This window comes from Acomys minous (assembly GCF_964271855.1).
Source record: "Acomys minous genome assembly, chromosome: 8".
Classification (NCBI taxonomy): domain Eukaryota; kingdom Metazoa; phylum Chordata; class Mammalia; order Rodentia; family Muridae; genus Acomys; species Acomys minous.
In genome coordinates, this window is record NC_140489.1 from 17,560,990 (window position 1) to 17,682,622 (window position 121,633).

At 42.4% G+C, this 121,633-nt stretch overlaps 2 protein-coding genes across 17 annotated transcripts; both read left to right on the forward strand.

The window, feature by feature from the left end:
• Positions 1-1,797: 1,797 nt before the first annotated feature.
• ATXN3 (ataxin 3) lies at positions 1,798-42,621 on the forward strand. Of its 15 annotated transcripts, XR_014781206.1 has the most exons (12): positions 1,884-2,039; positions 11,664-11,828; positions 12,058-12,102; positions 14,220-14,305; positions 14,652-14,718; positions 19,213-19,300; positions 23,572-23,704; positions 26,266-26,432; positions 27,717-27,813; positions 29,348-29,401; positions 34,857-34,954; positions 38,409-38,532. XR_014781206.1 is itself a non-coding variant. In XM_084792679.1 (11 exons), exons 1-11 carry the CDS (start codon positions 1,899-1,901, stop codon positions 42,539-42,541), a joined length of 1,101 nt encoding a protein of 366 aa, XP_084648805.1. In that variant the 5' UTR covers positions 1,798-1,898; the 3' UTR covers positions 42,542-42,621. The 15 variants fall into 15 exon arrangements, 10 of the variants coding, with proteins under 10 accessions (XP_084648805.1, XP_084648807.1, XP_084648806.1 ...); XM_084792679.1 differs by lacking the exons at positions 29,348-29,401; positions 38,409-38,532 and adding an exon at positions 42,411-42,621 and having other exon boundaries at positions 1,798-1,922; XM_084792680.1 differs by lacking the exon at positions 29,348-29,401 and having other exon boundaries at positions 1,808-1,922; positions 38,409-38,716.
• Positions 42,622-46,791: 4,170 nt separating this feature from the next.
• TRIP11 (thyroid hormone receptor interactor 11) lies at positions 46,792-116,765 on the forward strand. 2 transcript variants are annotated; one of them, XM_084792661.1, is made up of 21 exons: positions 46,792-47,646; positions 53,101-53,162; positions 57,970-58,080; positions 60,850-61,128; positions 64,336-64,395; positions 66,000-66,165; positions 66,650-67,012; positions 69,526-69,566; positions 70,432-70,518; positions 72,935-73,147; positions 73,712-76,729; positions 80,191-80,331; positions 80,987-81,180; positions 83,655-83,818; positions 85,122-85,225; positions 90,162-90,261; positions 106,692-106,773; positions 107,730-107,844; positions 108,623-108,739; positions 108,872-109,016; positions 112,821-116,765. In XM_084792661.1, the coding sequence occupies exons 1-21, from the start codon at positions 47,508-47,510 to the stop codon at positions 113,039-113,041; spliced, it is 5,922 nt and encodes a 1,973-aa protein (XP_084648787.1). In that variant the 5' UTR covers positions 46,792-47,507; the 3' UTR covers positions 113,042-116,765. The 2 variants fall into 2 exon arrangements, with proteins under 2 accessions (XP_084648787.1, XP_084648788.1); XM_084792662.1 differs by having other exon boundaries at positions 53,104-53,162.
• Positions 116,766-121,633: the final 4,868 nt, after the last annotated feature.

The window sequence follows — 121,633 nt, forward strand, 5'->3', positions numbered from 1 at the left end:
TTCTTGCCTACTGCTCTCTATCTTCAGGACTTAATAGCTTTAGATCCTCTTTTCAATCTCTTCCTTTTCTTTAAGATTACATTCACTCTATGATTTCAGTTACCTCGTGTTTTTAAATTATTTCTTTTTTTAAAAGTTGCTTTTTAAAGATTTATTTATTATTATATATACAGTGTTCTGCTTGCATGTGCTCCTGTTAGCCAGAAGAGGGCGCCATATCACATTACAGATGGTTATGAGCCACCACGTGGTTGCTGGGAATTGAACTCAGGACCTTTGGAAGAGCAGGTGGCGCTCAATCACTGAGCCATCTCTCCAGCCCTTAAATTATTTCTTTATGCTTATGTGTATGTATGTATGTGCATCACTGTGTATGCCTGGTGCCTGCAGAAGCAATGGAACTCCTGGATCTGGAATTACCGACTGTTCTGAGACTCCATGTAGGTTCTGAGAATCAAACCAAGTCCCCTAACAAGAGCAGCAAATGCTCTTAGCCACAAAGCCATCTCTCCAGCCCTTCGGATACTCAATCCCAACCTTACAGCTCGAAACAGCTTCTGCTCTTGTTGTTATGCTGCATAGACATTTAAATTCATTATTCCCAAAACGAAACCTTTGTTTTCTCTTCCGGAGACCTTTGCTCATTCTACAAAGTGCTTCTGATTGGCATAGCACTCCTGCTACATGGGCGGTGCCTACAGCAGAAACCCACACGTTTTCCCTAACATCCCCTCCTCCCCAAATTCCTCCGAGTCTGCTTCCTAAAGCTTCGAAGTGGTCTCTTCATCCTCAAACTACTACCGGGGTCCTGATCACCATCATCTCATTTCTCCCAAAATAGCTTCAAACATTATGTTGCCCAGTGATCCTCTAAAATGCTAATTTGATCCCATGCCTCTAGTTTTAAAAAAATCTTACCTGCCTGTCGCTTTTATTTTATTTATTTATTTTGACGGGGGCAGGATAGCCCTATGTAACCCAGGCTACAGGCTGGCATAGTCCAGCTGTCCTCCAACTTAGTATACTTCTTCCTCTGCTTTCAGGTGCAAGGATTATAAGAATGAGCCTTCCTACCCAGCTCCCTTACTGACTTTAAAGAACCTAAAATGGTTCCATGGTGCAAGATCTGTGCCCATCCTACGCGTAATCTTCATCCACACCCCCCACCCCACCCCGTGCGCGCGCCTCTCAACATTTTGTTTGATTTTTCACTTCCCCACCTATGCTTCCTCTTTCAGAGCTAGAGTACTTAACCGGTGACCCGATATTCATTCCAACAGGCAACCAACCACCTTGTTGGACACTGTGTTGTTCCTAATTTCTTCGTGCCTCCATTTCCTTATTTGTATAAAATATTTCAACAGACACACACACACATCAAAAGATGCCTATGAAACTGCACTTAGTAGTGGGCTCTAAGTCAGCCGTAACTAGTTATTAGCTATAGTTTTTACACCAGTACCTTTTCCTGAATGAGGTTTTCAGTGGAAGAGGAGGTATCAATTACGTGCAGTTAAGCAGAAAGTACCAAAGAAGGTGGAAAAGAAAAAAAAAAAAGGAACATAAAACCTGTCTGCAAGGATCCTCATATAGAACCCTAAAATGACAAGACTGTCCAGAGGAATGCGGAAGGCAGAGAAGTTCCTCCGCACGGCAGGCGGCGCCCCAGCACCACGCGCGTCGCGGGAGGACAGGCGTTCGAGGACCCACCGCCGAGGTCACGTGTCCCGCGCTCCCTGGATCCGCGTTCCGCGTGACGTGCGCCTGCAGTAGTGATTGGTTCGTAGGAGGCACGTGTTAGGGCGGGGCGGGCCGGGGAGGAGGGGTGGGGCCGGGGTGGGCGGAGCTGCTGGAAGGGGCTGTTCCGCGCCGGGGCCGTTGGCTCCAGACAAATAAACATGGAGTCCATCTTCCACGAGAAAGTGAGTGTGGGCGTTCGGTGGGGAGCTGTCCGCGGCTCGGCGGCGGGCGTGGGGAGCAGCGTCGTCGCCCCAGGAACTCAGGGCGGGGCCCGAGCGCCCCCATCTCGACCTGGCTGGGTGAGGGGCGATTCCTGCCTTCTCCCCGTGGCTCCGCTCGGGACGCCTCCCGCCTGCGCCGCCAGTGCAGTCGCCCCCGAGGACCGGGCGGGTAGCCAGGGCCGGCCTGGCATTTTGGGGGGCTTCACCCGGAGAATTAGCGCGGGCGTTCCTTCTTTACTTGCCACGCCTTTTTGGGTTTCTTCAATCTTCTCTCCTAGGGTCTAGTCTAGGGGGGTCGCTTTTCTACCTCTGGCGGACCCTTCCCAACTCCACCCACGCCCCGTAACCTGTTCTCTGGCAGAATCAACTTTTCTCAACTCAGTTCTATAATGGAATGTCGCATGCATTTAGATCTAGATGATCTATCCCACGTCCTTCTGCAGTTGTGACCGTGGCTCTCCCATTGAAGGGCCTGCCACTTAGGAAGTAAAGTAGGAAACCCCGGAGGGAAGTCGTCATAAGCGTTTTTTTTTTTATTACGGGATGTTTGAGTTTGGTTTGCTATCCCATTTTTCCGGACCAGGAGGCCAGCTTTGTTTTTAGGTATTATGGATAGATTAGAATCTTTCCGCTGTATGATCTGGCTGGTCTCTTTCCTTACCTTAATTCCTAAGTGACTGTGATTAAAAGTATTGTTGTAACAAAGTATGTTGAGAAACTGGTCTATGCGCGCATACAATTATCAAGTCATTTGGGTGTTTCTCGGACAACTTTGGCATATGATACCAAGTTTCATAATCGTTTTAGGTTTGGAGAGGGTTGCTAGTTGAGGCTGTTACTTAGTAGGAACAAAGGGTCTTAGTTACTTAGTAGGAACAAAGTTCATGTATCACAAAGGAAAGGCAAAAGATGTAAACCTAAGACATTGTTAAATAAAGTGCTCTTAAGAAGACATTTCTGAATGTTTTGGAACAGGAACAAGGTAGTTTGTGAAAAGATCTCTTGTAGCCTAAGCTGGCTCCGGATTCTCCATCCTGCTGTTTCTGTCTCCTGAGTTGTGGGGTTTCAGCCATGCGCTGTGACTCCTAGCGCACTCTCGCTGGTTTGCCCCCACCCAATTTTCCAAGGGCTGTGGCATAAAACCCATTCAAAACATGTTAGGCTTTGAACGCTATTCAATGCTTCATAAGACCCCTACCATGTATTATTTTTTGTTTGTTTGTTTGTTTGTTTGTTTTTGATGCAGGGTTTCTCTGTGTAGCCTTGACTGTCCTGGACTGTAGACCAGGCCGGTCTTACCGAGATCTGCCTGCCTCTGCCTCCCTAGTGCTGGGACTAAAGGCATGCGCTACCACACCCGACCTACCATGCATTCTTTAAAAAAAAAAACAAAAACAACAAAACGTTACTGTTTGTGTGCTTGTGTGGAGGTCAAAGAGGGCAACTTCAAAAAGTAGATTCTCCCCTTCCAACTTAATGTGGGTCCCATGGATCTAACTCAGGCTTTCACAGCAAGCCTCTTAACCTATTGAGTCATCACTAGGGTGAATGAAAAAAGAAATAAAAAGGTAAGGAAAGGACGTGACTGGTCCTAGGTATGGTGGATACGTGAGAGAGCATAGCTAGGGGCAGACACATTTGGGAGAGCCCAGAGTGGTCATGACCATGAGTCATGTGGGGGGAGAGGAAGGGGGGAGGGAGAGAGGCAAATCTACTGCCCGGAGGCCAAAGGTGCAGAAGCATTCAAAAGGGGGCAGGCAACCAAAATGTCTTTCCTATATAATAGAGAAGAACTTCTGGGGGAAGGGCAGCTCAGTGTAGAGGGTGGGATGTGACAGCCATATCCTGTAACAGATAGGGACTGAGGGATGCTGGGAGAACCTGGAGGCCAGGTCCACTTTGATATGTTAAATAGGCACCTCAGCTGCTTGTCCTGGGTTTGAAACTTAACACAGGGGACTTAAACAATGCTTTTCAGAATTATTTTTGGCTTGGTTGTTGGTGGTGGTGCATGCCTTTAATCCCAGCACTGTGGAAGTAGAGACGGGAATCTCTTGTGAGTTTGAGGCCAGCCTGATCTATAGAGTTGTTCCAGGACAGCCAAGGCTACACTACACATAGAGATCCTGTCTTGAGCCCCCACCCGCACCCCCTAACTGTATGGGTGTTTGCCTTTGTGTGTATCTGTACACTGTGTGTTCTTGCTGCCCACTAAAGCCAGAAGAGCCCCCTGGAACTGGGGTTGCAGAGGGTTGAGAGTAGCCATGAGCCCTGTAGTTGTTAGGAGTTGAACCTGGGTCCTCTAGAAAAGCAGCCAGTACTCTTAACGGCTGAGCCATCTCTCCACTTCCCACAATTCCTTCACAATATCAACTGTTCCTCATTTGAGCAGATTTCAGTGAAGATAACTACTGAATCATTATATCCAAAGTGCTAGGCTAGCAAAAACTTAGGCTGGGGATATGCCTCAGCTAGTTAAAGGTTTGCTGTGTAAGTTGAAAACTTGAGTTCAGATCCCCGGCAACCATGTGAACTCAGACAGGGCAGTGTGTGTTTGTATCCCTAGTACTTGGAGGTAGGGAATGGAGCTGGGTGCCTTTCTGGTACTTGCTGACCAGCCAGTATAGCTGACTCAGTGAGTTCTAGCCTCAGTGAAAGACTGTTCCCCAAAATAAGGTGGAGAGCTGCTGAGGAGATAATGTTTTAATGGATGGAGTTAACCACACGGCATGTGCTATGAGACTGTGGGAGCACCAGAGTTCCTAGCTGAGTAAGCCCTTGGGAGGGGGGGGGTTCCTTGAGCATCTAAAACAGCAGTTCTCAGCCTGTGGGTCCTGACCCCTTTGCAGGAGGTGCAGGCTGAACAGCGCTTTCACAGGGGTCACCTAAGACCAGCTGCGTATCAGATACTTACATTATGATTCATAACAATAGCAAAATTATAGTTATAAAGTAGTAATGAAAAATAATTTTTTGTTGGCTGGTCACCGCAAATGAGAAACTGTATTAAGGGGTCACAGCATGAGGAAAATTGAAAACCATGGATCTAGAAGGAATGTGGCTCTATTTAAAGCATACAGCTCTTCTATAGTTTTTCTTTTTTAAGACAGGGTCTCACTGTGTAGCCCTGGCTGGCCTGCAACTTCTTTGTAGACCAGGCTAGCCTCAAACTCACAGAAACCCACTTGCCTCTGCCTCCCAACTACTGGGATTAAAGGCACACGCCACCATGCCCAACCTCTCGATATTTTAAGCCTTCGCAGGCCATTTTGTATGTCTCTGTAACGTGGTCTCATTTATGTGAGTAGGTTTCTTCCCCCAAACTCTCTAAAATACATTATTTAGCTACTTAGGAAGATTGAACTTCGGCCCATGGGCTGTAATTACTACCTCCTAATTTTAAGAGTCAGTTATCAACACTGGCTGCTTTCTTGGCTGTGATGTTTTGTAGTAGCTCTTACTATGGTGCCTGCATCTCCACTCGTGTTAATGCTTTCATCCCGGCTACATGTGTGCAGCCTCTAGCTATACTTTCAGTGCACTGTGGATTGGGAATGCTGAGCACAAAAAAATGGACCCGATACTGAGAGCACTGACCTTGTCACATTACTGTGCCCTTTTGTGACCGACTGCTGGCTCTTAGTAATATTCAGAATATGTAGGGCTTAGGAAAAGCCTAATTCCAAATAACTGATTTGAGGAAATGGTGACAGCACAGATTTTTTAAAAATATATTTACTTATTTATTTATTTATTATGTATACAGGGCTCTGCCTGTGTGTACATCTGAGGGCATCAGATCACATTATAGATGGTTGTGAGCTACCATGTGGTTTCTGGGAATTGAACTCAGGACCTCTGGAAGAGCAGTCAGTGCTCTTAATCCCTGAACCATCTCTCCAGCCCAGACAGCACAGATTTTGAAACCTCTGCCTGGGTTTGCACTCCAGCTCTGTCACTTGCTGCCTGTAGGATTCTGGATTAGGTCTTTATTACCTCTGTGGCTTTGTTTTCTTCCTCCCTCCCTCCCCTCCTTGCCCCTGTAGTATAGTGCTACAGATCAGCTGCCCCTGTAGTATAGTGATACAGATCAGCTGCCTGAAAGTCACACATGCTAAGAAGCTGGAAGTCAGCATTGCAGAAATGCTACCTGCGGCTCTACTTGCTCCTTACATTTGTTGAACCACAAACTAAATAAGGGGTGAGAATTGGTCTGGGGGTGTAGTTCAGTGTTGGAGCTTACTTAATATGGACAAGGGTTCGGTCCCCAGCACAAAACAAAAATGAAGGGATAGGAAAACACTAAGTGTTACAGAGGCGGGCACAATAAGACTGTTCTCAGCACTGTGGCTGTGATTTGAGCTCTAAGCCACACAGTCCTTACCCACCTACCAAGACTCGAGTCCACTCTTGGTCCAGTTCTGAGGGCACCGTTAGGGTTGTATCTGTTCCCTGTTGTAGTTCATACTGTCCCTGGGGATTTAATTTAGGTTGGACTAAAAAACCTGGGGGTGGCTTGGTTGTACTTTCCTTTGGTGGTTTTATAGAGTATCTGGGTAGAGTTGGAATGTAGCATGTTCATCTTCTGAGCCCAACACAGTAAAATATGGACCCAAATCATAGAATTTTAATATCTTCCTCCTGGGTGAAATATTTACATATGTAATGTAGCGGGTGCTCCTTGCATGCCAGGGTGTGCATGCGGAGGTCAGAGGACAGTTTGTGGGAGCTTGTCTTCTCCTCTCACTGTGTCCTGAGCAGTGAACTCAGGTCCCCACGTGGGTAAAACCGTGATCAGAAAGAGGTAACAGTATAACTTGGGGGTGGCAGCAAGGCAGCAAAGTGCATGATCAGAGATGGAGACAAGTGACCTTTTTGGTTCATGTACGGTCAGTCTGGCAATATGATTTTTAAATTGATTTGAACAAGTTGTTGTTTTCTTTCATTAATCAATCTAGAATTTAGAACATACTTCCTGTACCAGTACCATTTTACTTGGACAGGTTTTATTTTAAGTGCTTGCTTTTTCATAATAAATAGCTAGTTTTTTAGGGACTGGTAATGTAGCTCATTTGGCAGAGTGCTTGCCTAGCATGCATAAAGCCTGAGTTTTATCTATCTGCAACGCTACATAAACTGGGCATAATAAGATACATAATATTTGTTTTTTAAAGATGTTATTATTTTTATGTGGTATGAGTGTCTACGTGAATCAAGTGTAGCAAGTGATACAGTGCCTGAGAAGGCCAGGAGAGGGCATCACACCCCTTACGACTGGAGTTTCGTCTGGTTGTGAGCTCCCCTGTAGATGCTGGGAACCAAGCCCAGGTCCTCTGCAAGAATAGCAAGTGCTGAGCCATCTCTCCAGCCTCCGAACCCCAATTTCTTTCCTTTTCTCTTCTTTTTTGTTTTTTGGGGGGTGATTGTTTTATTTGTTTCATTTTGTTTTGTTTTCGAGATAGGATTTCTCTGTGTAGCCTTGGCTGTCCTAGACCCACTCATTTTGTAGACCAGGCTGGCCTCAAGCTCACAGAGATCTGCCTGCTTCTGCCTCCAAGTGTGCTGGCATTACAGTCCTGCACTAATGGGCCTGGCTCCAAATCCTAATTTTTTAAAAATAATTTAATTTTTTTACATATACATTTATAGTATTACACATATATACAATAGATTACCTATAGCAAGAAGAACCATGACACAATCAGGAATTATATAAATGTTACATTCTTAGTGTTTTGGCTATTAGTATTTGACAGCCTTGAAGAAGACATCTTTTCTATCTTGGTGCGTCTAAATTTCTAAATATAAATCAATCTCTATCACATACTGTCATTATCAACTTAGAACACATATCTAGACCTAAAAACATCTTAACCCCTAAACAATTAAGCTTCATTATAAAAGTAAGCTACCTGGTCTTCAACTCCCTCAGAGACTTGAGATGGAATAAATTTGATTATCTGAATATGCCGGGAGTGCAGGTTAGTAGCTTTCCAAATGAAAAGATGACAGAGACACAAATCCTAATTTTTAATAGCAAGAATGTTTATCAAAAGTTTGGATGTCACTGTTTCTGTACCTTACATATGCTGACCAGGGGCTAAAGATAGCTCAGTGATTACCAGCCCAGGCTGCTCCTCAGAGACGCAGGATTCCTAGCACCCAGGTGATGACTCACAGCCTCTGCAACTCCAGTCTCAGAGGATCCAACACCCTCCTCTGGCTTCCATGAATACCAGGCATGTGCATGGTGCAGACATACTTACAGCCAGTATACCTACACATATAAAGATAAAGATATCTTTAGAAAATATGGTGACCAGCTGGGTGCGGTGGTCCCAGCACTCAGGGAGGCAAGAGGCAGGTGGATTAATGAGTTTGAGGCCAGCCTGGTCTACAGAGTGAGTTCCAGGACAGCTAGGGCTACAAAGAGAAACTCTATTTCAAAAAGCCTAAAAAAGAAAGAAAAAAGAAAACAATCACATACTATGCACTTAAAATTTTTTAATTTTTTTAAATATTGGGTGTCTCTGCATTATAATCTGTATTTATGGACACGTGTACCAATGTGTGTGCATAGAGATGAAGAAAACTTTGTAGAATTTTATTCCACTTTTAAGTCAGTTCCAAGAACAGAACTCAGGTCACCAGGCTCTCTCCCTGCCTCATCCTGTACTTTTACTGTCTTTGGTGTTGGATTTGGGGACTGAATCTAGGAACTTGCACATAGTAGCTGCATCCCTAGCTCTGGTGTCTGCTCTTTTGGGTATTGTTTTTCATTTTTTCTTTTTAACAATATTTAAAAGATTCATCCATATTGTTACAGTTACTTGTATTTAATTTACTTTCGTTAATATCTTTATATATTTATATAGTGTTCTTTTGTAAATGTAATTCTGTGATCTGAATTGTTTTTGGGTGCTTGCCAGTTTGGAAAGCTGTAAGTGGTGCTTTGGTGAGTGCATTCGCCGTGTGTGTATCTAATCATAGAGCACGCAGATGCTAAGCTTTGGTGGGGACTGGACAGCTGGAGAGTGGCCTCACTAACTAGACTCACTCGTGTAACAACAGTTTTCTGTAATTCTAACCCTCCCCACTGCAATAGCTGCATCGTAGTAACACCACGTGAGTTTTTCTTTTCCTTTTCTTTTTAAAAAGATTTATTTATTTAGGGGCTGGAGAGATGGCTCAGCAGTTAAGAGCACTGATTGCTCTTCCAAAGGACCCAGGTTCAATTCCTAGCACCCACATGGCAGCTCACAACTGTCTATAACTCCAAGATCTGACACCCTCACATAGACATACATGCAGGCAAAACACCATTGAACATAAAATAAAAATTAATTAAAAAGAAAAAAGATCTATCTATTATATATACAGTGCTCTGCCTGCATGTGTGCCTGCACACCAGAAGAGGGCAGTAGACCTCATTATAGATGGTTGTGAGCACCATGTGGTTGCTGGGAACTGAACTCAGGAGCTCTGGAATAACAGGCAGTACTCTTAACCACTGAACCATCTCTCTAGCCCAAGTTTTTCTTTTATAAAAATACTTTTTTAAAGCCTGGCGTGGTGGTACATACCTTTAATCCTAGCACTTGGAGGCAGAGGCAGGTGGATCACTGTGAGTTCCAGGACAGCCTGGTCTACAAAGTGAGTCCAGGATAGCCAGAACTACAAGAGAAACCCTTTCTCAAAAAACAAAACAAAACAAACAAACAAACAAAAACCAACTCCCCCACCCCCTTTTAAATGCTATATGTGGTGGTACATTCCTTTAATCTGAGCACTTGTAGTCAGAAGCGGATTTCAGATTTCTGTGAGTTTGAAGCCAGCCTGATTTACATAGTGATTCCAGGTGTGCCCGAGCTACTAAGTGAGGCTTTATCTCAACAAGCAAGGCGCTTACTGCCAAGCTTCGTAAGCAGAGTTCAATCCTTGGGGCTCAAATTGTAGGAGGAGAAAACTGAATCCTGCAAGTTGTCCTTTGCTGTCCTGCATCCCCTCCAACCAATTAATCAATAAGTGTACTATTTTAAAGTGTGTGTGTGTGTGTATGTGTGTGTGGTGTGGTGTGTGCGGGGACACACATGGCCAGGTATACATGTTGGAGCTCAAAGGACAGGTACCATATTTTTCGGACCATAAGATGCACTTTTTCCCCGAAGGTGTGTAGGGGTGGAGAATTGGGGTGTGCCTTATGGTCTGATTGCTGTTTTTACTGTTTTTCTTGTTTTACTGCTCTAAAACTGGGTGTGTCTTATGGCCAAGTGCATCTTATGGTTTGAAAAATACAGTACTCAGGGGTGAGTTCTCTTTCTCCAGTAGTATCTGGGGTTGGCAGTAGGCACCTTTACCTGCGGAGCCGTCTCCTGCCTTGTGTTGCGGTTTTGATACACATGTCTCTGATGACTAATGAGCATCTTTTTGTGTATTTTTAGCCACTTGACGATCTTGTGAAATGGTTGCATGTCTCACTAGAGTATAGGTGGAACATCTGTCTGTCTCGACCTCGCAGTAGGCTGGATTCAGTGGAAGTTGCTCGTGGCAGTAGATGAACAGGAGAAGCAAAAAGAGCCAGAGACAAAGAATTCTGTCACTGTGTGACTGCAGCTTGAAGCAATGCTTAACCTTGTTCCATGCCAGCCTGGGCAGCAGTCCTTGGCAGACTCTGAAGATGAGTTGTTCTAGCTGTGTGTCAGACTCAAGCTCTCAGATCTCTGCCTTCCTAGCCATAACAGACATGCATACACTGTCTGCTTCAGCAACTACCATTTATTCCTCTAACGTTGACTCATCAGAGTAAAAATGCATCTTACAAGGTGCTCTCTGGAGTCATCATCCTCATGTAACATAGCTCAGGCCAGGAGGCACGGTGTCAGTCGGCCGGCCAGGGTTAGTAGAAGGAAGTGTTCTCCCATCTGCCTTTGCCTCCCAGAAAGGCAGACTTAGGGTCTGTGTCCACTGGACTCTTTCACTCAGGATTCTCCCTTCTTTAATTACAGCTTAGGACCAGGAGAGTGACAAGTAAGCTGCACAGTGCCAGGCAGTCTGGCTTTGGGTTAGGGTTAGGGGAGTTGGGTAGGGTGCAGTTGTATATGAAAGCCGGCTAACTAGCACTAGAAGCCCTGGGTCCATGGAAATTGTATGCACTCTCTGTGAGGACGCTAATGACCACTTAGGGAACTGAACTTGGCCGCAGGTCTCCTGGCTAGCTTGTCCACTCATGGACTTGGACTGTCATCAGCTTGTGACAGTTTTCCTTTCCAGTTGTGACTTGGAATGAACCTGCAAAGTTGGCTCATGGGAGCCTCAGCTCTAGAACTGTGGGTCTTAACCTGGGACAAAGTTGTTCCCACTTACACCAGTCCTTGACTTTGAAAGGACAGGCTATTAAGGTCAAATAGCAACTATCTTGTTAAAACAGTGAATGTTCTAGGCTAAGTGTTTTTATAGAGTAAGTTTTTAGACTTATATGAGATTGGATAGATGAAGTTATATTATGAATCATTTTTCATTCTTTCTGTAGTTAAATAATTGTAAATAAACATGATGATGAAAATGGGTATACTATGAAATCAGGTTCGCCTAAGGCTTATAAGGTTTGTTTGACTGTATTAAAAAGTTAGTAATTACAGTTTTTAGAAGCTACTGCACAGATCCACTTAGTCACATTTGATTTTTTTTTTTTTTAAACACTAGCAAGAAGGCTCACTTTGTGCTCAGCATTGCCTGAATAATCTATTGCAAGGAGAATATTTTAGCCCTGTGGAGTTATCCTCAATTGCACACCAGCTGGATGAAGAGGAAAGGATGAGGATGGCAGAAGGAGGAGTTACTAGTGAAGACTATCGCACGTTTTTACAGGTACCCACTTTAGGCTCACTAAGTCCCATTTTATTTTTAAACTGCGAGTGCTCTTTAGAGGAGGATGAGCCGTTCTCTCGGCCCTGGGACTTTGACTCGTTAATTATAACTCTGCTCTTCAGTTGGTAAATGGGGCTGTACAGCGTGTTCTTTAAGTGTGCACACTAATGACGGTTTTTCATCCCTTTCCCACCCCCTCTGCCCACAACTGTCCATGAAAATTGAACAGCAGCCTTCTGGAAACATGGACGACAGCGGCTTTTTCTCTATTCAAGTGAGTAGTCGGAAGTGCACGCAGTGTCGCCTCGTTGTCAGTGCTGCTTTTGCTCGCTGAGCTCAGCTTCTGATTGATTTGGTACAGCTTTTTATGTAGTGATGGCGCCTTCAGGAGTTCCCTCGGTGAACTGTCTGCAGAAGAGCAGGCTGTGCTCCTGAGGGCTGCACACACAGAGATGAGCAGTAGGGCTGTAGGCTCCTCGCTTTACAACAGCTTTGGTTGCTTGCTTCCTTGGGACAGGCAGGGCCTCCCTCTATAGTTACAGCTGGTCTGGGCCCTGTGATCAACTTCCCACCTGTGTCTCCAGAGTAGAGTTATAGGTGTGTGCTACCTCAGTTAGTTTAGAATAGGGCCTTTAAATTTTTCTTTCTGAGTGAGATTGCTTAATTTGCATGTAGGTGCTAATAGCTTTAATTCTAATAAATTACAGTGCCTCAATCTTACGATATCTGGTGTAGCTAAGAAATTGCAGTGTCTTATAGCTTTCCATTTAAATCATCCTCCAGGAATGGATCCCTGTAGGACTGTTTGGAGCTTCTGTCTGTTGTGTAATTTGCAGCCCTTTGCGGGGTGGCATTGCAATTGGTTCACATGTGCTGATCTCGAACTGCCACCGAGCAGCATCCCAGGCCCTTAGGCTCCTCTTTAATTCCCTGGTGGTTTATTCTTTATTGTGCTGGGGATGATATTGAAGGTCTTGTCACATACTAGACAAGGATTTTGTCCCAGAGGAAACCTCCAGCCCAGTGGTAATTCATATGTTTGTTTGTTTTGCTTTTATAGACACTTTGTGGTCTGGCCTGGCCTGGCCTTGAACTTTCCAAAGTCCTGCTTCATCCACCCCCGGCCCCACCCCCAGGTGCTGGGATTGCTGTTCTGAGCCACCATGCCTAACTTTATATGTATGCTCGTGGGGTCCATTCGAATGGTGTGAGGCTGGCCACTGAATCTCATTTGAGTATTTTTATGAATTCCTTGTATGCTGCTTCCTAGGGTCCCCATTCTGTACTTAACAGTGACATTGTGAGGACCACTGGCTCTCATGTGAGAGCAGAGGTCACCGCTGGCACAGCCCCTGCCGTCTGTGTGTGAGGCCCAGCTTACTCCACAGAGTGCTCGCCGGCACTCGAGTTGGTCTAAGTTACTGCCCGGTGTGTGCTTGTCTCTTTGTTGCCTACCCAGGAAGACAGATGGAGCATTTTCTAAATTCCTTTTCTTTTTCTCAGCTTGCAGTCATCAGGTTTGGCTTTTTGTTCATGACTACAGAAGTTTAAAATATATCAAACTTTTTAAAATATTTGTTTTTATTTATGAAGTTATTTGTACTGTATATGTATGTGTCTATGTGTGGGTATCTGCACATGAGTGCTAATGTGTGTGGTCAAAAGAGGGCATTGTAGCCCTGGAGTTGAAGCTACAGGTGCTTGTGAGCCTCCTGAACTGGCAACTGAACGTAGGTCCTATGAGAACAGTATGTACTGTTGACCACTTAGCCATCTTCCCAGCCCCAAGCCTTTCTTTTAGACCCTTGTGCAGAGCTTGCTGGAGTCTGCCTTTGGTCACTGACATAGCAGGTAGTGAGTGTGTGCTGTGGACTAAGCAGCACCCAGCAGGGACGGTGCTTCTGGATGCGTGAGACAGTGCCACCTATCAATTGTGTGGTTACCTGGCATTTCTCAGGAAGCTAGTATGGAAAGCACTTTCTAAATGCATGTGAGGGGCTGGAGAGGTGGCTTCGAATTTAAAAATGCTAACTGGTATTTCAGAGGACCAGTTCAGTTCCCAGCACCTGTGGTAGACTGTCTACGCCTACCTATAACTCCAATAGATGCCCTCTTCTGCCCTCCACAAGCACTCATACCACGGCCTGTGCTCACTCAGACACACTTAAATAAAAATGATAAAAAGTAAATCTTGAAAAAAAAGCATGATGTAAAATTAAATTGACATATATATATATATTAGTTTTGGATTTCTTGGAGATATAATTTTTTAAAAACATTCTCAAAATTTCCATATGAAGTGTAGTTACTTGCCCAGTTATTGTAGCTGTGCCACTTAAATTTGGACTTGAAGATTTGGCTTATGCAAAGTTGTTGTTTTTCTTTTGACAGGTTATAAGCAATGCCTTGAAAGTGTGGGGCTTAGAACTAATCCTGTTCAACAGTCCAGAATACCAGAGGCTCAGAGTTGATCCGATGTAAGAGTTTCCCCTATATTCCTGTATTTAAATTTTATTTGTAAAGCTGTTTCTGAATGAGGACAGGTTCACCCTGAGTATCTTTGCTCTGATGCTGCATTTGATGCCCTCAGACCCTTGAGCAGCTGCTCTTAGTCAGTGTCGTAGCGGCACTGATCCAGTGTGGAAGCTTTTGGGCATGACATCACTAAGATCCTGTGAAAAATGCCTGGAGCTATATGATCTTTATCTTTAAAAATCAGCAATTAAGTATAACTATATCCTAAATGATAGACATTTCCTAGTACTTGCTAGTATCTATCTTATCCGCCACTTAACAGTACATGCTTTATTTTATCTTTTCCAGAAATGAAAGATCCTTTATATGCAATTATAAAGAACACTGGTTTACAGTTAGAAAATTAGGAAAACAGGTAATATCTCTCTCTTTTCTTGTCCTTTTATCATGCTCTCTACACATTTGATACTAAAATGTAAGAGATTGGTGTCTTTGGAATGCAGCCCAGGATTCTGTGCACTCTACCTGAGCCTGGACTCAGTTCAACACATAAAACATTTTTATCTCAAGCCAGTCACAGTGGTGCACACCTGTAATCCCAGTGCTCGGGGAGGCAGAGGCAGGTGGATCTCTGTGTGAGGCCAGCCGGGTCTACAAAATGAGTCTAGGACAGTCAAGGCTACACAGAGAAACCCTGTCTTGAAAAACAAAACAATTGTTATCTTAAGATAATCAGTTTATCTTCAGGTTTTTAAAATAAAAACCATGTAAGTTATACGATAATAAGATTCTATATTTAAAACTGCACATGTGGTTACTATTGCATGTTTTTTGTATGACAATGTGTGTTTAGCTCAGTACTGTAATAAAGCCTGCAGTCATGTCAGGAACAAGCAAAACGTTTAGAAGTTGGCATCAGTGGGGTGGGATTCTTCAGAGATTCCAGTATCTTGCAGTACGTACATTTGCCTAAAGTCACCATTGAACATGGTTTTGAAATGAACAGGCATGTAAAGGCCGTATTAGAGTGTTAGCCCTTGCTAAGGGCTATTGAGAACCAGCCTACGCAGGTAAAGGGAGTGAGCTGCTACTACACAAGCAGCGTGGATGACCTTAGAAATGGGAACCAAGGGCCTGGAGAGATGGCTCAGCGGTTAGGAGCACTGGCTGTTCTTCCGAAGGCCTGAGGTCAGTTCCCAGCAACCATGAGGTGGCTCACAACCTTCTATAATGAAATCTGGTGCCTCCTCTGGTGCGCAGGTGTTACAATGCAGGCAGAACACTGTATACATAATATATACATCTTTAAAAGGAGAAAAAGAAATGGGAACTGAAATACAGTGACAAAGAGCACACTGACTGGTGCTGTGTAGGGCGGGGGTGGGGAGAAGGAACACAGAGAGGGGCTGCCGGGGGACCAGGAGACCACGAGATGGATGTGTTCACTGTCTTGGTCATGCTAATGGTTTCATTGGAGGAATACAGTTTTTTTTTTTAAATGGCAAATTGTAAAAAAGACAAGTTGTAATAAAAGTATGTGCAGTTTATGTGACACAGTGGCCCATGCCTATGGCCCAACCCTTGGGAGAACTAAGAAGACCGTGACTGCATGAGGAATCCTTCAAGATGATCGGAGGAGAGGAAGGGCAGGTTACTTCATGTCAGTTATGCCTCAGAAAAGCTGTTTTTTAAAATAAAAATAAAAAATGCAGAGGCTGGTGATGCACAATTTAAATCACAACAGAGACACGGAGATCTCTAGGAATTCTAGGCCCGCCAGAGCTACATAGTGAGACCTGTCTTACACAATGGAATACTACTCAGCTATTAAAAACAAGGGAATCCCGAAAATTGTGGACAAATGTATGGAACTAGAAATGATCATACTGGGTGAGTTAACCCAGAAGCAGAAAGACTCACATGGTTTATACTCACTTATAAGTGGACACTAGCCCAAAAGGCATGTCCCATGAAAGTCTTCACTTACTAGGAGATTGGGATAGATGTGAGGACATCCTGTTGAGATTCTAGGTGAGAGAAATATAGGAGATGGGGAACTAGAAGGATCCAGAGGTTCCTAGAAACCTACAAGAAGAACATTGTGATGGGTGGATCAGGGCCCAGGGGGGTCTGCTCAAACTATTGCACTAACCAAGGACAATACAATAGTAAACATTGAACCCCTACTCTGATCTAGCCAATGGACAGGACATTCTCCACAGTTATGTGGAGAGCGGGGACTGACTCTGACATGAACTCTGGTGCCCCATATTTACTACCTCCCTTTGGTGGGGAGACCTGGTGGCACTCAAAGAAAGAATAAGCAGGCTACCAAGATAAGACTTGATAGCCTATGACCATATAGTGGGGGAGGATGTCCCCCTTTGTCTTAGACCTAGGGAAGGGGAATAGGGTGAAAGTGGGAGGGAGGGAGGAACGGGAGGATACACGTGATGGGATAACAATTGAGTTGTAATTTGAATAAGTTAAATAATAAAAAAATGAAAAGAAAAAATCCCAAGAATAAATAAATTACATAAGAAACAGTATATTGAAGCCTGGCATAGTGGCATACACCTTTAATCCCAGCACTCGGGGAGGCAGAGGCAAGCAGGTTGTTGTGAATTTGAGGCCAGCCCGGTCTACAGAGCAAGTCCAGGACAGCCAAGGCTACTCAGAGAGAACCTGCTTGAAAAAAATAAAAGTAAAAAGCAGTACATCAAGTCTGCAGATGTGGCTTAGTAGGTATGACCTTACTGCTCTTGCAGAGCGCCTGGATTTGGTTCTCGGCATCCACATGGCAGCTCACAACCATCTGTGTAACTCTAGCCTCTTCTGATCTCTGAGTGCCAAACACACGATGCACATACATACACACACATAAAGTAAGAAATTAAAGAAGAGAACTCATTGATTTAAATCAGTATATAGGTATAATATGTAATACATACATTGATTTAATAATATAAACAATGCATATAACATGATATTAAATATAAAAATATTAGATAAATATATTAATGTATTATATATCAAATATATAAATATATGTTAATATATGATTATATTAAATATGTAATATATTAAATTAATATATATTACTTTAGCTCAGTGTGTTTATTTTCTTTGTAAGTAAACTGTACTGTTAGCTTTTAAGTCAGCCCTGGAAGTAGCCCAATCGTCAGTGGTTGCTTAGTGATGTAGATCATTGGCAGGGCATGCACTTATAATGAGCACAAGGTCCAAAACTTCAATCTCCTCCAAAAAAAATAAAGAAGCAGCACTCTGTAGGTCCTTTGTAAGGTATAGGGAGAACAGGAAGGAGATGGTGTTAGAGCAGCTTAGAGACGGGCTGGAACAGCAGGCAGTTCTGCACGGAGCCGCGGTTAGCTTCCTTGACTTCTCTGCCTGCCTCCCTCATAGCCATTGGAGGCTCACTTGTGCTTTAGAAAGTGATGACCCAGTGTTAATCACCTGAGTTTTAAGGTCTAGACATTTAAAGCCCATAATCATCTTTGTAGTGATATGTAGGAAAACATTGTTTTGAGCCTTTAACATTTTTCAGCTCTTGTTTGGATTTTTTACATTTTGAACTAATTTGTCTTTGGCAGTTACAAAGATGGCAAGTATAGGTATATTGGTCCTTGGTTCTGATTTATATTCTTGTTTAAGAAAGATTTTTAGCTGGATGTGGATGTGATGGGACACACCTTTAATCTCAGTAGTCAGGAGACAGAGGCCTGGCTGCCCTGTGAGTTCTGAGGCCAGCCGTGCTCCCTGTGTAAAGGAAGGGATGATTAGAAAAAGTGCTCTGGCGGGTGCTAGCAGAGCCCTCAGCTGTGCAGGGCACTGAGCATAACTTGGGCACCTTTTCGCATTTTTCTGTTTTAGGCTAGGGTACCTCAGAGGTTGTGGCTTAATGCTGCTAATCACATGCCGTGCTAGCTTAGCAGTCTTATTAAAATGAAGTGATCATAAACTCTCTTCCCTGAGTGTCTACCTCCCCCCACCCCCGAGACATGATTTCTCTGTATATAGCTTTGGCTGTCTTGGACTCGCTCTGTAGACCAGGCTGGCCTCGAACTCACAGCGATCTGCCTGCCTCTGCCTCCTGAGTGCTGGGATTAAAGGCTTGCGCCACCACGCCTGGCTGAGTGTCTACTTTTTAAAATTGGAGTTTTTTAACCAAATGAAAAAATGTGTAGCTGTTATTTTTTTCTGTGTAAATATGACATGAGTCAGTGTGTTAGCCTGATAGTTTAAAACCATGTAGTTCTAGCTATCATAAAGGCATTTTAAGATACTGCTCAGCCTCTCTCTTTTTAGAAGGAGTTAAAGCATATGCCTTAATTTGTTGTTAAAAACTTGTTTTTTTGCCAGGCATGGTGGCACATGCTTTTAATCCCAGCACTTGGAGGCAGAGGCAGGTAGATCTCTGAGTTTCAGGCCAGCCTGGTCTACAAAAGCAAGTCCAGGACAGCCAAGCTACTCAGAGAGACCCTGTCTTGAAAAACTAAAACCAAAACCATAAACAAACAAATGAAAAAACCACTTGCTTTTAAAAAAGCATTTGGGCTGAGAGATGGCTTGGAGGTTAAGAACACTGGCTGCTCTTCAAAAGGTCCTGAGTTCAATTCCCAGCAAGCACATGGTGGCTCACAACCATCTATAATGTAATCTGATAGCCTCTTCTGCAGATAAAGCACTCATATACAATAATTAAAATAAATAAATCTTAAAAAAAACACTGTATATATGATAAATAAATACATCTTTTAAAATTTTTTCAGTTTGATATATCTCTGTTATTTAGAGTCTTATGAAATTTTGGTGGGTTATATGCTTAACATGAAAAATTATTTTTATATATAATGTTGATTAACTTAAATATTGATTCTTTTCTTTCTAGTGGTTTAACTTGAATTCTCTGTTGACGGGTCCAGAATTAATATCAGATACATACCTCGCACTATTTTTGGCTCAGTTACAGCAAGAAGGTAAGTAAATACCCTAAATTTTATTTTTAAGTGTAGTATAAATAAAACTAAGTCATTATTTGGGAGTATAGTAGTGCTGATCCCTGGCAGTAGCAGTGAATCACTCTTCTAGTATAGGTGTTCAACTCAGGGCTGTTCCTTACGGATGCTCCCTACACTGGGGTCTCCCCTCAGCCTAGGGCTACTTTTGCATTGCATTTTTTTCTGTCCCCAAAATAGGGTTTCTCTGTGTAGTCTGGCTGTCCTGGACTCGGCTTGTGGACCAGGCTGACCTTGAACTCAGTCAGAGCCTGCCTCTGCCTCCCTGAGTGCTGGCTTTGCATCCTTCTTAAGTGATATCATTTCCCTTTCCCATCCTCCATATCTTAGGGCTGACAGGAGGAGGCGCATGCTCCTCCCATTCCTGTTGACTCATTTTAGCCACTGGTGTTTCTGTGGCTTCCGGTGCCTTTGAATCACCTGCTTCAGGGTTAGCCACGCCCTACCTATGCTGCCCTCTGTGAGCCGCTGCCGCCTTTTCCGGAGACTTTAATGAGTAGATGACTCATTGTCCATCTTTCATGAAACTCTTAGTCATTTCTACATCATTAATGATTCCTCTTTCAAAGATCATTTTCTTCACTCTTGTCTTGGCATTGCCAATAACTGTAAGTACCTTCAAATTCCGGCCATAAGCATTTTACTATTTGACCCTCACCTCCTCCCTTCATGCTGAGCTGTCTCTTATTTTGCCATTCTGACCAGGCTCGTGAGGTACCGCAAGTTCCAGAGCTCTTCTTATTCTCTGCAATTTTTACTCTGATTTTTTGTTGGTTTTGTTTTTTGAGACAGGGTTTCTCTTTAACAGAGCCTTGGCTGTCCTGCCTCTGCCTCCCCGAGGGCTGGGATTAAAGGCGTGCGCCACCGTGCCTGGCTTTCCCCCGTCGTAAAATAAGTTGGTTAGTTTTACTGTATTTTTGTGCTTTCACAACTTAGCTCTCCTCTCCTTATACACTGCTACACTGGATGACTCTCTCTTACACTCTTCTGAGAACGTGGACATGATTCTCTTCTGCCAGCAAATCTCTCACCTTGCTTCTGTATCCTACGTTTTGAGCCTATTAAAATAGATGGCCTGGCCTGCATCTAAGGCAGCCCCTCCCATCTAGTCAGCCTTCTGTTCCCCTGGGTTGAGCTTCTCTCTCCCTCTCTTAAAAAAGTCTATCTGTGGGGAAAAAGCTCTTTGCTTCCACTGATTAAAAACCAAGAGCTTCTCGCAACTCTGAGAAACGTGAGCTGCTTGCAGTTTTCATTTTCTCGCTAGAATTATCTCTAGCGCGTTGTCTCCTAGTAAGGCATTCCAGCTGTGTCAGGTACACAGTGAGCCTCCAGCAGTGTCTCTTCTCCCTGTCAGTGCCATGATTCAGTTCTTGACCCTCCTTTATTTGAGGAGGCAAGTTGATTATACCCTGCTTAACAGAACACAACCAGCTGCTTACTTAAAAAAACAAAACACTAAAAACAAGTATAAAACGAAAGGAAGCGATGGTGATCTCCCTGTGCCCTGTACCTCAGGGTCCGTTTCTTTATACCTTGCCTACTTCCTGTTCACTCTCCTGCTTTCTCTGTAAATATTTTCATTATAAAAATCTTTTAAAATGAATTTTATCTTTATTTTTTTAAACACACCAGTTGCACTATAATCATACTTAAAATGCTGTGCTTTGTGGTGGTGGGGACTGAAAACCCAACTTGTTCCATGTGAGGCAGAATCTCTGACTTGTATCGCCAGCTGGCAGCCTCAATCAAAAGTCTTAAATTTCTATCAATCTACAATACCAATGTAGAAATTTTGAAGTTAGTAGATTCAATAATCTACCTTTTATTTTACAATCTTGTATCCTCCCTTACCAATGTAGAATTTTTTAAGTTAGTAGATTTAATAATCTACCTTTTATTTTACAATCTTGTATCCTCCCTTGCTTTGGTGACAACGGTTACTCGGGGTTTAAGTCTCGCTCACCCTCATCTTTAATGAGATTGTCACACTTCAATCTGAGTTGAAGTCAGGTTCAGTATTTGTATTGGGCTAGGTTGTTTTTTTTTCCCCTAAATCTACTTACAAGTGTCCTTGTCTGTATGTTTCCTTTGATTTATTTACTACTATTTTTAGAGGGGGAGAGAATGTGTCATCTGCCTGTTTCCCACCTCTTATTTTTTCCTTATTATGCATATGTCCTCTGACTGCCTGATGCTCTAGTGAGGGACCCGAGATATAGGTACATAACTAGGCTCCGGCTGATTTGGGGATGGTGTGGCCTTGGATGTTTGCTTGTGCTTTTGTGATCTCTGCCTATGGTAGTGGACTATGCGTAGACTACGCAGTGGCGCTAGATGTTGGTCTCTCCTGTCTCACCAGCTGCTGCTTTCTGGTTCCTTCCATGGATCATCACCAGGTCCAGTTCAGCTTCTTCCTTATGTGCCGTTTCATTGTTGTAATCACAGTCTATGGTCTGCACCCTCAGAATTCCCAGACTTTTATCTTTGGCCTAGACATTCCTTCTGAACACTTGTCCTGATGCTGGCATCTCCATGTGGCAGTTCAGGAAGACTTTAAACAAGTCCACAAAAGACACAGAGTTTTGTTTTTGTTGTTGTTGTTTGTTTGTTTTGTCTTTTTGAGACAGGGTTTCTCTGTGTAGTCTTGGCTCTCCTAGACTCACTTTGTAGACAAGGCAAGACACAAAGTTTTTAGTGTTTTGTGTGTATGAGTGTTTTGTTTATGTGTATGTCTGTGCACCATGTGTATGCCTGGTGCCCACAGAGGGCAGAAGAGGGCATCAGAGCCCCTGGAACTGGAGTACAAGTGGTTGTGAGTTGCCATGTAAGGACGAAAAATCAAAGGTGACTCCTGGAAGTGCAGCAGGTGCTCTTGCCACTGAACCATCCCTCCAGCCCCAAAGACGTAGCTTCTGTGGTGGGTGTGTGGTTGTTGGTTGGTTTTGTTTGCCTGTCTTTATGTGCTTGCTCTGAAGTTTCCATTTCAGGAAGAGTCATTCTTGCACCCTGGTTTCTATGTGTTATATTAAGGGCAGCCAGGGTGCTTTTATAAAAACATAGTGTATATTATGTCATGCCCTTACTTTATCCACTGGTGCTTTCCTAACACACTCAAAATAAATTCTGAAGTCTTAAATAAAATCCAGAATTGCTATGTTGTTTACATGAGCGAAATATCTTCTCTAGAGCTGGGTGCGGTGGGGCATGCCTGCAGTGCCAGCACCTAGGGAGGCAGAGGCAGGTGGATCTCTGTGAGTCTGCGAGGGACAAGGCTACCCAGAGAAACCCTGTCTGGAAAAACAATCTTCTCTTCAGGACATGCTCAGTAGATACCGTAGTAGATGACATACTGATTCTGGGGTTTAGAAACAGTTTTATTAGTGGAAAACATGTTAAGACACCTGAACTCTGAATAAGCTTGTCCTCTAAAAAACGTTAAACATATTCTCCTTTTTAATGAATAGCCCCCTCAATCTTTATTTCATTGAAGTTCAAGAAAACTAGTAGTAGAAATTTTTAAATAAAATTGGACCTAGTTGTAGCTGAAAAACTTGCTTATTAGGTGTATATTTGTTAAAAATTACATTGTACCAGTATAGTTTTTCCAAAACATAAGGGCACATTGAGTAGATCTGGGGTACTGGTTTCCTAGCTCCTGTTTGCAGTTAGAATGGCTCTGTAAGGTGCAGCGCACAGGGCAAGGAGCCGCCATTTGTAGCAGCATTCCAGTGGTCAATTTTGTCCATGTTTCCAGTCACTGGACATATTAACCATGAGTGTCTTCACACCAGCCATTTGAGGAAGGTTCCTTTATCTCTGTTCAACAAAGATTCCAACATGGATAGGGAAAATAATTGACAGGCCCTTGGCACTACTAGGAAGTGGCAGATCTAGGATAAAACACACGCAATGGATTCCCAGTCCCTCTTCCCTGCCAGCCTTTGCTGCCCACGCTCTCCTTTTTGATAGTAGACTGTGGGCGGCTCTGCCCTTGCGGCCTGTGGGCAAGGCTGCGGCTGCCTGGGTTTCATGTAGCTCCCAAGTCTCAGAGACTGTGGGGCTCACCATAGGTCACCTTCCTAACACAGGTGAGAGGCATCACCACGTCAGGTCTTTCCAAATTGTCATCTCGTGATTTTCTACTGTGCGCTGCTACCTTTCTGTCAGGTATCATTTCAAATAAAGCTTGAAGTTCTTACTAGGTGTTTTAGTTTGTTTTTGCCTCTTTTTAGGTTATTCTATATTTGTTGTTAAGGGTGATCTCCCAGACTGTGAAGCTGACCAACTTTTGCAGATGATCAAGGTCCAACAGATGCATCGACCAAAACTTATTGGAGAAGAGTTAGCTCAGCTGAAAGAACAGAGGTAACAGTTGTGTGAGTGTGGAATATATGGCATAGCATACCCTTAGAAGAGTTAATGTCCAAGCTTACATTTCCCGTGTCTGTGTGAGTATAGGCCACATCTGTGTCGGTGCCCGCCAAGGCCAGGAGAGGAGTTGCATCCTTGGGATCTGGAGTTACGGGTGGTGGTGAGCTGTGTGATGGGGTTGCTGCGAACCGAACTTGGCCGTTTGGAGAGCAGGAAGTGATATTAACCACTGAGCCATCTCTCCAGCTCTTATGCTTACATTTAAAATGTGATCATTTTACCATCTGTGGGTTGTTTTGTTTTTGACCTTTTTATTTTGTATACTTGTTTTTGTAGTACTGAGGGTCAACCTCTTATTCATTCAGGCAAATGTTCTACTCTGTTATGTTCAAACTTCCTATTTTCATTCATTAATTTATTTATCAAAATTTTCTTGACCAGTCAGGATGTAATAAATTAATTTTTTGACCATTTTATTTAATTATATGGACACACTTGGATGGGGTGCAGGGAGTCCAAGACTTTGATGTGCATATGTAATTTAAAATATTTACTTATTTGACAATTTTTTATTATGTTCATCCCTTATTCTTCTCTTTTATGCTTTTACTGTTCCCTCTGAAACCTGTTATCGTCTCACTAGGTCCCCTTCCAATTTTCATGTCTTCTTCTTTTTCTTTTTTAATGACTCACTGAGTTTAATTAGGCTTGCTTATGTAGACAGCCTACCAGTGGTTGTACCACTGAGGAAAGTTACTCCTCCTTTAGTAGCCATAACTGCCAAGTAGCTCTTCAGCTAAGGATGGGAGCCTCTGAGTGCTCCCTTCTCCGTGCTAGAATGCTGGCCGATAGATCTTGTGCAGGTTTGAACTGGTAACCATGGTTGCTGTGAGCTCATGAGTAAGACAGCCATATCAGAGTCAGAAGGCAGCAGGTCACAGTGTTGCTTCCCAGTCTCCTGCTCTTATATTCTTTCTGCCCCCTCCTCTGTGAAGTTCCTTGAGCCTTAGAGGGATGATAGAGATATCCCACTTAAGTCTGAGCGTGTAACAGACACTTTGTTCTGGGTCTTGCATTAACTGCTGCCTGCTGGGGGTGGGGCTAGGGGGCCAGCTTTTCTGACCAATCACTAATCTGTAGGTCTCAATGTGTTTAGAGGGGAGTTGACCTGTCCATTTAGTGAAAGGAGGTGTAGTGTTCCTCACCTGGGCCTGGGGCCTATTCAGCCAAGGGCTTTTGACCAGGTTTATGGTACTTTGCATGATGTACTGTGGAGTGGCCCGCAAGTCCCATCAGAACATGCTTGGCTGAGCATGATGGTAGACACCTTTAATCCCAGCACTCAGGAGGCAGAAACAGGTGGATCTCTTGTGAGTTTGAGGCCAGCCACGTCTACATACTGAGTTCCGGGACAGCCAAGGCTAGATGATAGAGAGACACTGTCTCAAAAGAAAAAAAGAAAAGAAAAAGTGATTAGTTGTCCCCATAATAGTCATTTCACTATTACCTAACAAGATAGTATTATATCATAACAGACAGGGGCTGTTTAAAACTATTAATGATTTTTCTCCTCCAGCAGCCTTCATAGAATCTTCCAGCACTATGAAAGCTTGTCAGCCAAGGTGGAAGCTTCCAGCTCAGTTGCAGCTCAGTTGGTTTCTCTATGTTATGTAACCAAAGTGTGTGATGTCACTACCAACTAGATCTTACTGTTTAGTTCTGGTGAGCAACCAAGGACAGTGGCTGCAGAAGAGAAGCTTTTCTCAGAGTGGCACTAATCTCTAGGTCTCATTGTGCTGAGGAGGCTGGTTGGCGCGTACACACACGTGGTTGGAGGAGCCTCTGGTCTCAAAGTAGCTCAGGCTGGCTAGGTTACATGTGTGTGCCTCCATGCTATTTTACTTACGGTGGTGGAAATTGAACCCGGGGTTTGTGCATGTTAGGCAAATATTTTTCCTGTTGTGCTACATCTGCAGGCTTACTCCCCCATCCAAAAATGAATTGTTGTCCTTAGTACAGTTTGTAGTGTTTGGGCTCAACTCCTGGATTTCATGCCTATCAGTGAACAGTTTACTAGTCCGTCCCCCATCACTGTTGTGCCCGCCCCTTCTGTTGAAAGACAGGTCTCATTAAATTGCCCAGTTGTCAGGCAAGTACCTGATACTCAACAGTCCTGTACTGCTGTGCCCAGCTGTACTGCTGTGTTTTAGTGAAGTTGATGGAGTCAGCACTTTGAGTTACTTACATAATATTGGTACAGCTCAGTTGTTCTGTTGCTAGGCCTTATCTGCTAGAGCATGTTGTTTTATTGGTTAAGAGCACTGGCTGCTGTTCTAGAGGACCTAGATCTGAATCTCAGCGCCCACCTGCTAGCTCACAACCTTCTGGAACTCAGTCTCAGGGGATCCTACCCCCACTTCTGGCCTCCTCAGGCGCTGCACACCTCATACATGCAAACAAAGTATCCATACACTGGTTGGTTGGTTGGTTGGATGTTTGAGGCAGGGTTTCTTGGAGACTAGGCTGTAACTATTACGAGTTCGTTTGTTGTTTAGTGCCCTCAGAGCAGACCTGGAACGAGTCCTGGAGGCAGCCGACGGGTCAGGCCTGTTAGATGAGGATGAGGATGATTTACAGAGGGCTCTAGCCATAAGTCGCCAAGAAGTTGACATAGAGGATGAAGAAGCCGACCTCCGTAGGGCCATTCGGCTCAGTATGCAAGGTATGGACATTGTGATGTGCACTGTAGTCATTCTTGGAGAAGTGGTTCACATTCTTAGCAGCTTTTCTCAAAGTTAGTGTGGTTTGGAAGTTCTTTTATAGTTACTGCAAAAGCAATAGCTCCAAGCTTTGAGCATTTCTTTTGATTCCCTTGCTCTTAAATCACTTTTAATATTTATATAATACTACAGCTATATTTATTGTGTTTAACACAGCTATGATTTTACTTCTGGTTTTGTTATTGACTACAATACTGAACTTATAACAACTAGTTGAGTTAATCTTCTAACGACTAGATGACCCTTGCCCAAGCCAGCTGTTTTAACCAGTGCATGCCAGTGGACGGCCAGCACTTATGGCTATACAGCTTAGGGCTAAAGTCCGCTTTTGCAGCATATACCTTTTTCACTGATATAAGTCCTTCATCAATGGAGGAGACTGAAGAGGAACTCCCGTAGGCGTGTAGGCAGAGAAAAGTGTTAAGACACTCAAATGTCTCCTGAAAGCAGAAGTGCTTTTAGTTTTTTCATTTTTGTTTGAATCTAATTTATATGAGCCAGGTGTGGTGATGCACACCTTTAATCCCAGCACACAGGAAGGCGGAGGCAGGTAGATCTCTATGAGTTTGAGGCTAGCCTGGTCTGCAGAGCTACTACAGAGAAACCCTGTCTCAACAAACAAACAAAAACCTAATTTATATGAAGCTGCTTCTACTTGTGGAGCAATCGCTCATCATCTAAATTCCTTAAATGGCTCAGGATATTGAGGCGTTGTCAACACTGCCGTTATTGTTGCCCTAGCCTCCTCTGCTGCAGGCCTGTCTCTGCATACTCCTCATAGTGTGGAGTTCCAGGTTTTATTAGGAAGGCCTGGTGGATTATTGAAGTCATGCACAGAAAACCCATCCCCCCCATGTTCCCTTTACATGGAGTCTGTGCTTGGTCAGTCCTGTGGAGAACAGAGTGAGGGCGTGCTGTGGCCATCCCTCATGGGTTGCTTTGAAGAATGCCGTGCCTTTCAGGTGGGGAAGTTAAAGAGCATAGAAGAGTCTCGAAAAGTTCTCCTAGCAGGCGGGCGGTGGGCTTGTACCCCCCATCTGATGCATCACAGAGAGCACAGGCCTTGGCTGCAGTAACCTTCCCTAGATTTCCTGAGCCTTCCATAGCCTTATGTTTATAGAGCAGTAGTGGACTGTTGTTAAGAAGAAAACATTCTAGACACTTGCTCAAGTAAGAACAGACACACGACTGCTTGAACCGGTGTATAAAATGATTGGCTTTTTTAGGTAGTTCCAGAAATATGTCTCAAGATAGTCCACAGACATCAAGTACAAACCTTACTTCAGAAGAGCTGCGGAAGAGGAGAGAAGCCTACTTTGAAAAGTAAAGTAGTTGGCACAGATTAAAATTACATATTTATTACTTGCTTATTTTGTCTGCTTGTAAATTACTGCTTGCTCCCTCAACCTATGAACACATAAACACACAAGCACACACACATATATAAGTTTTTACAGCACATAAAGACTGAAATACTTAACAATTATAGAGAAAAACCTTTGCCCAATCTTGGATAAATTTACATGGACTAGTGTAAAGGGAACCTTTACCCTAGTGAAATTTTGCTTATCAGGATGACAATGGACTTAGGACAAGAAAACTGTCCTGCTAACCCTCCCGTTAGCTAACAGGGGAAACAGCATTTGAGTTAGGTTGGGACATATTCCCAAGTGCAGGCGGGTCCTGCTCTGTGAGGTAGGATATGTTCCCAAGTGCAGGCGGGTCCTGCTCTGTGAGGTAGGACATGTTCCCAAGTGCAGGCGGGTCCTGCTCTGTGAGGTAGGACATGTTCCCAAGTGTAGGTGGGTCCTGCTCTGTGAGGTGGGACAGGTTCCCAAGTGCAGGCGGGTCCTACTCTGTGAGGTAGGACATGTTCCCAAGTGTAGGTGGGTCCTGCTCTGTGAGGTGGGACATGTTCCCAAGTGCAGGCGAGTTCTGCTCTGTGAGGTAGGACATATTCCCAAGTGTAGGTGGGTCCTGCTCTGTGAGGTGGGACAGGTTCCCAAGTGCAGGCGGGTCCTGCTCTGTGAGGTAGGACATGTTCCCAAGTGCAGGCGGGTCCTGCTCTGTGAGGTGGGACATGTTCCCAAGTGCAGGCGGGTCCTGCTCTGTGAGGTAGGACATATTCCCAAGTGTAGGTGGGTCCTGCTCTGTGAGGTGGGACATGTTCCCAAGTGCAAGCGGGTCCTGCTCTGTTGTCCAGCTTGCTGTCACTTGAGGAGGCCCAAAGCCCATCAGCATCAGGACCATAGAAACCATACATCTGAACCATAAGCCCCAAAAATGTATGTGGTACTAAAAAAAGAAATATTTGCACTTTTATAGTGTCTTCCTTTCTAGTAATTACCGTTCACAAGTCTTCCTTTTATTGTTTTTATTTTTACTTTTTGGACAGGGTTTTGTTGTGTAGTCCTCCTGGCTGGCCTTACTCATGGCAGTCTTCCTGCCTCAGCTTTCCTCATGCTAGGATTATAGTTCTGTGTCATCATACCCAGCTTTTCATTATTTTTAATCCAAACTCCAGAAAGATAAGGCCAGAGATGGACCTGCCCAGTTCCATACCGTGCCTCATCAGTTAAGTGAGACATTATTTTCACATTTCAAAATCTCTGAAAGACTGGGCTGCAGCTCAGCAGGGAGCACCCACCCAGCATGCATGAGGCTCAAGCTTCTCCTCAGCACAGCAGCAGGCACACTGCAGCACCTGAGCTGGAGCAGCCACGTGTGTGTGTGTGTGTGTGTGTGTGTGTGCACGTGTGACTTAAGAGTCGGAGTTGGCGGAGTAGTGGATAAAGTTTGGGCCATTTGCACCTGCTGGTATCGTGAAGATAATGTTTACCTTTTCTGTTTCTTTAAGTCACAACTCAGAAGTATATGAAGGAAAGTTCTGATCAGCTGACATCCTCTTAATGTGAGATATTTCTAGTCTTTATTCAGTGACCGATTAATAGATTTAATTATATTTACATTTTAAAATAGTATTAGTGCCTTTCATGTTCTTTTGAATTTTAAAACTACTTTTTAAACTATGATACACCTTAGGTTTATGCATAACACACCCATTTTGTTACTCAGGCTTAATAAGCACCAGCACACAGCCCAGCTTGTGTGCCTCTACTCCCGTTCTTTGCGTTCTTCCACAGCCTTGGACATGTAACACGCCACCGGCACCATCACGTCATTACTATTTACTGTGTGCCTTCAAAATATTAGAGGACTTGGCTTGTTTGTGTTCTGTAGGGTTGTGTTTGCTTTTGTTTTCATGTTGCCCTTTGTCTTTTGAGACAGGGTCTCACTTTGTAACCATGGCTATCCTGGACTCGCTTTATAAACCAGACTGGCCTCATAGAGATCTGCCTGCTTCTGCCTCCTGAGTGCTGAGATTACAGTTTGTGTTGTTTTTTTAAGGAGTCTCACTCAGTGCCGGGGCTAGTCCTGAACTCCCAGTCATGACTCTTCATGTCCTAGTGGTGGGTTGTGGGTTTGCACACCACACCTGGCTTGACTTTGTCTTTCTTTTTTTCCCTCCTAATAAATGCTTTTTGTTACCATGTAATAATAAAATAAATTAATAGTAATAATAATAATCAACAATTTAATATAAATGTCTAGTTTAAAAAATAACTTTAAACTACTTAAATAAGCAAAATTAGTATTCTAAAAATTTAGAGTTTTTTAAAAAAATGTTCCCATTATCCCTTTCTTCAACAAAGTGATGTCAGTGACTAGACATTCCCTCTTGTCATACTCATATTCATATTCTCTCTCTCTTTCTTCTCTCTCTCGTGTGTGTGTGTGTGTGTGTGTGTGTGTGTGTGTGTGTGTGTGTGTGTACACTGCACTGTGTATGGTACATAGGAGGTCAGAGGGCCACCTGCAGGAATTGAGGCCTGTCCTTCTACCATGTGGCTCTTCTAAACAAAATTCAGGTCATCCGTCAGGTTTGATAGCAAGAGTCTTCACTTTCTGAGCTTTGTCACCAATGCCCTTCTTATTTATTTATTTATTGCCCTTTTAATTAAACATTTTGTTTACTTTTTTGAAATAAAAAGTTGAAACTTCCAGTAAGTTTTTACTTTTTCATAGTAGTATAATTCAGTAACATCCCATGATGAATTAGTAAGCTATAACAATTGCAATTTAAACTCTCGGGAGACAGAGGCAGGTGGATCGCTGTGAGTTCAAGGCTAGCCTGGTGTACAAAGCGAGACCAGGACAGCCAAGGCTACACAGAGAGACCCTGTCTCAAAAATAAAAAAAGGGGGGGGGGAGGTCATAACTAGTGCTTTTGAGCTGACAGAAATTTTGACCAACCCTGCATCCTTTTTAAAAAAAGTTTGATATGAGCATGCCTCCTTTCTTATGGTTGATTGTGCATTGGAGATTGTTTTTAGCTCATACTTTTCTCTTTTCTGAGAATTTAAGATAGCTAGGGGCTGTTGTACCTCCTCACATATAGCAGAGATGAACTAAGGGGTAACTTTGTGGTGTTTATTTTAACACTGACTAGCATTTAAAAGTGCTAGTTTACTATTGAGTTTAAGAACAGGGTGCCAGGGACATAGGATGACTCATTAGTTAAAAGTGTGTGCATGCTGCACTTGCCTTTTACTCAAATCCCTAATTTCTTAGCTGAAATAGTTTCCTATCTATCTAGATTCTGCATCTGGGCTGTTGTTGGCTGTGAGACTGTCTGACTCTCTTCTTTCTTTTCCTCTCCAAAGTGGCCCTGGTGCTGACTAGTTACTCAGTTTCACACTTCTTTCTCCCCTTTCTTCCCCTGTTGAGTTATAAAGCCTCATACTTAATGCAGGCAGGAAATGCAACACATTATAGGATTTCTTGTGTAAGAAAAATTACTAAGAATTAGCCTATTATAAATTCTTAGTTTATGAATAAGGGTAATGTTTCTTTGACAGAACATTATTTTTAACAATGATCTGTAAATAAAGTCCACACCAACAGTTTTTAAAGAGTTATTTATTTATACAGTATTCTGCCTGTATGTGTGTCAGCAGGCCAGAAGAGGGCACCAGATCTCATGTATGAGCCACCATATGGGTAGCTGGCACTTGAACTCAGGACCTTTGGAAGAACAGCCAGTGTTCTTAACCTCTGAGCCATCTCTGCAGCCCACACCAGCATTGTTAATGCCTGCTTTTAGGAGCATAGAGTTCAGTGATAGGTACGAATACTATTTGTCATCTGTTAACATGTTCCACAGGTATTTGTTAGCATCTCTAATGTCCTCACAGCTTTGAATGCTGTGTCCTGCCTGTTAAAAGAAACATAGTGTTTCCCAGCAGGACAGATATGAACATTCATAGCCAAGGGGTGTTGTGATGTGTCGATTGCCTAATACTTATACCATTGCTGTAATGGCCTGGCTTAGTTTGTATGACAGTTCAGTTTAAGAAATAGAAACAGGCTAGAGAGATGGCTCAGCGGTTAAGAGCACTGGCTGCTCTTCCAGAGGTCCTGAGTTCAACCTCTAGCAACTACATGGTGCCTCACAACCATCTATAATGAGGTCTGGTGCCCTCTTCTGGCCTGCAGATATACATGTAGGCAGAACCTTATATATGTAATTGAAAAAAAAAAAAGGAAAAAAGAAAAGAAACAGAAACAGGTAGAATTGTTTAAGCACAATACTAATTAATAGTGAAAATTTTAAAAAAAATGGTGAAATTAGAGGCTTAGAGGCTTAATCTTAGGGATAGTTCTGAGCCAGGCTTCTGAACTATAGACCAGTTTGTGAGAAGGGCTCCATCTGCTGCCTGGTTAGGATGATGGGGATCAGATACACGATGAGAGGACCCACGTTCAGTTCCCAGAATCCTACATGGCTCAGAATCACCCACGCTTCAGAGGATTCTGTACTCCATTCTCGCTTCTAAGGGCACACACACACACATGCACACACGCACACACGCGCGCACACACACACACACACACACACAATCTAAAACACTTTTAAGTCTTTTACATATGTATATTAAATTAGAAAAACAGGTTCTTCAGTTTTATTTTATATATATGTGTGTTTCTTGCATGCTTGTATCTGTAATACGTGTTTGCAGTGCCTGAGGAGGCCAGAAGAAGGTATTAGGTCCCCTGGGGCCAGGATTATAGACGGTTGTGAGCTGCCATGTAGGTGCTGGGAACTGAACCCGGGTCCTCTCGAGCAGCCTGTGCCCTCACTGCGGACCTGTCTCTCTCGTCTTAAAAACAAACCAGACTAAATGCAGCTGTGGTTCTGTATCAGAATGCCACATGATAGCTGCCAAGACTTTCTGGTCCCACCGAGACAGCCATGAGGCAAGATTCAGGACTGACTCTCCATGACTTTGCTTACCAAGAACATATCTGTGCCTCACTGACTCACTTCCGCCCTTCGTAGCTCATGAGGGTACTCTGTTGCTGGATCCAGGTTGTGCTCTGAAGGACTGTTTCACGCTGTGGGACTGAAGGCATGATGGGAAGGGAGCTCAGGGCCTTGCTCCGTAGAGCTGCTCAGTGGTTTCAAGGTTAGCCACTGATTTTCTTCTGATTTTGCATAATTTAAGGCTATCATAGCCCCATGAGTACATACAATAATTGTGTCAGTTAAATGAAAAATTAAAAGCAGATGAAAAGTTGTCCCTCTGAAGTTGCAGTCCCTTTGTCCCCTTGAATTCTGACGTAGGCTCTTGATTGGTGGAAGAGGGTGTGGAGGAGCCTGCATGATGTGCCAGGAGCTCAGATTGCCCATTGTGTAAAGGCACACAACACCAGAAGAGCAATAATTTGGTTCAAAAGCCAACAGGGAGAAGATGGAGCTCCCACTCTCTGAGTTGTTTTTGTTGCTCACATTTAAGACTCAAGGCTGAGAAGGACAGGTGGGGTGTGGTGGTTTATGTGCACTTGGGAGGGAGGGCCCAGCAGATCTGGAGTTCAAGGTCATCCTAGGCTACTAACCTGGACTAGAGACACTGTTTCAGAATTGAAAGGAAGCCAGGCATGGTGACACACTCCTTTAATGCCAGCATTCTGGAGGCTGAGGCAAGCAGATTGCTGTGAGTTCAAGGCCAGCTTGGTCTACAAAGTAAGTCTAAGACAGCCAAGGCTACACAGAAAAACCCTGCTTTGAAAAACCAAAAGAGAAAAAAAACAACAAAAACCAAACCAAAACAAAAAACCAAAACAAAATTGAGAGCAATGCTAGTAAAAGGATGCTATTTGTGACTAAGTTTTAAAGTTACGGCCTTTCTAAAAGTATACAACTTTTTAATCTATGACTTGTTATTCTCAGCCACTTACAGGGTGTCTTCTTTTTTTACTTTCTATGTTTATTAATTAAAAGCAGAGCTCCTTGCACCTCCAGGGACCCTTTGCCCAGATTGTTGACTTACCAGAGCATCTGGGAGTAACCTGTATTCTTTCTCATTATAGCTTAGTATTTCAGCTACATTTTCTAAATACAAGGATGTAGTCCTGCATGCTTTGTTTCCTTTTTGATACAGGGATTGATGTGTTACTCAGGCTGGTATTGAAGTCCTGGGCTCAGGAACCCCGTTTCCTTTGGCCGCTGGAGTAGCTTATACTACACACGCACGAGCCACCACGGCAAGCCTCGCTACTGTCGTTTTGAGACAGTCTCTTAGTGTTGTATTGCTGTGAGGGGACACCGTGACCATGACAGCTCTTCTGATAGTTTCAAAGATTTAGTCTATTATCATGTTGGAAAGCATTAGGATCCCCAGGTGCAGAGAGACAGACAGACAGACAGAGCGAGCGCACGCGCGAGCGAGAGCGGGTCTACCATGGACATTTGAAACCTCAAACCCCACCCCAGTGGCATGCCTCCTCCAGTCACACTACAGCTGTTTGAACCTGTGGGGCCATTCGTATTTAAACCACCCCATTCTACTCCCTGGACCCACAGGCTTGTAACCATGTCAAAATGCAAACTATGGCCAATTCAGCTTCAAAGGTCACCATAGTCAACCATAGTCTTTCAGTTTTCAGACTACTTCAAAGTTTGGTGTGTCTTCTGAGATTAACAGCAGTCTTTCAACGGTAGATTGGAACCTGTAAAACCAAAATGTAGATTGCATACTCCCAGCATACAACAGCACTGAGTGTGGTTGCTTTCATTTCTTTAATTCTTCAAATATGTGATGGAGCTGCTGTGTGACAGGCACGGTTCTGTGTACTGGGGACCCTGGGGAGCAGCCTAAGCTTGTGCCCTTGTTAGCTTCTCGACCAGACAGAAGCATCAAGGTGCCAACTGTGCTTCTGTTGAGAATTAAAATGAAAGAGTGAGAAGGCCAGGGAGCTCCTTGAAGTGGGGTGTTTTAACATCTATTCACTTTTGTATGTTTCAGGCAACAGCAGCAGCAGCAGGAGGTAGACCGACCTGGAGAGCTTTTACACCCGTGTGAAAGGCCGACCACAAGTTCAGGAGGACTTGGGAACAACCAAGGTACGGCTTTCTGCCCATTCACCATGACGGCTTTACTTGACACCCAAGATCCATGTCAGGTTTACGTTATTTATTTTTTTCTTTTTGGTTTCTGTTTTGAAATAGGGTTTCTCTGTGTAGCCTTGGCTGTCCTGAGACTCACTCTGTAGACCAGGTTGTCCTTGAACTCATTGAGATCCGCCTGCCTCTGCCTCCCAAGTTCTGGGATTAAAGGGGGTGGGGCATGCACCACCACTGCCCAGCATTGTTTTAAAATTTTTTTTACTTATGAGTGCTTTGTCTGCATGTATGCCTGTATGCCAGAAGAGGGCATCCGATCCCATTATAAATGTTGCTGGGAATTGAATTTAGGACCTCTGGTCCTAAGAGCCAGTGCTCTTAACCACTGAATTCTCTCTCCAGCCCCGCTTTTCTTCCTTCTTTAGTTGTATTAAAATTCTTAAGCGGATTTGTAATCTACTGAGGTCCTCTGAACTATGAAGCAGACAGACTGGCGCACTAGGTGAATATTTAGGTTTTATTTACTTAATGTAGTTTTGTTTTGAGACGGTTTCATTATGTAGCTAAGGCAGACTGGTTTCAAATTCGTGAGCCTCCTGTTTGGGCCTTTTTAGTAATAAATAGCATTACAAGCATGTACCACCGTCCCCTCGTTGGTTTTACAATCACACACAAAGTACTTGAACTCTACAGTTGGCACATCCTTCAAAAACCCTCCAGAGATGATCCAGAGCTCATGAATATTAGTTAAGGGAAAATAAATCTATTTTACCACCTAGTAAAGGAAAAGATGCTTTAATGTAGTCTACATAATTGCTGAAAGTCCAGGTAACTCACCAGGCCTTGATTTAATAGGTCTTAAACTTGAGCCCCCGCTATTGAGAGGAGAGGAGACCCTGTCGGTCAGAGGACCTCACAGAGAATCTGTGCAGAGCTCCCAGAATGGTGCAGTGCAAAACCAGCCAATGAGCTGATGAAGGATTATGGATGTAAGATGTGTCTTGAACTAGAGAACACATCATACAGAATCCTGTAGTTCCAGCTGTGGTTGGCTGTTGACACTGCTGTTCAACTTGGGCACCTGCAGTCCATGTGTCCTTACCCCGCACAGCTATCTCTGTCAGACAGCTTCAGTAAGAGTTGCAATTTGACAGTGTCCAAGCACCAGGATTCAGTTGAAAACCACTGTCATGCCAAGAGCCATGAGAGAAGGAACCACATGGACTATTTTAATCATTATTGTTTTGTTTTGTTTTTCGAAACAAGGTTTCTTTGTGTATTCTTAGCTGTCCTGGACTCGCTTTGTAGACCAGGCTGGCCTCAAACTCACAGCGATCCACCTGTCTCTGCCTCCCGAGTGCTGGGATTAAAGGCGTGCGCCACCACGCCCGGCTAATCATTAATTTTTTAAGGCAAAGTCTCACCAGCCCAGATTGGCCTCAAAGTCACCACTGTCCTGCTTCTGCCTCTTGAGTGTCAGATTATAGTCATGTGCTACCACAGCTGGATTCCACGTACCAATCTAGAGCAGAAGAATAACGGAAACTTCAGCCCCTCCTCCTCATGAACACAGAAACTGACCAGAAGCAGGAAACGGCACTGGAGCTGTGAGATCGCAACAAAACCTCTAACGCACAGGAGCCTCCTATGCAGTGCGGAAGAGGTGGTGGGGAAAGTTGATAATCTTTTCCTCATCTCAGTCTGGCAAAAACTAGAAACCTACAAACTGAAGAAGTTGAAAGAACTTCTAGTTAGTGTAAACCCAAGGAAACACCAAGACTCACAGGCTTCTGAAAGCTGAAGGCATAGCCTCGCATCAGCAAGAAATAACCTTCCCAACAGCAATTTGAAATGAGACCTTTCTTATGAGTGAAGTAATAGACAATGTGTTTCCAATGCTGAAAGAAAAATTTAAGCCCAGGATTATATATGCAGTAATTATATACTCATTAGGATTGAGAAAGAATTAAAAAAAAAAAATTCTCCAGCAGTCCTACTCTTAAAAGGTAAAGAAAGGCTGGCCATGCAGGCCCGGGAAGCAGATCAGTGTCTCGCTCAGCCATCATCAGAGGAGCTTACGCCTGCTGTGGGTGGGAACAAATACAGAGACTCACAACAACAGTCCTAAATGGATGAAGAGGAGGTGGCAGAACATTATGTAAATAATAAATAAATAAATAAATATTAAAAATTTAAGGATACTTTAAAGCCATGTAAAACCACATGGAACTGCATTGTCCTGCTGTCTATATTTGAGCTTTAGTTGTAGAAGTGAGTGTTGGCTGGGTGAAATTGAGCTGACAAGTCCACAGGACCCCTGTCTTAGCAATTTTCTCTGAATTTCTTAATTGTTTATAAAAAAAGGCTTTCCAAAAAGTAAATTGTTAATAAGCATAATAAATATCAAATGCATTATGATAAATGAAAATATCTAGATTCAGCTGGGCATGGTGGCACACGCCTTTAATCCCAGCACTCGGGAGGCAGAGGTAGGCAAGTCTCTGAGTTTGAGGCCAGCCTGTTCTACAAAGTGAGTCCAGGACAGCCAGGACTACAAGAGAAATCCTGTCTTGAAAAACCAAAAAAGAAATAAAGAAAAGAAACTATCTAGATTCAGAAGACAGCATACTTACATGAGACCGTTTACATGGCTTGATAGAAGGGCAGAACCACGGGCACCACGCCTGCCTGGGCTCTGGGCTGGTCACAAGGAACTGGACAAGGAGGAGCAACAGAGAAGGTGTATGTCTTAGTATCTTGTTCTCCATTCATCTGTGGACTTTAAAGTGCCATACAAATAGCAGGCAAATTATAAAGTCACGGGAAGCCGGGAGCAGTGGCGCACACCTGTAATCCCAGCACTTGGGGAGGCAGAGGCAGCAGATCTCTGAGTTCCAGGCCAACCCGGTCTAAAAAGCAAATCCAGGACAGCCAAGGCTACACAGAGAAATCCTGTCTTGAAAAACCAAAAAGAAAAAGGAAACTAGGGCCAGCAAGATGGCTTAGCAGGTAGAGGTGCCAAAGCTGACAATAATGACAACCCACATGATGGCAGGAGGGCACTGTCTGTCTGTCCTCAAGCCTCTGCACACCGCACCCACAGACTGACACACAAAGTCTTTAAAAAATTAGCTAGTATTCAAGTAGAAATATATTTCCTAAGAATTTGCTTTTTTTTCCTTTTGTACAGGTCTCATGTAGCTCAGGCTGCCTTCCAATGATACAAAGACAGCCTTGAACTTTGTATCCCCTGCCTCCAGCTCTTGAGTGCCAGGGTTAGGGAGCGGGCCTCCATGCCTGGTTGTATGCCATGCTAGGGATTGGACCCAGGGCCTTGTGCGCTCTAGGCAAGCACCCTACCAGCATAGCTACGCCTCTAGTTCAGAAGTTTGTCTTGGGATGATTGAGAATCTTGCAGGAGTTTTTCTGAGGACTTGGCTTTCTTTCCCCGCAGGTGGTGCTCTGAGTGAAGAAGACATGCTTCGGGCGGCTGTGACCATGTCTTTAGAAACCACTAACGACAATTTGAAAGCAGAAAGAAAAAAATAGCACCTTTAAATATCATTTTGCTACTCATACTTTCTGACATTGTCTGTGTGATACATTGTAAGGTCTACTTTGGCAGTATGTCCACCAGAAGAGATAAGACACTTCAGTGGTTTATAAGCAAATGACCAGAAAGCCAGAAACGTGTCATAGGATTAAGTAATGATCAGATGGTAGCCAAAGAGGCAGTCAGCAATTAAAGAAAGTTAAGGTAGTTTTCTAAATGTCCCTCCTTATTTTTCTCATGTGCAATATCTAACTGAAATTATGGAATTTTTCTTGGCTCTTTGCGGACCAACTAATTAGCTCTTGCCACAGAACTTGATCTTGTTTTCATTTTCTCTCTTAGTTACAGGTAGCTTGGCTCACCTGAGCTTTTATTTCGTATTAGACCAACCTTTTATGGAAATGCCTTTTGTCTATCTTGTTCAGAAAGATACATCTGTTTTCTTGTATATATTTAGGACACTTGGATGCTTCCTTCTGTTATTTTCTGGTTTTTGCTATACTCCCACAACTTTTTGTTTGTTTTTGGGACAGGGTTTCTCTGTGTAGCCTTGGCTGTCCTGGATTTGTTTTGTATATCAGGCTGGCCTCGAACTCACAGTGATCTGCCTGCCTCTGCCTCCCAAGTGCTGGTGTTAAAGGCGTGCGCCACGACGCCCGGCTCTCCCACATGGTAGTCTGTTGCTTCTTAAGCTTTCCATAGTGGGGTTGTTATTTCTTACCTTTGGTGCATCGTTCTACTCTGATGTCAGCTCTGCTCAAAGATTTGTGTCTAAATGAGCTGAGTTTGTGTGTGGGATTGTTTTTCTTCTGTGACAGGAGCTTTGTGTTTGTTTGGTTTACGATTAAGTCCTGGAAAATAGGTGCCTGCTTCACTTTTTTTTTTTTTTTTTTAAGTAGAATATAGCCTATCGGGACGGTGGTCTGGAATATGAAATTAATTTACTAATGAAATTATATTTAAATATATGGTGGGTTGACCCTTGCAATCATGTTTAAATTGCCTAAGAATTATAGAAGTAACAGTGCTTAAAGGATCTGTCTGTAAATAAGAAAGTCTTAGTTTTGATAAACATTCTTTGATTGGGATGCACAGAGTTTTGTGGGTCAGTACTTGGTGTGACTTTGTGTCTTTGTAATGGGTGTCACAGATCCTCATATCTGATCTTCCTGTCCCCCTTTGAAGCTCCTCTGAATGTTGATTTGTACACAGGTAAAGTCCAAGAAGAGTTTGAGCCAACAACTTAGGAAGGCAAAGCTATGTTGGTCTACTGGTGTGTGTTGTGCACACGTTTTATCAGGGAAAGGTTTTTGATGTAGGTGTTTTTGCTGCCTAACTGAAAAAAGATACAAATATTTTATTTATGATTATGAAAGTTTCTTTTTTGGATAGGACGGATTGTTTTGTTGTGTTTGGCTGTGTTAGGGATGGAACTCAGGGCCTCATGTGTGCTAGGCAAGCACTCTTACCTCTGAGCTATATCCTCAGATCAGAAACAGGGATTTTGTTGTTGTTGTTGTTTTGTTTTTTAGAGGTTTTTTTCCTTAGTCATTTTGTGCCAATTAAAGTTTTTTTTTGAATTTGCTTCATGAAAAATTAGGCAGTTGTATTTTAAAATCTGTGGGTTTTTTTTAGTAATTGCAAAGGCTCAGAATTGTGCAGCTCTAGGGTGTGACAGGACTTTTCTCACCATTTATACTTGAGTATTAGACTGATGTGTGTAACTACCCCAGTGTGCCAGTTACGTTGTCTGGACGTTGCCCTTTTTCTTTTCCCTTTGAAAAACCACATTAAGCTTTCCATACAGTTAGATCGTTGAGCTGCCTGCTAGAAAAAATAAGAAAGCCAATATGCATTTCACTTTTATCTTTAGAGTTTATAAAATGTTCATATAACATACCCTAGTTAAATCACGTATGAAATACAGTATGTTGATCTCTTATTAGAGATGTTTTAAAGAGAAACTGGGCATACACTGAGTATCTTTGAGTGCATTGTTTTAGTTATGAATTGTATTTGGTAAGGCAAATCCAAAATCACCATTGAGCCGCCGCCACCTTTGCATTCGTCTAGGCTGACCTAAACGTAGATTGCTTTATTAATGAGTAGCCAGTATGAAAAGATGCCAATGCTTATTATAAACACAGTATCCAAAAGTGTAAGAGTTGTATGACACTCTGGGCTGTGCACCAGGAGCTGCTGTTCACGGCGCTGTGGACAGACAGGGGCAGGGTGTCGCCTGTGCTGCGGACCTGACGGACATTTCCACCCTGTTTTTAACCGATGGGGAACGCCTTACTGTTTAACATTTAAACCACTGGTATCTAATGTGTGACTTGTACTACCAGATACAACACGGACAGTTGTGATGCTAGTGTTATAAGCAGTGTAGGACCACTTTGGAGGGTCAGCCATAGTGCTGCACAACTTGGGAGTCAGATCTCTCTGAGTTCAAGGCCAGCCTGGTCTACACAGTGGGTTCCAAACTTACTAAAGCTGAATAGTTAAGTTCCAAACTTGCCAGAGTTGTACAGTGAGACCCTGTCTTTAAAAAAAGGAACAGAAACTTTCAAAGGCCATTTCCATACTTTGGGAGGTCATGGGCAGCTGGTCTCTGGTGTGAGCGTGAGTCTGGGCCCCTGAGACAGCAGTGCGTAGCCCGTGCACCGATGGGATCATTTGACACAGTTAGTGCAGGGACACTGCGCTGAGCTTCAGAGACCTTGGCCAAATATTTTTAGTCACAGACTATCTAAGGCGGTGCTTTTCCCTCCCCCTCACCCCAAATACACCAAACACTTGATTTTTCTTGATGAAGCCAAAGTTAATGAGGACACATGCTCAAAATGAGTAGTCTGCATTGTTTTAATATCAAGCTGGATGAAATAAGTTTTATTGATGTCAAAGTCTAAAGCACACATTTTGAGTATCTGCTTGTTTGATCCTATTTTTAAGTCAGGCCAGTGTAAGAGTTACTGAATTCTTAGAACTGGTCCGTGTCCTGCACGGGTCCAAATCAGGCAGTGCAGAACCAAAATGTGCTATCAAAGTCTTCAGTTGGGAAATCTTGTTGTTTTAAATTAGTAAGAGCTTTCACTTAGTATTGAGACCTCCAATTTGAGTTTCCTATGAGGCAGTGGAGATGTGCTCAGTGCTAGAGCAGTTGCCTGGAGGCCCAGGCCTTAGGTTCAGTCCCAACACTGCAGGAGGAGAACAGAGGCTCACAGTGCCATGTACATTTAGAGGGACCTTAACGGAATACTTTCCAGGTGAATTATTTGCTGTATTTTTGCCCTAACAAGTGTAGAGCTATGACTGTGATCTTAATTAAGAAAAATCAGATTGGATCATCTAATCAGTAGTATAGTTAATTTTTCTGTTTTTCATATTTAAAATAAAAACTCTCCATTCTTAATTTGTTTATAATAACTAAACAAACTGGTTTTGTATTTTTTCAAAACTTTATACATAATAAAAGTTTTGTTGTCTTTCATGAATGAAAAGAGTATTGATTTTTTTTAATTTGAATACTTTTTTTTAATGATCCCATTTTAAGAATTAGTGCAAAAATATACTTCCTAAATGTATGGAGGTACACATTTTAATAGTGCAGTCCTAGATGAAGCACTAGCGAGAAGTGTGTGGAGAATGCAGTTATTTAGGTAGCACTCACTGTCTCTTGCATAGTTTAAAGGTGGTATGTTTCCTGGAATTTTTTTTAATGAATTTTTTTTTTTAGAGGAAGACAGACATTTGTAATGTGACTAATTTCTACAACACTGGACTAATAGGAGTAACTTTTTTAAAAAAAATGACTGTTCTGTATAAATAAAATATTTGAAATGCAAGTGCAAAAGCCGTGAAATAAAAGGCATTGTCTTCTGGTCACTATGATACACTCAGCGTGCAGCTCCCTCAGGACCCGACTCTGCAGCCCTTCCTCCTGTGCCTCGAGATGTCAGCTGCCACTCTGCAGGTCTTCCGTCTGTCTGCTCCTTCGAAAGCTGGGCTTCCAAAGCACTGTTGAACACTGAGGGTTCTGTTGATGTGGATGCTAATGAACTGTATTTTAAATATCAGAGATTATTAAATAAAGAGAATGATTTTCTATTAACCTTTCTGTCTTTATTGTTGACTCATAACCTTGTTATTCAAAGTCTAGTGGAAGCCCAGAGAGGTGGCACATGCCCATAATTCCAGTACTGAGGGAGGCAGAAGCAGGCAGATCTACAAAGCAAGTCAGAGTCTGGTGGGAGGCACAACTGCATCTCTGTCTTTTGGAAGCTTTCCCCAAAGGCACATTCAGACCTACTGTTTCAGGACCTTGTAGCTCCAGCTTGGAGAATTGCAGTCTGTGGAGTTGCTTGGGGGTTTTTTTTGTTTTGTTTTGTTTTTTGTTTTTTGTTTTGTTTTGTTTTGTTTTGTTTTAGACAAGGGTTCTCTGTGTAACAGAGACTTGCTTTGTAGACCACGCTGGCCTTGAACTCACAGAAATCTGCCTGCCTCTGCCACCAGAGTGCTGGGATTAAAGGCATGTGCCACCATACCTGGCTGCGTTGCTTGTTTTTACACAGTTGCAGTGATGCATGGAACAGACCAGGGGAGCCCTCACAGATTTCTGTCAGAATACATTATCACCTGATCCTGGAGACACAAACCTGCCACAGTTTTCATTGTCTGAAATTGAACCCAATGGCCTTTATACCTCTACCGTCTCAGATCTTTTCCAAGAATAGAAGTCCACATTCTTCCTCGAGTTCTGGTTTTAAATATGTGTTCAACTGTTCTTAACTTTGAGCAACAAAGCACATTAGTAAGTTGTTTTTTTTCTTTTGAGACATTCTCTATATAGCCTAGTCTCTCAGGTCACCACAGAGAAAGTCAGGTAGCATTCAGTGAACAATCTTGAGTGCTTCCCATGGGTCATGCATTGTTCTAGGTTCTCAGAAACAACCACGAGTAATACAGTATATGAATGATGTGAAGGCCTGTGCTGCGAGGGACGTGGTGTTCAGTACGCTACATGGCTCAGTAGCAGTGAGCAAGGTCTACACAATCTTGCCACAAATGTGACAACATTTAGGCGTGGTCAGTTTGGGCTCAGTTTCCGAGGGCACAGTTCATCATGGTAGGAAAAGCACGGCAGCTACCACTTCCATCTTCCATCTTGGCCGATCAGGAGACAAGACTTCACAGCCAGAGGCGGGGCTGTAACCTTCCAAGTCCTGTCCCTAGTGCTGCAGCTAGACCTCACCGCTAAAGGGCTGCATAACCTGCCTAAAGAGCACCACCAGCCAGGCATCACATAGTCAGTAATACTATGAAGAGGATGGCTCACTCAAGCCTGCTAAATCATGCAAGATAAACATTGATAGCTTTTCAGAAATCGTAATAAAAGTGTAGCGCTCAGAAGGGAAGGAGTAGGAATACAAGAAATACAGATCTATTTTTCATAAAGAAGATGGGTATAGTATAGAGAAAAGAAAAAACACCCGGCACCCCCAAAAAAGAACTAGAATAACAGTTTTAACTCAAATGGTATCAAGTGCATGGGGTTTTTTTTGTTTTGTTTTGGTTTGGTTTTCTTTGAGACAAAGTTTCTCTGTGTAGCCTTGGCTGTCCTGGACTCACTGTGTAGACCAGGCTGACATCAAACTACAGTGATCCACCTGCCTCTGCCTCCCGAGTGGTGGGATCAAAGGCGTGCGCTGCCACACCTGGCTCAAATGCATGTTTTAAAACTTACTAGAAAAAGCCAAGCATATGTAAAAATAAGACTAGTACAATGAACAACTGTCTACTCATAACCCAATGTCAATAATGACTAATTTCTGACAATTTATTTTCCTATTTTTTGAAACAAGATCTTACCATGTGACTTTGAGCTTGTTTTGTAGATCAGGCTGGCCTGGCAGAGCTCCACCTGCCTTCTGAGTGCTAGGATTAAAGGCATGCACCACCATGCCTGGCCTCTGACAATTTTTTAAATGCATGTATGTGTGGCGGTCAGGATTCAGGTGTCATCCTCAAAAAAAGCCATACTTTTTCTTTTCTTTCTTTCTTCTTCTTCTTCATCTTTTTTTTTTTTTTTTTTGAGAAAGGATACCTCATTGACCTAAAGCTCTCCAGTTAGACTAGTCTGGCTGGCCAACAAGACCCATGGTCTTCCTGTCTCTGCCCAGCATTATGACACATACATGTGCTATCATGACTTACATTTTGTATGTGGAGCTGGTGCCGGAACTCAGGTCCTCATGCCTGTGAAGTGAGCACTTGGCTTAGCTGAGCCGCCTCTCCAGCCCAGTCTGTGGCGGTTCTTATCTGGGGTTCTCTCTCCCAGTATTTTGAAGTACATCCACAATAGCATATCGCTGCCACTTACCAGGGCAATACATTAAGGCTCTTGGCCTATAGCCCATGGGGAAAAAAAATCCCATCGAAGGAAGTTTTAGAGCAATGGTTCTCAACCTGTGGGCCATGACCCCTTGGGGGGGGGTCACATCAAATATCATGCATATCAGACATTTACATTATGATTCATAATAGTAGCAAAGTTACAGTTATGAGGTAACAACAAAATAATTTTATGTTTAGGGGTCACCACAACACAAGGGACTGTATTATAGGGTTGCAGCATTAGGAAGGGCTAAGAACCACTACTGTTTTGGATGATAACATTTGTGCTAATCAGTGGGGCAAAAGCTTAACATTTGTATTTCCTTCATTAATTACATTATTTTTGCAGCACAATGTGAATTTATGGACATGTGTCTACTGCTCTAGAGGTGGTGGGGCCTGGGAGAACGGAGCTGATTAACTGAGGTGGACTAAAGAAAGCCTCACGTAATAGGCAAGTTTATTCGGAGCACCAGATGATTTATACTCTGAAGGTTTACAGGGATCACATGAGTAAGGGCAGGTCCTACGTGATGGGCAAGCCCTGTGCTGCAAAAACATGTTCCCCCCAATAGAAGGGTATAAACAAATAGCAACAGCCAATCGTAATCAATAATCTGAAATAAACTCACTCCTATCCGTTACCTGAGAGGGACACGCAAGCACATTTCAAGAATAATTCCATGGCTCCGAGAAAACTGAGGCCGCAAGATTCTTGTCTTATTTTCCCACAAGCACTCAGAATCCTCACAGGATTCCATTTTTGACTGTGTTCTAACAGACAGGGAGCTCTATTTATATCCACAAAAAATGAGCTTAATTACAGTTGTTAGAGTTTTCAGTTATTCATGAATACAACTAAGTCCTGAGTTCATGTCACCCAGCACTTGTCATCCTACCCTGAGTAAAAGCTAGGGTCTGGTTAATGGTGATTTGCCTTCTTCATACCTTCTGGGTCCTCACAACTCTTCCCCAAGCCATTCTTGCCTTCCTATAAATTCTCAAAATTGACCAGGGTTCTCCAGTTTAAGGGACTTTATATTCAGTTGTATCTTCTTGTCTAGAATGACCCTCCCCCCCCCAAATATCTGTATAACTCATTTGCTTATTTCAAGTCTGTATGCAAGATTACCTTATCATTGAGGCCTTCACCGTGTGCTACATTACCAGTGCTCCCCCTTGCCATGCTATGCCCGTACCTAACGCTGGTGACCACCACCAGCACCACACAACATTTTGTCTATGTGTCTTCCCATTAGGATGCAATCTTCATAAGCTCACAGACCGTTCATCTTCTTGAGCTGCATCCCTAGTTCCCAGGATTAACAGGAGCCATGGAAGCCATGTCAGTCATTTGAGGATTATGTATTCTACATTTAAAAATCATTGTATTGGGCATGATGGTGCACACTTCTTGTGATTCCAGTACTTAGGAGTAGAAGCAGAAGGGTCATCAGTTCGAAGCCAGCCTGGGTTACAGAAGGTCCTGTCTCAAACAAGGGCTGGGGATGTGCCTAAGGCTATATATATGCCTAGCATGCACAAGTCTCTGGATTTGATTCTCAGCACTAAAAATTCTCCATCAAATCAGGCCGAAGATGTAGGACATCAACCCCACTACCATAGACAATGTACTGCCCTGCGGCTTCTCTTTGGGGTGTGTCTTTTCTCTATTCATTTTCTTGCCTTCCTTCCTCCCAGCCACATGTCTATGTCCAGTTCCTTTTTCTGGGACACAGAAGCTGAAAACCCTTTGGAGGTGCCTGCTAAACCCCAATAGATATCTGGTAAAATTATTCCGATTTCAAGGAGAGATAATTCGGTATGGGGAGTCATCAGATTCCACATACCGGTATTTCCAATGTTCCTATAAGTACATGAACAACAACAACAAAATGCTTTTTGTCTGGACATTTTAATTAAAACCCGCTTCTGCAGCTTTGTAGTGTCATTTCCAAGCCTCTGACACCGATACTTTACTATCCGCAAAGGCTGGTAATAATGTGGATGGGTTGACGTCGCTTCCCTGTGCCGTGGGACAACCCGGTCGAATCGTCTCCTAGCGTTGCAGTAACTCGGGTAGACAGGATTAGGGAGGCTGCCGCCAAGGACTGCCTCCGCCTACAACCAAAAGCCGCTGTGCGGGTGGAAAACGCGGCTACCGCCGCCTCTTAAGTGTCCACCTCCCGTGGGTAACGCGGAAGCCTCGGCCCTACTGGCCCCGGCTAGGTCCTCCGCGATCCCACCGTCCTTCGCGCCCAGAACGCATCGGGCAGCGGCCCTTCTACGCATTCGCGACGCATCTCTATGGTCACTACTGTTTTCTCAGTGGTGTCATGGCGGCCGGCGTTGAGTTGGCAGCACTGGCCCACGGAACTGAGTAAAGTAAGGAAAGCGGAGAAAGAAGTGGTCAGGCCGCACGGCGGGAGGCCGTGGGAGTGAGCAGAGGCCCCGCGGGGCCCACAGTGTTCACAGCGGCGAGCCCTCGGTGAAGCTCCAGGCCGGGCCTCGGCTTTCTGACGCGGCGGTTGGTGGGAGTGCCGCGTCCTGCGAGTCCTCGGCGTCTGGATCCGCACCAGCCTCGGCGCTCAGGGACCCGCAGCGATGTCGTCCTGGCTCGGGGGCATCGGCTCCGGTTTGGGCCAGACTCTGGGTCATGTAGGGGGTAGCCTGGCTTCCTTCACTGGCCAGATTTCAAACTTCACGAAAGATATGTTGATGGAGGGCACGGAGGAGATGCCAGGTAACAGCTGGAGCGAGGGCGGGAGGGCTCGCCCGGGACCCTAAGAAAGTCCGCTTGGTTCCGGGTCGGGACCATCCGCAGACTCGGACGAGTCGCGAAGGAGTCACTCCTCACTTTTTTTTTCTTTTTTCCTCTCTCCTCCCTTGGCCTCAGCAGCCGCTTTTCCAGCCTGCAGGGTGACCCCGTGGAGAGTTCTGGTTCCCTTCCACCTACTGCATACCCTGGATAGCTCAGTAAACTGGAACTGCTTTTTTTTTTTTTTTTTCTGCGCGGAATAGGGTCCTCCTATTGGGGCAGTCCATGCCTATTACTTATTTTGCCCTTAGTTTGGGGCCTGATCTCATTTTGATCGTGCTCTCTTAGTTACACAGCTTAAAAAAAAAAAAAGGTGTGGCGATTATTTTTTCCTGAATACTTTGTAACAATAATTACAGTTAACATTTGGTGACTCTTGTCCTGTCTTTAGCACGTTGTTAGGGAGATAGGGCTTGCCCCCCCCCCAGTCAACTATTTTCTAATTTTGATTATTGTGAAGACACATTGCAGCTGAAAATGTATTTTTGTGTATGATTGCACATTTCTCCCATGCTTTTGAGAGAACCAGTCAAATACTTTATCTTTTGAGTACTTATTTACCTTTACTCACTTAAAACTTTGAAAATTATTTACTATTATTATTAGTTATTATTATTGGTGTGTGTGTGAGAGAGAGAGAGTGTGTGTGTACATGATGTATGTGTGCGTGGGCAGCTGTCTCACAGCGCCCACGTATGGAGGTCAGAAGACAACTTTATGGAGTTGTTCTCTTTTCACCTTCATCCTCTTGCTTTCCTAATGAATAGTGACTTAGAATTAGATTGTAAACAGTGGTGACGTTTCTTTGATCAGGTAGGGGTTTTAAAAGTTTTAATCAAGGAAGTGGGGTAATCGAGCGCCTAAGAGCACTGGCTGCTCTCCAGAGGACACAGGTTCCATTCCTAACACCCAGTGACAGCTCACCACGGTAACTTCATTCAGTTCCAGGGGCTCCAGTGGCCTCTTCAGGCCTCAGCAAGCACTCGGCACCCAAATAGTGCGCAGACATACATGCAGACAAAATACCCAAACTCAAAAAATGAAAGTTGTAATCAAGGTTTGCAATGCAGCTCAGGCTGACTTGGAGCTGACAGTCTTCCTGCCTCTGCCTCTGCCCCGCCCCCAAGTGCTGGCAGTGGCAGTGTGCGCCACCGTGCTATGACAGTCTTCTTTCTTATAAATGAGTGGGCAACTTAACTCCCGGTTTAATCAGGGGGAAGGAATTGCCAGAGCTTGAACCCCGGTCAGCACACTCCACTGACTCATACACCCAGCTAACCTGTCTTTTCATCATGGTTTAACAGCCGTGTGTATTTGCTGGAAATAGAGTAAAATGGGTTGAGAGAAAAAGTCCTTATATTTAGAAGGAAAACTTGGTCATCACCCAAACCATCTTTCTTCTTGGGCTGCCCTTGACTGGAAGGTTGACATGACCTGGGATATGAGAGTGACAGGCTTTCATGTATCCATGGAAAGGGTCATGGGACTTTGAAGGCGGAAAAGGTCTGGTAGCTGTGGGAAAGACTAGACTGTATTAACAGATAGGGATTAACACTTGGTATTTCTTTGACCTTAATCTGAAAAATAGGTACCTACAACCTGATAAAGAGCTTATTTTGTTCTCCTCAAAAGGGAGCTTCCTGTAGTCTCAAAACAAACAAATAAAATTCCTTTTTTTTTGAGACCAGCCCAGGCCTTATTCTGTAGCCCAGGCTGCCTTGGTACTTGTAGTACCAAAGTTGACCTCAAACAGCATTTCTCCTGCCTCAACTCTGGATAGTTTCAATTTTAGGGTTTTTGTTTGTTTGTTTGTATTTTGAACTATATAGCTTTAGCAGGCCCAGAACTCGTCAATCTGCCTGCATCTACCTGTGCAGTGCTAGGATTACAGACTTGCTGACCAGCAAGCCTGGTTTATAATCTCTACTTTAGTGACTTGACGAGCTTTTGATTTTTCTGAACTAGAAGTCTTTGTCATGGTTGTTGCGTCTTTTTTTGTTCATCTCCTTCACACTGGCCCCAGGTCTCGTCCACCCTGGCTCGGAGCTGTCCTTGTTCTTGACGGCTGCTGTGCTGCTCACGCCCTCAGGGTCCCAGGTCGGGTTCATAGTTCATCTTCTGCTCCACTGCCAGTCTAAAAAGACTAAAAAGAAACCTGCTGGCCAGGCGTGGGGGCGCACTTGTAATCCCAGCACTTGGGAGCCAGAGGCAGGTGGATCACTGTGAGTTCGAGGCCAGCCTGGCCTACAAAAGGAGTCCAGGACAGCCAGGGCTACACAGAGAAACCCTATCTTGAAAACTAAAAAAAAAGAAACTTACTTAAAAGTTTCTTGACTTATAGGAAAAAGCCAAACTTCTTATTTTGAGGAAGTCAGAAACCTGTTCGCGCTAGAATCACTGTTTCCTCTAGGTGCCATACTGGTTTCCATACCTACTGTTATACATATACAAGTCCAGTCTATTCCCAGAGCTCCTGTCACACAGAGTTCGCTAGGTTTTCCACCTCTCCAAGCCTTTCCATGGAAAGTCTTCTGTACCTCTTCCTTTACCTTTTTTTTTTTTTTTTGGCCTGGGAAACATTTTTTTTTCTGTATAATCCTGTTCATATGTCAGGGACTTTGTGAGAGTGTTCCAACACCCATACAAGGTGAGCTGGTTCTTTGTGGATTCTAACAGCTTTGATTAATTACTCTCTGTTAGCACTGATGATACTCAGTGATAATTTGACTTTTTCCTTGATGTATAAGGATGGGTGTCCTAGTTACTTTTCTGTTGCTATAACAAAGTGCCATGACCAAGTCAACCTATACAAGAAAGCATTTAAATGGGGTTTGTGGTTCCAGATGGGTAGAGTCTGTGACCATAATGGCAGATAGCATGGCAGCAGGCAGTTAGGCATGGTGCTAGAGTAGTAGCTGAGCGCTTAAATCTGGTCCACAAGCACCAGGTAGAAAGATGGGAGCTGCCTGGGAATGGAATGGGCTGCCTAGAGTTCCATACCTCCTCCAGCAAGACCACACCTCCTAATCCTTCTGGAGTTTCTCTGTGTAGACTTGGCTGGTGTGTGTGTGTGTGTGTGTGTGTGTGTGTGTGTGTGTGTGCCGCATGCATGCGCTGGTACCCTTGGAGGTTGAACTGGAGTTATGGGTGGTTGTGAGTTGCCTGATCCTGGTGCTGGAAACAGAACTCAGGGCCTCTGAGAGAGCAACAAGTATGTGATCTTAATTTCTGAGCCATCTTTATAGCCTGAGTCTTTTGTTTACTTTGTGGGGTGGGGGAGAGGGGGGTGGGCAGGGGTGGTTAGGGTCAAGCTGGGACCTTGACTAGGCAGCAGCTCAGCTACAGAGCTCTATCCCTTGCTTTGTTTTTATAGGGTTCAGATGCAGTAATGGAAGAACACTAGTACACAAAGGATAAAGATCATGACTCTGTAGATGATAATTTCCAGTAGGATTAGTGGTACCATTTTGGCATTGCTGGACTCTGACCACATTTACTAATTTATTTATTTTTAATTTTTATCCACTTATCTGAGACAGAGTTTCGCTGTCTCAGGCTGGCTTCCGTCTCAGATCCTCCTACTTCAGTCTCTTAAAATGTTGGGATCACAGGTGTGTACCTCCCCTCCACCCACACTGCTTTGACCATTCATTCATTCATTCATTCATTCATTCATTCATTCTTTGGTCCTGGGGATTGAGTCAAGCCTTTGTACATGCTAGGGAGATACTGTACCATCTGAGCTGTATCTTTTAGTCCTTTGACCACTTTTAAGTAAAAACAAGTAAAGTCAGGATGAGTTTACCGTCGTTTTTAAAAAAGATGTATTTATTGTGTATGTGCATGAGCATAAATGAGAGACACGTTCACAGAGGGGGAGAGACAGACAGAGAAAACAGGACCGGAGTGTATGGAGATCAGAGGGCAGCTTTTCAGGAGTCAGTTCTATCCGCCCACCGTGTTTTTGTGTCAGGGTCCTTGTTTTTGCCTTGGCATTGTGTAAGTGAGCTTCTGTCAGCTCTCCCCACCCATCGCCCGTTCCTTCTCACCCTGACACAGGAATGCTGTGTCACAGATTTTAGGCACCCCAGCTGGTTTTTCAATTTAGGGATTGGCTCAAAGGGTCAGGCTTGATAACAAGCACCTTTACTCATCAAGGTACCTTTCTGGCCCCATATTTCTATTTTTAATAAATTATGTTTGTGTTACTTTTAAGTATTCTCGGACTATTTTTGTGTTTTAATTATAGGACATTAATTATTGATAATTTGGGGACTAGAAGCTGAAAGTAAACTGTAAGCTCCAGTTGAGTAAGTTTCATCTAAAATTAGAGCATAAACCAAAAGAGAAGTTTATTAAAAACGTCAGAGGATTAAAATGTGACCCCTTAAGGTGTAGGAGAGAGGAAGAAAGGGTGACTTGGTGATTCCCCTGCAGGCTCTACAGCAGGTAGGAAAATATAATCAAGATGGGGTAAGAATGAAACTGTGCTCAGCCTGATTTTACTGTGACTGGAGTTTGGCTCAGATCATCTTTCTTTAGCTATATTTAAGCATAGCACACTTTTGGAGAAAAGTATTCAGATAACAGTTAACTTAGTCCCAAGGGCACAACAGTTTAAGACATGCTTGCACTGAGCTTCTTTACAAAGTACATGTGGCTTCTTTCACGAGAATGGGCACTGTTGACTCATGATAGTGTCCAAGATTTAGGGTCTAGGGAGCTTGACTGAGGTAAACATAACACCCGACGGTGTCAGCCTTGTCCTGGCCCTAATTAACATAGAAGTCACTTAGGCTGATGCAAAGCACAAGTGATGTCACTCATGAGAATGGATCTTATGATCTAAAAGCAGTGTTCAAGATTTAGGGGAAAGGGTCTGGGATAAGTAAAAACATAAATTGTGGGAGATACAGGCAGCAAAGGATCAGCAGGTTGTAAAACTATGTCAGTCCTGGCATCCCGGGATGAGCAGCTGCACCCCTCATTCCGTTGAGGAGGTGAGCTGTGTGATTAACTTCCCTGGCTTCTCCAGTGCTTATCTACGTGCACTCGCTCTGCCCTCTGCTGTATGGTACTGAAGAGCATCAGCAGTGGGAGGTCCTGGTAGCGATGGAGTGGCACATCTTCCGAATAAGCTCTTCTCAGCCTAGCGTTTGGTTTAAACTCAGTGAAATGTGTTTCCCTTAAGTTGCCTCTTTAGGGTTGGGGATACAGCTCGGTGGAAGGGCATTTGGCTAGGCCTGGGCCCGAGTCTAGGATTTTAGGGACTACGCCTAGAATTCAATCCCTTAACACCAGTACCACCACAACAAAACAACTGTTTGTTACTCCATATGGTGTTAATCAAATATTCAGCATATACTGTTTGTTTTGTAGCAGATTTACTCAATTCTGGGAGAGAAGAAAATGAAGCTACTCATTCAGTCTTAAGATCAGAGGTAAGGACAATTAAAGACAGTTGTCAAACTTCAGGTTTCCTCTTTTGAAGCCATGAGTTATTGACAATTTCAGCATTATTAAATGCACTGTCTCACCTTTCAGCCTTTTCTGTTTCTCAGGCTTTCGCTTGTCTTGTCTTTTATAAAATCTCCCCTACGTGACGAATGTGTGTGTATTTGCCACAGTTGGCTTTTTTATCGTCTCATTTTCACTTCTATCTATTGGAAGTAGGAAAACTGCCAAATGTACAAATTGTAATGCTAAAAGTTTATCATAATATCCTCTAGAAGTGTGCTGCATTGAAATTCATATATTTGCTTGTATTCATGATCTGTTATTTTGTTTTGCTTTGCTTTTTGAGCTGAGATTTCCTATGTAGTCCAGGCTGGCCTTGATCTTGCTTCAGCCTCCTGAATGCTGGGTTAACTGTTGTATTGCTGTGAGGAGACACCATGGCCAAGTAACTTTTGTGAAAGAAAGCATTTATTTGGGGGCTGGCTTACAGTTTCAGAGGTTTAGTAGTCCATTGTTATCATGGTGGGAAGCATGGCAACAGGCGTGGCTGACATGCTGGAGGAGGGTATTCTGATCTGCAGTCAGAAAGAGAGAGAGAGAGAGAGAGAGAGAGAGAGAGAGAGAGAGACAGAGAGAGAGACAGAGAGAGAGACAGAGAGAGACAGACAGGACATGGCATGGGTTTTGAAATCTCAAAGCCCAACCCCAGTGACACACTTCCTCCAACAAGGCCACACCTCCTAACCCTTTTCAAATAGTGCCATTCCCTTATGACTAAGCATTCAAATATAAGAGCCAAGGGGGCATTCTTATTCAAACCACCACAAGTCCTGAACCATCACATCTAGCTAGAGGGACATCTAAATATAATATGAAAAATGGAATTCTGATTAGTTTAGAGTTTTCAATTTCCCAACATTAGAATAATACAATATTTGGAGCAAAGGAATTAAGACTATAATAATAATAAGCTAATTATATTGTTTTGTTCCTTATGAGTCAATGTGTAGTTGTGATTAATTCTGTATATCATATTATACTTCATGGGGATGAGAAAATCTTGGAAAAGTTCAGAGGGAAGCCCTAAAGAAGTTAAAAGGATTTCAGAATGGGAGATGTTGTGAGGGTCTATCGGAGCTCAACAGGTTAGCCTTGGGATAAGAACAGTAAGCGAGCACTTAGTGTGGTAGTGAGAGATGGTCTTAGAGAGCTGTGGCTTCTTCCTCAGTTCTAAGCCTGTAAAAAGAAAGCACTGAGTGTAGATGCTGAGGCAGTGTTCTTACCCAGCCTTGTTGACCTCTGCTCTAGAATATCAAGGGGAGATTGTAGAATTTGAAAGTAGAGGAGGGACTGAGCCTACAGAAGATAGCATTGTGGTAGCACTTTGAGACCTTAGCATAGGCACTTGATAAGGAACACAAGTGCCATAGTGACACGTGAGTTCTTAGTGAGAATGAGCTAGGAAATCCTTGAGGAAGGCCTCATTGGGACAGACCCACCAGAAAAGCTAGCAGCAGTGTGTGTGTGTGTGTGTGTGTGTGTGTGTGTGTGCGCGCGCGCTGCTGTAACCTAAGGGAATTTGCCAGTGTATATATTTTGGGGGAAAGTAAGAAAGATTAACCTACTTGAATCATGCCTGCTTTGTATTGAGTCTGAGAAAGGAAATAGAACTCTTATGTCCTTCTGTGGATCTCAGTCCCTTTAATGGTTTTTATGGTTTTATCATCTATGACAATTATCGGTCTAGAGTTTAGAAATATGTATTTGGGGAAGACACATCTACTCCTGTACGCCTCTTCATCCTTTGATGCTACTCAAATGCCAGAGGAAGACAAGGGCTCCATTGTTGTGGTACTGAAAGGCGGTGGTCTAGCTGCAGATGCCTGTGTGTCTGCCTGCCTATGCCTATGCCGAGCTCACGCTCTAGTCTTGCTCTAGCACCTTATATGACCTTGTGATTTGTTGTTGTTCAAAACTCACTGATGTCTAAGAATAAAGTGATGGTAACAAGTTTTAGTCTAGAAGAAAGGCAGTGTGCTTCCAGGGGACTTAGATCTGCCTGTTCGTAGTTGACTGAATTCCTTGTGGTTCTTTTTATGTTTTCCTTGTTCTGTGTGTATGAGTCAGGTGTGTGTGTGTGTGGAAGCCAACCTCAGGGGTCATCCACCGTGTTTGAGCCATGGTCCCTTGTGGTTTGCTGCCTCACATGCCAGGCCGCCTGGGCCACAGGCTCCCAGGGATTCCTTTGACCCCACCTTGCATGTGAGAGGAGGAATAGTGGGATTATAGCTAACAGTCCTGGCTTTATGTGTGTTCTTAGTTCTTAGCTCTGGTCCTCACACTTATACAGCAAGCATTTTACCCACTGACTCACCTCTCCAGCCCTGATTTTTTGAGACAGGCTCTTGCTGTGTGTCACTGGTTAGCCTATTTCTAACCCTAGTTAGGTGTCTAATTGCAAACCAAATGAATTCACCTAACCTACCTTTTCCTCTTTTTGCCAAAGAAATGGTTATGTTACATTTATTATTTATGTCTAGTAGACTTTTTAAATCTTCTTATATTATCATTTTTAGAAGTATGAAGAACTTTTTTTCTTTTTGAGACAGGATCTCTCTTTGTAGCCCTGGCTGTTCTTGGGTCTGCTATGGACTGACTAGGCTGGCCTTGAACTCACAGCGATACACTTGCCTCTGCTTCCTAGTGCTGGAATTAAAGGTGTGCACTACCACTCTTGACTTTGCTAGGGGTTGTAATATTTTATAAATATAGCAAACCAAAATTTTTATCTGTATAGGTGAATATTTTGCTTATACACATGTCCGTGTACCACATGTGTATAGTGCCTGTGGAACAGAAAAGGGCGTCAGATCCCCTGGGACTGGAGTTAGACAGTTCTGAGCCACCATGTCAATGCTGGCAATCAAACTGGGGCCTCTGGCCATTTCCAGCCTCCATTTTATGGCTTGGAAAGCATGTAAAGTTGGGTGTGATTGATGGTACATGCAGAGCAGAAAGATCACTTGGGCTGGGATTCAGCTCAGTCAATTGAGATATTGAGACCCTGTCTCTAAACAAACACAGAATAGGCAGTCTTCTCTGAATTCATCTAGCTGTTTACTAACTCACGTACAAATAGGAATGCATTTACCTTGTAACTTGATTATAGATCTCAGCTGCCTCCTGTGTAGACGTCTGATTATAATTACTCTTCCTCCATCCCCTCCTTTCTTCTGCTTGTATTCATGCTCGTGCTTCAAGACCCATTCACCTTGGTTTTTTGGTTTGTTCTTTTGCTTTTTTTTTTTTTTAATGTATATGGGTATTTCGCCTACATGTATGTCTGAGCACCGTGTGCATGCAGTGCCCATGAAGGCCAGAAGAGGGTATTGGATCCCCTGGAATTAGTATCACAGACAGTTGTGAGCCACCATGTTGGTGTTGGGAATCGAACCCAGATCCACTGGAAGGACAGTCAGTGCTTTTAACCCTTGAGCCATCTCTTCAGCACCTGGTATTACAGATTAGGCTAGGCTGTCTAGCCAGCAAGTCCACCTGCCTGCTTCCCCGTGCTAGGTTACAACACGCACCACCATGCTCACCACCATGCCATGGCAAGGACTTGTTTTGTCTGAGACAGCATCTTACTGAGCCCAGGCTCAGACAGCCCAAGGACTGTCTGTGTAGACCAGGCTGGCCTCCAACTCAGAGATATGCTGCTGCCACCTCTTGATAGCTGGGATTAAAGGTGTGCACCACACCTGGCCATGTAATATTGTTGTTGTTTATTGTATGTGTGTTTTGTCTGCATATGTTTTGCCTTGTCAAGACACTTCGATTGAGGCCAGGCTTGGTGGTGCAGGTTTTTAAAGCCAACACTTGTGAGGCAAAGGCAGGTGGATCTCTTTGAGTTTCAAGTGTCTTGATAAGACGAAACTTCATTCTTGATCAAGAGGGTGGGCTTGGAAGAGTGAGCACATCTGGATAGGAAGTGCACTGGGTCTCTACTCTCACCAGCTAGTGACTGACTGAGTCTTTCCCCCACATGCTGACCTCATAGTCTTTCAAAATTGGGCTCAAAGGAAATGAAAGAAAGCCACTTGATTCACAGCAGGGCCTGTGTAATCAGACGGTTTACTGGATGTATATGGGGGAGTAAAACATTTGTATAAAAGTCTGTAAATTCTTTCTCATAAACACAAGTTTTACAGTGTTTGATAGGGTGGGAAAAAAACAAAAAAGAAAAACCAAAACAGAAAAAAAAAAAAAGAAAGAAAAAGAAAAACAGCTAATGTTTAATGTTCTTTGCACTGGGAACAAATTTGGGTTCTCCACTGAGTCATCTCCCTAACCTTACCTCTGCTTTCCCCTATTAAAAAAAAAAAAACAATAGATACTTTGGGGAGCTTCGCCAGCATCTGAGTTTGTTGAAGAGAAAATAGAGCTAGAGTTAGGATTTTAATTTAAAAGTGTATATTAAAAGCCAGAATCCTTTTATTTATTTTTTGTTTGTTTGTTTTTTGTTTTTCAAGACAGGGTTTCCCTGTGTAGCCTTGGCTGTCCTGGACTCTCTTTGTAGACCAGGCTGGCCTTGAACTCACAGTGATCTGCCTGCCTCTGTCTCCCAAGTGCTGGGATTAAAGGCATGCGGCCAACACGCCAGGCCCAATTCTTTGATATTTTACATAATTTTTTTGTGTGTAATGTTTTTTGTGATACATGCATGTAATGATTTCTAACATGCTTGACTTGAAATCTTTTTGTTGAAAATACCTTTCTCTTTGCTTCTAGAATGAAAGACTTAAAAAGCTCTACACTGATCTAGAGGAGAAGCATGAAGCATCAGAACTTCAAATAAAGCAGCAGTCTTCAAGTTACCGAAGTCAGTTACAGAAGAAAGAGGCAAGATAATTCTCATTACATAATGCCTATTTTTTATATTCGTGAAAGTATTAAAATATTAAGTTTATTAAAATTGGGGCAGTATCCCATTAATATTAATTTTATTAGGTCACCTTTGGAAAGATTAAATTCTATCTTCTAAAAGAAGAGTCTCTTAACATTTTAATGACCTGTTGCTTATAATTTCATATATATGAAATATCATTTAATGTCTGTTTTCTTAGGTTTTAAAAACATTTATTTATTTTAAATTGTTTTGCAGTACTGGCGGTTGAATCTAGGACCTTGCATATGCTAGATATTTTTAAAGTTAATTTTAAGTCAGTGTGATCATTGCTAATACATTTTCCTTTGTATAAATACATTTTGACTATTTGTGCTAATTTTTTTATTGGCATGTACTTGATTTTCCACATAAAACTCTATTAAGTGTTTCACAGTTGAAATTTTTTATGTTTCTATTTTCTTTTAGTTTGATTAAAAGGATTGTTTTGGCATTGTTTTTTCTTTGAAGTCTTAATAATAGATAATAAATAGATCTTATGTAATTTAACCAATGTTACTCTGAATCCTGTTGTTGAATTTTCTTTTGTGTTTAATACATAAGTAGAGTTCAGTGAATACTTAAATTGAGCCATTTCTTTTCTTTTTAAAGATTTATTTATTATGTATACAGCATTCTGCCTGCAGGCCAGAAGAGAGCACCAGATTTCGTTATAGATGGAGCCGCCATGTGGTTGCTGGGAATTGAACTCATGACCTTTGGAAGAGCAGCCAGTGCTCTTAACCTCTGAGCCACCTCTCCAGCCGCTGAGCCATTTCTTTTCTTTCTTTTTTTTTTTTTTAATCCAGATCATTTTGGTTATTCTATCGTTTGTTGGTTAACTGTTCATTCTACCATAATCTTGCTTTTTTGTTTCTTTTTCCTTTTGGTTTTCTGAGACAGAGTTTTTCTATGTGTAACCTTAGCTGTCCTGAGACTTGTCTGTAAACTAGGCTGGCCTCTAATTCCGAACTCAGAGCTCAGAGGATCTGCCTGCCTCTGCTGGGATTGAAGGTGTGCGCCACCACCATTGCCACCACCTGCTCAGGTTTTTTTAGATTTCCATGAGGACTGGGACAGCTCAGTGGTTGCAGAAGAGTGCTTGTCTGCTGTGTGGGAGGCCCTGTACGCAGTTCCCAGAACACAAAACAAAATGAAGCAAAGCAAAGATTTAGATGAATTGGCTCCTAGTTCTTTTAGTGATATGCTAAAGTAGAACAAAAAGTACACTACATGTAAGAGAAAATAAACACGCAGAGCTTAACTTTCTTTCTTTCTTCTTCTTCTCCTTCTTCTTCTTCTTCTTCTTCTTCCTCTTCTTCCTCTTCTTCTATTCCTCCTCCTCTCTCCTCTTTTTCTTCTCCTTTCCTCCTCTTTTTTTTTTTTTGACAGTCTTGCTGGTTAACACTGTTTACCCCAGTACTTATTGTATAGAAAGATGTACTCACGTTTACAGCAATCCTCCTGCCTCAGCCCCTGACTACTGAGGTTATAGATGTATGCCACCACACATAGCTTGGCAAATTGGTATTGCCAGCCTTCAGTTAAAATTCTGCTCAAGAATTCAGAATTTTTATAGTTATCTCTCTAAATAAAGGTCAGATTTTCATTGGCCCCTCTTGCCTAGTGTGAAAATGAGGGCCTCTTTGAATACATATTTCTTTCTAAGACTCATGGGCTAATGAAGGGGAGATAAATCTGTTTTTGTTATGATCCCAAATGAGGGATTGAACGGTCTTGTGAAAAAAAGTGAGGTTAATCCACTAGAAGGCAAACCACCTCATGTGGGAACTTGATTGTTGCCAGCTGAAAAGATCCCGTGAACAGACTCTGGGAGGAGATATATAAATGAGCCCAGAACTGGAGGCGGGGCTTATGGAGACTTGGGGTAGTTTTGGCTGTTCATCGCTGCACTTCGAGACGCTCCTAGAGAGAAGTGTTCGAGGGAAGGCTTCAGGGCTCCGGGCTCCTGCTGAGGTTCCGGGTTCTGGTTGCTCCAGGTTCCAGCAAAAGAAATCCTGCTGATTACGACAGGAGTAATCCTCGGAACTGATATCATTATGGTTTTGTTATTGTATTCTTTAATCCTCTTTTCCTATTGTTTAGGTTAGTCGAGTTATAAGTGACATACAGTTGGCTAATAAGTTTGTAATAAAATATATTTGTTAAGAAAAAAGTAGCCTACAGGCTGACTGTGTTACCTAAAAAAGATTGGTTAATAAATCAAAATATTCTTTTAGTCATATTGTATAGCCCAGTGCAAAGTTGCCACTGATTCGTGGACATTTTAACCTAAATCCAGCCATGGTGTAGATTACCTAAGTTACGTAGGACGTTCCTAGCAGGATAGTTCCAAGAAAGCTTTTGAATGTATAAATCACTCAGCTTTTGTTTTATTTCATTGATAATCATAAACAGAGCTTTGAGAAATTATGTACATTATGATGATAGCAAACTCATGTTCCACTGAGAAATTCATTGCTTTAGTTAACATGTGAGTAAAATTCTAGTCTTCATATTATTTGGAATATTATCCACACTTTATGGTAATTATGTTTGTCTCTCAAATAACAATCTTATGGTTCTGGTATTATGGAAGATCTGGGTTCACGTAATTGAGTACCATTGATATGTCATCATTATGGCTTTCAGCATTATGAATCTATGAGAAGGCCAATAAACATTTTAAAAATACTTTGTCTAAAACATGGATTATAAATACTTAGGAGGAAATCAACCACCTTAAAGCAAGACAGACCTCACTTCAGGATGAACTGCGTAGGCTGCAGTCGGCTGCTCAGTTCACACACCCAGCATCTGGCAGTGCATCAGCGGCTACTGCATCATCTTCGTTCAGTTATGGGATCAGCCATCATGTGTCAGCCTTCCATGAGGATGACATGGACTTTGGGGATGTAATTTCATCACAACAAGAAATAAACAGATTATCAAATGAAGTTTCTAGACTTGAATCTGAACTTGGACATTGGAAACATATCGCTCAGGTTGGTAAAATTTGGATGAATTTGTGAAAAATAGGAATTAGTAAGTATGCAGGTACTATTTAGACGAGCATCTAACTGTCTGTAACTCCAGTTCCAGGAGGATCTAATGCCTTCTTCTGACCTCCGTGGGCACTGCATGCCATGTGGTGCACAGACACACAGGCATAACACCACACAAATAAAGTAAAAGGAGTAAATCTTTAAAAAGATATGTTAAATTGTTGTATGTTAATTTTCATGCACTAAAAATTAAGTACTTCATATTTTGGGCTGTAAACTTTCTTCCAAGGAAACTTTTTTCCTATATATCATTTCTTCTTCTTCTTTATGAGGCAGGAGCTCTCACTGTGTAGCATTGGCTGGCCTGGAATTCACTTTGCAGACCAAGCTGATCTAGAACTTTCAGAGATCCACCTGCCCCTGCCTCCCCAGTCTAGGAACAAAGTGTGTGCTGCCCTGCCCAGCTGTACCAAGGTTTTATGTAGTATGCAGGTTGTCAGTAGACAGTAGATGTTTGGACTTAACTTCATGGATCTGAGGGAAAATACAGCATATACAAGTATACTTTGGTATGTTTTTAAAAATCCCAAGTGTGTACATCATTTGTGATTGTCATCAAGCTATGAAAATGAAAAATCATCTCAAAGTTGTTTGTATGCTTACTACATGCTGGACTTTTCCAGTACTCAAAACCTAAGCTAGGGCTATCTCTTTGTCCATCTTACCTACCTGAAGCCCGTGTTTGCAAACTGTACACATAAAGAATAGCCTGACGTCTTGATAATGGCATGGGTCTCCCGTGTGTCTGTAGACTCCAATTTAGTATCTATTTTAGGGTCTTAGGAACTTTAAAGAAGTGCCAAGCAATTGTGATAAACACATCTTAATTTTTAAAATTATATTTGTTCATATGTGTATGTGGGTGAGAAGGAGTTACCTAACGCACACATGTTAACTTCAGAGAACAGCTAATGGAGTCAGTTCTGTCCTTCCTCCAGGTGAGCCCTAGGGATTGAGTTCAGGTCAGGTGTCTGCAAGCATTTTACCTGTTGAACCATCTCAATAGCGTGGTGCATACCTGTATTTTTAGCATTTGGGAGACTGAAGCAGGAAAATTAAGACTTTAAGACCACCCTACATAGCAAGATCTTGGTTTTTAAAGAAAAACAAAACAAAACAAAAAAACTCCACCAAGTAATAAGCAAGTGAAAGAAGCACTGGTCAGACTAAGATTTAATGGAGAAGAAGAAGCTTTTCTTTAAAAAAAAAAATATGTTTGTCATATCTTGAATGCTTAGTATATGGCAGATAAATATTGGATATGAGAGTAGACAGGGCATAATTGGAACCTTTCAGCAAGGCTTATTTTCTAGTTAAGAGCAAAAAAAAAAAAGGTTTTTTCTATTACACTTTATAAAATGTTTCCACATGTTGCTTCAATGTATATTATTATCATTATTGTGTGAAATGTTTACTCCTTTTACTTTACAGGTGAGAAATCTAAGTTATTACTATAAACAATATTTCCATTGTCTGAGGGATTACTTTATGCACACACACATTTTGAGGGTTGGAATGAGGACTGTTACATGCTGGGCAAGTGCTCTGACACTAAGCCACATCTTGAGCCTCTCTCCTTGCTGTGCCTCCCTCCTCCCTATCTCTTATGTTGCCCAGACTGATATGAACTTGCCATCTTCCTTTCTTAGCCTCTGCCTAGCTGGGATTTTGGTGTGCACCAGTGCACCTGCTCAGATAGCCATCTTTGGCTGGAGAATTGGAGTCTTACCATTATATGTTCTGTTTTTCAATCCCAGAGTAGCTTTGGTTAAGTAATAAGTCATATAATAAATGTTAGTAAAGATAAATGAATGGCGACTATAGGTCTGGTTGGGTAGTGCAGAGGGCTGGTGAGTAGATAGTAGATGTTGGTCAAAAACAAAATTACCTATACAGGAGAGAAATGAGTTCTGGTGTTCTTTGTATATTAGGGTAACTATAGATCATAGTAATAATGTATATTTCAAAATAGCTAGAAGAGAGGATTTTGGATAATGTCAGCACACTAAATATTTGAGACGATGGTTATAATTTCCCTGCTTTGAACATAATATGTACATGACTTGAAACACCACAGTGTATCTTATAAATACATGAAATTACTAGCTATCAATTATCTACACATTTAAAAAATTTAATTGTGTGTGTGTGTGTGTATGTAGGTAAGTAGGTAGGCTGTGTACATGTGTGTGTAGATTTATGCATGTGATGGCAGGTACCTGTGAAGGCCGGAAGCTTTGGACCCCTGGAGCTGAAGTTTATAGGCAGTTCTGAGCTGCCTGACGAATGCTGGGACTTGGATGAAAATCCTGGAAGAGCAGTACACACGCTTAGCCCCTCAGCATGTCTCCGTCCTGATAGTACACTACTATAAAAGGAATCTAAAAGGTGTTTTGGTCAAACTAAAGATTATTCTGTACTAAGGTAGTGATCTTCTGGATAAAATCATTTTATTTTTAGTTTGTTTTGAGGCAAGGTCTCATGCCTTCCAGTCTGGTCTCAGACTTCCTGTGTAGTCAAGGATGATTGTGAATGTCTGGTCCTCCTGGCCCCAAGTACTGGCATTACAGTTTATGTATTGCTGGAACTCAGGCGCAAGGACACCTAATGCTAGATAGTCACTCTACTAATGGAGCTACATCCTCATCCCTATATAAAATGTTATGTAGTTATTTACTAGTTTTTTGGAAAAGGGTCTCACTATGTAGACCAGGTTGACCTTGAACTCACAAAAACCCATCTGCCTGTGTCTTTCAAGTTCTGGTATTAAAGGCATGTGCCACTCTACCCGCCATAAAAACAATTTTAAAAGATTTACTGGCATTAGTATCAGGTAACTTTCTATCATCTTAGAAAGCTACTCATTTATCCTCATATTCATATTTTGGTTAGCCAGTAAAATATTCTGTTCCTTCCCTCTTAACTTTATTTTGTAGAGCTATTATCTCAATTACTTAAAAAGTTCTTGACTGTGGTGTTTTTTATTTATTATGTATTAATAGACTAAGGGCTTTGAAAAGTGTGTGAGAATATGTCTGGGAAATGCTCGTGTTTTACAAAACAATATGCTTTTAATAAAGTTTGTGACTTTCTGCTTTACAAAAAGATTAGCTTAATTATTTTTTAAATCTCTCTTTTTAAACTAAGGTGCAGGGAACACAAAGCTCTGAACAAACTGAAATCTGCAAACTGCAAAATATTATTAAGGTAAATCCAACTGTTGATTGCTGATATCTATTATGTATCTAACATCTGTAGATTATAAAGATATAAGACAAATTAGTAGGGCTCTTAGCTATAACTTGATTGTTTAGATGATGATATTCAGCTTTTTTATTCTTTATAATAATGTATGTTCAAGAACACTTAGTTTTAAATGTTTTCTCATTATTCCTAAGTCTTCATATTCCTAGGTTGATACATTTTAAAGGTTTGGGTTTAAAGAGTATTGACATTCTGACATTCGCTAAGAATGTTAACATCTAAGAATGCTAATATTCTCTGTAAATAACTATTTTACCTTAGTAATAGAATTTTGCTGGGTTTTGTAGTTATTTCTTTTATGAAAAAAGTTGTGTACATATATTCATCATGGCAGGAATTATTTTAAATTATAGGCAGGTATAGAACTTTAAGTTTTGGCTTACTTAAAAGTGTAGGTAGATCCTAGAGTCAGATCTGCATGAAATCTGGCTGCACCCACTATCAGATGTGCTGTTTGGAGACAGGGTACTTACTTTTCTCAGGGTCTCCTTTCATCAGTCATAACATCCATTTTATAGGGTTGTTCAGAGGTGTTAGTGTAAAAGCAGTGCTGGTACATAGGTGCGTAGGATTCAAGATTATTTCCTTCTTGGGAAGTAGCAGCTACTTACTAGGATCCTTGGTGATATATAAGAACCTTCCCAGGCTCGGTAAGGAAAGGAAGATTTCCAGGCTGTCTGTGTCAAGAGGGGCAGGATTGGGAACAGCTCTGTGACTCTCGCAGAACACACTAGCCAGACTAATGATGCTTTTCCAGATCAGGACCTGGAGAGATGTTTTATCAGCTTGGGTAGAGGCCCTGCCCTTGCTGTTTGGGAGTTCAAGACTGACAGAAGGATGATTGAGCAAGAGAATAGCAGCAGAAGGGAAACCAAGACTGTTACAACAAGGTGGCTAGTCTCACAGTCTAGATGACATAGCTAAATGATACTTCTAGCACTCACTGACACCAGGGCTCTGCTGGAAATGTGGACTGCATTCCAAAGGACAAGAATGTGACTAGCTGTGCTCATTGTCAGATGTTAGCAGTGACCTCACTGCTTTCAAGATCCAAGATTAGTTAGAGAGCTGGATGTGGCCATAAGCCCCTGTAATCTCAGTAAGAGGGAGGCTTTGGCAGGAGGATTACCATAACCTCAAGGGAAGCCTGGACTATGTATTAAGTTCCTGACTAATCATAGCTATTTAACAAGAAAGGCCTGACTCAAAACAAGAAAACAAAGCCAGGATCTTGGTTCTAGTATTGAGGGAATATGTCCTTAAGGGGAAAAAAAGGTGTTTTTGGCCACAGGTATAAGAGAAAAATACTTTACCTATCTTTTGTTTCATTGTGTTCTTATGTTTCCCCATTAAAAATAGGACAGCTTTTTAAACCCTGAGGAGGCATGGATCTGTCAGAATTGTCTTTATTTGGGCACTGTGGTTGAACATTTTCCAGCTTAATATGTTCAGATAATTAATTTTAATAATACAAAATTTAGACAATAGTGAAATGAAACACTTTTTAGATTATCCATTGATTGTACACATTGTTAAATTTGTTTAAGGAGCTGAAACAGAACAGAAGTCAGGATATTGATGACCATCAGCATGAAATGTCAGTACTGCAGAATGCACATCAACAGAAACTGACGGAGATAAGTCGTCGACATCAGGAGGAGCTAAGTGACTATGAAGAGCGAATCGAAGAACTGGAAAATCTGTTACAGCAAGGTTGTGAGTTTACTAACTTCACAGACTAGATGACATTGTTAAGTTGCAAACTTTAAGATGATTTGTAGATCAGACTATCAGAGTACTGTTGTAAACTTAGACCAAGTTCCATGGGACAGGAAGTAGCTCATTCTGCTCATTGCTTAGTTTGCAGTGGGGTCAAGGTTTTTCGGGTCTGTAGACATGGAAAGGCCCTCAGCACTTACGTAAATAACTTACAGCTTGTGGGTTAGTTGCATTGTTTGCTGATGACACCACAGCAAAATTGAGATATTTTCACTTTGTTTCACGCTCAAATATATAGACATTAGTAGTTGAATCAAATGAAGTATTTGGTTCTTATTTATTTACAGATACAATATAGTAATTTAACTTTTTAAGTTGTCCAAGTTCTAAACTCTCAAGTCTATATTGTATATAGCAAGCAACTTATTTTTTGAAACTTGACATTTGATTCCTCTTGTTTTATTTTTTTATGTTTCAGGTGGCTCGGGAGTTTCTGTAACTGATCACTCTAAAATGTATGAGATGCAAAACACTATTCATATTTTACAGACGGAAAAAGTAGAATCTACCAAAAAAATTGAAGAACTTGAGGATAAAATAAAAGAGATACATAAAAGGTTGTCTTCTGCAGAACACGACCGAGAAGTCTGGAAGAAAGAACAAGAGCGACTGGCAGTAGAGAACAGACAGATGACCGAGCAGTGTGAACACTTGAAGCTGGAACGCAGCAAGTCACAGCCTGGTGCTCAGAAGCAGAGTGATGCTGTGACGGAGGAGGCGAGGATTCCTCCACCGGGTTCCTCAGTTGCAGAGGTCTTGAGATTACAGCAAGCTTTGACTGGTATAGAATGTTTGGAACTTACCTTGGTGTTTCTTGGCACACTAGTTCTTTTTAGAGACAAACAGTTGAATAATTGCACATTTTATGGAAATTGAGTGCTTATGGAAATGACTATGTAATTTTAGTAGAGTTGTGGGATTTGGATTTAGCACCAAATAGTTGTCTGCTAACAAGGGCTAAGGATTAGCAGGATGTCTCTCTGGCTCCCTTCCTTATTCTCCTAGGTGTTTACAAGAAGGTCAGTGATTTAGGAAGCCAGGTAGATTTCTGAGAAATGTTTATGGATGTAGGAATGGTTACTTATATGTGCTGGTCTCTTTCTTTAATGTAGACAGAACTGAATACTGTCTGCAGCTAACCAGAGCCCAGACTCTTCAGTTAGAGATACATTAGCAGAAACCCACTGTTACTCCTTGAAGTGATGTGTATAGAAGCAAAGGCTTGACTGATGGAGCTGTAGGTGGTCTGTGCTCCTGTTGGCACTTAATATTTTAAGTACCAGTACAGAAAGTTGAGTATTAAAGGAAATAGGCAAGATACCACTATTCATTCATAGCAGGAAGATAGTGGGAGGGAGCTCTTCAGCCGAAAAGATGTGTTTTTATTGGGCATTTAATAATCTTTTAGTATAAACTGTACGAACTGCGTCATTCTTGCTCTTCAAGTTTCTAGCTCTTGTGTGGTGTGAACACCCATATCTGTATCCTACATGCCTGTCCTGAATAGCCAACTCTATGCATAACATCGATTTTCAACCTAAAATTAAAGTTAAAGTAAGATTCCTCTCCTCTCCCTTCCTTTATTACTTCCCCAACCTTTGTAAAGCACAATTCTAGAAGTCTAGAAGTTCCTGAGAACTTGAAGATGAAATCTGAACCAACCGTGACCAAGTTCTGTAATTTTTATTTCCTTGACTTCTTTCTATGTGAGTGATATTTCAGGACTGCATCCCCAGGGACCAGGTCTCTTGGGTGCATCAGCACTTGGAGCTGCCACTTGGGCAAAGGGAGGCAGTTCAGTGGGGCTCTGGAACTCTAAGGAGCTCTGCTCATTTATAAAATAAGTATATTTACTTACCATATTGAGTGAGCCACTTGAGTTTGTTTAGCAATAGAGCTGTTATCCTAGTCCTTCCCTCTTTTCCTATTTCTATAACCATGAGATTACTTCAATCAGTCATAACTGCTTATTGCCTGAGTTAACTGTTACAGATTTCCTAGTGGAGTAAGTAGAAAAGTAGAAAAATGTTTTAAGAACAAGAGGGTTGGGGCCTGGAGAGGTGGCTCAGTTGTTACGAGTGCTTGCTGCACAGTCATGAGGACCAGGGTTTGAATTCCACCATCCATTTATCAAACCCAGCATCCTGTTTGTATCTGTAAGCCCAGCTCTGAGGGATGGAAACAGGAGGATTGCTGGCTACCAGCCTGGCCTAGGAAGCATGAGACCCAGATGCAGGAAGAGACCCTGCCTCAAAGGACTACCAGATAGGCGGAGATCTACAGAGGAGGAAATACAACACCCTCTCATGGCCTATGGACAAGGACAGATGCATTCACACATGCCAATCAGTCTTTAAAAAGCAAGAGTGTTCAATAGGGTAATAGTATTATCTTCCTTGTAGGGCTGGAGTGATCAAGGGGCCTCCATACTATCTGCATTTTCCTTTTCAATAGCATCTCATACCAAGTGAGTGATAGAAAAGTGTTGGCTATTTATTCTCTGGTTTTTGTTACTCAGTCCATCTTCTTTTTCCTTCTATTATGCGACTGGAATAAAATTTCAGAAATGCAAAGCCAGTTAGTCTCCTACTTTATAGTACTTTATGGCTTCCTGAGAACTTGAAGATGAAATCTGAACTTTGTTAATTGGACATGTCATGTCTGTTCGTCTGGTCCCTATCTTCTTCCTCAGTTTGTTTCCATGGCCCAGCTTTGTAAGCTTTAGCCATAATGAACTCTGTACATCCTCCAGCCAGTGTTCTCTTAGTTCTTTCCCTGTTGTATTTGCTACATTGTCTACACAGTGGCCCTGTTTTTCTCTATGGATCTATATGTAGTGCATTCATTTCTAAGTCACTTTAGATATTTGAGAGGTAATTATACTGCTAGGGTGTAAATTTGTATTTATTGTTTTTCACGTTTTGTTTGTTTGGGGCTTTTGTTTTTTTTAAACAACAGTCTTAGACCTTATACTATTTCTGGTTATATTTTGAAACGTAATTGTTACTATTTTTATCAGGATAGTAACTGGGTGCCTCATCCAGAGCACAGTAATAATTCTTACACTTTTCCAAAGCATTGGATTTTAATATGGCTTTACGCTTATAACTTACCACAATAGTTGTATTAGAAATAAAAAATGGCACAAATGTTTTTTATTTCAGACGGTCAACCTGCTTGCTAGTTGTGTCTATAAATATACTTTGTTTCAATGGGCTGCACTTCTGAGTTGAATGTGGGAGTCAGTTATTAAGATATTCTGAGTAATGTCAGGTTCATTTATTGTTTTTACAGATGCTGAAAATGAAATAATGAGACTAAGTAGCTTAAAACAGGTAACTTCTGTTATGGGAGAACGTGTTGGGCATTGTTTTACAAAGGGAGTTCTGGTTTGTTATGTTTGATTATCTTTTGATTTCTCACAAATTCATGTAAATTTATCCTAGGAGCTTTAATAACCTTGTGCTTTATGATTAATAATGAAATTTTTGTATTATAAATTTGCTTCTTATGTAAATGTATATTGTTGCAGAGGAATTTGACAACAGTATAGACAGTAACCAGATCCTATATCAGATTTTCCTCAAAAATTCAAAGGTTTTTTTTTTCTTTTTATGGGTGTGTCTCCAAGTGTGTGTGCATGCATGCACGTGTGCATGACGGGAGGTCAGGATAATTTTAGGAGTCCCTTCTTTCTTTCCACTTTTGCATAGGTTCCTGCTATCAAACTCAGACTCCCAGGCTTGAACAGCAGGGACCTTTACCTGCTGAGTCATCTTGTGTATTTATTACAAGTTACTTTGTAAATATGTACACACACACACACACACACACACACACACACATTTTCTTTTTCAAAACAGAGTTTTTTGTATAGCCCTGGTTGTCTTGGAACTTGCTCTGTAGACCAGGCTGGCTTTGAACTCACAGAGATCTACTTGCCTCTGCCTCCTGAGTGCTGGGATTAAAGGCATGCGCCACCATCCCCAGCTTTTTTTTTTTTTAATATAATAAAGAAATACTATATGAGAATGTCTAAAATGAAAGGCTGATTCTAAACTATCCAACATTGAATTATTTTAATCTTTACATGTTACTAAAGATATACTGAGTAGCATTGCACAATTATGCAACTAGATTGCTTTTTATAAACTGGAAATTCTGTGTTATCTAAAAATACTACTTTAATGTTTTTTATAGGAAAACAGTCTTGCTGAAGACAATCAGAAACTTCAAATGTGTGTCCAAATTTTAGAAAAAGAGAAGTTGTTACTGAGTCAAGAAAAGGTAGGTGTTGTTAAAATGGGGCAGAATTAAAATGGTGTGTGTCATAGGTCGCAGCGAAGGATCAGTGTATATGAAAGTGGAATGTTTAGTGATAGAGTCCTCAGAACAAGGCTGAGCTGACTGATAGATACGCTTGACAGCCAGGTTGGAGTCCCTGGGCAAGGGTCAGAGTGTGAGAGGCTGGCCAGAGTGTATGTGCAAACAGAAGCCAGTAGGCATACAGATCTGAGCAGAGCAGAAACGGCTTCTGATGGCGGCTACACAGGTGGGTGGAGAGGTCTTGCTTATGGGCCCCAGAACATGGCCGTCATGTCAGTAGGAGTAAGAATATTGATGAGCAGCACAGAGGGGTAGTTTTACTGTTAGAAATGGAATCTTGTTTGTTTGTTTATGTTAGTGGAATAGAGTGCTGTGATACATTGGCATAGGGAGAAGCGTTATGTTTGTTTCTCTGAGAATTAATTTACCAATGACAGTCCTTTCATAGAGGCAGTGAGGAGTTGAGTTAAAGGCCAGAATTTCAATTCAATTTAAATTGTGAATTCTTTAACGTAACATGTGTTTATGGATGAATGTATTCATTAATACTTACTGAAAACTTCATGCCTTTGTTACATGATCTCTTTCCCAGAGATAGTCTGTTACAAATTCCAAGAATACTTTTCCTGGATATATCAATACATGTCTGGCTTTCCATATATAGACTTAAAAAAATACCAGTGTCAACACGATATCTCTACTGCTTTTATATCCCTAACATTGTAGTTTCAGCTTATCTTCTCATCGTTATATAGGCAGTGTTCTCAGAGACATGATAGGTCTTTCAATTCTAAGTTGTTTGTGTACAGCCCTGGACACTCTGAGGTCTTTGCTGGCTTCTTTCTGTCCACGCAATGCCGGTAGTGACTCACTATCACTTTATTTTTTATTGCTGTGTGTGTATGTCTAACTGGTCTAAGTACACTTTCAAGTTGTAGATTTCTTGATATATGCTTTCGGGCCTGCCAGCCTTTCTTATTTTTCAGTTTTCTGATGACTGTTCTCCTTCCTTGTGATGGCCAGTATTCTTTGTAGTTCTTCCCTGCATTGTGTTTGTCTCCCATGTAGTGATGCCAATTGTGCTCTTCACTTCAACCTGAAGTGAGTTATTGCTGGTTCTCCTAAGTGGACAAAGAACTTCAGAAGGATTTGAGAAAATACTGTCTTCTTTCTCTTTTTTTCCCTTTTTACAATTTTTTTTAATGAGTACAGGTGTTTTGCCTACATGTAGTATGTTTACCAAATGCATGTTTCGTGCCTGTTGAGGCCAAAAGAGATCAAATTCCTTAGAACTATAGTTACAGGCTATTGCGAGCTACCATCTGGGGGTTGGGAACCACACTTAAGTCCTCTATAAGAGCAAGGGCTCTTAACTGTTGAGCTGTCTTTCCCTTTCACCCTCCTCTTTTTCTGTTTTTTAAGATAGGGTCTCACTCTGTCTCCTAGACTGGACTGACCTGTTATAATTTATAGCAGTCCTCCATGCCTCAGCCCCACAAGTGCTAGGGGACGGGCGAGAACCCCAGCCCCCTGCTCCATCTCTTAAGGACAGTTCAGCATCAGTATGTGGGCTGGAAGGAAAGGAGAAAGGTAGTGGAGACACTCTCACAGCTTTACGGCCTCCTTTACATGGCATTACTTGGTTCTTTAAAGGAAATTCCAAAGTAGATCCCAGAAAAGTTCAATTTTAAAAAATTACTGAGGGAAGACATAATTGTGGAGAAATGATGTTGAATCATAGAGAACTGTCTAATTTCTTAGGTTTTCAAGAAAAGTGTTGTCACATGGTAGACTATTGATACATGTGTAGGTCTGTGTTTAGTAATGCTGGGTATATGAGAGGGAACCTGGTTACCTGCTCAGAAGTTAAAGGAAGCAGATAGGGACATTATTTAGATAAGAGAAGGCTTTGTATCATAGCACAATCAAATAATTAGTAAGTTTTTTAAATGAGAAAAGAAGATCTTTTATTTCCTAATTAGAGCTAATCTGACTGAGTACTGATTTTTTTTTTTAATTTAGTTGACTGGGTATTAGGGAGTAGAAATAAATAGTTGGGAGATTGGGGACTTTTAATAAAATGGTGTTTGGCAGGCATGAAGATAAGGGTGGTAGCCATGAGACTGGGATAGAAAACGCTTTGCACTGAGAATGGTCTCTGCAAAGAAAGTAAATGCAGAGTTGTAGAAATGTTTTCCTTGGAGCTGTGAGTAAAACTACATTACTGAAGGCTGTGGCTTGTTCAGTAATGTTTTCAATACAAAAGACTGAAAATAGATCTCCCAGTTATGTTTATTTACAGCTGTATGTTCAATCTTTTCATGTCTCTTCTTGAGTGATAGTATATACTGCCTTCTTTGTCCTCTTGCTCCTTAAGGAAGAACTTCAGATATCACTTTCCAAACTGGGCAGTGAATATGAAGCCATTAAAAGTACAGCTACAAGAGACATAGATTTGTTTTCTCAAGTACGCGACTTGAAACTCAACTTGGAGGTGAAGGAACAAGAACTGAGCCAGAGTATTCATGAGAATGAAACACTTATGGCTGAGTTAGAAAAACTGGACAAGCAGAACGAGGAGGCTACTAAGGTAACCCTGCGTTAGCTGGGGAGGCTGGAGAGCGCACTGCAGCTGGTCATTTGGGTGCTGAGCTAACTAACACAGGAGGGTAAAATCGTGTGCTTTCATATTTTAGTTCATTGATGATGTAGTCAGAGTCTTAACTTTGCCCTTAATGTGCTAGTTAGTAAAAGTATGTTTTGGCCTTGCAGACCGTACCTCCTTTGCAGCTATTCAGCCCTGAGCCAGAATGTGTGAACAAGGAAGCGTGGCTGTGCTTTGGTAAACTCTGCAGAGACAGCTGAGGGCCGCCATCGGCTGAAGCCTGCTCTGGTGTTTAAAAGTTGGAAACAATATGTATGATCAAAAAAAGCCAGAGCCTTTTAAATTTTAGATTCTTATCCCTAAAATGATAAAATGGACTTTTTGTAAATTATTTTGTGAGACTTGGTGGGATAGAAAGTTGTTTTTTAAAGAAGGATTAGAAATATCAGATTATTATTCTATTATATATGAAATTTTACAAAACTTTCTTTAGACACCAGCATGAGAAAAATGTCACAAAGTTACAGTGCAAATTTATTTTTCTTTCAGCATGTGATTTTGATAAAAGATCAGCTATCAAAACAGCAAAGTGAAGGAAATAGTGTCATCAAGAAACTGAAAGAAGATCTGGATGATGAAAAGCAGAGAGTCCACCAACTGGAGGATGATAAAATGAATGTAACCAAGCAGTTAGACATGCAGAAGGAAAAGCTGACTCGCAGTGAACGGGCTCTAAGTGAATTACAGTTAGCCAAGCAGAAGCTTGAAGATAAAGTAGAAGATTTAGTAGATCAGCTAAGTAAATCAGAGAAGAATAATTCCACCATTGAGAAGGAGAACTGTGAACTGAGGGAGCACATCAGACAAAGTGAAGAGGAGCTGGCCACAGTCAGGAGTGAGTTAGCTCAGTCTCAAACTCAAGGCTCCAGCAGGCCTTTGAAGGATGCCTTACTTAAAGAAAGGGAAACTGAAGTTCAAAACTTAAAGAAGAATCTCTCAGAAGTAGAACAGCTCAATGAGCATTTAAAACAAGTCGCTTTTGATCTCAGAGCGGAAAATGAAAAGTTGGTTGTAGCATGTGAAGATGTAAGAAATCAGTTGGAAGAATCAATTTCTGGCAACAACCAGATTTCTCTGGAAAAAACTGCCGTGCTGGAATGGGAAAAGGCACAGCTAGAAGCAGAATTGTGTCAAGCTGAACAGAGGCTGTTGGAAGAAGTCAACAAGCACAAGCAAGCTATCGAGGAGCTGCCCAGCATGCGCAGCCTGAATGCCTCTGCCTTACAGCTGGAACGTGAGCGCTTAATTCAGCTCAACCAAGAAAAAGACTTGGAAATAGCAGGACTCAAAAAGAGTATTGAGCGAATGGCTACTGATCATAAAGACACCAAGGAAACATTGTCATCTAGTTTAGAAGAGCAGAAACAACTGACACAACTTATAGACGAGAAAGAAATTTGTATTGTGAAACTTAAAGAAAAAAGTTCAGAACTGCAGAAGGAATTAGACAAATGTGCTCAGGCTTTAAGGAAAAATGAGACTTTAAGGCAGACCATAGAGGAAAAGGATAGAAATCTTGGATCCATGAAAGAAGAGAACAACCACCTGCAGGAAGAGCTGGAGCGCCTCAGGGAGCAGCAGAGTCGCACTGTGCCCGCGCCTGAGCCTAGAGCCGCCGACGGCACCACGGAGCTGGAGTCTGAGCTGTCCCAGCTGCACACAATCAAGAGTCATCTGGAAGAAGAAATTAAACATCACCAGAAGATGATTGAAGATCAAAACCAGAATAAGATGCAACTGCTTCAGACTCTACAGGAGCAGAAGAAAGAAATGGATGAGTTTAAGTACCAGCATGAGCAGATGAGTATCACACACACCCAGCTTTTTTTAGAAAAAGATGAAGAAATTAAGAATTTGCAAAAAACAGTTGAACAAATAAAAGCCCAGTTGCATGAAGAAAGACGGGACCTTCAAACAGACAATTCTGATATTTTTCAAGAAACAAAAGTTCAGAGCCTTAATATAGAAAATGGCAGTGAAAAGCATGATCTATCTAAAGCTGAAACAGAAAAGTTAGTGAAGGGAATCAAAGAACGGGAGCTGGAGATTCAGCTTCTGAATGAAAAGAACATCTCTTTAACTAAGCAGATTGACCAGCTGTCCAAAGATGAGGTCGGCAAGCTCACCCAGATTATCCAGCAGAAAGACTTGGAGATACAAGCTCTTCACGCCAGGGTTTCCTCAGCTTCCTACCCCCAGGATGTCGCCTACCTTCAGCAGCAGCTGCATGCCTACGCCATGGAAAGAGAGAAAGTAATGATGGTGTTGAATGAGAAGACGAGGGAAAATAGCCAGCTAAAAACAGACTATCACAAAATGATAGATATTATCAGTGCCAAAGAAGCAGCGCTTATTAAGTTGCAAGATGAGAATAAAAAAATGTCCACTAGATTTGAAAGTAGTGGTCAAGATATGTTTAAAGAAACCATTCAGAATTTATCAAGGATCATTCGAGAAAAAGACATTGAAATAGATGCACTGAGTCAGAAGTGCCAGACCCTGCTGACAGTGTTGCAGACTTCTGGCACGGGTGGCGAGGCTGGAGGTGTTAACAGCAACCAGTTCGAGGAGCTCTTGCAGGAGCGGGATAAACTGAAGCAGCAGGTGAAGAAAATGGAGGAGTGGAAGCAGCAGGTGATGACCACAGTCCAGAACATGCAGCACGAGTCAGCCCAGCTGCAGGAGGAGCTTCACCAGCTTCAGGCACAGGTTCTGGTTGACAGTGATAACAATTCTAAATTACAAGTGGACTACACTGGCCTGATTCAAAGTTATGAGCGGAATGAAACCAAACTTAAGAATTTTGGGCAGGAACTGGCACAAGTTCAGCATAGCATAGGGCAGCTTTGTAATACCAAGGACCTACTCTTGGGAAAACTTGATATTATGTCACCTCAGTTCTCTTCTGGCTTATCTCCTACCACTCAGTCAGCAGAGCCTCTTAAAGCAAGCCAGTCGTCTGGGCCACAAGAGTCTTCGCAGTTGCTTCAACAAGTAGATGATCTGAGAAAATCACTGCAGGAAAAAGATGCCACGATTAGAACGCTCCAGGAAAACAATCACAGGCTGTCAGACTCCATTGCTGCGTCCTCGGAGGCAGAAAGAAAAGAACACGAACAGACCGATTCAGAAATTAAACAGCTGAAGGAGAAACAAGAAGTCTTACAAAACTTACTTAAGGAAAAAGACCTCTTAATCAAAGCCAAAAGTGACCAGTTACATTCTTCAAATGAGAATTTCACTAACAAAGTGACTGAGAATGAGCTTTTGAGGCAGGCAGTGACAAATTTGAAGGAGAGAATATTGATTTTAGAAATGGACATTTCTAAATTAAAAGGAGAAAATGAAAAAATAGTAGAAGCATCCAAGGGGAAGGAAACAGAATACCAGGCGTTACATGAGACCAATATGAAGTTCTCCATGATGTTACGAGAGAAAGAGTTTGAATGCCATTCGATGAGAGAGAAGGCACTTGCTTTTGAACAGCTATTGAAAGAAAAAGAACAGGTATGTTTTGCTGGAGTACACAGAAAAAGTTGAGGACGAAGGTGCCTTTTTAATGTGTGTGTTATATTCTGATGCTGTTGCTGAGGATGACTAACCTACTTCACCTAGGTATTTCAAGGTCTTTGCGTTGACTGCAGTTTCCTCACAGACATGTAGAAGTTACTAGATATCTTCAAATATTTTTGGTAGTAGATTAGCTCTTCCTAGGTTCCTCAGTGTAAAACAAAGATTCAGTAGTAGGTAACATTTTCCCTTTTAATACGAGTGAGTCATGAGAGCATTTGTTAAGGGGATTGTAGGGATCAACCCTGAGACCTTGGGCATTAGGCGAGTATTCTACTGACAAGCTATTTTCTCGGCCCATCAGGGGGAGCTTTTGAAGTCACTTTAGTCACATGTTAGGCATATTTCAGTAGCTTCTAGAAATGACCAACATTTTAGAAATTTCTGCATGAAAAGGAAGCACTAAGAAATATCTGACCATGAGCTGCAGTAAGAATGTCTCTACATTGTGACTTGTGTGTGTATATATTTGTGGATGCAGGAGAGAAACCCAAAATTATGCATGTAACGTGATAAATTATTAGAAAAAATATGCTGGATGATCGATCAAATTGACTTCACATACTTTTTATTTGTTTATTGTGTGTGTGTGCTTCTGGCAGTGTGGAAATCAGAGAATATCTTTCTAGGGTCAGTTGTCCTCCAGCGTGTGAGTTCCTCAGATCAAATTCAAATCATTAGGCTTAGCCATTGTCCCCACCAAGACATCTAGCAGGCCCTAAGTTGACTCTAATGGATCAATCAAAACACAGGAAACTGTTTGGAGTAAGTAGTTCCTTAGACAGAATAGGCTCTGCAAATACTCTAGTCCCTCTCTGTTGCCGATGAAACTTTGAGTATGTTTTGATCGTATTGGTTTGTTTATTCACACATAAAATGAAGGGTCAAAGCAGTTACCTGTAAAGTGTCGGTAGCTTTTAATGTCGTCACTGGCTTATATGCTCACTTTAGTTCCTCCAATAAGCTTGTTCTGGTGGGATTTTACATGTTCCCTGTACTAGGAACTACTGAAGATTTGTTAGAGTCTGGTAAGCACTGCAGCGTGTATTTGGCATTACTATTTGAGTAAGTTCTGAAATTTGGAGAGGGGATGAAAGGCATAACAATGCGATATTCAACAACAGTTGACTTCTTTTGTCTTTTGGCAGTGCTGGGGATTGAACCTAGGGCCTCATGCTTACTAGGGAGGCAGTGTGCCACTGAGTTATCTTGGACATGTATATGCTGCTAGGCACAGGATTCAAAATGACTTCTTTTGCCAGTACATTCTCCTGTACAAGTCCTGGATTATCTGATTTAAAAGGTGCATTGGCCAGGTTGGTGGTCCATGGGATCCCAGCACTTGGAAGATGGAGGCAGGAGTACCAGGAGTCAGCCTTGACTGCTTTATGAAGCTAGCCTAGGCCTGTACCAGTATCGTTGGTTTAGAGCATGGCCTTTCCCCCTGTTTTCTGACTGGCAATGGCTATAGTGTCTTAAATGTTTTTTTGTTTTTTGTTTTGGTTTGGTGGTGGTTGTTGTTGTTGTTGGGTTTTTGGGGGGAGGTTTTTCTGTTTTGTTTTGTTTTTTGAGACAGGGTTTCTCTGCGTAGCCTTGGCTGTCCTGGACTTGCTTTGTAGACCAGGCTGGCCTCTAACTCACAGAGATCCGCCTGCCTTTGCCTCCTGAGTGCTGGGATTAAAGGCGTGTGTCACCACGCCTGGCAGCATTTTCTTTATGTAATTTAAAGGTACCTTTGCTTATATACAGGTTGAGCAGTATGAGACTTTTTGATCACCAACCTGATGGGGTGCTACCTCACACGGCTTATATGTTAGTGCCATCCCTCTTCTGAGTTGTCCCCTGAACCTTAGGTGTGGAGACTGTGCTGTCGATGAACTTGAGCACCTCGTGTCCAGGTCTCTTTCTTTTGACTAGTTGTCTCTATCCACGCCACAGATACGCTTCTTTGATGAGGGGTGAAATGGGCACTTGTCTGTGGGTGAGGGAGGGTACGTGTTTAGAGTGGAGTACTAGGTTCTCTTCTAGGGCTCTGGCCTCACTAGCCACAGGTGGCTGCTTGGCTGGGTGTGCATGATGGCTGCCGCTTACTCCCAACCTGTAAGTGACGCTACGGCATCCCTGGTGATACCTTGGCAGGCTGGTGCTTGTCCCTAGGCTTTGCAGATGGGTAGGACTACTAACTGCTCTTGTCTTTATGCCTCTTGCCTCCACCTTTAGATGCTGTGAGAGCCTCGTGCTCCCGGAGGACGCTTCCAGGCCACTTCCTGTTCAGTTGCTCCAAGCCCTTTGTCCTAAGTGTGTGTGTCTTCAGCCATAGTTCAAGTTCTGGGCGGCAGCCAAGGGCAGTGTCAATATTGTTGAGGGATTTCTTGGACTCTCCTGTGACCAACAACAGTTCAAAGGGAGCTTTCTAATGCCAGCACTGGGGTTTTTGTAGGATAGCCTGTGGCTCTTGTGGGGGGCATTATCACCCCAAGTGGTATAACTTCATTTAAACTATCTGTATGTGTAAGTACATTCATATATGTGTACTTTTAAGTAAGCATAAAATAATTCCTACGTCCTTCTCAAATGCCTTTAGTGTTATCCTTCCTCTTTTTCTTGTCTTTGTTAAAAGCCCCACTCCTCCCCCCCCCCACTATTTTAAAATGTTTCTTTCATTTTTCTGTTTTTTGTTTTGTTTTTTCAAGTACTAGGGATTGAACCTAGGGGCTCCACATACACTAGGCAAAGGCTCTACCACTAAACTAGATTCTCAGACCTCTTGAAAACTTTTGTTTTGGTGGGTGGTGTGTTCTTGAGGTGGAGTCTCATTATGTAATTGTGGCTTACTCAGAACTTACTGTGTAATGCAGGATGGCCTGGACTCACAGAGATCCACTGGCCTTTGCTGGGAGTGAAGGCATGTATCTCCACACCTGGCTCCTTCTTTTGTTGTGTTTTATTGTGTTTTCTGGGTTTTGCAACATGGTTTCTCTGTGTAGCCTTGGCTGTCCTAGACTCTGTCTGTAGACCAGTCTGGCCACGAATTCACAGTGATCCGCCTGCTTCTGCCTCCCGCGTGCTGGGGTTAAAGGTGTGCGCCACCACGCCAGGCCCAGTGTCTCTGATTTTTACTGGTAACATATCTCAGTGGTTGTTGCAGCTGAGGGACCAGCGTTGCAGCATGAGCTGGAGCTGGCGCTTGTTGGGATTCTTCAGTCCCCTCCCTTGTCCTGCTCCTGTGACACTGCAGTCAGGTGCCACACCCGTAAGCTCCTTCCCGTTGTCTCTTTCTCAGAATGTCTTTGGATTTTGTTGACTTTGCTATTGCTGTTTTAAAATTACTAAATAAAGAAAACGTCCTTTTGAAAAATCTATTATTATCTAAAGCTAAAATTATTTCTTTCCAAAAGGGCAAGGCTGGGGAGTTAAATCAACTTTTAAACGCAGTCAAATCAATGCAGGAGAAGACAGTTACATTTCAACAGGAGAGAGACCAAGTTATGTTGTCCCTGAAGCAGAAGCAAATGGAGAACAGCGCCCTGCAGAATGAGGTATATGTGCGCTCACTGTCGTGGGCAGGCCTCAGGCTGTGTGTTCAGTAACCAGTAACTAAGGCAAATGGAATTATCTTGTGGTTTTTCTCTTCTTCTAATGCTGTAGTAGGATTTTAATCTCCCTGGGGTACATTATAATAGTTTTTGAAAGGGAAAACTGTGATATGTACCTTTTGCATAAGAAAATGATCTCACTCAAAGTATGAAAAAAATGAGATTTGCTGAAAAGGTACTGTGCCATAAGAGCCCAGTACTTCTGTATAATTCCATTTCCATATAAACCATGCAGAGGAGGCCTTGCAAAGTAAAGCTCCCATAGGAGTCTTTATGTAATTTGGGGAGATGTTTTCCTGGTATAAACATACTTTGTGGTGTGTGGCATTAGTATATTAATACATTAGTATATATAATACATAATATAATTTATATTCATAATAATAATTATACTTGTAATTAAGTAATACATGTTATATCTATATAACTAAATATATTATAACTTAAAATAATTATATTTAAAATAAGTGTTATAATTAACTATTATACCAATGTATTGGTACAGTATACTAATAAGTTTCCATAATATGGAAAATTTTGATGTTTTGCGGGGATGGGCATTGTATAGAAGGAAAGTAAAGAAAGGCCCTCTCCCTAGGTTCAACGCTTACATGACAAGGAATCCCGGTTAAACCAGGAGCTACAGAGATTGCGTGACCACCTCTTGGAGTCAGAAGATTCTCATACCCGAGAAGCTCTGGCTGCAGAAGATAGAGAGGCTAAACTGAGGAAGAAGGTCACAGTGTTGGAGGAAAAGCTGGTTTCATCCTCTAATGCAATGGAAAATGCAAGGTGAACTTTTCTTTCTTTCTTTCTTTCTGTCTTTTTTTTTTTTTTGTCATGAACTTTAACCGGTCACTTGTTGAGCATCATGTTCAGTAAACATTTTTCTTATGTTAGTTTATTTCAAAAAATTCATTGTCTCCATTTTACAGGTGAAGAGTCAGGGTGCTTTAGATAGAAAAACATATTTAATGTGGAAATTAAAACAATGAGTGGTCGTTTGTACATGTGTTTTACATTGGTAGAAATGCCAAGGCATTCTCAGGCGGTAACGGCGCATGCTAGTAAAGCCCTTCCTCGCAGGGCGGGGCCTTTGCTTTCTCTAACTGCCAGTCTCCATCCGCCTTATTTACCCTTTGCTATAACCTCCAAGATAAACATCCTCAAGCAGAGCCCTGGCCGTGTCTGACCGGCCTATCACTGAGCTCCCCAGATACTATTTTCCTTTTTCTTTTCTTCCACACTTTCTTTCTCGTGTTGACCAAAGGTGGACCTAACTCTCTTAAGAGTTTTTCTGTGACTTTCACCTATTTTTCGAATTCTGTTTTCTTCATAAGAGTAATTATTTAGTATTCTAGACCTCATATCTAAAACCAAGCCCTGTTATATCTTTTTTTCTGAACATGTACAGTGCTTGGGTCTTTGATGGCCCTTACACTTATATTTAATGACTAGGTGATTGTTGGATGTCTTAACCTCTCTCCTATAAAAAAAAATTTTTTTAAATTCACTTGTATCTAGAATTGATGCTGTTTATCTTCTATTCTTCCACAACATATATTAAACATAGATTAATAGACAGCAAATTTTTGTCATATGAGTAAATCTAATCTATAGGTCACATTATGGTTTTGATCCTTTAGCAAAACAACACCTACTGTCTATTAACTTTCTGAGTATTTAAAAGCTAATTTACCCTTACAGTTACCAGGGACATTTGGGGTCAGTTTAGGTCTTAGTTTAGCTCTCTTTCCACAAGAGGGTGCTGTTGGGTAAAATTCCTCCCAAGTATTTTAACTGGCTTCAGTAGTTACTCTTCAGTAAGGGTTTAACTGGATATTAAATACTCATAAAGGCTGTTGTGGTAGTCAAAAATTAATCATCATTCACCAAAGACACACTCTGAAGATAAGATATAAGCCAGGCCAGGCGTGGTAGTGCATGCCCTTAATCCTAGCACTTTCAAGGCAAGTGGATCTCTACGAGAGTGAGGCCAGCCTGGTCTACTTAGTGAGTTACAGGTTAGCCAAGGGCTACATAGTGGGACCATGCCTCAAAATTAATATTAACTAAGTAATTAAAAAAAAAAAAGATGTAAGCCAAGCCAAGTGCCGAGATGTTTAGTACTGTCTGCTTGACAGGATGTATTATTATCTTTTAAGTGACAGGCCTCTGGGCATGCTGTGAGATTACCTAGAGAGGTTAGTTGAAGAAGGAAGATCCAGCTCAACTGGGCAGCAGGTTTCTATGGTCTAGGGTCTTAGACTGAATGAAAAAGGAAAGCAGGTTACACACAATCATTTGTTGCCCTCTGCTCTTGGCTGTGGATGCCACATGGCAGGCAGCTTGTACAGGCTTGCCACTGTGATTTCTCTGCCGTGGTGGGCTCTCTTAACTAAGCCAAATGAGCCCTCTTAAATTGCTTCTTGTCACGTTTTTGTCACAAGTAATATTAAAAGCAACCGGTGCAGTTGCTGTATGAGTAACTCTCTCAGGTGCCCCTGGTTTGTACTTGGAGAAGGGCTTCTGTTTGTCACGTGACTAGAAGAGGAGAAGCAATCAGAATGTTTGTCAGCGAAGGCTGTTGGAAAGTTACAGGTTCACCATGAGGTGCAAAAAAGTACATTAGACTCCATTCCTTATTAGAGCAAAAGCTGACAAAATGATGAAAGCCCCTAGAGGTTTGAATTTATGATAAATTATGCTGTGGAATTTAAGTCCAGAAATTTGAAAGTTGCTTGTACATTTTTTTTTTTTTGCCATAGTTTCTTAGTTGGCCTAATTCTTAATATTTAAAAAGGCTATTGTTTGCCAAGAGTCACTTTCACAGGATAATTGACAGAAACAGATCAGCGTAACTCTTGAAGGTCGTTTGTTCATTTGTGATTTAACTTGAATTTAACACACCAATTGCAGGGAAGGTCAAATCGGAGAAGATTGGAGTTTCAGTTTGTAAAACTAGCAAGGCTCTGAGGTGGATGGACAGGTGCTTGGTGAGGGTGGTGGTGCTGCTCACATGGCGGTGTGCATGCTGTGAGGCCTCCAAACTGGGCACTTTATCAAGAGACTGTGCAGTGAGTGTTGGGTTTTACCACAGTTCAAACATGCAGAGAAGCTTTTTTTCGTCTTGCTGCATTCTCACCAAATACCTTTCAGTCTAACCAGACTTTAATGTATTAAGATGTAGGAAAAGCATTTTGTTGTTGCTCTTGTTAAATTACGTAAATAGATGCAACACTTTGCCTTTATTCTTTTATTTGAAGTCATCAAGCGAGTGTGCAAGTAGAGTCATTGCAAGAACAGTTGAACATAGTCTCCAAGCAAAGGGATGAGACTGCAGTGCAGCTTTCTGTCTCTCAGGAACAAGTAAAGCAGTATGCTCTGTCACTAGCCAACCTGCAGATGGTTCTCGAACACTTCCAGCAAGGTAAGTGAAGACAAGTTGTAGTTATGGTAATTTTGTCTTATTTGAATATGAAGTTAGGTACAGGAAATCCTTAAATGGTTACTGACTAGTTTAGGGGAAAGGTAAGTTACCACCACAAGTTAATTCACACTCCTTTTATGATTAAAGCAATCATATTTTTTAAAAAGTTTTATTATCTTATCACTAATTACGATGAAAGTCGAGTTTAAAAAGGTAAATAAAATGGAGAATCATGTGATAAAGGAGGTTTTCCAGGGCTGGTGAGATGACTCAGTGAGCAGGTGTTTGCTACTGATCATGATGACCTGAGTTTGATTCCCCGGGGCCCATGTAGTAGAAGGAGAGAACCCATTCGTGCAAGTTCTCCTCTTGACCTTCACATGTGCACAGTGGCCCAAGTGCACTCAGACACACACAGAGTAAATAAGTGTTTATGAAGGGTCAGAGTGTGGTGGCAAACACCTTTAATACCCACATGGGGGTGGGGGTGGAGGGGCCAGGGGGGTAGCCAAGCAGGTCTCTGTGAGTTCTAGACAAGCTTGATCTTATAGAGAATTCCAGGACAGCCAGAGCTACGTAGAGAGACTCTGTCTTAAAAAATCTCAAGAGCCAAGAAAGAAACATTTAAAAGAAGAGCATACAAAGAGGAGAATGATATACACATAGAAAGAGTGACTGGCTTTTTGAACCAAGTATGCTTTTTCACATTCACCCTCCCATCGTTAGGTTTACCCACTGACCATTCACTCACCCATCAATCTGTTGACTCAGTACATGTAGTAATTATTAATTAGCTAATTGCTACGTTGATTAGGGGAGGAGAGTAGGTGATATTTTTGTGCCTAAGCAAAACTTTGATTTGTACTTGGGACCCTTTAGGGCTGCACATTTAGTTGAAATCATTAGATTTCTTACATCTAGCCATGTGTGATTATCCACACTTTTAATCCTAGCTCTCAGGAGGCAAAGAGGTAGATCTCTGAATTACACACCAGCCAGGGCTACATAGGGGACCAAAAAAAAAAAAATCCCCAAAATGCTAATTTTTAATGTAATTGCTAGACTGAGTGTGAGGACAAAGGAGGAGTGTGGCATGGAAGCTGTGTTCCTAAGAGGAGGTAAAGAAGAGCCTGCAAGGCAGAGACAGGCAGCTGTGTCAGTGCCCCTTGGTGTGCTCACTAAGACATTTATACTTCTCCTTTGAGGTGGTTTTTTTGTTTTGTTTTGTTTTGCTTTGTTTTGTTTTTTGTTTTTTAATTATTAAAAGTCCAAGTGATGTGCTCTCACTTTCCTTTGTCCTTAGAGGAGAAAGCTATGTATTCTGCTGAGTTAGAAAAGCAAAACCAGCACTTAGCGGAATGGAAGAGAAAGGCAGAGAGTATGGAAGGAGAGGTGCTAACGCTCCAGGTAGGCCAACTTTCTTTTAAGTTCTTTGTCTTGGAAATCTCAGAAACCAATCATTTACTATGTTAATGTTTGAGTGATTATAGCCAGCTGTGTACTTTGTGTAGCAATGAACTGTTAGGCTCAGCATCTCTCAGGTGACTCAACATTTAGAACAGGCACAGTGAGTGTGGGCTGAAAGGCACTTTAAATGCTTTAGCGCACTTCAGTGTCTTCGAGACTCTGCAAAAGTGGAAACAGATTAATCTACAGGTTTAAGTGGAAATTTTCTCTTTTGAACAAAATGCTTTATATATTGTATTTCATATGTGTTCTGATTTTTCTACATTATCTCATTTGTTCTTTGTGTGTATGTGTGTGTGTTACTACTAATTTTAGTAATTTGAGAGAGTTTGCTTTGCTTTGTTGGCTTTTTGTTTATTGAATCAGGTCTCACTTTGTAACCCAGGCTGCACTTGACCTCTCAGCAATCAGTTCTTGCCTCAGCCTCCCAGATGCTGGGGCTACAGGACTGTGCCCAGTCCTTCATTGTATAGCCTCTTGAGATGGTTTTTTCATTATTTTCTATTTTTACATATGAAAGTCATATATAAGGTAAGGGTGAAATCAATCAATCCGCTGAGATATGACACCAAAGTGACTTGCTTTGGATTTTGGAGACTTTTTCTCAGTCATAGGTAGAGTCTGGCAATAGCTGGTGAAAGTAATAAAATGCCTTTATCTAGAGTTAGTGATGGGTGCTCTGTTAGGACTACTCCAAGTAAGGAAACACATTTCCTGTTAAGTTTGAAAATTTTTACTAAATCTTAAGTGACTATAAAAATTTTAATGTATATATTAGTATATATAAAATATGTGCACAATAGAGGGTAGCAGTTGAGCAAATATGCACGATCTGTCGACCCAGTGACCCAGTGTAATTGGAATGCTGTGTTTGCGGTTCATGCCTGCTCTTCCAGAGTCATCCTTCCAGTTGTTTCCTATAGAACCTGGCATCTGCTGTGTTTCCCCATTTAGTGAAGGACATTTTCTATTCTGTGCAAGCAGTTGCTTACTATGTACTTCCTTGTTTACCTTCTCATGATACACAGATTTCTATCAGCTAGGCTTTGGTTGAATTGCTAAATTATAGGATATAGACGGCAGCCTAAGCTTTATCAGGGGATAGTTTTCTTTCCTTTTTTTCTTTTCCTTTCCTTCCCTTTTTTTCTTTTGGAAACAAAGTTTTTCTGTGTAACAGCCCTGGCTGTCCTGGAGTTCATGAGGTTAGTTTTCTAAACATGATGATGTTAATTTACTCTGACTATTAATGATTATTATAATGGTTAATATTATTAGTGATTCTTGTTTTACATCCTTGTCAACATGTAACATTATCAGACTTTGAAATTTTACCAAACTGGTGGCTGGGAAGGTATAGTGTTTATTTTGTGCTATTTTGACTATAGCCAGGATAATTCATACAGAAAATAATTTTTTTGGTTAATGGTTCTGGAGGCTGAGAGCCCCGATATTGGTGGACTGGTATCTGAAAAGGGCATCATCCCCTAATAGGACCAGAGAGACACAGCAGGAAGGGGCCTGAACTTGTCCTTGTTTTATAAGGCCTACTCCTGCAACAGTGACATTAGTTCTTCCTGAGGACAGTGACCCAAATGCCTTTCATTAGGCCCTGCTTTAAATGCTCCATTTCTTTTATCAAAGCTTATTAATGTATCTAGAAAGAAATTTTTTGTTGCTTTGGGTTTTTTGTTTTTGTTTTTGTTTTTGTTTTTGATGCAGGGCCTCTTTATGTAGTTTTGGCTGTCCTGGAGCTTGTTATGTAGACCAGGCTAGCCTCGAACTCATTGCCCCTGTCTCCCAAGTGTTGAGATTAAAGGTGTGCACAACCACAACTGGCCAAAAGATATATTTTTATTCAACACTTTAAGTTGTGTCCAGTGTTTTCAGAATATTAGACTCTTAAGTTCAAATCTTTCACAAAACTAGTTTTGTTTTTAATTTAAAATGTAATTTATCGCCAGGCATGGTGGTGCAGCCCTTTAATCCTAGCACTTGGGAGGCAGAGGCAGGTGGATCACTGTGAGCTCAAGGTCCGCCTGGTCTACAAAGTGAGTCCAGGACAGCCAAGGCTACACAGAGAAACCCTGTCTGGAAAACAACAACAACAACAACAACAAAAAACCCCAAGAGACTAATTTATCATTTTTAAAGGAACAAAATAAGCCAGAAGAAACTTAGGAGGAAATTAATAAAAATGAAGGTGAGCAAGTAAAATAAAATCTAAACAAATGGTAAAGTAACAAAATATAAGTGCTAATGTCCAAAGAGGCTTTATTCTTTCTCTAATGTCTTTGTAAGAGCTGGGAGGTAGCCCTGTGGTGGAGTGCTTGCATAGTACCTGTGACACCCTAGATTTTGTTTCTAGCACAGCAAATGCCACAAACCCACAGACCTCACTTCTTTCATGTAAACACTATGAAGCTGTGCTTTTTTTTTTTTAAAGTTTAGATCTTTTAAAAATATTTAAATTTTTTATACCAAATTTAGATTTATAAATTTGGAATAATACATTTCTATTTACAGGCTTTGTTTGCTTTTTTGTTTGTTTCAGACCTATTCAAAATTCAGCCTCTAGAAAGTAGAATTGGTAAGGAGTGTGTGTGCATAACTTACATGCATACAAAGAGGACACACATGTAATTGATTACAGGGAACTGCTACATGATTGTGTGAGCTGGCTAAGCAAGTCTGAAGTTTGGAAGGCTGAAGTCAAGATGGAAGACCACATCAAAGGCTTATCTGGAACTCACAGGCACTGGACGTAGCTCTGTCCTCAGGCAGTTAGGGCAGTCACAGCAGGGGAGAGCTCTGTGAGCACTGGAAGAAGCTGCTGGCCATCAAAGGGATTTTGTCATCTTTGGGGGGCACCCAATCTCTGCTTTTAAGAGTTTCCCAGCAGGGCCAGCCAGATTACTCATGCGCGTGAGCTTTCCTTAAGGGCTTGAAGCACACGTGCAGAATGCTGCCCTTCACACTAACAGTGAGGTCTGTACTTGGTGATAACTAGGGACTAAAACCTATCCAAGCCAACACACCGTACAGTCTCAGATCAAAACTGTGGCCTGGGATATACATGGGTAAATTCTTCAGGATAAGCAAAAAAATTGAACAAAGAAAAGCAATGAGGAAGGACTATCAAAATGGAGCCAGTACAATATAGTATAGATCAACAGTACAGGGAACCCAGAAGTGGAGTCCAGAATATATTTGAGAATTTAAAATGAAACAGATTTGAACTTTCTTCCTTCCTTTCTTTCTTTCTTTCTTCCTTTCTTTCTTTCTTTGTGATGGTCGTCGAAAACATCAGCAGACTGACTCTTTTGCTCCTGGGGTGTGGGGCTCAGGAGCTCTTGGTGGCATAGGTCTCTTCTCAGGATGGCACTGGCTCAGCGGACAGCCACTGTGCCCACATCAGGGCAGTGCTTGTTGCAGGTCGTGTTCCTAATGTTGCTGAGGGTGCCGTGCATTCTTGTTGATGGTGGTTCTTATGTAGTAAGTGGCTGCCTAGCGCAGGTCTGATCTGTGTTTCATGTCCTCCGTGACCCCTCTGCCATCATCATGAGCTGCACTCCCACTGTCTTGTGGTGAACCAGCCCATTGATCAGGAATCTGGAGCAGTTCCTCAGGACCATCCATTGCAGATGAGTGGACATGGTGGTGGCTACTCTCCCTTTGGTGGCCAGAGATGGAAAGACCCCAATTTGAACTATTTTTATTTCATTGTTGAAGATTTTATTTTAAAAATGATATTGACGGGGCATGGATTTAATTGCAGTACTTAGGAGGCAGAGGCAGGCAAATCTGTGTAAGTTCAAGGCCAGCTTGGTCTACATAGGGCTTTCCAGGTCAAGCATGGCTATATAGTAAGACCCCATCACAAAGTAAAAGTAAATGACACTGGCAAACTATCCATTGGACTCCATCTTACACCATATACAGAAATAAATTCCAGTTCTATCAAAACAAGACTAGTTACCAGCTAGTGGCGCTGGCTTCTGAGAACAGTTGTTTTGTTTTGAGTCGGAGTCTTGCTGTGCTCAGGCTGGCAGGTCCTTCTGTTGCAAGAGGCCTAGTTGGACAGGCCGACGCCACCACATCTGGGTCTGAGGGTGTTCTGGATGATGTAGTAGACTGGGCAGCTCTTCTCACATTTAGGGTAGAAATTACCAAAGTCTATTCGTTGATAAGTACTATATTAAAAATTTAAATACAGAGAAAAAATACCTTACAATAAACTCTATATGTACAGTACAAGTAAGGAGGATCTTAATCAAGATTAAACTAAAGAAACTAAGAGTAAAGGAGAACCTCTTTGTATATCCCTAAAAAAGGGTTAAATGGCTAGTGGTCAGTAGACCAATGGGTGACCTCATTTTCACTGCCCAGAGCACTAAGGGTTCCTATCTACCATACAGGGTGCTTGCACAAACGGGTGGCAAGATAGTGCAGTAGAAATAAACAAGCAGTGAAAACAGTGATGTTTTCCTATAGGAGTAGATCTAACTGTTGAGTAAACAGAAAAGAAAAAGATGCCCAGTAATAGTTATAATGAAATATCCCTTTATACAAGTTAGCTTACAAAAGTTTAAATGAACAGAAACATTTGTTACTGTATTTCTTGACTTTATTTATCTTTTAAATTTTTTTTATCTTGTTACTGTTACTTTAAAAAAGATGTTACTTTTAGTAGCATCTTTAGTTCTCTAAAAGGGCAGTGATGCTTTGTGAAGGAGTATGCGGTTAGTAGGTCCCACAAACGTGCCCATCATCACGTGCAGTTTCATCACTGACTGAGCTGGGATTCTGAAGTATCTCCCAGCCCTGTGGTTTGCAGGACACTTTGCATATTGTTTTTTAATCAACTTTCCTCCCCCAGGAACGTTTGGATGAAGCAAATGCTGCACTGGATTCAGCATCAAGACTTACAGAACAGTTAGATCTAAAAGAAGAACAAATAGAAGAACTTAAAAAGCAAAGTAGGTCTTTTTCCTTTGTTATCTCCAACTGTGCTTACGTTGAATTGGGTATGGTCTTCAGCCGTACATTGGTACAGCTGAGTAAGGCTAGGGTATTTGATTTCCACTTCTCAAACTTTTATTGAAGTTTGAATCTAATGAAGCCAGAGTCATTAGGGTCGCCGTGGCTGCCCCGTTAGTTCTCCTGGGTCTTGAGGTATGACTGTTGTGTGGGTAGTTGTTGCCCTGTTGATCGCGGGGGCTGGTTGGACTGATGCAGTTTGTATGGTTTTTGCCGTCTTGCTGATAGTTGATGCTACAGCTGAAGCCGGCTGACACACTAGAGAGGGTACACTCTCAAGGGAGATCCTCAGCGACTTCCTGGAAGGGAATGGCTGAGTGCAACCTACTAAGTTTATGGTTGGGATAGGAACTCAATTCATTTGGGTTTGGTGCTTGTAACGTATCTGGTAGCTCTGTCAGTTCTCTAAAGGTGATGTAAAGTTGCTGTAGTCGAACCTTGCATGATAGGGTGGCTCACAGTGCTTTGCTAAGTTAACAGCTGACAGTGATGGCATATCATTAAATTTAATCTCTTGTTTGGGGTAGCCAGGGATGTGAAGTGTCTCTGGGGCTGTGTTTAGTTAGTAATGATTTGAAGTGACTGGGGAAATGGTAACAGAGCCTAGACATCTATATTGCTTGTAAATGATGTCTCTGTTGTCATAGCAGTAACACAACAGTTAAAGAATTAAGAAATATATACCATGTGTCACCCATTAGAAAGTACAAATAGAAGTAGATGGAACAGTGACATGGACACTCAGGAAATAAGCCCACAAGACGCACAAGCCCAAAGATCCAACCTAAATAATTTGGCCTGGATTCCCCAGGTGGTTATAACAAAATAGTAACAGATGCAAGGAAGTTGGCATTGTTGGGACAGCTTCACTCTGAGACTTTGTTGTAAGTTTTTATTTCATAAGAACTGATCAGCATAGGAACTCTGAATCTCAAATAGGCCTGGAAATAGGCAGTAAGGAAACAATCCAGAGTGAATGTCTGTTACGGACAATTGACCTAACAAAGACTATAATGTTTGTTCCTTACTCATTTTCCATTCATGATCAACTCTAAATGTATAGTATCGGTCTTCTTTTATAGATTATAGAGTGAGATTTCCATACAGGTCTCTTTACTTGTACCAAAGCTTTGCTCTTCTCATGTATTCCTGTCAAGGAAATGGGTGTTTGTGAAATGTCTGACTTGGCTTTTGCTCTCTGTGTTTCCCTTGGCGTTGCAGTGGTACCCTCTTCACTGTGCCCTCACTGTTGAAATGGCTTCCTTAATAAGAGGAAGTATGCATTGGGAAAATAATCTAGATAGGTAGAAAGCCAGTGCAACTGCAGTGTTAGTTGGAAGACATGTGGTGAACTAAAAGAACACAGCACCTAAAGGGTTAGCCAAGGCTTTCCTGTCTTAGAGCCGAGCCATCAGTGGAGGCAAAAGGGTGAGGTTTGCACCAAATCACTGCTCTGTGACAGCTTGGCACCATGTGCCCTGATGTCTAAGGCCACGTCCCCTTTAGACATTGACCTATTACATTCCTAGTAGACTGTGGTCAGATAAGGAGGAGACTGTCTTGCTGTAGGATTTGGTATTTGCTCAGGCACCTATTTTTCAGTTTTCTTCATTGTAGCTGGTAGGGCGGGTGGCCTGGGTTCCTGTTTGTATAAAACATAATGAATAATCATTATTAATGAGTAGGAACTTTGGGTTCATTCTAGGGAGTCAGTGTTAGAAAGAAAACTTGCTTATTTGCTTGTACAACTGCTGTTTGAAAAGGCCCAGGGAGCCAGTGTGGCACAGACAGGAAGGGGAACACGGAGACAGTTGGTTCTGTCATGTCTTTAGATTTTTCTTGCCTTTTATAGCTTCTAACAGTGTTTTCTTACATTACCTAAGCGCCTAGAGCCACTTTTATATCTCTAAGCACAAAAGTGATATTATTTTCTCTATGCTGTGTTCTTGATTTGATAATATAAATAAATTCTTGATTGGCTTACTTATTTCCAAAAGCATCCTGTATGTTTTTATAAGTCATTAAGTACTTTACATGTTGATTGATGTTGTAATACTGTACTTTATTTTTAACACAAAAGTTGGCCAGACAGCAACAGTTTTTGCCAGGAGAAACAAATTTGAAAAAGACAAATTAGTTTTTGTTGCAAGAAAATACACAGAGACTTGAATTGTAAAGGAAAGTATTGTTTTATTTCTAAGGGTCTGTAGACTAATGATTAGCCGATACACTGTTTCAACATTTAGACAATATTAGGAAATTTACTTTAAAAAGTGATGTTTTATTCAGAATGGTTGATTATATTATTAATACCTAGATGGGATTCAGTCTAGCCAAACATAAGGGAAGGCTGGTTACATCTGACCCCAGTGTTAAGGCAATAGAACATGGACGCCATCAGTTCCTCTTGGAGCATGTGGTTGCTGATGTCAGGGACCAGCAACCATAGTGAGGAATTGCGGGCATTTATGGGCGCTGTATGAGAAACATGAGGACAGATGCCTGGTGGTTCCTGATCGGTAAGCACCTAATAAAGACCAGCTGCTTGGCTTCCTGTTGGCTGCTGTGTAGAGTACTGGATAGGCCCTTTTTCAAGGAGTCGAAACAACATCATAAGGTGGTAATTTAAGACTCTTGTGCACAGCAGTGGCCTTTAGTGGCATATTTAGTTCCTCTAGGACACTGTCAAGAGGCAGAGACTTAGGGAAAGTGTTAAGGCACTAGTAGGATTTCACCTACAATTGTGAAAATTGTTTAAACCATAAGCACTTGCTAAGCTAACTCATCCCCCATCGAGAGAGCCTGTGGATGCTGTGTTTGGTAGGCAGTGTTGGCTGCACTACTGTTGCCCTTCCCTCTGGAGATTGTTCTTTTTACATTTCACCTGCAATGTCCTTTTTAATTCAGTGCCAAAGGCTGCTCTCATGTGCTGTCCTGTACTTTCTATAGTCAGTGTGCCAGTCTATCAAGTGAGGAGGATGGTGTCTTTGTTCTTAGTTCATTGGAGTTGAGAATTCCTGTAGACTTGTTATTGATGAGAAAAATCACCTGTGGAAACCTAGTACAGCTGAGCCATTAAAAGATAGGCTGTCATGTATGTAGGTAAGTGCTTTCTTTCTCTGTTTTCTTCATTGCCCTTAAGATAAATTATGCTTAAATGAAAATTATTAGATAAATTGAAATGGGAAGTATAAGATGGTTTTAGATTTGGTAATTAATACTGAAAAGCACTGCCTTTTGTGGTATGCAAAAAAAAAAAGTACATTTTCGTAACCAATAGAAACTAAGTTGTAGTATCAAGAACATCTTTTGTTCAGCGTGCTAGTTTATGCCTATGTCTTCACTGTCTCTGTGCTAAGGATAGAACCCGAGGGCTTGTGTGTGCTAGGAAAGTCATTTGCATCCCAAGCCCTATACTTGTACCTTAAAAGCTTTCACAACTAATTTTTAAAAATAGTTAGAGGCTACTTTTTAAAATGTCTTGTATGAGTTGAAAATGGAAATTGTTTCTTAGAATATTTTTAAAAAGAAAGCTCAGAGTATGTGTAAAATGAGTCCCAGTAAAGCTTACTGTAAAATATGAAGCATAAAAGCACATTTTAAAGCTACAGAGACAAAGGGAGGTTGAAATGTTTCACATGGAACTACCTTCATGATGCTGAATGGTTGAGTTTTTATTTTAAATAAAAACATTCCATTTTCCAAGACATGATTTATACAAGAAAACATATAATGTCCTGTTGAACATAAGCCAAATACATTCCCAGACGCTTTGTTACCCAAGTCTTTTGAGAGAGTTCTTTATAGATGTTTTTGGCAGAAGTGGTGGTTTTAGAGGAAACATATAAGAAGTACCAGATGCAATTTTCTGAATTGCCATAAATGGTTAAAAGTTATTTGTAATGATATAAACATCTGGGTATGATAAAAATGCAAACATTTAAATTAAGGGAAAATAATATTAGGTAAATAAGCTGTTCTGTACTTTGTTACACTTTTTAATGAGTTTGGTAGGAATATCTAAACTGAACAATGTTTTAGAAATTACAATTGAAAACTAATTTCTGTAAACAGAAAGTAAATGAATTATGTACTGATGAGAATATTTTATATACTTGATCTCCTTTTTCTGAGTAATGGCTGAATCACTCAATATGTAATTTATTTTATTTATCCTTTCCAGAGAACACCATCGATTCAGTCATTGTTATTGCAAGTATCATTGTTTATGTCTTGAGTACTGAGCTCTACTGAGGCCCTGTGAATAAGTAGGTGACAAAAGTCAGGCCTGAGGGGAAGAAGACGTAGTCAAGTACATGCTCTGAATTGTTTTGAAAGAGCTAGAAGTGGTGGACATGTGCAGGGACCCAGCGGGCAGCTGCACATGTAGACTCACAGGTGTCACAGCGCGCATAAGGACTGAGCAGGCCCAAGCCAGACAAATCCCTGCAGGCAGTGGGAAGTGAGTAGGAAGCTCCAGCCCTGGCTGAGGAGCTGTGGGCAGCTGATAGCCCTTGTGAAATGAGTTGTTTTTCTTTACAAAAGATATGGGCAGCACACATTGGCCTTAATGGGTTATAAATAAAATGATACAGAATAAATTATATGGAAACTTTTTCAATTAAAAAAAGGAAAATAGATACCAGTTGGGTGGATAGAGGAGGGTTAGTGGATCTGGAAGAATCTGTAGGAGCAGGTAAATGAAATCAAAGTGCATTGTCCACAGTTATACAAGAACTGATTTTAAAATCTTTAATAAAGAAATTGTTTTGAAAGAGCTGTCCATTCTACTTGGTAATAGTGGTTTGGGGGTGGGTAAGAAAGATTAGCTAGTGACTTAACTTTTCTTACATGATGGATACGTAACAGGCTAAGTAGATTGGTAGCTAGGGAAAATCATTCTAGACGGAGGGATCACATGAAATGAGGTGGCATACTCTGAAAGTGTTCAAAGAGAGGAGCACGCGTGAGTGTGCATGGTGTGGTTGGTGGGTGTGTTGTTATGGAAGGCTGGGAAGGTAGAGGTGAAAGAGATTTGCTGTATGGGGAAAGGAAACTCAGCCATGAATCATGAGCAGACTGTAGACTGTTAATACCAAAACAGCAAAGGAGATGGGCACAGGCGGGGCCAGCCTGCAGCCATTGCAGTACGCCGTTGTTCTCCGAGTGGAGAGCAGCACCATGGGTCATTGCCCCACAAAGTAATCTTGTCGTGTTTTAAGTAAGCTAACAGTTACGTGTTAGGCTGCACTCATGGCTACAGATTGCACAGGCCTGGTAAACACTGGTGAGTTGATGTGTTTCTTTTGTGGGCGGTGGATTCTCAGCTCAACCTCATGATTGCTGCACTAGCTTGTGAGCCCAGTGCTGCAGATCTTAGGTCTTGCAAGGGTCAGTGAACTCTGGATTCTGATTTCATAGATCCCGGCTTTCTATCATGATGCTTCATGAGAGCTTTGTAAAAACTGTGTGGTCAGAACAGGTCACTTCCTGGGGGCATGTTGTGGAGGATTCGCAATAGCAAGCTTTCAGAGTGAGACTGGTGCTGAGTCCCAGATCACATTCTGCTCGTAGAGGGTTTGCTATGGAACCAGTATTCACTAAGTGGAGAAAGTATTGTAGCTTCACTTTTCAGGGATAAAATTGCAGCCCTTCTTTTTGGGATGTCTTGTCTATACAAAACTTAAAAAATATATGTATGCATACACCCACCCACCCACCCCCACACACACACTCACTGTACAAGATGCCTTTAAAACTTTATATATAGAAACTGTAAATTATCTTAACTGGTAATAAAAGGGATTAATAGACAGGGACTAATAGAAAGGGAAAGCATATTTGATTTGCTGGCATTAAAAATAATATATTTGCAGGGGCTAGAAAGAAGGCTTAGTTAATAAAGGGCTTATCACGGGAGTGTGAGGACCTGAGTTCAGTCATGACCCACATAAAAGCCAGGCACATTGGCTCACCTGTAGTATCAGTGCTGGAGAGGCTTAGACAGAAGGACTTCTGAGTTATAGTGGCCAGCCAGTACAGAAGAGTTAGTGAAACTGAAGTTGGTTCAGTGGGAGACATCTGAAAAAATAAGTTATTTAAGTAATTGAAGAAGATATCCAACAACAGCCTCTGGCTTTCACACACATGCACATGCATTCACACTTGTATGCCCATTTCCCTCCTCCCATGTATGCACACGAACATATAAATGTATACATAAAAATGTATAACTATATAAAATCTCTTGGGCTAGTTCAGTGATACAATACTTAACTCTCACTATGTTCAATCCCCAGTGCTAAAAAATCTCAGTATCTTCCCGCCCTTCACCTTTCCTCTCGTTCCTCCTCTCTGTCTCTACCCTGTTTCTTTCATGTGTACCTAGTAATTCCAATTAACTCTGTAATACAGTAAGTCTCTCTTATTTTCATCATAAATTATGGTATTGAATTCATATTAATGATGTTGTATTATATTAATGACATAAATTCATTGCCAACAAGTAGACTTTGGGGTATAGCTCAGTTGGTAGAATGCTTGCCTAACACACAGAAGCCCATGGCTTTAATCCTCAGCACCAAGTGGGCAAAGCATAATGGTACATGCCTGCAACCTCAGCACTCGGGAGCTACAGGCAAGAGGATTAGAAGGTCAGAGTCATCTTTGTCTCAAAGCAAGTTTAGGAGCAGCCTGGGCTACATGAGACCCTGTCTCAGAACAAAGAGGGGGGAAGAAGGTAATTTTTTACTCAACAGTTAATTATGATGGGACAGAAAAACAAAACAAAAAATATTCACCATGTACTCTAAACCTTAACATTCTGCCCCTTTATGAGGTTGAAAACACTTAAAAGACAAAGCAGTTCTTTACTTCAAGTTACAAAAAGATGTGATTAAAAAATGTTTAGAGTTAAAAGTGATTTTTGTATAAATTGAAATTCTATAATAAAAAGACCAAGCCAGACTCAGTGGCACATGTCTGTAATCCCAGAACTGGGGGGAGCAGAGGCAGGTGAATCTCTGTGAGTTGAAGGCCAGCCTGGTCTGCAAAGTGAGTCCAGGACAGCCTGTCTAGGATGCCGACAGCCAGTAATTCCCATGCTTAGGAGGCAGGCAAGGGGTCCCTCGAGCTAGGTGTGTAGTTGGACTGCCCACATTAGTGAGCTCTTGGTTCAAAGTGTAAGATGGAAGCAATCAAAGAAGGAGCCTGATATCAACCTCTGGCCTAGACACACACACACACACACACACACACACATACACACACACACACACACACACACACACACACACACTTTCTCTCTCTTTCGTGTGTGCATCCACTAAATTATATTAAATTGAATACCATATCAAGTTTAAGTTTATTCTGGGCACTGGAGAGGTAGCTCACTGTTAAGAGCATGTACTGCTTTTTGCAGAAGCCCCAAGTGTGGTTCCCAGCACCCACACACGCACCCATACCCATACACGCACCCACACCCACACACGCACCCGCACCCACACACACACGCACCCGCACCCACACACACACCTGTACCCACACACGCACCCACACACGCACCCACACCCACACACGCACCCACACCCACACACGCACCCACACACGCACCCGCACCCACACACGCACCCACACACGCACCCGCACCCGCACCCACACACGCACCCACACACGCACCCGCACCCACACACACACCTGTACCCACACACGCACCCACACACGCACCCACACACGCACCCACACCCGCACCCACACCCACACCCGCACCCACACACGCACCCATACCCACACATGCACCCACACACGCACCCGCACCCACACACACACCCGCACCCACACACGCACCCATACACACCCCCGCACCCACACCCGCACCCGCATCCACACACACACACGCACCCACACACACACCCGCACCCACACACGCACCCACACACACCCCCGCACCCACACACACACCCGCAACCACACACGCACCCACACCCACACACACACCCGCAACCACACACGCACCCACACACGCACCCACACCCACACACGCACCCGCACTCACACACACACACGCACCCGCACCCACACACATACCTGTACCCACACACGTACCCACACCCACACACGCACCCACACCCACACACACCCCCACACACACACCCCCACGCACCCCCCCACACACCCGCACCCACACCCGCACCCACACCCACACACGCACCCACACACGCACCCACACACACACCCGCACCCACACACACACCCGCACCCACACACGCAACCACACACGCACCCGCAACCACACACGCACCCACACCCACACACGCACCCACACCCACACCCGCACCCACACACACACCTGCACCCACACCCGCAACCACACCCGCACCCACACCCACACCCCCCCCACACACCCACACACACCCCCACACGCACCCCCACACACACCCGCACCCACACGCACCCACACCCACACCCGCAACCACACACGCACCCACACCCCCACACACACCCACACACGCACCCACACACACACGCACCCAAACGCACCCACACCCACACACGCACCCACACACGCACCCCCACACACACCCGCACCCACACCCACACACACACCCGCAACCACACACGCACCCACACCCACACACGCACCCACACACACACCTGCACCCACACCCGCAACCACACACGCACCCCCACCCACACCCACACACACACCCCCACGCACCCCCACACGCACCCCCACACACACCCGCACCCACACCCGCACCCACACGCACCCACACCCACACACGCACCCACACACGCACCCACACCCACACACACACCCACACACACCCACACACGCACCCACACACACACCCGCACCCGCACCCACACACACACCTGCACCCACACCCGCAACCACACCCGCACCCACACCCATACCCCCACACACACACCCACACACACCCACACACGCACCCCCACACACACCCGCACCCACACGCACCCACACCCACACCCGCAACCACACACGCACCCACACCCCCACCCACGCACCCACACACACACACGCACCCACACCCACACACGCACCCACACACGCACACACACACACACACACACTCGCACCCACACACGCACCCACACACACACCCGCACACACACACACACCCGCAACCACACACACACCCGCAACCACACACACCCCCGCACCCACACACGCACCCGCACACACACCCACACACGCATACGCACCCGCACCCACACACGCATACGCACCCGCACCCACACACGCACCCGCACACACACCCGCACCTACACACACACCTGCACCCACACACGCACCCGCACCCACACACACACCCGCACCCACACCCGCACCCACACACACACCCGCACCCACACACACACCCACACACGCACCCGCACCCACACACACACCTGCACCCACACCCGCACCCGCACCCACCCACACACCCACACACGCACCCACACACGCACCCGCACCCACACCCGCACCCACACCCACACCTGCACCCACACACACACCTGCACCCACACACACACCCGCACCCACACACGCACCCGCACCTGCACACGCACCCACACACGCACCCGCACCCACACACGCACCCGCACCCACCCACGCACCCGCACCCATAACACTAGCTCCAGGGTCTGGGCGTCCTGTTCTGGCTTCCCTGGACACTTGTATTCATGTGCACTGTAATGGCTAGTTTTATGTCAACTTGACACAAGCTACAGTCATTTGGGAAAAGGGAACCTCAACTGAGAAAAAGTCCCTGACCCAGTTGGCCTGTGGGTAAGCCTATGTATAATGCATTTCCTTGATTGATGAGGGAGGGCCAAGCTGACTGGATGGTGTACCCCAGGCCTTGTGGTCCTGGATGTGATAAGAAAGCAGGCTGAGGAAGCCATGAGGAGCGAGCCAGTAAGCAGCACTCCTCCATGGCCTCTGCTTCAATTCCTGCCTTCAGATTCCTGCCTTCAGTTTCTGCCCCGGTTTTGCTCATGGATGGACTGTGCTGTGAAACTACAAGCTGAAGTAAACCCATTCGCCTCCAAGTTGTTGTGCTCATGGTGTTTTCTCATAGCAGCAGACACCCTAAGACATACACTTACCCACCCCCACAGTCACATATGTAAAATCGAATATTTAAAAGATTACAAAGATTGCCAGTGCAGATAGGATCTCACACCCAACTTACTTATTGACATTTATACAAGCAAGTGAAATTGTCTTTCAAACATTTTTTTTCTCCTATTTACTCCTTTGCCCTTGGCTCTTAAAAATGAGAAAAATGCAAAATAAGGGGGGGGGGAATCACAAAATACCAATATTAACCAAAGTGATAATTTATGATTGCTGTTGAGTGAAACAAAAATTAACAATAAACTTGTTATCTTTTAAAAAATCAGATGAAAGCCAGGCATGGTGGTGCATGCTTTTAATCTCAGCACTCAGGAGGCACAGTTGGCAGGGGTATCTCTGAGTGTGAGACTAACCTGGTGCACATAGTTAGTTCCAAGACAGCCAGGGCTATGTAGCGAGATCCTATCTCAAAGAAAAAGAAGAAGAGAAATCAGATGAAAAAACACTTTTGTTTCATATAGTGCTTTACTATTTAGAGAATGCACATTTGATTGTCTCGTTCCTTTGCAAGGAGCATACTCATTTAAAGGATTTAAACGAAGGTAATGGAGCATGGTCCATCCCTGGGGCTTCTGCTGCTCCTTCTGGTCTTCACTGTTACCTCCGGCAACTGGCTGTTGAGTAACCCTGTTCATAGGTGCTTAGTCAGAGATAACCAGGTGGATATAAGTAGTGTCACACACTTTAAGATGTTCTATGAAGATGGTATTGTACACTGTCATCAATCGCAAGTAAAATGTAAAGTTACGATGTGCTGACTTGTTGCTCATTTGATTTTGATTCTAAGACTATAGCATCATCTCTGGGTGTTTCAGAGCTCTGCAGTGAAAGACTTACTGTGTCACACAGTCTCCAGTTTAGGCTCAGTCTCAGCTGATTCATTGCTTAACTTGAAATTGCTCCCCAGCCCCAGCTTGCATTTCTAAAGAATTATTTGGGTGTGTGTGATTATTCACAGGACTATTGTATTTGGCCTAGAACCATTTCTTAATAACAATATTTTGCCTGCCCATATAAATATAGTTCTGATTTCAAATTGTGGTTTGAATTCAGTTTTTGTAGAAAAATATTCAGAATTTCTGAGGAGAGGAGAGTAAGTGTTGCTGGAGAAAAAGATGAGTCTTGAGGGACTTTGGAATGGGTGTGTGACTTCCTTTTCCTATAACCTCTCAAAATTAATCTTTTCCTTCCCGTGATTTCCTCTAAGTTCTAAGGTCTTTTTCTTTCTCCCTCATTTACTCAAATGTACATTTAAGCACTTGAGTTTGAAATCCCCTTCTGTATTCCATATTGCATTAGGTCAGGACCAATACTGCGTTTAAAACTTTGGCCTTAAGGGTGTTTTGGTTTTCTGACTTACTTGATTAAAATAGCTTTTATCAGAATCATTGCTTTATGAGTTTAATCTGAAGATGTTCATTCATCATGCAGGTCTTTTGTTTGCTTGGTACTCTTTGGGTTGAGGTCTCACTCTGTTGCCCAAGCTGGCTTCAGACTCTGAGGCTCAGCTGATCCTCCTGCCTTGGCCTCCTGAGCAGCTGGGACCAGGTGCAAACCACAATGCCCATAAGTAAATAAAACAAATAAAAAACATTCTTAGTTGTTGTTATGTGTGCATCTGATGTGTGCTAAGCAGTATATGCATGCCATGGTACAAGGAGAAGTCAGAAAACAATTTTGTGAAGTAATTTCTCTCCTCTCACCTTTATGTGAATTCCAGAGATAAAACTTAGGTTATCGGGGTTACAGAGCCGCACTTTTACCTGCTAAACCCTCTCCTGGCTCAGCAGCTCACTTTTTGTTTTTCTAGTTTGTTTAAATAAGAGAGAGAGTGTAATTTAACTTAATATATGGTTTATGTGGTAAGAACACAGTGTCCAATACAAATAAACTGTGAGCCACGTGCAGGTCCCCGCCCCCCTTCCCTTTTCTCTTTTGAGAAAGCTTAAACTGGCTTCACTATATGTAGCTCAGGGTGGCCTCAGATTAGGAATTCTGCCCCAGGCTCCCGAGTACTTGGATTGCAAGTATGTACTACCATGCCTGATGTAGTAAGTTTTTGGTTTTTTTATGCCTACATTGAAACAGTAAAAAAGGAATAAGAAATACACACACACACACACTTGATTGGTTAAGATTACTTATTGGAGCTGGAGAGATGGTTCAGCAGCTGCTCTTCCAGAGGACCTGGATTTGATTCTCAGAACCCGCATGTCAGCTCACAACTGTCTCTTAGCTCCAGGCCCAGGGGAATCTGATGTTTTCTGGCCTCCACAGGCACCATATGCATATGGTACACAGAACTACATACAGGTAAAATACTCAGATAAAATAAAGGCACAAACATTATTCTTTGTGTGTGTGTCTGTGTGTGTGTGTGCGTGTGTGTGTGTGTGTGTGTGCGTGTGTGTGTGTACACACATGGGCTTATGTGCACCATGTGTACATGTGTGTGAGGGTATGAGATCCTCTGGACCTGGAGTTCCATGTGGTTGTAAGACACCTTGTAGGCTCTGGGAACCAAACCCAGCTCCTCTGCAAGAGCAGCAAGTACAGAGCCCCATGACACTAATTTTTATAATTACTTCTAAATAACATATTCCTCAAATTATTACCATTTGAAATGTAATCAGTATAAAACACATTTTAGAAAGAGAAGGTAGCAGAGCTGGAGAGGTGGCTCATGGGTAAGAAGGCTTGCTGTGCAAACATAAAGATCTGCATTTGGATCCCAGCACCCATATGGTTGCACTTGTTCCTATAGCCCCAGCACTGTGGAGGCCAGAGGTCACAAGGCTTACTGGCTGCAGTGAGAGACTCAAGGGAACAGGGCAGAGAGTGACAGAGGAGGACACCCGATGACCTCCTCTTGCCTCTGTTGAGCACACAGCCACATGTACATAAGGTGGGGAAGTTTGGGCTGTTTCTCAGTTACTATTCTGTAGTCCTGGTGGAGGGAAAATCTTTACAGCGACTCCTGTTTCCGCTTGCTGATTTGGTGGGCTCTTTTTGTGGCCAAGGGTTCTAGAATGTAATGCTGGGGGAAGGCCCGAATAGAAGTGCATGCCCATAGTGTAAAGTACTTAAAGGGTGCAAGGGAAAATGTCCGTTACTGAGTCAGACTTGAGTAATAACCCCCGCCCCCACCTTTTATATCCAATTTTAAATTCCTTATTGGAAAGACAGGAAAGGAAAAGTGTAAGAGATTTTCCAAACACAAACTTGGTTTTTATAATACGGTTATGGCAACCATCTCTATTTTGGTAAAGCTAGCCTATTATATGAATAACATTTTGTTAGACTTTTGCAATTTAGAGAACCACAAGCCATTGCAAACGTTTAACATGGATGCTTTCGTATTTGCACTTAATGCTGTAAATCAGCATTCTAGTCATTGTATAGGACAGAATGGAGACAAAACAGAGGCCTAGCCAGGCGGTGGTCGCTCGCGCCTCTAGTGCCAGCACTCAGGAGGCAGAGGCAGGCAGATTCCTGTGAGTTCGAGGCCAGCCGGGTCTACAGTGAGTCCAGGACAGCCAAGGCTACACAGAGAAACCCTGTCTCGAACCTCCCCCTCCCCCAAAAAAACCCCAAAACAAAAAACAGAGACCTAGTGTGTCTCAGAGGAAAATCATTCAGGGAGGTAAGTTAGGTCTTCATAATGAAGACTAGATGGTAGCCAGTACCGTAGTGTTGTTTTGAAAAATAAAAATCCCAAATGCTCGGTTTTACCAATGAAGACTCAGGAGCCAGGTGCTGGGGTGAAAAGTTGCTAGCTCAGAGAGGCCCCAGAAACCTAAAGACAAATGCTTGCTAGCTCAGCTGGCAGCCCAGGAGGAAAAGCCAAAAAACTAAAAGCCAAAGAGCTTGCTAACTCAAAGCTCAAAGCCCCTTCTTATCCACACTATCTTAAATACCCTTCAACTCAAAGTCCCTCCTACTCTTTTTTATTGTCTTATATATACATTTATATTATCACACACATATAAAATAACTACACACAGCAAGAAGAACCACAAAAAAAGCAGGAATATTAATGTCCCTCTTATTCTTTAATCCCTGTCAGCTGGTTTCTTGCTCCACCTCTTGACCTAGGGTTGTACAGATAGCTCTTGGATTAAATGTGTGTGCTAGGGCTCAACCACACCAAACAAGAAATAGGTTCTTACAGTTCAGAGTCTTGGGGTTCACATTGGGCCAGATATCCTGCAACAGTGTAGCCAGTCCTGTGAAAGAGAGAAAAACATGCCGAATTCCATGGGAAAGAAAGAAAATACACCAGACATTGACGGTCTTTGATTTTTCAAAACTATACAAAAGAACAGCACCATAACCATGTAATGCTGATGCCTCTATTTTCCTGTGAAGACAGCCAGGTGGATATCAGGTTGCAAACCTGTCTCAGACCATGGACTATTGCTGTTAATTTAGAAATATGGCCTAATAAATGTTTATTATTAGGCTAATTGTTGCTGGTATTTTCTAGCCCCCTAGCAATCAGTGAGAACACAGACATTTTAAAATGAGCCTTTCCCTGGGGCAAGGCAGATATTACCTCCTAAGCCGTCCTCCATTAGCTCCCAGTCTCCATCCCAGTCCATCTGCTTCCAGTAATTTCTGTTTGGGCTGCCTCCCATCCGCAATCCCAAAGTACTTGCTGTTGTTCTTCCTCTGGGTTTCTCTTTCTTTAGGGGAACTTCAGAGTCCACGTGGCTCTATCCTATCCCATGGTGATTCTCCTCCTGGCTCTTCCTTCGTCCTGCCTCCTCTCTCCCAAGATTTTCTTTGTCTCCCAAAGCCGGGAACCTTAGCCACGCCTATTCCATTTGCCTGTCCAGAAGTGTCAGCTTTTTATTGGTCAGATAGGAATAAGTTTTTAGGCAAGGTTACATAGCATTCTTATGGCACAGAGACAGCAAGCAGTAATTAGCACCGAACCAGAACACCTCCAGCAATGGACAGGGATCAGGGTCCTAAATTTTATACTCAAAACCGTAAAATGTGAGTCTTCACACTGCTGGGCAAAACCAACAAAAAATACATTAGACTTCATCAAAAGTTTAAACTATAATGCTTCAAGAGATAGTGGGTAAGAGAAACGATGCACAGAATGGGGAAAGTGCCTGGTAAGGGGACTTGGCCAGCTGTCCCCAGTCAGGGCAGGAGTGGGTGTGGCATCCCTTCTCGGAAGAGGAGGACCCTTATATGTAGTCTCTACTCTTCCCTTCTCCCTAAAGTCACTAAGCCCCTCTTTCAGCTCAGGCTATCTACTTCTAAGTAAAGGTGTGAATGGGGGGGGCGGGCTGAGAGGTTCCTTAGCCTAGAAGCCTTGATCCTTTGGCAGGATTAGCTTGTGAACAGGGTGTCTCCTGATTTAATTTAAACTTTGCCTATAAAAATTGCCTGGATTCCGACCGTTTTACAGGTTTTGCTTTTGGGGGTGGTGGCTTGATTTTTGTTTTGTTTTGTTTTTTGTTTTTGTTTGGAGACAGGGTTTCTGTGTATAGCCTTGGCTGTCCTGGACTTACTCTGTAGACCAGGCTGGCTTCAAACTCATAGAACTCCACCTGCCTCTGCCTCCCAGAATGCTACGGTTACAGGTGTGTGCCACCCCACTTGGCTGGTTTTGCTTATTTTTAAAGTACGAATTTAGAAATGATCTAAGCATCCTTTTAAGTGAGCCAGCAGCATTGTAACATGATTAGCATGTTGTGCTAATCAAGCCCTTAGTTGTGCTCTGCCATTTCCTTTGGGCAGAGCCCTTTGCCCTGTCAGCCACGCTGTGCCGTGGGTTAGTTTTTTAGATACTCCTTTGGCTCAGCCCAGCCAGGGAAGGAGAGCAAGCAGAATCTAAAGCTGTCCTTTCCATTTCCTCCAGTAAGTAGGAGTTGATCTGGAAAGACATCGTGCAAGGAAGCAGTGGTGACAGTTTGCTTTTTACCTGTGGGTTTTTAAGAGGAGGGAAACCTGTTGTGATTTTCACACTTCTGTTAAGGAACTAATCATTTTATTGGTGGCCAACCATGAGGAATATTGCATCCCCTGCCTTCTAGGTAATTTCTATAACAGTGGTTCAAGTTCCCTGAGCCAAAGAAAAGATGACAGCAAATGTCCATTCTCCTATAGAGTAGGTCACATGGTCATATTTCTGAGTAAGTCTCACTGTGTGTCTGTCCAGGCTGGTCTGTTAATGCTGTCTTTATTCACTTTTTCTTAAAACAGATGAGCTCCACAAGGAGATGCTGGATGACGCACAGAAGAAATTGATGAACTTAGTGAACAGCACGGAAGGAAAGGTGGACAAGTAAGCACTGCCTTGTCTGCTTTGCAGGAATTGCTTTCATAGAACAACCCAGCTACAGTAGATGTTTACATGCGACTACATCTTAAGATGCCTTTTGCTTTTCTAATATAATGAGGTATAGATAGTTTTCATGACAGTCAATAGAATAACTTATCTTTTTATTTTTAAAGTCTGCTTTCCCAGCTCATTTCTTTTCTCAAAACCATATGTAAGAGTTAAAAAAAATCACTCCTATATGAAATACTTAGAAATAAAAGGCTTATTTTTTAATATTTTCCCTTCTCCATTACCTTTACGTGACCATATCTAACATGTTTAAATGAAATCTAGTTGTTTATGCCATAATAGCTGACTTAATATTTTAAAATTTAAGATATTATTTAAATTTTTTAGTAAATATGATTGAAGATGTATAACATCTATCTCCATTTTCATGTCTCTCAGGTGAGAATCACCTTGTAGGTGCTGAGAATTACTTGAGACACCTCCTCAGTTGGCTATGGGTCCAACGAAATGGGTGGCTAATAAGTGATTTTTTTAAAAAGATTTATTTATTATATATACAGCATTTTGTCTGCATGTATACCTACACGCCAGAAGAGGGCATCAGATCTCATTATAGATGGCTGTGAGCCACCATGTGGTTGCTGGAAATTGATCTCAGGACCTTTGGAATAACAGCCAGTGCTCTTAAGCTCTGAGCCATCTCTCCAGCCCTAAAATGATTTTTTTTAAAGTATGCATTTTGGGTTATCTGAAATATTCCTAATGAGGCTTATTTAAAAGGCCAGTTTAGAGTAGCTTATTATTCAGTCTTTATAATTAAGCATCTCTTTTTTTTTTTTTTTATAATTAAGCATCTCATTGCTTAAGTATAAGAAAATGTTTTTAGATATGCTTGTGGTAGATTGGCCATGTTAGGTTGCTCTAAACTGTTTCTGCCTTGATTTTCCTAGAGTCCTTATGAGAAACCTCTTCATTGGTCATTTCCACACACCTAAAAATCAGCGTCATGAGGTGCTTCGACTGATGGGGAGCATCCTGGGTGTTAAAAGGGAGGAAATGGAGCAGGTAACTAGACAGTAAAACTACTCGAAATCCCCTTTCCTCTCTTCTCCCCAACCTCTTTCCTCGTAGTTCTCTCGTTCTGTGCTACCCTCTCCACCTTCCTCTTTCCTCTTTTTCCTCTGTCTTTCACTGGGGATGGACATGCCCAGCATGCCTCTCGTGGGTTCAGTAAGCACTCCATCACTGAGCTACAGTCTGCTTCTCATTCTAGATTTTTTGTTTGTTTGTTTTTTGGTTTTTGAGACAGGGTTTCTTTCTCTGTGTAGCCTTGGCTGTCCTAGACTCGTTTTGTAAACCAGACTGGCCTTGAACTCACAGCGATCCGCCTGCCTCTGCCTCCTGAGTGCTGGAATTAAAGGCATGCGCCACCACAGTCCGGCTCATTCTAGATATGTTTATAATTACATTTATAATATAGAACATCGTGGAAAATAGTTCTTTTTTACTATATATGTAACTTGGATTTAATACAGTTTTCTTAATCAAAGTGGTATTTTTGTTCAGTTACTATGGTGTTAGTTTAAATATTTTGCTACTTATTAACCAGCTGTCTTATCGGGCGGCTAACATTTTTTGAGACATCACCATGCCAGAACATTTATTTCAGATTGTGCTTGAGGTGACATTTTTCTCTGTACCCTCTGTCAGTAATAGGAAACATTGACTAGAATTTGATTTACAAAGCATGATTTACTCTTCCTGAAGTCACGTGGTCCTTATTTGTCATGTCTTGTATTGATTTTTGTTGTTGTTATTGTTCTGTTTTAAAATGTTCTTACAGCTGTTTGCTGAAGATCAAGGAGGTGTTACTCGGTGGATGACCGGATGGCTTGGAGGAGGATCAAAAAGTGTGCCCAATACACCTTTGAGGCCAAATCAGCAATCTGTGTTTAATAGTGTAAGCCCAGTTTTATTCTTGCTGAGCATGAATGATGAAGTTTTTGCATATCACAATCATTTGCATAGTATCACATTTCTTTTGCATCATTTAATACAACCCTAGTAATATAACCAAAATACTTTCTCTTAGTCCTTTTCAGAACTCTTTGTTAAATTTCTGGAAACAGAATCTCATCCATCAGCCCCGCCCCCAAAGCTGTCAGTTCATGACCTGAAGCCTCTAGATTCTCCAGGAAGAAGGAAAGCTGACACAGGCACACCGGAGAGCTTCCGAGGTAAGACTGGCACGTGCTTTCCCTCAGGGGTAAATCAGATGCCTAATTTACGACTTAGCATGATAGTGGCATTTAGTTTTCAGTGTTTTTGACAAGTGTCAGTCTGCTTCCATAATTCTAAAGTCAACAAATTTAGGCCTGACATGTTGTAGTTGCTTGTTATATATTTGTTTTAATTAATGTAAATAGTATGAAATGTTTCCATTTTATGTCAGAATAATTCCCAGCACCTTCCTCAGAAACCTTCTAATTTGTCATTTCCACACCCCCCCAAATCATACATATATTGTAGAATACTTATAGACACTAGTATATTTAGAGGTACTGTAGCATGTTTGTAATTATCAGTGTAAGTCACCTTGAGTTACTCTACTGCAAATGGTGCTGAGCTTATACATCTTTGCATTGTCCCCTGTTTTCATTTCTCTCTGATGGTATTCTTACTAATCAAAGTTAGAAACATAATTTATAGTTTGAAAATGATTTTCATCTTTTTTATATTTAATAGCCAAACTTTACTACACAAATAGTATACATAATGTTGGTTTAGTTAACTGACCTAAACATCCAAGAATGTGCAAAGCACCCTTGTGTGTGGAACAATCTGTCTGGAAGGAAATAATTGGTGATTACCACTGAGTTGTAAGAGTCTTAGTTACTTTATATTGAAGATACTGGCATATAGTAAAATTTGCTAGTCAAAATCAAACTGTCCACTAGACTATAAACCAATTCTCTTTCCCTGTAATTTACATATTTTAATTTAGACTCACATGTTTTAGTATAGACTCAAGGACAATATCATATGCTTCCTAGTTCAAGTCACATTACCATAGTTAAATTGGATAAAATATTAAAGAATTTCTGTTCTAAAATTTTAAAACTTTCTTAGTTATTTAGACAAATATTTCTATATTTATGAACTTTTATACAAAGTTGAAATAATAAAGCTTGTCTGTCATTAAGATAAAACTTTGGCTGCTAAATTCAGTGAAAAGTTGTCACTCTAGGATTGTAGACTATACTGAGGACATTTTTCTTTTTCATGTTATGCTAGGTTGTAGTTACCTAAAAGAGATTCTCCCATTCTTTATTGCAAGATCTCCACATTTCTCTGCCTTTCCTATCCTCCTCCTTCCATCCCTCCCTTACCCCCTTCTTCCTTTCTCTCTTTCTCACCACCTTCCCTTCCTCCATTGACTGAACTCAGCTTAGTGTGTGTATCAGTCAGACTGACGTGTGGCAGGGTTCACATGGAAGACACAAGCTGAGTGTCTACACTGTGTTCACCAGTATGTAGAGATTAGTGTCCACCTGTGTTCACAGCGTGTGTAGGTATGTAGTGTTCCCCTGTGTTCACAGCATGTAGAGCTTAGTAGGCAGCACAGGAGCTTTTACAGTTTAGGAAGTTGTTGGTCACAGGAGTCCAGAGTGGGAATCCAGAAGTTCTTGGTAACAGCTGCATATAGTGAGTTTGTCTGTCTTTGTCTTAGGAGGCTGCTTTTTAAGTTTCCCACTGCTTAAGAAGGGACTTCCAAGGGTTTGCTTGCCTCTCAACTATGACACTATTAGTGTTCTTGGGTAATAAGGCAGAATTTTAGCCACCAAGACCAGTCATAAATCAAATATCTATCCTAATGGAAATGAATTGTAACTGCCCAAGCCAATAAAGAAATAATACCACTGAAAATGTCTCCAGCCTTTGAATGCCTAAAAGATGATTGAGTCATGTAAGCATATATTATTTGTTTTTCTGGTAAATTAATTTTAATGACTATTGCATCACTATAATAATATGACATACCAGCATTTTTCATAGCTGTTATGATCACTGGGAAATTTTAAGTTCTCAAGCCCCTCATCTTTCAGGTAGGTATGAAAAATTTATAGCTTGCAGCATATCATCGTTTCAAAGCTATTATACTAAGGGTAGCTTTCAGTTATATAACTAATATTTGAAGATAAAATACTTTAATCAATATTGTGCATGCAAATAATCTGTCCCCTTTTCTTTCTTCCGTTCTTTTTTTTTTTTTAATTAAATTTACTTACTTATTCACTTTACATCCCGACTGCAGCCCCCTCCCTCTTCTCCTTCTGGTCCCTGGGCCCCCTCTTTTCTTCTCAGAAAAGGAGAGAGTGCCCCCCCCATATCAACCCCCCCCCCCCAGCACTTCAGGTCTCCTCAGGACTGAGTGCATCCTCCTCCATTGAGGCCAGGTTAGGGAGAAGTGATCCAATAGCAGGCTACAGAGTCCATGTCAGAGATCGTCTCATTCTGCTTGCTAGGGAACCCCATGAAGACCAGGCTGCCCATCAGTTACGTATGTGTAGGGGGCCTAGGTCCAGACCATGCACGCTCTTCGGTTGGTGTTTCAGTCTCTTGTAAGCCCCCATGGGCCTCTGGGAATGGGGGCTGTGGACCAGGAATCCTGTCCCCTTTTCTACCATTCTTTTTTGTTTCTTCTCTTTTGTGTTTGGGTCTCTGTGATCACCATGACCAACAGAGTAAAGACCAGTGTGAGGCAAGACGGCAGTTCAGTTCAACAGGACTAGGTAGCAGGTGTTGGTTTAATCTTCAGGAGTCTGACCTTGAGTAGTTTATGTTAGGCATATTTAAGCACAACAATTTGGTGAAAGTTTATCTGGTGAGTCCTTTGTGCACAATAAAGCTTACGACATGACTACATCAGAACTATTTGTTAAGTACATATGACATTTTCCACATGGGTTCTATAGATTGACTACATTTGACACCTTTTATAAAGATAGGTTTTATAGGTTGACACACTCACTCTGAGGATCTGGGGGAATATCTAAGTGTGGTCTTGGCTACACAATACAAAGGTCACCAGGATATTAGCCACACCCACTCCCAGTCTTGTAGGCAGAAAGCAGGTTTTGCATCCTTCCTCTGAAGGGATGGTGTAGCATTCCTGGTTCTCCGTGCTTATCTGTGAGTTTAAGGACCTCCATGCTTTCCATACTTTTGCTCATCTGCTTTTCATAGAAAGATCCTGCTTATAGGATCCAGAACTCAGCAGCATACAGATTTAATTTGTCGATAGCCAAATATGGAAACCTAAAGCACACGTGATATTGCTTTTTATCAGAAGATGCTTTGAATGACTAGGAATGAACTGTCATGAGTTTTTCATAATACACATTAGTATTCTTACAGTGTCGTTTATTGTGTGTGTAAACATATCTCTGTGTGTGTGTGTGTGTGTGTGTGTGTGTGTGTGTGTGTGCGTGTGTGCGCGCGCGCGCTCCATGCATACTTTAGGAAGTCAGAGAAGAACTTTTGTGGGTTTGCTTCTCTCGTACAACATGGGTTCTGGGGCTGAACTCAGTTCATCAGAGTTGGATGGAGGCTCAGCAGTAGGGGCTGTTGCCTGCTGAGCCATCTTGTTGGCCTACAGATTAGTATTTTGTGCTTAGGATTTTGAGGGTCTGTTTGTGTTTTTGTTTTGAGTACAGGATAGTCCAAAACCTGTGCCTAATAGTATTGTTATGATCAGCAGGTTGAAATGTAAAATTTGATAGTAGTGATAAACTGGTTACTTAGATGTCTATTAGAACTGAGTATGGTGGCATAATTTCAGCTGTCAAAGTAGAGACAGGAGGATCATCCTCAGCTATTGGGGATTCAAGATCAGCCTGAACTAGAGACCCTATCTCAACAACTGTGTTGATGAGTTTGAGAAAACTATTGGAATAGGTTTCTTCATATTCTTGTGTTGAGGTTATTTCATTAAAGCTCTTTGTGAAGGATAGAAACGAAATCTGTATCCTGTCTTTTAGATATAGCAGAATCCAGGACAGGAAGAAGGACAGATCTGAATCCGTTCTTGGCTCCACGCTCAGCGGCTGTGCCCCTTATTAACCCAGCTGGACATGGACCTGGTGGGCCTGGGCATCTTCTTTTGAAGCCCATCTCAGATGTTCTACCGACATTTACACCTTTGCCAGTGTCACCGGACAACAGTGCTGGTGTTGTACTCAAAGACCTTCTAAAGCAATAGGTGGTTTTGAGCCAGAGACTATATAGCACTTTAAGGAAACCATGAACACTGTATGTGTGAACTTTACCACAAAGTGGCCTTCTGGAAAGAGTCATGTATTTGTTTGTAGTTCTAATTTCTCTGTTACTAAAAGTTTTTTTTTTTTTTTCGTTTTTTCGTTTTCTTTTTTTTTCTTTTTTCTTTTGGGGGGCGGGTTTCGAGACAGGGTTTCTCTGTGTAGCCTTGGCTGTCCTGGACTCACTTTGTAGACCAGGCTGGCCTCGAACTCACAGTGATCCACCTGCCTCTGCCTCCCGAGTGCTGGGATTAAAGGTGTGTGCTACCACGCCCAGCCAATAGAAATATTCTTAATGCTTTTAGAAACTGCAGGTGTCAGAAAAGCAAGTATCTGCTATATAATGTCTTTTTTTTTTCACTTTATGATTGTACTAAGTTAAAACTAGGAGCATTTGGTTTACTTTTTAATTTATAAAACTCTAAAGAGGAGAGGCAAGAACAGTAGTAACTGTGTGTCTGCTTTTATCCTCCTAGATTTTCAAGCTCATGTAATATAGGGGCAGGGGGTTCATCTTTTAAAGATAAGGAATTGATTCCCCCTCCCTCTCCAAAGATGCCTAATAAAGGCTTCTCTGCATAGAGCAGAAAATGCCCTGCGCTATGCACTGCTCACCTGGAGAGGACCTTGTGTAGGGAGAGAAGAGAGAGCAGAGCTGTTCTGGGAGAGCTCGGGTATCCTGAAGCAAAGTAGGTTAGGGCGCTGTGCAGTTTCATCTGCCGTCGTTCTCAAGATCCAACTCGTGGAGCGGCCTTTTTGTAGCCTTGCTGCCTTGCTTAGTCCCTGACAGCCACTGTCACCCTCTGTAATTTTGTTATTCTGTAAATGCTGTTTAAATGAAATCACATGTTATGTAACCTCTTAAAATGGGCGTTTTCACTTAGCATAATTCCCCTGGGATTCATCCAAGTTGTTTCATGGGTCAGTAGTTTGTTTCTTTTTATTGTGGAGTACATGCTGTGAGTAACTAAATGCTATCATTTGCTTTCAAGAGCTGAACTGTCTTTTAAAGTATTACCTAAAACTACAGGTTTTCAGCTGGGCCTGTGGCTCAGGATTAGTCTCAGTACTTGGGAGGCATAGCAAGAGGATTTCTTAGGACTTTGAGGCCAGCCTGGTCTACTCAGTGAGTTTCAGACTAGCCAGAGCAACAAACATAGTGAGCCCTTTCCTCAAAACACCACAGACACCACAATCAAAAACTGCAGTTTCCTTTCACAAATGCACAAATACAAGGAACTCTCCTGTAAGGTTACACTGTATAGCTGGGTCCACATAAATCTTAGACCACTGTTAGCAATATCCTGGGACCTGTCACCTCCTGCCTCTGTGAGCCTCGCCTGTGTGGGCTGCAGCACTCCATGCATATGCATCATGGTGGGCTCTTCACTGCACCTGCACCTACACCAGGTGTTTGCAACTTAAAGCAAGTATTTCTGTACTTTTCTACAGAGCCGTTACCTGACTCACAACTTTTGTTGTATCAGGATGTTCATATTTGTGTTGGTTGATGATGTACATTTAAAAGTCATTTCTTGCATATTTTGTAAATCCAGATTAGCCTTTAAAAGAGAAAAAAAGCCTGAATAGCAGGGAAGAGTGGAAATGAGACTAAGTCAAAAGTGTCATCAGTCCTGGCACCTGTCAGAGATAAGTTGGACTGTTTGTAAATTCATCTATGATAAACTGTATATTTCTAATGTGTTTGGAAGGCTGGAGGTTTTAATCATGTGCTTTAATGGTTACTTTGATGTACTTTGATTCTGAAGAATCAAGTAACTGAGATAATGCTGCTTCCTGATGTCACCTGAGTCCTTAACTAACTCACTACCCTAACTTCTCTGCCACATTAACATTGCTAATAGAAATGTTAAGCTGTCCCTGCCACTTTTGCCAGTGGTCACAGAGTCCCCTCAACTTACAGTGGGCTCACAGCCCAAAAATACATCATAATAAGGTAACATCTTTAATTGAGCATTCATTTGCTGTACCCAGTTGTCAGTGGGCGAGGCTTAGCATGGCTGCTTGCCCTCGGGATGACTGAGCAGCTCCCACTGCTGCCTGCCCAGCATTGAGAAGAGAGAAATTCTAAATCTGAGGTTCGGTTTCTGCTCAGTGTGTACCATTTTGGCAAACCTCAAAATTGACACAGAGTTAAGCCACTGTAAGTTGAAGATCTGCTGGCACAGGTTTTTATATGCTTCTTAAGTTATCCTCCCCATTAACCTGCATCATCTACTGCTTGCTAGAGAATTCTAAGTTCTGCATAAAGCAGCCAAAAGACTACGTTTTACACTAAGAAGAAAATAGAAGATATAAATGTTTTCTTTTAAAGAAGAGGTACATGGTGGGTATTTAAGCAATATACTTTATATTTAAATGACTTTTATGACATTTGAAGTTCCTTGACCAAAACAACCTGCCCTCACCCACCATTTCATGTAACCTAAGTTTGGAAGCTGTTGTGATGGGGGGCATATTACACCCAGGTATTACATGGCTGCTATTGAAGTGTATGACCTTGTCTGAAAGCTGCAGTACGCGATGTCTCCGTTGTATGCATTCGAAGTGTGCATTGATCTAGACCAGACGTACCTCATCAGTTTTTCTAAAACTAAGTTGTACAGAGATGAGCTATCTAACTGCTCAAGGAAAGTCCGTAGCAGAGAGCGAGAAGCATGCACACTTGTGTTTCCAATGGGCCACTACTAGTGGCATGCTGGCTGCAGCGTGGTAAGTGCGGTAAGTCTGCTAGTGATGGCTGCGAGCACTTCGTGGAATTTGGTTGAATTTTGTATCAGAAGCCACAGACTTACTGCGGTGGTGTAACTGCTCTAAGTTTGCTGTTGATTTCTTCCTGCACTTAGTGGAATTTGTGGTTGAGTATTGCATGGATACCACAGTTCTTCACAACATTCCTAATGGTTTTCAAGTACCACGAAATGCACTATCAAGGATTCACCCTGCTGTTGGTGTTGAGTGAATGGAATCACCAGCCTGTGCTTCCGAGAGCTTTACTTCCAGACATTCTTGTTGGTTTCTTAGCAGAGGGGAAGACCAAAGCACATAGGCAAAGCGGTGGCACGTAGCTAGCCAGCTAAACATCAGATGTCACCCAAGAAAGGCCTTTAGTCCTTTAACCCTCCAAAGGATGCAAGAGCATTGAAGCACTTACCCAGTCAGCCTGGGGAGGAGGGCTGGCACAGGTGAAGAGATGAAACCCTTAGCGAGTGCTGCATTTGAACTGGAGTTTTTTAAATTAAAGAAATTTTTATATATCATGGCATTCAAAGCATCTATCCACAAAAGTTTCTCTTTTGTAAATATCAGTTAAGTTAGGTAATATTTATTTTATATATTCCTCTGGGGAAAAGATGATCATTGTAATGTTGACATTTGTGATGATTTGCCAGTCTTTATATCTTAACTTATTATTATTTAGTTCCTTAAGACTGATACATTGTTTTGGTTTATAGGAAAATAACTAAATGTGAGAAATTTCCAACTGTACCATAAGATTTGGTTATGTTTTATATAGAGCTGAAGCCGATGCACTCTTGAATTTTTCAGGAGCATTGCAAGGCAAAAAACAAAAACAAAAAACCTCCAAATAAAAATGATATAAGTTGGCTGTGTCTCCATCCACAATAAAAAACACTTGGGAAACAGCTTTTGTTGTCTCTTTAGGGGGAGAAATGACTTGCATGGATTGTTTGTCGCAGCCTCTGATGACTCGGGTCTTCACTGGCTCTGCATGTCTGCCGCCTTGGATGTTAAGCATGGACTACTTAGGACTCTCAGGATTGTGTGTGAAAGGATCTGAGAGTTTAGTTGGACTTTTCCTCTCTTCCCTGCAGAGGACAGAGTGTGCATCACTGGCTGGCAAATAGAGGTACTGTGTGTAGGCATCTCTGCTGACATTAGGGTGGAGAGAGAATCATTTAAAACAGAGAGTGTCCTGTGTGTGAATATTGTGGGGAGGTCAGGGAGCCCACGAAAAAGATGTGCAGGTGGGATGGCTGTCCTCAGATGGGAAAGGCTCCCTCACCCAGACAGGAGTGAGAGAGAGAGAGAGCGGGGTACGAACAGCAGGTGGAGGTGCACTGTGATGTGGAAGTCTGCTGAGGAGGGAGTATGGTCTTTTCTGAGGCTTGAGCCAAGCGGGTGAGACAGAACATGTACAGGTAAGTGGAGGTTACACATGCTAGGTACAGGTTAGAGTCACACATGCCAGGTGCTAGAAGGCCCCGCTGGGCTGCAGATGGGAGGAGCAGGCTGGTAAGTGCCGCCAGGCAGTGCTTGTAGCCCTGACCAGTTCCAGTGAATACAGAATGTGGCAACTGAACCTTGTCCTCCTGTCTTTGACTTGGGTCATGTGAACAGAGATGTAATTGAGGGTTTTATAACACATTGTCAAAACTTCACAATCATGTAAATTAATAATCTTTTATAGTTGCAACAATATTTATGTTGGAGATAAGGAGCAACTTTAAAATGTTACTTAGATCTCTTAAGGCAAACATTTGAACCCTGAGTTTTCTGCCTTGGCTCCTAACATGGAGTCTTTATTGACCCATGCTGGGGTTAAGATGTTAGTAATTTGCCCTGTAACGATGCCCTAACTGAGAATTTTCAGCTGTCTTTTTACACATTCTTTTTTCACTCCAACAACCTTTAACTTCAGTTCACTATTTCTGGCCCTCGGTTAAATCTTGGTGATTTGAAATATTTGGCTGAATCTCATACAGAGTTTGTTAAATTTATTTTATAGATAGCCCAGAAATTCCTTAAAAATCAAGATACATTTTGTTGTTGTTGTCACTTTGAAGTAAATGTTGAAGATGTGTGAGTTCTCTCACAGTGCAAGGTCAGTCTCCCTCCTTGAGCCACAGTGACCTGGTGTGTGTCCTTAACTGTGTGCACTTCCAGGGGGCACGGGTTCCCGACAGCTGGCAAAGGGAGACACCATTTCTTTTAAGAGCAAGAAACAAAGCAGTACACACTTGCCTTGCAACTTAGTAGGTAATAACCATGATGTCATCTGTCACCCCCTTAACCAATCCATTTAAAGTGACTCCTCAAATAAAAGAGACCATCAGGGTAGAACTATGATTTGTTTTTATTATAGTTCAGCTTGTTTTGTATGTGTGTGTGTGGGTGCACATGTGTGCACATCAAGATAGCATCCGGGAGTTGCTTCTCTTTGTTCCATCATGTGGCTTCCAAGGATCAGACTGAAGTTGTCAGGCTTTGCAGCAAGCACCTCTCCTGAGCCATCCTTCTGGTTTGCAAAATAGAAAGGGACAAGTTAAAAAACTTTTTTTTGTTATTTTTTAAAACATACATGGGGTGTGTAGTTTATTTTTAATTAAAATAATTATTATGAAGTTTTTTCCCCCTCCTTACAGCATTTCCACACCACATAAACTAACTTGGACATGTTTGTTCAACTGTTTCTGCTTGGAGAGGTGCTTAGTAGTTGGTTGCACCTGTGTTGAAAAGTCGGCTCTTCACAGCACTGATTCTTAAAATGAAAGCCCCCCCTCCTAACAGTTTGTCTGGCTTCTATTCTTGCTTTTGTTATTTAATCATTTTTTAAAATGTTGCTTTTGAAGACTGTGTGTGTGTGTGTGTGTGTGTGTGTGTGTGTGTGTGTGTGTGTGTGTGTGTGTGTGTAAGTGCTGCAGAGGCCTGAAGAGGGCATTGGATCCCTTGGTGCTAGAGTGACAGGTGGTTGTAAGCCACCCGATGTGAGTGCTGGAAACTGAGGTTGAGTCCCTGGAAGCATACTCAGCACTTCTAACCACGGAGGGTTAGCTGTGTTGTTTTCCGAGTTGGATCTTGCCGGATCCTCTTGTCCACGCCTCCACAGTGCTCGGGTTACAGGCATGGGTCACAACACCCAGTTTCTTTCCTACTTTGGACATCAGATTTACTTGCTGAGATTTGCCCTTCAGTGTTCAGGACATGGCTGTTGGGGGCATCTGGATGGCCATTATGAAGAGATCCACCTGCCCTCCTTGAAGAAAGCAAACTAGTGTCAAAAAACAAAACAAAACCAACAACCACTTGAGGGCTTTGGGAGATGACAGTAGGCAAGTTGACAACGTCAATCAGGATTAACCAGTTTTTGAAAGGCATCTAGAGCTCTGTGTAAGAACTATTGGAATCTGGGACCTTCCTGCTAGAACTCCTTTTACCCCAAACCTCTGAGCAGAAGGAGGGTGGCTCTAGGCTGGGAAGGAGCACGAGAAAGGAGCTAGGCCAGCAGGAATCCACTGTGCAGCCCTGCAGGGCAGAGTTGAAGCTGGTCCAGGGTGATGGCTGGGAGGGAGGCCTAAGCCAACATGGTGTGGACCTGCGTGGGCTGTTTGCTTGCACACACAGCCCTCTACTATATGTGAAAGCCTCCGGGCTCTGGAGGTCGAGTAAGAACAAGCATGGCTGGCTACTGATCTCTGCAGGATTGGACTGACCCTGGGAAGTCAGACTAGAAATTCGAACAAGAGTGTAAAAGGGATCAGAAGAGGCTGTGCTTCCTGTAGTGAGACAAACTTGACCGAAACTGTTAAGTTATCAACCAGAAATAATGAGAAACGTAAGGAAGAAAATATGGCCCACATTCAGCAAAAGGTCAGGAAAAAAAAAACCTGTGGGCTGAGATGTTGGATTTGGCCCATGAAAACTGTAAATATGATTGCAAGTCCAGGAGAATTAAAAAAAAAAAATGCAGAGAACAGTGATGGGGCTTTGCTCATGGGCCTCATCACGTTGGAGCAGTGCTGTGTTAGAAAAAGCTTGAAACAAGGAAAGCTTTGAACACAAGCACGAAGTGAATAACAGCAAGTTCTTTGCCCGTAGCCAGCTTCACCAACACCAAGCCAAGCCCACCAGCTCTTGTTCATCTTAGATCCCATCTATTTTTTTTTTTAAAGCTTTTTTGCTGCAGTTTATCTTAAAACTACATCAAATAAGGCCGCAATCTTGTAGTTACAGGATGACACAGACATCAGTGAATGCTGCTTCTGGTTCTGACCTCTCCAGGAATGACTGAAATTCCAAATCGATCGCATCTGGATTTGCAGAGATGCTTAGACAGACCCAGGCCAGGGAAGGCATGAGGCTTCCTGTGGGACCATCTGTGAGTGCGACTTGGGGCTGAAGTCTCCATACTTGGCATCTTCTTTGCTTTGACATCAGCTTCTAAAGCCAAGCAGTATCCAGTGTGTGTGTGCCTCTCCCAACAAAGTGGGATGGAGACTAGGAGCACACAGATGTCTAAGTCTAGAAATGAGGAGACACAGCCACTTCTATATATAACACTGTTGGGTGCTGTAGCAGTGACTCTCAGCTTCTGGAACCCCAGAGTTGCAGTCATGGTCCCAGATTCTCAACCTTTATCACCTGGGTTGAGCCCAGGTGGCTTTTTCCTAGAATGTCACAATCTAACCCTATTTTCGTAACTGTTGTCCCAAGTCTATTGTCCTAGGCTCAGAAAAGTGGCTCAGGCATCAGCATCATCCTGTGACCCCGGAAGACTTATCCCAGCAAAGCTTGCTGGGCTGGAGAGATGGCTCAGAGGGTAAGAGCACTGACTACTCTTCCAAAGGTCATGAGTTCAATTCCCAGCAACCACATGTTGGCTCACAACCATCTATAATGAAATCTGTATACATAATAAATGAATAAATCTTTTAAAAAAATAAAGCTTAAAAAAAAAAAGACTACTGCCTCAAAACAGTCTAACTCGAAATTAAATGTTGGGCCTCCTTTTGTGGTCATAATTTTTCAGATAAAGGGTGCTTGTTGCCAAGCCTGGTGCCTGGGATGGGTCTCTGAAACCCACATAGTGGGAAGAGAGAACTGTCTCCCACAATTGTCTTCTGACTTCCACATGTGTACCTCTCACACCCACGTGTGTGCACTTGCACACATAAACTTAAAGGGAAAACAAAAATTTTAATTGAAAAATTCTTCACAAACAAAAAACAAAAAAAGGCAGAACTTCCGCAAACCTTTACTCATGACTAAACATTAGATTCCGTTTATTCCCACTATTTTTTAGTATGCTGTCTAAGCCACTCCTTTCTTCCCCAACACTCAGTGGGCATTTATGTTTTCTGACACGAGAAAGGTCCTTTTCACACCATGCAAGTTCAGGCGCTTTGTTTGTGTGGCTGCCCCTTGCCTCCACTCTTAGTTCTGGTCACGTCTGTGTCCCCTCCTCGCTCTCCCAGGGTCCCACAGACATTCCTTCTCAGATTCCCTGGCCAACTGACTCTCACTTCAATCCCAGTTCCTGTGGGTGGTCCGGCTCCTGGGTTCTGTGGCATGGTGTCCTGTGCTCCCTCTAGCCTTCAGGCAGTGGCTGTCTGGGTTCTTCAGCATTCCATTTGGAGTTCTAGCTCTTTCCACACTTGTAACTAGCTGCCTGCAGCAAATCCTCCAGTGCTGGCAGGTTTTTCCTGGATAGTTCAGATGGTTGCAGGCTCACCCTCGGCTCATTCTAACTTTGTTTTTAGGGCACTGATTCTTTC

Coding starts and splice junctions, on each gene's coding strand:
- ATXN3 (XM_084792672.1), top strand. CDS start 1,899: ATGGAGTCCATCTTCCACGAGAAAGTGAGTGTGGGCGTTCGGTGGGGA. Junction 12,103..14,219: donor GCGGCTTTTTCTCTATTCAA/GTGAGTAGTCGG, acceptor TTCTTTTGACAG/GTTATAAGCAATGCCTTGAA. Junction 14,719..19,212: donor TTAGAAAATTAGGAAAACAG/GTAATATCTCTC, acceptor TTTTCTTTCTAG/TGGTTTAACTTGAATTCTCT.
- TRIP11 (XM_084792661.1), top strand. CDS start 47,508: ATGTCGTCCTGGCTCGGGGGCATCGGCTCCGGTTTGGGCCAGACTCTG. Junction 85,226..90,161: donor GAGAGGTGCTAACGCTCCAG/GTAGGCCAACTT, acceptor TTCCTCCCCCAG/GAACGTTTGGATGAAGCAAA. Junction 90,262..106,691: donor AGAAGAACTTAAAAAGCAAA/GTAGGTCTTTTT, acceptor TTCTTAAAACAG/ATGAGCTCCACAAGGAGATG.